General features: G+C 35.3%; 8 protein-coding genes across 13 annotated transcripts in view; 5 read left to right on the plus strand and 3 right to left on the minus strand.

Annotated features, from left to right (window-relative positions):
- Positions 1 to 5133: 5133 nt before the first annotated feature.
- On the plus strand, positions 5134 to 6576 carry LOC133303652 (molybdate transporter 1-like). The gene has a single exon (XM_061503595.1). The coding sequence runs from the start codon at positions 5134 to 5136 to the stop codon at positions 6574 to 6576; it is 1443 nt and encodes a 480-aa protein (XP_061359579.1).
- A 13914-nt stretch (positions 6577 to 20490) lies between these two features.
- Positions 20491 to 29951, plus strand: LOC133303667 (molybdate transporter 1-like). The gene is made up of 2 exons (XM_061503616.1): positions 20491 to 20503; positions 28385 to 29951. Exon 2 carries the CDS (start codon positions 28390 to 28392, stop codon positions 29830 to 29832), a length of 1443 nt encoding a protein of 480 aa, XP_061359600.1. The 5' UTR covers positions 20491 to 20503; positions 28385 to 28389; the 3' UTR covers positions 29833 to 29951.
- A 9314-nt stretch (positions 29952 to 39265) lies between these two features.
- LOC133303663 (molybdate transporter 1-like) lies at positions 39266 to 45360 on the plus strand. 3 transcript variants are annotated; one of them, XM_061503612.1, is made up of 2 exons: positions 39266 to 39282; positions 43570 to 45360. In XM_061503612.1, the coding sequence occupies exons 1-2, from the start codon at positions 39275 to 39277 to the stop codon at positions 44888 to 44890; spliced, it is 1329 nt and encodes a 442-aa protein (XP_061359596.1). In that variant the 5' UTR covers positions 39266 to 39274; the 3' UTR covers positions 44891 to 45360. The 3 variants fall into 3 exon arrangements, with proteins under 3 accessions (XP_061359596.1, XP_061359595.1, XP_061359594.1); XM_061503611.1 differs by lacking the exon at positions 39266 to 39282 and having other exon boundaries at positions 43344 to 44073; positions 44131 to 45360; XM_061503610.1 differs by lacking the exon at positions 39266 to 39282 and having other exon boundaries at positions 43344 to 45360.
- Positions 45361 to 47352: 1992 nt separating this feature from the next.
- Positions 47353 to 52556, minus strand: LOC133303650 (uncharacterized). Its single transcript, XM_061503593.1, has 13 exons — positions 52458 to 52556; positions 52107 to 52168; positions 51663 to 51750; positions 51508 to 51569; positions 51326 to 51422; positions 50855 to 51226; positions 49766 to 50437; positions 49331 to 49486; positions 49149 to 49253; positions 48971 to 49054; positions 47892 to 48025; positions 47728 to 47775; positions 47353 to 47491 (listed from the first exon to the last, which is right to left on the minus strand). Exons 1-13 carry the CDS (start codon positions 52554 to 52556, stop codon positions 47353 to 47355), a joined length of 2118 nt encoding a protein of 705 aa, XP_061359577.1.
- A 9541-nt stretch (positions 52557 to 62097) lies between these two features.
- On the minus strand, positions 62098 to 69722 carry LOC133303658 (uncharacterized). Its single transcript, XM_061503603.1, has 5 exons — positions 69484 to 69722; positions 66808 to 69330; positions 64878 to 66608; positions 63180 to 63432; positions 62098 to 63093 (listed from the first exon to the last, which is right to left on the minus strand). The coding sequence occupies exons 2-5, from the start codon at positions 69244 to 69246 to the stop codon at positions 62516 to 62518; spliced, it is 5001 nt and encodes a 1666-aa protein (XP_061359587.1). The 5' UTR covers positions 69247 to 69330; positions 69484 to 69722; the 3' UTR covers positions 62098 to 62515.
- Positions 69723 to 79351: 9629 nt separating this feature from the next.
- LOC133303656 (protein TIC236, chloroplastic-like) lies at positions 79352 to 126726 on the plus strand. Of its 3 annotated transcripts, none has more exons than XM_061503600.1 (23): positions 79352 to 81412; positions 82900 to 83098; positions 83197 to 83256; positions 84132 to 84236; positions 99461 to 99601; positions 100401 to 100463; positions 101272 to 101502; positions 101602 to 101685; positions 101794 to 101951; positions 103333 to 103855; positions 105811 to 105981; positions 106130 to 106189; positions 106489 to 106659; positions 107107 to 107382; positions 114928 to 114993; positions 115178 to 115309; positions 115685 to 116506; positions 116577 to 116857; positions 117025 to 117284; positions 119036 to 119277; positions 119411 to 119602; positions 121179 to 121451; positions 126312 to 126726. In XM_061503600.1, exons 1-23 carry the CDS (start codon positions 79470 to 79472, stop codon positions 126456 to 126458), a joined length of 6600 nt encoding a protein of 2199 aa, XP_061359584.1. In that variant the 5' UTR covers positions 79352 to 79469; the 3' UTR covers positions 126459 to 126726. The 3 variants fall into 3 exon arrangements, with proteins under 3 accessions (XP_061359584.1, XP_061359586.1, XP_061359585.1); XM_061503602.1 differs by having other exon boundaries at positions 79353 to 81412; positions 106489 to 106611; XM_061503601.1 differs by having other exon boundaries at positions 79354 to 81412; positions 106489 to 106611; positions 119030 to 119277.
- A 9584-nt stretch (positions 126727 to 136310) lies between these two features.
- On the plus strand, positions 136311 to 139219 carry LOC133303662 (polyadenylate-binding protein-interacting protein 5). 2 transcript variants are annotated; one of them, XM_061503609.1, is made up of 3 exons: positions 136311 to 136440; positions 137389 to 137848; positions 138704 to 139218. In XM_061503609.1, exons 2-3 carry the CDS (start codon positions 137441 to 137443, stop codon positions 138863 to 138865), a joined length of 570 nt encoding a protein of 189 aa, XP_061359593.1. In that variant the 5' UTR covers positions 136311 to 136440; positions 137389 to 137440; the 3' UTR covers positions 138866 to 139218. The 2 variants fall into 2 exon arrangements, with proteins under 2 accessions (XP_061359593.1, XP_061359592.1); XM_061503608.1 differs by lacking the exon at positions 136311 to 136440 and having other exon boundaries at positions 138704 to 139219.
- A 951-nt stretch (positions 139220 to 140170) lies between these two features.
- Positions 140171 to 144179, minus strand: part of LOC133303659 (uncharacterized) — a 6879-nt gene continuing 2870 nt past the window's right edge. Inside the window, exons 3-5 of the mRNA XM_061503604.1 lie at positions 142849 to 142969; positions 141429 to 141488; positions 140171 to 141319 (exon numbers count right to left, since the gene is read on the minus strand). Coding sequence (XP_061359588.1) covers positions 140384 to 141319; positions 141429 to 141488; positions 142849 to 142969 — 1117 coding nt within the window. The 3' untranslated portion in view covers positions 140171 to 140383. The remainder of the gene's footprint in view (positions 141320 to 141428; positions 141489 to 142848; positions 142970 to 144179) is intronic.

Here is a 144179-nt window from a genome sequence, read left to right on the forward strand (position 1 = left end):
AATTTGGGAAATCATAACCATACAAAGGTAGAAATAATATAAAATATTAAATTTGGGAAATCATGACCATACAAAGATGGAAATAAATATAACCGTTGGATCAACATAAGCGATCTAACGGTGAGATTGACTGGGTGTCACATGGGTGTAACATAACTTGGGTGTCACAATATCATATCCATATATATATATATATATATATATATATATATATATATATATATATATATAAGTGAAAGATCCGTTTATAAATTTTTACAAATTACACTATGTTCTCCCAAAAGTACATAGTGTAATTTGTAAGAGTTTATAAATAAAAAGTTTGTAAATATAACCCTTCCTATATATATATATATATATATATATATATATATATGGTTCATTTTTTCTGCAGTCAATGTAGATAAGTTATTTACATTGAGCCCAAAGCGACGTTGATTTGGGACGGATACCAAGGTACTTTTGTAATTGCAATTTATTGCAGAGTTATAATATTTTTTTCTTTATAATTTTTTAATCTTTCAACTTAAAACCATATATATATATATATATATATATATATATATATATGTGGTAAATATTTCTACAGTCACTTTAGATAAGGTTATCTACAGTTAACCCAAAAACTACGTCGTTTTAATTAATGAAAGGTGTTTGTGTAATTTTAGGTGAATTAATGAAAGGTATTTCCGTAATTTTGTTTATTTTTTTATCATATACATTTTACTGAAACACCCTTCATTAATTCACCTAAAATTACAAAAACACCATTCATTAATCAAAAAGGCCGTAGAAATGTTTTTTCATATATATATATATATATATATATATATATATATATATATATATACATGGACATTAGACCATGTATCATAAGTGGTTTCACTATTGGTTACTTTACTTGGTGACAATAAGTGAGATTTTGAAAATGGAGTATATTATATGCATGATCAATGACATTAAGTGTTTCTAAACTTATCATGTTATGTATGTATAGATAATTAGCCTTATGTGCAAATGGTTAGGGTAATTCATTTGATTTGTTCTTATTGTCATTGTTACAATGATATGTTTTTATTAATATTTATAAAAATGTTACGTTATTTTATTTTTATTTTGTTTCTTGTTTTAATAATTTACAAAGGAAATAACGAAAACAAATATTAGCTTAACTATTTTTTTGCAAATTTTTAAATATAAGAAACATAATAAAATAAAGTATATTTTTATAATTATTAATAAAAACATATCATTTAACAATGACAATAAAAGCAAATCAAATGCACCCTTAAAGGATATATATTCCATTTCTTTACTTTAAAAACAGATATATATTTTCACTTCTTATAACTTGTATTATTATTATTTTTGACACAATGATAACGGGTTGAATCTATAACCTCATAAAAACTATTCAAACCCTTAGCTACTAAATCAATTCTAGTGGCTTTATAACTTATATTTATTACACTATGCTCCACAAAATCAGATTTCCTCGACAAATGATTCACAAAGTTGGATTTTACTAATTGGGTTTGTTTTTTATGCCGTTAATCCAGATAAGTTATCTGCATTGAGATCAAAACAATGTCGTTTTGGGTCAGAAATCAAATTATTTTTGTTATTTTAATTTATTTCAGGATTATAATAGTCTTTATAATTATAAATTTATAATATTTCAACACCAAAACGACTCGTTTTGAGAGTAAATGCAAATAACTTATCTGCAGTAACTACATAAATATTTTTCTGTTACTAATTATTTTTATTTTAGCGAAAAATTATTGATAATTTACCTCTAAATTTCTTTTTATGATAATTATATAAGTTTTTTTAAAAGTTAAAAATTCAATTTTACTAATTTTTTTTGTTCGGAAGAGTAACTTTGAAAATAATTATTTTTCTTAAAAAAGTTTTTCCAAACTCAAACTTAGTTTGTTATGCTATCCTCTTTATTTGAATGCCACATATCTTTTCTTTAAGGCATGTTTGGTGCATAATATAGGATAAGCCCTGATAGTACAAGACCTGATTAAATTTTAATGCTATCTAGCGTTTAGTATGATATTGTATAAGATAATATATTTCTTAAGATAATATCTTCTAGTGTTTGGTAATGCACTGTATAATAATAGATAGGATAAAAATAAATATTTTTAACAAAAATATCCTTTATTAAAAATTTATATAAATATATTATATGATATTAATTTTTATAAAAATCTTTTGATAATTGTGTCCAAAAAATATATTAATTTTTATAAAAATAAAAATTTCCAATATTTTAAAAATTAATTTTTTAGTATATTAATTCTTGAGAATTGCACTGGTCAAAAAATTTATTACATCAACCCCTTATTAGGCCTAATCTCACCCTTAGGCTTGATTAAGTGATACATCATTTTGATGTATTAAGGGGTTCTGTTGTATAAGCTTATATTATACGATGATCACATCAAACAACAAAAAATGCCATGATATATAGTATAAGCTTATATTATCGGACCTTATACAACACATTAAGAGCCTGTTTGGGTCCTCTTATTTTTAAGCTAGAAGCTACTTATAAGATAAAGCTAAAATAAAGAGCTTAAAAAAAGAAGCTAAAAGCTGTTTGGAAATTACAAAAAAAATTTAGTTTAAAAATTACTTAAAAGCACATATTTCAAGAAAATTATCTCTTTTTCTATCTTTATCACTCTTCATTTAAAAAAAAGCACACAATTCAAGAAAAACAGATAAGAGCTTAAAAAAAAGCTCCTCTTAGGAGCTTTTAATTTTCAGATTTTTCTTCATTATAAAAAAAGAGTTTTTCGTTATAAGAGCTTTTTCCAAAACCCGTTTGGCCTAGCTTATGCTTATAAGTAGCTTCTAACTTAAAAATAAGAGGATCCAAACAGACACTAAACAGGCCCTCAAGGGCTCGTCAACCCTTCTGTAGTAGGAGAAAAGATATCTCCTATTTACACAACGATGAGGCCCACCACTTAAAAAAATAAAAATAAAAATAAAATTTCAGCATAATTTTTATGGGATCTGTAAGAGGGATATGCAATATGAGAGTTGTTTTTCTCCTTTTTTAAATATAATTTCTCTTTCTCTGAGTTTTATTATTCTTATCTATCTTTTGATTTTTGAATTCTATTTATATATCTTCATCATAAATCCTAGTCACAGGGAATTATAAAATAAATAAATTTGGCAAAAAAATGGTAAATATATTTCAATTAATTAAATAAATAAACTTATTTTTAATCTTGAAACATTTTTAATATGTTAAAAATAAAAATTAATAATTTAAAAATATAACATAATCAAAATTCTTAAAATACTCATCATGTCTAGTACTTTGTATTTCATAAAAGAAGCCTTTCTTATTTACCAAAAAAAAAAAAGCCTTTCTTTATTAGGTTTGTTTGATTATGTTTCACAAAAAATAATTCTTAATTATGAAAAAGCAGGCAAAAGTAAAGTAAGGAAGATTTGGCTATCAAAAAAAAAAAAGCAAGGAAGATTTAGATGATGATATAGGTTTCTTTTTTTTTTGGAAATAGATGATATAGGTTTCTGTTACTATTTTTTAAGTATAAACCTTATATAAAATGTTACTAATTAAGTAAGTAATAAAAGTTACAAACTTATAAAAATAAAAAATTATAATTTTTTATTTAATCTATAATTTTTATAGCTTAATTTGTAATTTTTAAAAAACGTATTTTTTTAAATGAAATACCAAAATAAACCCATCGCTATAATTTTCCAAAGTCTGAGAATAATAATTGGACATTGGACCATGAATATTCTCTGATAATAATGATTGGGCATTGGACCATGAACATTCTCTCTAATCTCTATGTAGTTACACTGATATGGATAACGATTGTCTTTTTTTTTTTTCTTGATTGAAGTTGAACTCTTTTTAACTAAAACAATCATTAATTTATTTAGTTATTAATTTGGTGTCCGTACGTCTGACATCAAATTAAGATAAAATGATTCACATAGAAAAGAAAATCTAAGTTTATTGAGTTGCAAATAGGTTCGTGGAATCACAAGCAAATGCCAGCCTGTTGTATTATTGTTGACTTTTGCAAAAACGATAGGCAACATCGTGTATTTAGATAGGATACACACCACTTGTTGTTGCTTATGGTGTCAAAATGAGTTTTGTGATCCATAAAAAAATCTATATTCATAAAAAAAGCCTATATATAAAACAATTTATTTGAATCTCTAAATGGGATTAGTTTGGATTTCATTTTGGCAATTCATTCACTGCTGGGATTTTTATCATTGTGTTTACAACAATTGTTGCAAGTACTTCGAAATAGAGTTACGACAACAGAAATTCCAAAAAAAAAAAAGTTACGACAACATAATTTTTAGGAATAGACACATTCCTAACTTGACACGTATAAGATACATGTCAATTATTAGTTTGAATACTTTATTCTTCCTATCTATTTCTCATGTCATTCAAAAAAATGTTCAGATTTTAATTTTGCATTATAAATTGGTTCAAATATTTACACTTTTTTATTAATGGGTAATTAATTTGAAATTAAACTAAAAAAATGCTATAATATAAAATTAGAAAATATTCCTCATGTGATTTTTTTTTAAGTATGAGATTCAAGTCCTCATGTTCTATTTCTATCCACATCTAAGTATCTAACTTTTTCACAACTTGCTATATTTTTAAGTGGCAAGGAACTATTGACTTTCTTTTGGGCTGAATTTGTTTAGTAATAAAACTAAGAGTTAACATAAACAAAAAATCGTGACGAACACTTTATCACTTTTTTTATATTATAATCAACAGAATCAACAATAATTAACCGGCAATATGATATTGATTAGCGTGTGAAATCGTACTTTATGCATGTAATATAAAATTAACAAACTGTACAACATATTGTCAAAGGCTTTATTTGTTACGTTTTCATTGCATAAGTAAACGACAACAAGTTGTTCCCTCCTAACATTGACTTTTACAACCCCTATAAAAAGACAAACAAATTCTCATTTTCCCATTCCAATTCACATTCACTCCTCCAATAGCTTAACTACCTAAGAAGCTCTTTTTTGCAACAAACAGTTGAAACATTATTGTTTGACGTTTGTTGTGTTTCCATGGCATACCAAAACCCTCCTTCAATTCCAATCTCAGATCCTGAAGCTCCCCAAATCAATCCTATTCCTACTAACCCACCAGCCACAAAATTCTCAGCAAAAGGGGTGGTTCAGAAAGTGAGAACCAACTTGATTTTCCGTTCAAAATGGGGTGAATTAAATGGTGCCATGGGTGACCTTGGCACTTACATACCTATAGTTCTTGCTCTTACACTAGCCAGGGACCTTAACCTCGGAACCACATTGATTTTCACAGGTGTATACAACATCATCACTGGTGCTATTTATGGTGTCCCTATGCCTGTTCAGCCCATGAAGGCCATCGCCGCCGCATCCATATCGGACCCCAACTTCGGTGTGCCGGAGATCATGGCTGCCGGAATATTAACCGGTGGCACTTTGTTCGTTCTGGGTGTGACCGGGTTGATGCAGGTTGTGTACAAGTTGATACCTTTATCTGTCGTGAGGGGAATTCAACTTGGACAGGGTTTGTCATTTGCTTTCACAGCTGTTAGATATGTGAGGAACATTCAAGATTTGCCAAAGTCTAAATCTTTGGGTCATAGGCATTGGCTTGGGTTGGATGGGCTTGTTTTGGCCATTGTTTGTGCTTGTTTTATTGTCATAGTGAATGGTGCCGGCGAACAGAACCGTGAGTGTTGTGCCCCTGCAGAAAATGATGATTTGAGTGGCCAAAGGAGGAGGAATGAAAATAGGACAAGCAGAGTGAGGAAGATTATTTTCTCACTTCCTTCTGCTTTCATGGTCTTTGTATTGGGTGTTGTTTTGCTCTTCATAAGGAATCATCATGTGGTGCATCAAATCAAGTTTGGACCATCCTCCATACATGTGGTGAAATTCTCTAGGGAAGCATGGAAGAAAGGTTTTATAAAGGGTGCAATTCCTCAACTACCATTATCAATTTTGAACTCTGTGGTAGCTGTTTGTAAATTGTCATCTGATTTGTTCCCGGGAAGGGAATTTTCTGCAACATCACTGTCAGTGACAGTGGGGTTGATGAACTTGGTGGGTAGTTGGTTTGGTGCTTTGCCAATGTGCCATGGGGCTGGTGGACTTGCAGGACAGTATAAATTTGGTGGAAGAAGTGGTGCTTGTGTGGCACTTCTTGGTGCAGCAAAATTGGTATTGGGGTTGGTGTTGGGGACTTCTTTGGCACACATTTTGAACCAGTTTCCAGTGGGAATATTGGGTGTGTTGCTTCTGTTTGCTGGGATTGAACTGGCCATGTGCGCTAGGGACATGAATAGCAAAGAAGATTCCTTTGTGACCCTTATTATCACTGCAGTTTCATTGGTTGGGTCAAGTGCAGCTCTTGGCTTTTTGTGTGGAATGGTTGTTTATGTGCTTCTTAGGCTAAGGAATTGGACAAAGGATAAACCGCTTTCTACCATTTGGATGCAGAAAAGCCCCGACCAACCCTGAACCTGAACCAAATTAAGGATATATGTATAGGATATTGATATTGTTTGATATTGCATATCTAGCGGTCTTTTTAATTTGTGCAAATATATGGCTTTCAAAAATCATGTTATTATTAATGGATAGTTTTTTTTTTTAATTTCTCAAATTGTTTACCTTTGTTGGTATTTGAACCCAAATGAGGGGTTGTTAGGAGGGGCTTTAATGAAGACTATGTATGATGATGATGTAATTGTAAGGAGTGTATAGCATAGATAATAGGAACCTGAGTTGTTGCTGGCTTTTGCTCCTTTGTTCGATGCGTATATTATCGTGTACGTGCTGCTTACTATAAATAAAAGTACGAATTAAGAAGTTGCTTCAGTTTACAGAATCTTTCACAAGATTTTTCTTTTTTGGTTGAATGGACTTATTTTTGTCTATAATCATGGGAGCAAGAACAACAAATGGACTTGTTTGACCCTAAAAAGATTTGTTTGACATATATTGAACTTACATATACTTAGCACATCAATATCTTGTTTCAGAGTGTTATCTGTAGTTTTCACATCAGTATAATTTACCTGTAAAGCTCACTATTCATCGTCTTTCTCAAAATTGGCCAGAATACACAAAATTGGATTCTGAATCCAATTCTAACGTTCTTATTATCAAAATAATTCTCTAATTTACTTGTCATCAATACCCATTACATCACTTACTAGTGTGGATTTTTGCAGAGTTGCTGTAGCTAGTGTGGTCAAACTCGAGTTTCTACATAGAAACGAGAAGAGGTTGTAAAAACGTAAAACGTAGAAACGACACGAAACGTAAAGTTTCTACTTTCTACTACTTAAGGTCAAGATACAAAAATATATATATGCATATAAAAAAATATCACATAATGAACATGTGTGTCACTTATCTATCTAAAAAGAAAAATTATTTTTGATAACCAAGTATCAAATTTATTAACAGTGATAACTAACAGAATAACCAATCTGCTCTAACTGCTTCATACACTTTGCAGATTTTGGATCATTGCTCATCAGTATATAATTTCACTTCTTTCAATGCACACAACGATCCAAAAGCACAAAATGATTCTCATAGCATAACTTATAATAAAATTGCAGCTCTATAAGACATAATTATAAAATATATATATTTAAGCAAAAAGATATCAAGACACTGTTGATATGATTTGGGGAAATAAAAATTGGATTTTTTTTTAATTTCTTTTTTTGTAAATCTTTTTATAAAAAAAATAATTTGTTTTTAGTAAACGGTAAAAACGTAAGTTTTTACCAGTTTTTACCAAAGACCGCTTTTACTTGCGTTTTAACACGTACCACTCTAGTAAAAATGTAAAAACGTAAGTTTTTAAACTAGTTTTTGACAACAATAGCTGTAGGAGCTAATTACCCGTTGTAGCACATTCTCACATTCACTTGCCTTGATGGTGTGGGTTGTTATAAATGCCAAAACCAGAGAAAATATATGAGAGTAAAAAAAGAACATGCTTTGAGAAAAGACTAGGATAGATTGTGAGACATTGCAATAAAAAAATCTCAAGAAATATTAGGAATTAGGGTGAGATTGTGAAAGCGACATGCTATTTATATTTCTTACTAAAAAGTCTCACAAAATTCACGTCAGATTTTTGAATGCCATAAGATTATTTTTTCCTTTATTTAAAATCCTGATTGAATACTATCGGATTTGGACGCACTCTAAAATAATCTTTTAAAATTCTAACCAAATACCACGTGACTTTTTTACATCCTTTAGAATCTTAATTGAATATCAATAGATTTTTTTGTCCAAAAACAAACCATTAAAATTCTTTAAAATCTCAATCCAATACACTTATACACCCCCTTAAAATTTTATTGTCAAGTTTAAACACAAAAAAGTTAAGGTGCTATACTGTTTACACCAAAAAATTTAATACTAACTTACCACGAAAAAAAATAAAAATTTAATACTACCAAATAACTGTAACTGTTCATGAAAATTTATTTAATTATTTTTTAATATAAAAAAATATATTCTTAGCATTTGAATATGCTTTAAAAGAGTAAAAAAAAAAAAAAAACTGAGCATGTGAGGTGAGAACATGTGTTCGATCCTCCCAATACTATTTTTGGGAGAGATTTAAAACCTTAATCCCGAACCTGTCCCGAACAGAAATACCTCATGTCAAGGATACTTGTGGTTTATCAAAAAATAAAATAAAAATACTATAGTAAATAGGAAAATCATTATAATATTAAAAATATTTGCATATACAGTAATACAGATTATAACAATTTTTCTTTGCATATACAGCAATACAGATTATAACAATATTTCTTCTTTATTAGGTTGCTTGTTTAATTTTTAACCTACTTGGATTATAGAACAAATTTTCTTCTTTATTAGGTTGCTTGTAACCTACTTTAATTTGTTTAATTTTTTACAATTTGCGTATACAGTAATACAGATTATAATAATTCTCGCTTACAATTTTTCTTCTTTATTAGGTAGCCATATTTGTTATATTGGTTTAGTCTATTCCAGTTCATTCTTGGATGAAAATAACATGCCTCTATAGATTGTGGCATGAAGATTTCGATGGTTTTGTCAAATAAGAGATAGAATAGCCCGCAGACATGAAGTAATATGATTATATTTGAGCTTGACATAGAATTAAAAAAATAAAATAAAGAGCGATAGATCTTCCAGCAAGTAACGTTACTTAAATAATGGCATGTATAATTGAAGTATTTTTTTATTCAAAAACTGTAATATCAAGCAACAACTGAGATCATCATAGCAACATAATATTTGAATCAGGTTAATCGGCAGAAGCCCAAATGCTCAGCCCAACTTTAATTGAGAGACTAGCTTACCTTGTTTGGGTCAAGTAAATAAAATGAAATATTATTTTGAAAATTATATATAAAATTTCAGCCCAGTTTGGATAAAATTAGTTTTTAGATTTAGATTCAAAAACCAATCCAGCTAATTTTTTTTTTAACTTTTGTATTGTTCATTTTATTGTATACTCGTTGCAGCATCCAAGCTCAATGAGCATTTATGAAGATACTTACAGATAATTAACCAACAATGGACCCTAATATGATTCGAACCCCAACCATACAATTTATGTGCTGTGGGTTAAGTGTGAATAATAATTGTACATAGATAAAAAAGAAAGTAAAATGTTTTTTCTTTTGGCGAATAAAAGCAAAAAGTTTACCAAGAAAAAAAGAGAGAGAGAGAAAATAAATATAAATAAAAGATTCTTAGTCCAAGTTAGAATAAATAACTATGATAATTACGTGTACTTTTAATAATCTATTCCTTTCCTTATAAATTAACATTCAATAGAATTGAAAGAAGGGAAAGAGGCATCCATGAATGAAAGCCCCGGCCACAACATCCAAAAAAAAATTGTGTGAAATTGAAGTGATGATATTGACTATCAGGGAGCGTTTGGTACAGGAGAAAATTTTATTTGTTCGGAAATCTAGAATTTCAAAAATATAATTTTTATATTCAGTTTACGATAATATCCAAAAATTTAAAATTTAGAAAAATTCAGTTTCCCGAGAATCCTACAAAATGCCGCGTACCAAACGGCCCCTTAGAGATTCATTTGTTGAATTGCCGTCTGAAATGAAGTTGCTGACACCTTGGCTTGCACGGATTGAAAGATAAATAATTAACATTTCCCTGATTAGCGCATCATTAAAAACAGTTTAGCGACAATCTCAATTATAAAACCAAAGCCACATAATAAACTATCAACAAGTTGTCCTTTTCAAAATTGTAAGTTCTGAAACTTACAATAATAATGTTAGCAATCACACACTTCATTATCTCCCTTTCGTATTGAAAGAAGAGAATGATAGATGCATAAATCAAGGTCCCACCTATCACAATTTAAAAAAAATCGACTCAATAGGTATAACTCAGCTGACAACATAGACTAAATAGATTAAGAAGAAAATCTAAGTCCGGTTTCTACCAAATACATCTTTGAGAAAAGAGAGTAAGCTTTAACTGTAAGTCTGTGACTAAGTCCCGACTCAAGATTAGTTTAATAGTCAGCTCAAAAAATTAAAGCTTGTGGAGATATTCAGGGAGTCTAACTCGTCTCAAAGAGATAATTAGAATCAATATACCATAAAAATGGAAACTTTTATTTTTAATTTCTCCTTCAATTTTTATTTTTATTTTTATTAATTCGATTTGAGTGGATAAGATTATAAGATTTTCTCACAAGTTTTTAACACATTTTCTATTAATTTTTTAACATAATTATGGATTTTATTTATCTTATGTTTACGGAAATTTTTTTATCTCATGTGGGTGATAGAAAAAAAATGTAGGTTCCACCTTATTCCTTTTTTTTCTTTCATCCAGTGATGTAATGGGGATCATTTTGTGCGTCTACAGGTCATGATTTTTTATTTTTTTTTTGGTACATTGCCAGAAGGTATCCCCATTCAACTTTCTCCGGGCACTATGTCCTCGGAGTACGGCCCGTTTGGGCTAGCCCCTCATTGTAACAGTGGGTGCACTAAGCTTCGCAACCGGAGAAAGGACGAGACTAATCCCCCAACCGAAGATTTTTTGGCTTATCCTCTGGCCCCCAAAGATTTTCCAAGAAATTGCTTAAGGCATGGTTTGATCCCTGCACCAAACAATCCCTTGGGAGCTCAGCTGCCAACTGAGCTACCCTTGAGGGTTAGAGGTCATGATTTTTATCTCCAACTAAAGAAGAATAATATTACCCTATAATTATATTATATAAAATTCGAACTCAAATTAAGACGAAACAATTCATGTCAAGCTTCGTATTGATCCAGATCAAAATCTGTGGGAAATTGAAGTTACGATATTGATGGGAGGAATCTTTGAGGGTTCATTTGTTGAAGTTCCGTCCAAAATGAAATGGCTGACAGCTTCGCTTACACGGATTGAAAGAGAATTAGCATTTCTCTTACTGATTAGCGCATCATTAAAAATAATTTTGGCAACAACCTAAATTATATTAAGAAAGCAACATAGTAAACTAAACCGATATTAAGTATTTTTAAAACCAGATATTATTCCTCGGAATTTGTATGTTCTACCATCTACGTGATAATATCTGATTGGATCGGAGCTTCTAACATTACACGCTTATGAAACGGGGAAGTTCTATACATTTAGCAAATTAAATAATAAAATAGATTTAATATTACCCAAATTGTCGTCTTATTGGAAAAGCATAACATAAAGTTAAAGGTTAATTATCACCGGGTTGCAGTTTTCACTTATCTATTCTACTTTAAAAAAGTGGTTGGTCGACCCATGAGATAATTCATAATTCTAGGGCTGTAAAATATGTAATGAAAGTGTACAAATTCAATTACTGTAATACATTTTACTCTCTTTGTTTCTCTCCTTTTTAAGGGGAAAAAAAATTCAAAAAATAGGGAAAATTATTATTAATTTTCTTTTCTTTTTTTTTAAAAAAAGGAGAGTTTTTGGAAAAAGCTCGCAGGATATCGATGAGTAAAGACATAAGAAAAATAGTACTTCTGTGATATTTTAAATGAACGACACAAGTTGTGTCATTTTATAAACATAAAGAGATGTGAGTCTCACTAAAAAAAACAAAGACAAAAAATAAAAATAAAGGTGTGGGATCTGTCGGGCCGTGCAGGGGGAGATCATGGTGAGGAGAGACTGTCAACCATGGGCCAAGTGAACAACAACATTAAGTGGGTTTGAGACACCACAATCAAACCTAAAATCTTAAGGCATTAGGTGCATGAGTCCTTCTACTTATATTGAGTTCACTTAGTCCAATCTTAACTAGAGGTGGCAATTTGGGTTGGCTCGCCCCGACCCGCCACCAACCCGCAAAAAACAGAGCGGGTTGGCCCGCCATTGAATATGGGTTGAAAAATTGAACTCACCTTGTTCTATGGCGTCAATTAAAAAAGATTAATTAAAATTTGTAAAAATTATATTTTATGTATTTTTGTAATAGTATTTTATCTTATTTCACACTTCTCTTAATTTATTTTAGTCTCAATCTTAAATGTATACTAATATTTGTCAAACATTCTTTAGGAACTTAATTGTCTCCATATATAGATAACATTTATCATAAATAAAATTGTTATTCTTTATCTTTTCTAGGAAGTATTAAGATAAAAAAAATGGATATCACAAAAATTTAATGACAAATGAAATACTACCTAATTGTAAAAAAAAAAATATTATAAGGCGGGCCAACCGCCCCGCGGCGAGTTGAACCCGTTTTGACCCACTTCTAGGCGGGGCGGGTTGAAGTGGGTTGGTGGGTTGAAAACCTCAACCCAACCCGCCTCGTTTTGGCAGGTTGACGGGTTGATCCGCTAGGCTCAACCCATATTGCTACCTCTAATCTTAACCAATATGAGACTTTTTAACTCAATCATTCATACTTGAATTCCTCAAAAAAGGTCCCGCCTCTTTGTGTTTATAAAATGACACAACTTATGTCATTTAAAATGACACATAATTTTTTCTATAAGAATATATGTTTTTTTAAGATATCAATCCGTGTGCAAAGTTTAAATGAGTCGACTCTCCTCAAGAGTTATAACTCTTAATAATTAAATCCATATTCTAAATAGGTCAAATTCTGGGGCCTAACTAGATGATACCTATATTGCATCGACATCGATACGGAATACGACACGACACTTCGACATATTAATTTTAAAGAATGTTATATTTTGATACGTTAGAACACGTTTTGATTTTGAATAATATTTTTAATTTATATAGTGTATATTATATTTAATATTCAATAATTTAATAAAAAAAATGAAACTAAATTTATAATACTCATCAATTTTGTAAAGAAACATATGATGTAAATCTTTTATTATATTTGTTTAGTAAAACATCAATCAAATTTTTTATGATATATAATGAAATTTCAAAAATTATAAATATTAGAACACGTCAAAGTATCGGGAAGTGTCGGACACGATACTTTAAGTCTTTTTAAGTGTCGATGCAATATAGGATGATACTAAATCATTAACTCTCATTATTTTATAGAATGGATAAATGAAAACTTTGTTATGCGGTGACAATATACCATTTAACTTTATGTTATGATTTTTCAACAAAGACGACTTATGGGGTAATATTATATCTGTTTTGTTACTTAATTTGCTAAACGTAACTTCCTACTTTAATGAGCGTGTAATATTAGACGCTCTTATCCAATGAGATATTATCACGTAAAACGTACGAATTTTATGGAATAACAAATTGGTCATAAAGTCCTACTAGGTTCTGATCATTTTCATCCCTCTTGCAGTTTTTCAGTCTGTGTTTTGACGTTAAATTAATAAAGTTTCATCGAAGTCAAAAAAGGCAAATTCAGAGAATGGATAAGAAGGTGTTTCACGTGATGAGAATTATATGAAGAACCCTAAAAATTGCAATCTTCTCGTGATAATATCTTATTGTGCAACTGAAAATATATTGAGGGACATAGAGAACTTTGTTTTTGTCTAAAAAATCATAATTATTGTGTAAGATTATTAGATTTAGCTCAATTTTTAAATTTCACGGATATAATTATGAATCCATTAAACAAAATTTTCAAGCTTTAATTTGTTTAATATGGAGAAAGTTATTTTAAAAGTAAGTTGTAGTTAAAAAAAATTTCACATGGGTGTCCTCACCCATTTGAATGAAATTAAATCTTTTCGTAACGTAAAGCATGAAAGTTTATTTCATTTATTGGCTCCAAAATACTTCGCCTAAGAATCAAATCAGTAATCTTTCAGCCAAAACAATTTGCGTCTTAAGCACAACTTATTTATAGAACAGTGACCATTGTGCCACTGTTCCAAGTCTTATTTGTCAAAAGGTCACACTTACACATTTTTTTCTCAAATTGTCACGCAGGCAAGTTCGCTGGGAGTAGTAGCAAACTAGGTGTGGTGATGTGTCAGCGGCCTGATGGTGCTCAAGTTCGCTACTGACACAGACGAACTTGAGTGCAATAAATGCTGACACGTATGAAGAGTTCGCTGACAGACAAGGCGAACTTAGTTTGCCACGTGTCTGACCCCAACACAGTTCGTTGGGGGACCAGGCGGACTCTTTGCCATGTGTCAATTGCCACAAAGTTCGCTAACATTGACAGCGAACTAGGTGACAAGTGGCAACCACTGACGCAGTTCGCTTCTCCATCCAGCGAACTGTGTGCGACGTGGCAGTCCCCCCACAAGTTCGCTACCTAGGTAAGCGAACTACCTGCCGACAGTTACAGTTCGCTGCCCTAGTTAGCGAACTCAGTTCTATTTATACACACACCCCCTCTTCCTCTCCCGAAGTCATTCTCGTCCGTTTTCCTTAAAGTTTCCAATTTTGTTTGTTACTTTTTTGCTATTTCAGTACATAATGAATGAGAGTAACAACGATGTAATATACCTTCTATATTACAATGGGAGAAGATATTTTGGATCGAACGGTCAAGTGTTTGAAGGAGATACGAAGATCTTCCGCATGAGTCCGTGTTGCAAATATACTGAGCTGAAGAAAATAATATACAAGAAGTTGAGATTACAACGAGGTCAATCCCTGTCTCGACTGATTGCTAGATGCGCTTCTGGTAACCCGGTGCAATGGGTTGCTGTGGAGGTGGTGGAGGTTGAAGATGTGTCATTAGTAGTTGATGCATTTCGACAGCACGGAGATGAGTCCTTATACATCGAGTTGTTTGCGGAACTAAACACTGGTGGAGAGGCAAGCACTCAAAGTTCCGTCCCTCCCAGTTACTCCATAGACATTAACAGGGAGCCGCAAGTAACTCCGGATGATATGCATGTCTCGCCCCCACCACCATCACCCCCACTAACAATGCCTTTAGATGTTATTCCTGCTAATGACATGTATGATCTGTCATGGCGTACTGAGAGTTCAGAGGAAGATGTTGATGAAGGGCTTGTCTCTGACAGTGATTCATCGGATTCAGACGTTGTTGGTGATTTCGAAATAGAGCCGTCTACTGCATTGTTTGAACTGATTCCATCACCGGGCATTGTTGGTACGCATGACCAACCATGTGTGCCAGGTAAGGTTATTTACCGTTTGTTTTTAATTTGTTTTTTGAAATGGTATTAGTAATGAAATTTGAACTTGTGTCAAACATGGGAGGATAGTGTACCATTTTGGGCGCAAATACCACTTTACACGAACATTAACTGGGCACACCCCGATCAAGAAATTGATGACATGCAAGGGGCACAAGTACCAAGTTGGCAAATGGGTCAAGAACTCTATAAGGACCAGCAGTTTGAAAGCAAACAGGATGTACAAATGGCCATCAAACAATACTGTATGGCAAAGAATCGCACAACTGTCGTGCTAAAAAGTGATACGAAAAGGCTGATAATGATTTGTCAAAATCACAATGACGGTTGTCCATGGAGAATGCGGGCATATATTAAAAAAGGCGGTCATGAATGGATCATAGGCATATGGAACAACATCCATACATGTGTTAGTCAGATACTTTCACAGGATCACAAACAACTTAACTCTAGTTTCATTTGTTCATTGATCATCGGTAAGTCAACCAGACTCTCTATGTTTCAATAAATACCGTTTTCGTAACACTAATATGGTGTTGTTTCTTAAACCGCAGAAATGGTGCGTGAAGAGCCTAGCGTAAAGATTGGCTTAATCCAGGAAAGGATTGCATCGTGTCTAGGATTTCATATATCATACAGAAAGGCCTGGAAAGCAAAGCAGAAGGCAGTTGTGAGGGTTTTGGGGATTGGGATGAGTCGTACGCATTCCTGCCGAGATGGTTGGATTATATGCAAGAAAACATAAAAACTTTCAAAAGGCACACACCTGGCCCCAAAAATAGCCTCCGCGTCAGTGATTGCAGGGAGTGCGGGTGAGATAGTAGGGAAACGCGTCCATGCCCACAACTGTAGTAACAGAGCACATCCCCCCATATCAGATCGTCCTGGCTCAGTAACCTTGCACAACTCCCTGTACAAGGTAGCCAGTACAGCAGAACCCCAAGAATACGTCCCCGTCCGCTGAAAATCATCCAGAAATAGTAGATACCGCGCATGTACAAAGCTCGATGCAGTCTCAACGAACAAGCAACAACCCAGAATGCACAAGATCAAAGCACGTGTGTATCTCATACGGCCAAGTTCAATGCCAGCATGTTGATGGTAATACAGAAACTGTTCCCTCAGAAATGTCAGAGAAATTTGGTTCTTATACATGTCGTGCGCTCGCTTCGGCTCTACCCCCAAGAAATCTCTAACCAGCTGCGATAAGGGATGCCTCCAACGCGGCCACATACAACCTCTCCATCTGTGGGCAATCCCAGCAGATGGTGGACATCCTCCAGGGTAATCGTAACCTCACCCATCGACATATGGAATGTGCGCGTCTCAGGCCGCCATCTCTCAACAAGGGCCGAGATGAGTGAGTGATCAATCTGAAAAAAAAAAATTACATTAAATAACAATCTATTAAACATACAACATGTAATTTCACCTATTATAAAGTCAACGTATCAATAACCTCATGGTTGCGCAGACGCGCAACGTGATAAAACCCTGCCTGCCTAAGGTAAGGGTGGATATCCTCGAGTATATCCAAATGATCGTGTGACGCAGCGTGTCTGACATTGAGGACACGATCACGCACATTTGCGTCATTTGATGCGTTCCACACATGCGTGGAGATGTGTTTGTCCTGCAACGTCAGGATAGAGCGCGAGAATGGACCAGGGTCAATGAAAGTCTCGTGCGGATCTTGCTGCTCCATGGATCTATTTACAACAAATAAATAAATAAATACTAAGAAATGAATAAATATTCAACATTATTTAATTATTCATTAATTCATATATAATTGAATATTACATACTAAATAATAAATAATAACCACATTAATATACTTACAACAATTAATAACACTTACATTAGTAATGACATACTAAAATTTGGATAATAATGCCTAATCAACAAATAATATAACACAAAGAAAATTCTACAATGGTATTTACAAACCTATAACAAAATAATGTTATTTGATTATTAGTAACAACAATTGCATAATAAAAATTATAAAATACAATAATTTAACAAGATTAATTGTGTAATACAAAAATGATATAATATATTAAATTACATAAAACAATAATATATGATGTTATACAAAATTTAAATAATATATAAAATTAAATACTAATTACTAAGAAATAAATAAATCAATATTGTTATTTAATATAATATATTATAATCTAAATTATATTATATTATATTTACAAAATAAATACTTGCATACAAAGATATATATATTATATTATATTATACAAAAATCATATAATATCTAAAAATAAATACTAATTACTAATAAATAAATAAATAAATACATACATTATTGTCAAAATTATTGTAACCTACTTTTCAATCCTATAACTAAATAATGTTAATTAATTCAAATATTTTGATTATTGCATGATCAAGAATTTATTAAATACAAAAACTAATACCATTAGAATATATATTTTTTAATCTACAATTCAACACTATAAATAATATCAAACAAAAGGCTATTATTAAATAATACATTAATATAAATTACTACACCTAATAAGATTATCATACATATTATAAGCCAATGTCAAAATTTTCTAACCTATTTTTCAATCCTAGAACTAAATAATTTTTTTTAATTCAGTATTATTATTTATTGCATAATTAACAAATCATTAAATACAAAATATAACAACACTAATATAAAAATTATCTAAACTAAATCCTTTAAATAAAGAATGCATATAAAAAAAGTTATTATATATATTAATTAAACTATAAAATATTTAACTACTAACATATTAACATGCAATTACTAAACTATTTAAAATAATAAAGCAAATAATATGTCATCTAACCTAATGTTTCATCCTATATATAATATAAGTAACAACAATTAAAAACTGTAAAAAAAAGTAATGAAATCATAAATGACTAACCTCAGATGAAGACAAAGAATGCAAATGAGAGAGAAAGAAAATTAAGTGCTTGTTTGGATCCTCTCTTTTTTAAGCTAGAAGCTACTTATAAGCATAAGCTAGGCCAAACAGATTTTGGGAAAAGCTCTTTTTTTATAATGAAGAAAAAAGCTGAAAACTAAAAGCTCCTAGAAGGAGCTTTTTTTTCAGCTCTTATCTATTTTTCTTGAATTGTGTGCTTTTTTTTTAAAATGAATAGTGATAAAGATAGAGAGAGAGAAATAATTTTCTTGAGATATGTGCTTTTGAGTAATTTTTAAGCTAACTTTTTTATGTAATTTCCAAATAGTTTCTAGCTTCTTTTTTAAGCTCTTTTTTTTAGGTTTAGTTTATAAGTAGCTTCTAGCTTAGAAATAAGAGAATCCAAACAGGCTCTAAGAAAGGATGAGAGTGGGAGAAGAAAAATGAGAGAGAAAGAGGGAGGGGAGAGGGGGATGGGGTTTATATAGGGATGGGAAAATTAGCCGTTACATCAAGTTCGCTGCCAGCCCCAACGAACTTGGTGCATGTCAGCCACGTGGCAAGCTAGCCGTTACACAGAGTTCGCTGATGTGGCCAGCGACCTTCCATGCGTGCAAGCCACGTGGCTTGGCAGGTGAGGCATTTATTGCACTCAAATTCGCCTGTGTCAGTAGCGAACTTGCGCACCATCAGGCTGCTGACACATCACCACACCTAGTTCGCTACTACTCCCAGCGAACTTGCCTGCGTGGCAGTTTGGAAAAAAGGTGCGTAGGCGTGGTATTTTGGCAAATAAGACTTGGAACAGTGGCACAATGGTCACTGTTCTCCATTTATCAACTATGTCATCCCTTGGGATTTGTAGTTAAAAATTACATAATATCTTTATCCGATATTTTATATATTTTGATGTAAGATTATCCTAATATAATTAAGATTAATAAATGAAAATAATATGATTTCATGTTTATTTAATGATAAAGTTAATTATATATAAAGAAACCAGATTATTATCATGTGCCATTACACGGAGTTATAACATAATATAAAATATGATTGGAATTATTGATTACTCCTGTATATTAAATTAAAATGTGCTTTTATAAAGTAGTTAAATCTCTTTGTCTACACTCCTTAAAGAATGATACGTGTAATTCTTAATTTTTTTTAAAAATGAATTTAAACCTTTTGAAATAATGAGAGATGTCATACTTATAACCTCTTTTGTTATTGTTGAATCAAAATCAAATTAAAGGTTCTTATTTGATATTATTTTATAGCTATAGATTTGATTTTGATCAAACCAGTGGCGGAGCCACGTTGTAACCTGCAGTTGCTTTGGCACTGGCTTAATTAGCCACGTTCATTTAGCTACACTTGAACGTGGCAAATTCTGTTTCAATTTTTTTCGAAAATTAGCCACGTTTGGTCGTAGCCAAATAACCGTAGCTATTTGGGCACTAGCTGAATTTTTTGTCACTAGCTGACTTGCCATGCTGGCTCCGCCACTGGATCAAACGATAATAAAAGTGATTGTAAGAGATTGTAAGGAACAACGAGTTGTGAGTATAACCTTCATCTGAAATTAATTATATAATTTTGACATTTTTAAAATCTGTACATTTTATATTTTAATTGAATTAATTATGTATACTTCCTTATAATTTTACATATTTTTTATATTTGATCCGAATTCAAAAATATTGTGTAATGTTCAGACACTTGTTAATTATAATAAAATCTGATATTGCTCGTATTTTGAAAATATTATTAGAAAAAATAAAAAGGTGAAATAGGTAATGATTAAAAATTTAAATTTCTAAAATAAAAAATGAGTGAGATATTTGTAAATATACAGAATAAAGATAGAGACCATTAAAAATAAGTAGCAATTAAATGTGTTAATGGTGAGTTCGCTATATTTTTCTATTGTCAAATTTTTTAAACTAAAAGTTAATTGTATTGCATTTTAATTATACAATACTCTAAAAACAAAATAAATTAATAGGTACTAATCTATACAATGACAAGGTTGCTATTATGATGGTGTGTACCAGCAGGTGGTTAGTGGGGGGTGGGCTAGCTGGGACAAATGGGTCAATGACTGAGATGATTGTTACATTCAGTCATGGATGTAAATAAGATTACCATAAAAAGTGTTTCCTGGTGACAGTGGAAATAGGCGACATTTTTGTGCCTTTGTGGTTGGACATACAATCATAAATGGTCAAGTAAGTATAGAACTAAGGATGATATTGCAATTCAAGTTGTAATATATATATATATATATACGAAAAATCCAAAATTCAGTCACTAATTTTGACTATATTCTCTCGCGAGAATATAGTGCAAAAACATTACAATGGTGTTTTGCAGTGTTCTCCCGGGAGAACATAGGCAAAAAATTTTGTGCACTATATTCTCGCGGGAGAATATAGTGCAGTGGACCTAATTTACATCAAGTCACTTGATACTCACTAAACCCATATATATATATATATATATATATATATATATATATATATATATATATATATATATATATATATATATATATATATATATATATATATATGGGGCAGGATATTCTTACACCGGTGTAAGAGTCAGAAGTCTTACACTCAATCTTGACCATTGATCCACTTCTATCCAATGGCTCACATTTTTAAAAAATTTGAGCCTTTAGATATAAGTTGAATCAACAGACAGGATTGAGAGTGTAACTTACACCGGTGTAAAATGATCCTGACCCTATATATATATATATATATATATATATATATATATCGAAAAATCCAAAATTCAGTCACTGGACTCTTCAGTGAGTGAATTTTGACTATATTCTCCCGCAAGAATATAGTGCAAAAACATTACAATAGTGTTCTGCAGGTGTTCTCCCCGGAGAACATAGGCAAAAAAATTTGTGCACTATATTCTCGCGGGAGAATATAGTGCACTGGACCTAATTTACATTAAGTCACTTGATACTCACTAAACCCTATATATATATATATATAGCTTTACTTTTCTTTAGTCGCTTGATGTCCAGCAAATAGATTTGGGAAATTATAACTATATAAAGGTCGGTGAAATCATTAAATGCGGGGAATCATAATCAATCAACGGTGTAAGATTTATTGCTGGACATCCAACAGCCGAAAAAATGATTTTACCATATATATGTGTGTGTGTATGTATATATATATATATATATATATATATATATATATATATATATATATATATATATATTTGGAGTTACCCAACCCTAATTATCTCTTTGAGACGAGTTGGCTCCCTCCGGTATCCCCACGAGCTTCGACTCTTTGAGCCGGCTATGAGATTAATCCGGAGTGCGGGGGAACAGTGATGGCTAAAGGTTCAGCCCCCTCCCCAGGAATGCATTCAGCGGGAATCGAACACATATCCAACCCCACTAACTCAGCGCCAAGTTACCAACTGAGCTGCACCCATTGGGTGTATGTATGTATGTATATATATATATATATATATATATATATATATATATATATATATATATATAGAGAGAGAGAGGTAGGATCCTTTGACATTAGTGTCAAATTTTAAATTTGACACCTCATCTGATAGTCGTTAGATAAAAAAAGATCAATGGTATCACTTGCTTGCAAATTAGAGTCGTTGGATCTTTTTTGATCTAACGGCTATCAGATGAGGTGTCAAATTTAAAATTTGACACTGGTGTCAAAGGATCCTACCTCATATATATATATATATATATATATATAAATATATATATATATATATGAGGCATGATCATCTTACACCAGTGTAAGAATAATAAATCTTACACCAAATATTAACCATTGATTTCCGTGCATGTAATGGTTGAGATTTATTAGAAATTAAAAATTAATTAATTAGTGAGACCTAATAAATCTTAACCGTTAGATGCAGAAAACCAATGGTTAAGATTTGGTGTAAGACTTATTATTCTTTCAACGATGTAAGATGATTCTGCCCCATATATATATATATATATATATATATATATATATATATATGTAAAATCATTTCTGCAGCCGCTTTACATGCAGCAATGACAGGTGTATGGTTATGATTCCCCGCATTTAATGCTTTCAAATATATATACGGCAAGTATTTGATTGCTGCACGTATAGCAACTGCAGATATATATATATATATATATATATATATATATATATATATATATATATATATATATATATATATTAATCATTGATTTTCTACATCTAACGGTTAAGATTTATTAGGTCTCACTCATTAATTAATTTTTAATTCCCAATAAATCTCAACCATTGGATGCACGGAAATCAACGGTTAAGATTTGGTGTAAGATTTATTATTCTTACACCGGTGTAAGTTGATCCTATCCCATATATATATATATATATATATATGGGGCAGGATATTCTTACACTGGTGTAAGAGTTAGAAGTCTTACACTCAATCTTGACCATTGATCCACTTGTATCCAATGGCTCACATTACTAAAAAATTTGAGCCCTTAGATATAAATGGGATCAGTGGACAAGATTAAGAGTGTAACTTACACTGGTGTAAAATGATCCTAACATATATATATATATATATATATATATATATATATATATATGGACATTAGACCATGTATCATAAGTGGTTTCACTAGTTAGTTACTTGATGACAATAAGTGGGATTTTGGAAATGGAGTATATTACGTATGATCAATGGCAATAAGTGTTTCTAAACTACCATGTCAGGTATAGATAACTAGCGTTACATGCAAATGGTTAGGGTAATTCATTTGATTTGTTCTTAGTGTCATTGTTAAAATAATATGTTTTTATTAATAAATATAAAAATATTACGTTAATTTATTTTTATTTTATTTCTTGTTTTAATAATTTACAAAGGAAATAATGAAAGCAAATATTATTTTAACTATTTTTTTTGCAAAGTTTTAAATATAAGAAACATAATAAAATAATGTAACCTTTTTATAATTATTAATAAAAACATATCAAATCAAATGCACCCTTAAGGTTATATAAATTATAATCCATTTTTTCACTTTAAAAACATATTTATATGATTAATTTAAGAAAATCATATAAAACCAATGATATTTTCACTTCTCATAACTTGTATTATGATTTTTATACAATAATGACATTAAGGTTTGAATCTATAACCTCATACAAACCATCCAAATCCCTAACTTATATTTATTACACTATTCTCCACAAAATCAGATTTGCTCAAAATGATTCACAAAGTTGGATTTTACTAATTATTTTTATTTTAGCGAAAAATTATTGATAATTTACCTCTACATTTGTCTAAATTTCTCTTTACGATAATTATATAAGTTTTTTTTTAAGTTAAAAAATTCAATTTATCTAAATAAAATAAATAAATTCAATTTTACTAATTTTTTTTAGTTCGGAAGAGTAACTTTGAAAATATTTTTTTTTTTTTAAAACTTTTTCCAAACTCATACTTTGTTTGTTATGCTATCCTCTTTATTTGAATGCCACATATCTTTTTTTAAGGGCTCGTCGACTCTCATGTAGCAGGAGAGAAAATATCTCTTATTACAGATACAATGATAAAATTCACTACTTAAAAAAATAAAAATAAAAATAAAATGTCAGTTCAATTTTCAATGAGTCTGTAGGAGGGAAAAATACTCTCGAGCAACATAGTTGTTTTTCCCTTTCTTTAAATATAGTTTCTCTTTCTTTGAGTTTTAGTATTGTCATCTATCTTTTGATTTTTGAATTCTATTTATATTTTTTGATCATAAATCCTAGTCAAAGGGAATTTTAAAATAAATAATTTTGGTAAAAAATGGTAAATATATTTTAATTAATTAACTAATTAAATATATTTTTAATATTGATACATTTTAAATATAAAAAATAAAAAATTATTAACTTAAAAATATAATATAATCAAAATTCTTAAAATACTCATCATGTCTAGTACTTTGTATTTCTTAAAAGAAGCTTTTCTTTATTAGGTTTCTTTTAAAAAAAAAATTCTTAATTATGTAAAAGCAGGCAAAACCGCAAAAAGTAAAGTAAGGAAGATTTTTTTTTTTTTGGTAAATATTAAGGAAGATTTTATTTACCAAAAAAAAAAAGTAAGAAAGATTTAGATGATGATATAGGGGGTTTTTGACCCTTTTGCCCCTAATTAAATAATTAATAACCAATTTGCCCCTCCCCCAGAACTATCCAACATCCTGCCCCCATTTAGTCGACTAAGTTGCACTTTTAATCGACTAAATGGGCTAAACTCAGAAATTATGAAACGCGAATTTTAGTCGACTAAAAACTCACCTTAATCGACTAAATTGTTTGCACTTTTAGTCGACTAAGCACATTATTTAGTCGACTAAATGTCGCAGATCAGGTTTTTTAAAAACTCTCCCATTTCGCAAAGGGGGTTATTTTCAAACCCTAATCAACTAAATCGCTGCATTCCGTCCCCTCTCTCCAACCAAGTCTGAATCTCAACCCTTGAAGGTGCGATTGAAGCTTCCTTGGTTCACACTTGAGAAATCGACATTTAGGTAACGTATTCTGACTTGCATTTGGTTTTAAGTTTAGTTTTTTTTTTTGTTTTCTCCATGCATTTGATTTCTGTTTGCGGTTTTGTGGATTTAGGTTAGGGGTAGGGTGCTAAGTTTGTTGTGAGGGTGAGGGTTAGGGTTGATGTGGTTAGGTTAGGTTAGGTTAGGTTAGGCTTAGGGTAGGGTGCTAAGTTTGTTGGTTCACACTTGAGAAATCGCATATCATCCGTTGAATGTCATGGCTGCCGTGTAGCCCCAATTTTTGGTTAATCCTCCCCTTCAGCTCATTGTACGTAGTGCCCCGTTTGATTTTCAACATTTTCGTTCTTCCTTCAAATTGAACACCGTTGGGGCCTTCATAATGCTTTCCATCATAGTAAATCATGGTAACATACATGTTTGGACTTGAGCTCATCTTTCACACGAATTTTGGGGATAGGAATCAGATTTTAGGGGTTAGGGTTCAGATTTGGGGGAAACAATTGAGAAATAAAGGAAAATGACAATGATTTCACAATTACTATGCCTTAGAGGTGGTGGGATGAAATGGAAGGGTGATTGGAAGGTTCCCAGCTGACAAACAAGAGAAAGAGACCAAGAGAGGAGTTATGATTTCGAATATTTTGAAAATGAGGCCAAGAGAGGTCTGGATATAGGGTTTTTCGCGATCTTTAGTCGACTAAATAATGTGCTTAGTCGACTAAAAGTGCAAACAATTTAGTCGATTAAGGTGAGTTTTTAGTCGACTAAAATTCGCGTTTCATAATTTCTGAGTTTAGCCCATTTAGTCGATTAAAAGTGCAACTTAATCGACTAAATGAGGGCAGGATGGTGGATAGTTCTGGGGGAGGGGCAAATTGGTTATTAATTATTTAATTAGGGGCAAAAGGGTTAAAAACTCATGATATAGGTTTGTGTTACTATTTTTTAAATATAAACCTTATATAAAATGTTACTAATTAGGTAAGTAATAAAAGTTACAAACTTATAAAATTAAAAACTTTATTATAATTTTTTTCTAATCAATAATTTTTATTACTTAATTTGTAATTTTTTAAAAACATGATTTAAAAAAAAATGAAATACCAAAATAAACCCATCGCTATAATTTTCCGCAATAATAATTGGACATTGGACCATGAATATTCTCTGATAACAATGATTGGGCATTGGACCATGAATATTCTCTCCAATCTCTGTGTAGTTACACTGATATTGATAACGATTGTCATTTTTTTTTTCTTGATTGAAGTTGAACTCTTTTTAACTAAAACAATCATTAATTTAAGGGTTTTATTAATCTCATATTAAAAGAGATAAGTCATCCTTTGTTATAGAGATAAACTTGTGGACTCCATCACCTGAAAAATAAAAATAAAAAAAAATAAAAAAATGACACAGTTATCGAAGAATTTGTAAGAGGAAAAATTTATCTCATGCTGAGAATATTTTTCCTTAATTTATTTAGTTATTAATTTGGTGTTCGTACGTCTCACATCAAATTAAGATGAAAGGATTCACATAGAAAAAAAATTCTAAGTTTATTGAGTTGCAAATAGGTTTCGTGGAATCACAATCAAATGCCGGCCTGTTGTATTATTGTTGACTTTTGCGAAAATGATAGGCAACATCATGTATTTAGATAGGATACACACCACTTGTTGTTGCTTATGGTGTCAAAATGAGTTTTGTGATCCATAAAAAAATCTATATTCATCAAAAAAAAAAACTATACATAAAACAAATTATTTGAATCTCTAAATGGGATTAGTTTGGATTTCATTTTGGCAATTCATTCACTGCTGGGATTTTTATCATTGTGTTTACAACAATTGTTGCAAGTACTTCGAAAGGGGTTAATTAGAGTTACGACAACACAATTTTTAGGAACAGACACATTCCTAACTTGACACATATAAGATACATGTCAATTATTAGTTTGAATACTTTATTCTTCCTATCTATTTCTCATGTCATTATAAAAAATGTTCAGATTTTAATTTTGCGTTATAAATTGGTTCATAAATTTACTTTTTTTTATTAATGGGTAATTAATTTGAAATTAAACTAAAAAAGTACTATTATATAAAATTAGAAAATATTCCTCATGTAATTTTTTTTTTTTTGAGTATGAGATTCAAGTCCTCATATTCTATTTCTATCCACATCTAAGTATCTAACTTTTTCACAACTTGCTATATTTTTAAGTGGCAAGGAACTATTGACTTTCTTTTTGGCTGAATTTGTTTAGTAATAAAACTAAGGTGGTGTTTGGTTAATGGGTTTTTGAAAAAACCCCGTGCAAATGAAGATAACATTTTGGAAAGTCAACGTTTGGTTCACGGAGATTTGGCTGAACACCCAGGAAAAATGGATGCATACCATTTTCAATTTACTGACATTTACCTATGCTTCTGCACTGTTTAAAAACCATTGCAGGAGGTGGTTTTTTCAAAGAAACCCAGCTTTCCAGGTAGCGTTGCAGACGGAGCATACGAGTTGTAATTTGTTTTGGTTGCAGACGACTTTCCAGGTAGCGTTGCAGACGGGGCGTACGAGTTGTAATTTGTTTTGGTTGTTTGGTTGTAAATTTTATAAAAACAGGAGTATTTTCGTCATGACACATTATTTCTCCCTCTATATTTTATCAAAAGTCAAACATAGACTTTACAAAAGTTACATAATTTCTCCAGTAAATTTTTTTCATACCAAACAACTTTTTTTACATTTTCCTATCCAACTCATTTTCCAGCCATTTCCCTACTAATCTCATTTCCCTATTATTCATAAAAATCTTCTTTCAACCAAACACCACCTAAGAGTTAACATAAACAAAAAATCGTGATGACCGCTTTATCATTTTTTTTATATCCTAATCAACAGAATCAACAATAATTAACCGGCAATATGATATTGATTAGCGTGTATAATCGCACTTTATGCATGTAATGTAAGATTAAAAAACTGTACAACATATCGTCAAAGGCTTTATTTGTTACGTTTTCATTGCATAAGTAAACGACAACAAGTTGTTCCCTCCTAACATTGACTTTACAACCCCTATAAAAAGACAAACAAATTCTCATTTCCCCATTCCAATTCACATTCACTCCTCCAATAGCTTAACTACCTAAGAAGCTCTTTTTTGCAACAAACATTTGAAACATTATTGTTTGACGTTTGTTTTGTTTCCATGGCATACCAAAACCCTCCTTCAATTCCAATCTCAGATCCTGAAGCACCCCAAATCAATCCTATTCCTACTAACCCACCAGCCACAAAATTCTCAGCAAAAGGGGTGGTTCAGAAAGTGAGAACCAACTTGATTTTCCGTTCAAAATGGGGTGAATTAAATGGTGCCATGGGTGACCTTGGCACTTACATACCTATAGTTCTTGCTCTTACACTAGCCAGGGACCTTAACCTCGGAACCACATTGATTTTCACAGGTGTATACAACATCATCACTGGTGCTATTTATGGTGTCCCTATGCCTGTTCAGCCCATGAAGGCCATCGCCGCCGCATCCATATCGGACCCCAACTTCGGTGTGCCGGAGATCATGGCTGCCGGAATATTAACCGGTGGCACTTTGTTCGTTCTGGGTGTGACCGGGTTGATGCAGGTTGTGTACAAGTTGATACCTTTATCTGTCGTGAGGGGAATTCAACTTGGACAGGGTTTGTCATTTGCTTTCACAGCTGTTAGATATGTGAGGAACATTCAAGATTTGCCAAAGTCTAAATCTTTGGGTCATAGGCATTGGCTTGGGTTGGATGGTCTTGTTTTGGCCATTGTTTGTGCTTGTTTTATTGTCATAGTGAATGGTGCTGGTGAACAGAACCGTGAGTGTTGTGCCCCTGCAGAAAGTGATGATTTGGGTGGCCAAAGGAGGAGGAATGAAAATAGGACAAGCAGAGTGAGGAAGATTATTTTCTCACTTCCTTCTGCTTTCATGGTCTTTGTATTGGGTGTTGTTTTGCTCTTCATAAGGAATCATCATGTGGTGCATCAAATCAAGTTTGGACCATCCTCCATACACGTGGTGAAATTCTCTAGGGAAGCATGGAAGAAGGGTTTTATAAAGGGTGCAATTCCTCAACTACCGTTATCAATTCTGAACTCTGTGGTAGCTGTTTGTAAATTGTCATCTGATTTGTTCCCAGGAAGGGAATTTTCTGCAACATCACTGTCAGTGACAGTGGGGTTGATGAACTTGGTGGGTAGTTGGTTTGGTGCTTTACCAATGTGCCATGGGGCTGGTGGACTTGCAGGACAGTATAAATTTGGTGGAAGAAGTGGTGCTTGTGTGGCACTTCTTGGTGCAGCAAAATTGGTATTGGGGTTGGTGTTAGGGACTTCTTTGGCACACATTTTGAACCAGTTTCCAGTGGGAATATTGGGTGTGTTGCTTCTGTTTGCTGGGATTGAACTGGCCATGTGCGCTAGGGACATGAATAGCAAAGAAGATTCCTTTGTGACCCTTATTATCACTGCAGTTTCATTGGTTGGGTCAAGTGCAGCTCTTGGCTTTTTGTGTGGAATGGTTGTTTATGTGCTTCTTAGGCTAAGGAATTGGACAAAGGATAAACCACTTTCTACCATTTGGATGCAGAAAAGCCCCGACCAACCCTGAACCCTGAACCAAATTAAGGATATATGTATAGGATATTAATATTGTTTGCTATTGCATATCTAGCGGTCTTTTTAATTTGTGCAAATATATGGCTTTCAAAAATCATGTTATTATTAATGGAGAGTTTTTTTTTTTTTTTTTTAATTTCTCAATTTGTTTTCCTTTGTTGGTATTTGAACCCAAATGAGGGGTTGTTACTTGTTAGGAGGGGCTTTAATGAAGACTATGTATGATGATGTAATTGTAAGGAGTGTATAGCATAGAGTTGCTGGCTTTTGCTCCTTTGTTCGATGCGTATATTATCGTGTACGTGCTGCTTACAAGTATATATGAATTAAGAAGTTGCTTCAGTTTACAGAATCTCTCACAAGATTTTTTCTTTGTGAGTAAATATCATTTTTGCTCCCTAACACAAAATAGGATCTCCACTTTAGTCTTTTACAAAAAAAAATTAATCAGTTAGTCCCTAATAAATTTAAAGTAGACCCATTTAGTTAAAATCGTGGTCCCTCATAATTTTAAAAAAGACCCATATTTGTCCCTCAAAAGGACTAAAATAAGTCCACTTTGAATTTGTTAAGGATTAACTGACTAATTTTTTTTTATAAAAATCTAAAGTAGAGACCGTATTTTTGTTATGGAATCAAAAAGTATTTACTCTTTCTTTTTACAGTTGAATGGACTTATTTATGTCTATGCTCATGGGAGCAAGCAAAAACAAGAAATGGTAAAAAAGAATACCTTTCCATTTGGAGCTAACGTGGCAACCATGGTTCTAAATTCTGGTCATGAGACTATATGATTGCGAGCATTGTTGTTGCCGTGCTACATGCTGTTGTGATGTTAAAAGAGTCAACGTTTGTGTACATAATTATATAATTGCTGTAATAATAAATTTATATTTTTTATTTATAATATTATACAAATTTTTATTTATTTTGTAAATTTTGTACCATTTCAATCTATAATTTAAATTAAATTTAAAAGGAAAATAACATAATTATTAATATTAATTATAAATAGGCTTTTGAAACATATATAAGTCTATAACATAATATCTTAATTAAATATTTTTATAATTATTTTCAAAATTATTCTAAAATTAGTATACTCATCGACATTATTGATTAACTTATTTATATTGAAATTGCTTCTATTTTCCTAATTTTTTCACGATCTTTCTCCAAATTATTTTATTTTTTTAAGAAAAATTCTTCCTATTAAAAATATAATATATAAAACCATTTATTTGAACAGACTAAATTTTTGAACTTATTACTTTTTTATTCTTTATATGATATCAAAATCTGTAATACACGGTCATAAGTTTAATCATGACCATCTCCATTTTCTAATAAAAATTCCAACCCTTAAATTTCAATCTTATATGTGAAGTGAATCGGTCATGTTATAGGAAATGAAAAAAATTTCATGCAGAGACAATATTCAGTATGGGTCCCACAATACAAGGAGAGAAAAAAATATATTAACGGGCCACACATCATGGTTTGTCTATGTTGAATTTTTTTTTTTCATTTCTTGTAACATCCATACTCATTTCACGTGCTTGGTGGTTATGTAAGTCATTTTTAATGTCACTCCTGTCCTATGTGTTTCTATCTTTGATGTGTGGATAATTTATCCACTATTGCTCATTACACGGTAACACACAACACAATTAGTCCATGTCTAATGTCTTCCTCAATTGGTCTCCTCTCCACTACAACCATGTAGCCATCCTCTGCTCTGCTCTGCTCTCTCCATCCTCACAACAGCATGATGATGACGTTGCGGGTCACTGCCAAAATTGGAATATTGCAGCTGCATCAGGTAATGCGTTCCACATGACTGATAACTTTTTTTCAACTAAAAATTGATGATTTGGTGCTTGAACGAAATCTAGTTTGACCAGGGATGTGATCATGCTACTCTTGTAATTAATGTCCCTTTATCCAACAATAAATGGTGGCATGACTCTTTTCCAACTTTGTAAGGACTATACTATACTTTCCTTTGTCTTAAGCCCTTCTTAAGGGTTATAAGACTCTTATGCTCTAGTCCTTAGGATTGTTGAGGATACTATCAGCTTCACTTGTTGCTGGCTTTTGCTCCTTGTCCCTCCCATTATCCTCCTCTACATAATAATGCTTAAAGACTTTTTATCCTTTGGAACGGACTTGCAAAAAGCTTATTGTATGAACAGAATTTGTGACCTTAACATGATATTGCTACTACACCAGCTGTTGTGTACATAATAATTATAAGGGAAATAATAATCTTATGTTACATAAGATTGTTATCTTATGCATAAGACACAAAGTAAATATGAGACCCATTTTAAATTTTATTTCTCTTCCTTATTCTCTCTCCTCTCTCTTCTCTATGTGTGTGTAGGAGATAGCTCTTCTCCTATGCAATATGAAAAAAGACAATCCTAATTACAATCAATAACAACTTAAAAATGTTGCTTCAGTATACATAATCTCTTACAATTTTTATTTTTTTTGTTGTATGCATGGACTCATTTGTGTCTGTTCTCCATCTTTACCACCAAAGTCAATCATATCTGAGCGAGCAGTTCTACAAGCTAATTAAACTGGAGACAGTAGTCACTGTCTGAGCAGGAGAGGGGGAGAGCTCGTGGATATGCTCGCTTGAACAAGCAAGTCCCGCGAGCAAAACTTAAAAAGAGCAATACTAACTTGCTCTTGTATTTGTTGCAAGTCTAATCACTTATTTAGGGAAAATTTTTGAATACCACGGTGATACTGAATTCAATACCTTATCTTTCCAAAATAAGAAAATTTTAATATTATATGTATCTTGTATTTTTTATTTATTTATCTTTATACCCTGATTATTTTCTGAATGAGGAAAGAGTGTACCTATGGCGGTGGTATCCAAAATTCACTCCTTATTTAGGCATATGCTTGTATCTAAGTGATTTGTTTAAAAAAATATAATATAAAATTATTAATGTGGTTTTTGTTTAAATTTTTTGGATTGAATTTTTTTTTATATATAGTATCAGAGTCCATGACCAAGTAGTTACTAGTTCAATCCTCATTACACCTATTTTATTAATAAATAATTAAATATTATGAAAAATTTTAGCATAAGTAAGAGGCAAGTGGTTACAAGTGGGACTTGTGTATTATCCATCTTTCAAATTCAATGAATTCTTGTGTAAGGGAGTGTGTTACAAAAATAATATAAAATTATTAATATGATATTTTCCTAAAGATTTAAGTTTTGGGGTTAAATTGTATTTTTATATACAACTTGTCCTACTATGGTTTTAATATCCATTTGCTAAATTATGTTACACCAGCGTCTAATTAGGTCTCCAACATGTTATGAATATATACAAAGACTCAACATATCATGTACATATTCTCCATCTCAAATATTTAAACATTTGCTAGTTTAGCTAGAGTTGGAGTTCATACGGATAACACACCAATGACACCATTGTCTAAAGGCATACAAAAGAAGCCACCCTCCACCACCAAAGGAGATTCAACCCCAATCACCCACCCAGTCCAGGTGACTTGGACTGAATAGTGTCTATATTCATTTATGAGGAAAGATACTTGAACTCATATGAGCAAAGAACAACAAATGGTCAAAAAGAATACCTTTCAATTCAGAGGTAATGTGATAACCTTTTCGACCAAAAGTTGAAGATATGGTGCTTCAATGAATATAGTTTGACACGGGCTTGCCGGCCTGTAATTATGTTCCTTCTTCCAACAATAAATAGTGGCATGACTCTCTCTTCCAACTTTTGGAATTCGCCCAAAAATCAAATGAACTTGCCATTACTAGCAGTGTTGATATATTTGTCCTTTCCTATTATTTTCTTTCAAGTCTCAACTCTTAATTACATTTTATCAAAGCTTATTAAAATGTTTTTGTTCTTATTAAATTGGATATATGACATTGGCTTAGAATAAACATTTTAGCTTTCCTCAAATCTCTACCAAAGTAATCCCTCTACCACGGTGAATTACGTAGGGTGAATAATAAGAATGAAAATTAAAACTTTAACTTAACTTATAATTATAAGAAGGGATTTGCATTTGTCATTTAACATGACACAACAAACTTTCCTACACACACAACATTTTGTGAAGCCCACACTTTTTGAAGAAAAAAGAAAATTACGGTACGCAAAACGAATCTCTATAACATTACACAATCACTTTTCCTACAACATAACTCTTATAAAACCTTTATAAGAATCAAAGTAATCCCTAGCACGGTAATTAGGCTTCTTTTTTATGGGTTGCACAATCTTTTTGCGTCTCTCTTTTTATTGTCAAAGGAATCCAAAGGTAAGGGTAAATTATTATCCATAGGCCAAGCACAATTTATAACAATAATTGGATTCAACTTCAAATCTTATTTCAAAATCTTAAGAAATTAAATTTATGATTTTTTCCACTTATATAATCCTCTAATCTATTTTTAACCAATGTGACACAGTAACACTCAAACTAGGATTTTCAATACTTACATCCAATGATGCACGGATACTGAAACGGAACACAACACGCCAATACGTTAATATTAAAAAATGGCATATTTCGACACGTTTTGATATTAAATAATAATTTTAATATATATAATATAATTTATATGTAATACATTAACAGTCCATAATAAGTCATATAACCAATCAAATATTCAAACTTTATAACATAAAAATATAAAAAAAAAATTTGTACCTTGTTAATTTTTCATGTCAAATTTCATAACAGAAATATATTGATTTATAAATGATTTTTTTTTATTTTTAGTTAATAAAAAAAATTAAGACAAAAAAAAAAGTGTCGGAACGTTAACCACATGTCGAAAAAAGTTGATTGCGTATCAAAAAAATGTGTCAGAACGTGTCGGAGAATTAATCATCTGTCCTAAAATGCTGACCGTGTATCGTCGACACGCATTTTTTTTTTTTTTTAAAAAGGCGGTGTTGCAGCTCTTACATCCCCCTTCTTTCCATTTTAATATTGTGGGGTAACTCTGGACTTGAAATGAATAACAGAACTTTAGAATAATCAAGCCGAGATTATGAGACAAAACATGTGAGATTCATTCACGAGCATTAGAGGTTATATTTTAATGTAAGACTGTGAGAGTTAACTAATTTTCTCTTACCCAATGGATAATAAGTTTTAAAGGGTTCAAAAGCCAACACCATGATGAGGCTACATGTACATGCTTTGCCTCTGCTCTGAATGGACTTGGGAATAGCCCATGTGCACAACCACGAAGAAAGTTGGCTTCAATTTTCATATTGGGCCATTTCGTTCAACAACAAAAAAAAGTACCGAACATAACTGAACTTTTTAAACTGAACCGAATCAGACTAAAAATAATCAAACCTTTTAGGAACCGGATCTTCCTAATTTAGTTTTCTTCTAGCTTAAAGCATATTTTGTCCATCATTATGTAAATGGTTCAGAGAACCAATAGTAATTGAACAAAAGAATTTCGTTAAAGAAAAAAAATGATAAGGATGTATTTGGAATGAGAGAAAGACGAGAGTGATGGATATTTGACTAAATTTTTTGGAGTGACCAAAAAATGTATATTCACATATATATTTGTTTACATCTTCAGATTATCATAAAAAAAATTATGGGGCTGTCATTTCTGCAACTGGTGTAGAGAGCAGTTTCTGAAGCTAACATAAAAATGTGGACCCCACTCAATTTTTTAAAACAAAAACCCATGATTCGCATGTGTATCATAGCCTGCGATGCAGCGACTACAGAAATAATTTTGCTTTTATATATATATATATATATATATATATATATATATATATATTGTAAAAAAAAAACCGCATCAATTATTTTGTACTTGAACTTCACTGTTATATTTGAAAGTAAACATACATTCTTCAATAAACTGAAACATATTTATATGAAGGGGTTTATGTCTGTAATGTTACAGAACAAAACCTTCACTTTCCTGCAGACACAATGTCTGTGGGGTCCACAGTAAATTTTTTTGAAAAAAAAAAAAACGGGCTGGCATTGTTATCTATCTATCTGTAGGAAAAAAAAATTATATTCCTGTAACGTAACTTTTCAATTTCCCTTATATGAAACATAATGAATCATTAGACAAAAAAAAAAGCTAAATATATCTAGCCTGTACACATCAATATAGTAATTAAGAAGATTGTAGCTATAAAAGTATATCAAATAATAATAACAATAAAAAGCTTACTCATTAATTTCTTGAATAGCAAAAGGTTTACAATTAGATATATCACTGTCAATGAATGTGTAAATATATCTACAAAAAACATAACTAATACATTCCCTAGCTAACATACTAATCGTGAATGCCCAATTTTTGTGTGGACCATTTTCTAAAACATAAATAATAATATTTAATTGAAAATAATGATAAGAAAAGGAAGAAAAAAAAACAGTAACAAGTTGCTGCTGATTGAATTGGAAGAGAAAGAGGTGGTCTCCCACTACTTGAATAGCAAAAACTTTAAATAAGTACGCCAATATTGAATGTGCATGTAAGTATCATCTACAAAATCTTTACATATATATATATATATTCTAACAGGGGCAATTTTTATAAAACTTAGGTAAGAATAATAATAAAATACAAATTATATCAAACTACAAAAAAAGAATGATATATCATATATGTATTTAGACATTATGTATATGAAATAACAAAAAAAGGCGATCATGGCCTTTCTGTGCCGCTATGAAAATCTTCCATTACAAGGTTTGAAATTCAAAGGATAGAAAGTTGAGAAATATATATATATATATATATATATATATATATATATATAAGAGAGAGAGTAAAAGATTAAAGAAAAAAATTGAGTAATATTTACTAATACAATTGGTATCAATCTTGGCTCTTTTGCATTGAAAGGGTGCGTCTAATATAGACGACTTTTGGGTTACATTGGGTAAGAATAATATAAAATTAATTTACAACGGTAACTTATTTAATGATAATAAATAGCACAACAAACTGGTATACATTTATCCTATAACCGATAAAGTGGTAATTACTATCCTATAAGTATAGCTGTCAATCTAAGTGTAGCACTTAGCTGTCAATCAATCTCTAACACTCCCCCTCAAGGTGGAGCATGTAGGGACAAAATGCCCAGCTTGCGGAGAAGTCTGTGGAAAGGTCCTGAAGCCAAAGCCTTAGTGAAGATATCAGCTAACTGTGATGCAGAGCGAACAAAGGTTGTGGAGATATGACGACGGAGAAGATGATCACGAATAAAATGACAATCAAGTTCAATATGCTTCGTGCGTTCATGGAAGACTGGATTAGCAGCGATATGAAGGGCTGCTTGATTGTCACAATAGAGTTGCATAGGCTGTGAATGAGAGATGCCCAAGGATTCTAGAAAAGACTTGAGCCACAAAATCTCAGCAGTGGTAGTGGCCATGGATCTGTATTCGGCTTCAGCTGATGAGCGAGAGACGGTCGCCTGTTTCTTTGTTTTCCAAGAGATAGGAGATTCTCCCAACATGACAAAATATCCGGTGATAGAACGCTGGTCAAAGGGCAACTAGCCCAATCTGCATCACAAAAGGCATGAAGTTGAAGATCATTAGTTGATTTGAGTAAAATACCTTGCCCAGGATTTTTCTTGATGTAACGCAACACCCTTTGTATAGCATCACAGTGTTCTTGTTTTGGGGAATGCATGAATTAAGATAAAATAGGGACAGCATAGTATAAGTCAGGTCGAGTAATTGTTAAATAAATTAAACGACCAATAAGACGTCGATAACGACCCGGATATGCATAGTCAGGCCCTTGAGCTAAAGCAAGTTTATAATGTGCTTCAATGGGAGAGGAAATAGGTTTGCAACCAAGAGTGCCTGCATCTGAAAGAATATCAAGAGCATATTTACGTTGACATAGAAACAGACCAGAGGGACTACGTGCCACCTCAATACCCAGAAAGAATTTTAACTTTCCCAAGTCTTTGATTTTAAAACAAGTATTGAGATATTGTTTAAGGTCATGACATGCTTGCGGGTCATTACTAGCTAGCACCATGTCGTCAACATAGATAAGAATGGCCAAAAAGATTTTTTGGCGTTGAAATGTAAATAAGGTGTAGTCAGCGCGTGACTGAGTAAAGCCATAAGCAAGAAGAGAGGTGCGGAGCTTATCAAACCAATTACGAGGTGACTGGCGAAGACCATATAAAGATTTTTGCAGGCGACATACCTTGCCAGGAGGAGCATAAAACCCAGGAGGGCAACGCATATATACCTCTTCATGAAGATCCCCGTGAAGGAAAGCGTTTGTGACATCAAGTTGATGCAAGTCCCAATTTTTGGCAGCAGCAACAGCCAAGAAAGTGCGCACGCTATTCATTTTGGAAACAGGTGCAAAAGTCTCAGTGAAGTCCTCCCCTTCGATTTGATTATTACCGGCAATAACTAAGCGAGCTTTGAAGCGCTCAATAGACCCATTGGAGTTATGCTTTATTCTATAAACCCATTTGCATGGAAGCGCCCGTTTTCCTGGTGGTAAATCTTGCAAGCGCCAAGTATGATTATTCTCCAAGGCTTGAATTTCGATTTTCATTGCTTCTCTCCATCGGTGATCCGTCATAGCATCCTTGAAACCTTTGGGCTCAGTAGCTGTATCAAGTGCTGCCAAAAAGGCTTTGTGCTTGGATGAGAAATAGGAATAATTAACATAATTTTGAATAGGATAGATCATACCTGCGGACGGCGAGGAGGAGGATTCATTGCAAGGAGCAAGATGTGTACTCATAGAATGACATTGATAATCCTTTAAATATGCAGGGGGTCTATGCTCACGTTGAGATCGAGTATGAGAAAGTGTAGAGTCTTGCTCCTGCATCGATGTGGATTCTAAACTGGCATTGTTACTAGGCATAGAAGAGGGTGAAATGCTCCCCCTTTCACCATTATTGTTCGAAGCTGGAACAGGAAGAAAAGGTGGTGCATTAGTTCCACTATTTTCAGCATGTGGACTAGCTTCCTCATCACATAAAGGCTCCAAAGGACTAGCTTCATAGGAAGCAGGCAAGGTAACCTGCATTGGTGTAATAAGGTTAACTTGGTTGGGAGCAAAAGGAAATATTTCCTCATGAAACACCACATCTCGCGAGACAAATACAGATTGTGACTCCAAATCATACACTCTCCAACCCTTTTTGCCAAAAGGATATCCAATAAATAAGCAACGACGGGACCTAGCCGCGAATTTGTCTGATGGCTTGGGATTGATATAAACGTAACACAAGCATCCAAAGACACAAAGATGATTATAGCATGGTGCACTTCCAAATAATAACTCATGAGGTGTTTTTCCCTGTAAGAGTGGTGTTGGTGTTCGATTTATAAGATGAGCAGCGGTCAAAACACACTCTCCCCAAAATTCAATGGGAAGGCTGGCTTGAAATCGTAAAGCACGTGCTACATTAAGGATATGTCTATGTTTACGTTCAGCACGACCGTTCTGTTGAGGTGTATAAGTGCAGGTAGTTTGATGCAATATTCCCATATCAGTATATAAGGCAAGTAAATTATGGTGTTTAAATTCATTACCGTTGTCGGTTCGAAAAATCTTAACAGTACTCCCAATTTGAGTTTTAGCCATAGCAAAGAAGTTTTTAATAATTGCCAATGTTTCACGTTTGTCGGTCATCAAATAAACCCATACTGCACGGCTGAAATCATCCACAAAAGTTAAAAAATAATGAGCACCAGATAAGCTACTCATTGTATATGGGCCCCAAATGTCACAATGCAAAACTTCGAAAGGATAATTGCTATGAAAATTACTCAAAGAGAAGGAACTACGCGAATGTTTGGCTTTATGACAAACATCACAAACAACATCAAGTTTATTCAAACGAACATTAGGAATAAAATTCAGATTCTGAAATGAAGCATGACTCATCCGTAAATGCCATAGTTTTGGAGACTCAAACTTGACCGCTGCACATCCATAAGGTTTGCAGTCTTGGTATATATATACTCCATTACGTTGTATCCCCAGTCCAATCTGAGTCTTCGAAGACAGGTCCTGCAAAATACATGCTTTATTAGTGAACACTATTTGCCAATGGTCCTTATCAAGGAGTTGAGCGACAGACACCAAATTGCATTGTAAATCTGGCACATACAAAACGTCTTTAACACATAAATCAGATGTAAGAATGGTGCAACCCTTCTTAGTTGTTAGTGCCTTCGAACCATTTGGCAACCCAATCATAACAGATTGGATATCTTTTACTTCAGTCAGTAGGTCGATCCTCCCTGTCATATGATGGGAAGCACCACTATCAATTAACCAAACGGGGTTTATAGTGACCTTACCAGATAGTCTTTCAGTGTCGGGCTTTGGGTTGTTTACAAGAGAAAGCAATCTTTCGATCACTTCAGGTGTCAATGCACTATAAGTGTCATCAGCTTTAACAGCGTGCGCCTGCACCATAGAGCCTCGTCCAGCATTTGATCGTCCACGCCCACGACCTTTCACAGACTTGTCAGGGTACCCATGGAGCTCCCAACATTTACTCACATCATGGTTGTGTTTTCAACAATGAGAACATGACTGTTTTTCCTTATGAGCAGCACCAGATTGTATATGAATGCCCTGTAGAGGCTGTTGTTGTATCGTTTGCATAGCATAACCCATTCCATCTAATCTATCATTTTGCGTTCTGGCTATTGCACGATGAGTCTCCTCTTGCGTCACCATTGCATAGACACGGTTAATATTTGGCAAGGGAGTGGTATTTAGAATCTGGGTACGAAGATGTCCAAAGGTTGCATCATCCAATCCCAAGAGAAATTGGTATACATGATCCTTTTGCTTCTCTTCAGCAACATGCTTCACCATGGGACACTCCTGTCCATTTGAGCACTTATGGTCAGTTTCGTGAGCCTCTAACTCATCCCATATAGCACGTAGCTTCATGTAGTAATTTGCCACCGACATGCCTTCTTATTTCATTGTGACAAGGCTAACCTTAAGCTGGTACATTCGCGGAGCATTTTCAACTGAAAAACGCTCTTTCAGGTCATCCCACACTTCCCTGGCAGTGTCAAAATAAGGAATAAAAGGCTGCAACTGTATGTCTACAGTGTTGTGTATCCAACCATTCACCATGGAGTTACATATTGTCCATGCGTGACCTTCTTCAGAGGTTTCATCCTTTGGTTTCTGAATTGACCCTGTGATAAAGCCAAGTTTATTCTTGGCACGTAAAGCGTTTTTCATTGCCCTGGAACAACTTTCATAGTTGCTCTCCCCCTTCAACACGACATTAGTGAGAAGGATACCCGGATTGTCTGAGGCTCCCACAAAGAATGGAGATCTAGAGTCACTTTGAACTGCAAAGAGACATCAGAGTCTTTTGCCATTAGAGCTTTACGTTCAAGAGATTACGCACCGGATAGTTGCTCTGATACCATAATACAATTGGTATCAATCTTGGCTCTTTTGCATTGAAAGGGTGCGTCTAATATAGACGACTTTTGGGTTACAATGGGTAAGAATAATATAAAATTAATTTACAACGGTAACTTATTTAATGATAATAAATAGCACAACAAACTGGTATACATTTATCCTATAACCGATAAAGTGGTAATTACTATCCTATAAGTATAGCTGTCAATCTAAGTGTAGCACTTAGCTGTCAATCAATCTCTAACATTTACCCTCAAATGAAGTTGAAGTTTAATTTTGGGATTTATTTTAGACTATAGCTGCAAATAGCAAGTGGCGAATCTATGATTTTTTGTGATGGACAACGAAAATAAAATATCGAAGTCACTAGTGTTATTAAAAATAATAAGATGAATTAATTATTATAAGTATTTTTTAGGAATGAGCTAACTATTAGCGTTAATAATTTATTATTAATAAATAAATAATTATATATAATAATAAAATAATCAAAATTTAAGATTACCAAAAAAAAAAAAAATTAGAAAGAGCCACCGTCAATGCTCGTTCCTCTGTCGATCCACCGTGCAAGTAGCTTGGAATTGAATATCACACCCATGTGAAGAGAGAGAAAAGTCAATGGCAGTTAATTCGTTAGCAAAAATATGACTTTTTATTCTAAAATAAATCTCGACTTACATGTTTTAACATGTATTTCCTTAGGTACGATGATTCACTTACATTTAAATTTATAATCTTTTACAAATTACTCAAATCATTTATTATTGCTCTACACTCAACCTTTCAATTATTGCTAGGGTATCAGAATAAACTTTTAGGCCAGATTGATCATAATTATGTTACTAGGGAATTTAAATCCATCGGAGAATAATACCTTTTTTTTGGTTTTTCAGGGTAATCCTCTCTCTTTTGATGAGACTATCCCTCCTCACTCTTTTGGATGAGACTATTCCTGCGTGCCATAAAACGTGACATGAAGGTTTTTATCATTGACCTTTCATTCACAATAATTCACTCATTAGTAGGGGTGAAACTGGGCCGGGCCGGCCTATAGGAGCCTACGGCGCGGCCCACGTCAGGCCAGATCTGACCTAGTATATTTCGTAAAATAGGCCGGGCTTGGGCCTTGAAAAAGCTTGTTTAATAAAAAAGTCGTAGGCCTACTTTCACAAGGCCTGACCCATAAGCCTACAGGCCGGCCTATATACTATTTATTTTAAATAAAATAGAATAAGTATGCGTTGAAGAAAAAACAAAAGATATAAATTTAATCAATTGCAAATATTTATAACTTAATTATATTCGATTATATTTTAATAGAATCTGACTTTATTTCTTACGTAGAAGGAACCAACATCTCAGCATAAGCTTCATGATGTGTTTGTTGGATTCATGTAATTATTTTAATTTACATAGTATAGATTTATTTGTTGAATCTGATGGAATACATGTTATTTAGTTTGAGCATTTTACTTTTGAAAGTGACTTAAATGCAGATTGTATGAGTTTTGTTGTGATTCATGAATTTGTTTGGACGTTGAAATTATGATTTTAGGTACAGAATTTGAGTATTTTGTAAAGATGATTCATGATTCTGCTTGAAAGTTAAAAATTAACAGGCTAATGGGCTAGGCCAGGCCAATTGTTTTTTATAAAAGGGTCAAGTCAGGCTAACAGTTAAACTCATACAAGGTTTGGGCTAGGCCAAATTAAAAAAAATTTGCGTAGGCTTGAGCTTTTCGGAGCAAAGCTTGGCTCAGCCCAACCCACTTTCACCCCTACTCATTAGGCACGGTCCGCTTGTGTGAACTGTGTCACCGAATAATATTTTAGATATAGAAAGAGATAAAACTAGAAATGACATTTCGTATCTCAATGACACCAAAGATAGGATATTAAATGCTTTTTAATGAATGGAATTAATATGGATATGAAATATAGTAAAATAGAACCACTTTGAGTTAGGGAGAACCTGAATCACTATAAATAAGCAAACAAATTCTCATTCCTATCCTCATTCATATTCACTACTCTCTAATTAGGGTTGCCACACCTAAACTGTGTGTGAGTGTGAGTGTTAGTCCCAAACCAAAAAAAAAAAAAAAACATATCTTTCATGGCAAACCAAAACCCTTCTTCAATTCCAAGCTCAGACCCTGAAACAGCCCAAGCCTCTCCAACAACATGTACATGTTTCTCAGCCAACGTGATCGTGCAGAAAGTGAAAACCAACTTGGTTTTACGTTCAAAATGGAGTGAACTGAATGGTGCAATGGGTGACCTAGGAACTTATATACCTATAGTGCTTGCTCTTACCCTTGCCAAGAACCTTAACCTTGGAACCACATTGATCTTCACAGGTATATACAACATCATCACTGGTGCAATTTATGGTGTTCCCATGCCTGTCCAGCCCATGAAGGCCATCTCCGCCGCCGCCTTATCGGACCCCGGCTTCGGCGTGCCCGAGATCATGGCTGCCGGAATATTAACCGGCGGCCTGTTGTTGTTTCTTGGTGTAACGGGGTTGATGCAGCTTGTGTACAAGATGATTCCTTTGTGTGTTGTGAGGGGAATTCAACTAGCACAGGGTTTGTCATTTGCTTTCACTGCTGTTAAGTACGTGAGAAAAATCCAAGATTTGCCTAAGTCTAAAGTTTTAGGTGATAGGCACTGGTTAGGATTGGATGGGTTGGTTTTGGCCATTGTTTGTGTTTGTTTTATTGTTATTGTGAATGGTGCTGGTGATAAGGATCAAGGGTGTGGTGATGCTGCAGAAAGTGGTGACACTAGAAGCTATGATTTGGGTGGACAAAGGAGAAATGAACATGAGGGTGTAACAAGAAAGAGGACAAGTAGAGTGAGGAAGATAATTTTCTCACTTCCTTCTGCTTTTATAGTCTTTGTTTTGGGTGTTGTTTTGGCCTTCATAAGAAGGCATGAGGTGGTGCATGAAATTAAGTTTGGACCCTCTTCTATAGAGGTGGTGAAATTCTCTAGGGAAGCATGGAAGAAAGGTTTTATAAAGGGTACAATTCCTCAGCTACCACTGTCAATTTTGAACTCTGTGATAGCTGTTTGTAAATTGTCATCGGATCTGTTCCCAGGAAAGGACTTTTCAGCAACTTCAGTGTCAGTGACGGTGGGGTTGATGAACCTGGTTGGTAGTTGGTTTGGTGCCATGCCATGTTGCCATGGGGCTGGTGGACTTGCAGGGCAGTATAAATTTGGTGGAAGAAGTGGTGCTTGTGTGGCACTTCTTGGTGTTGCCAAATTGGTATTGGGATTGGTGTTGGGAACTTCTTTGGCACACATTTTAATGCAGTTTCCTGTGGGGATCTTAGGTGTGTTGCTATTGTTTGCTGGAATTGAATTAGCTGTATGCTGTAGGGACATGAATACCAAAGAAGATTCCTTTGTGATGCTTATTTGCACTACAGTTTCATTGGTGGGGTCAAGTGCTGGTCTTGGTTTTTTGTGTGGGATGATTATTTATGTGCTTCTTAAGCTAAGGAATTGGACAAAGGATAAACCATTTTCTACCATTTGGGTGCATAAAAGCTCCGAGCAACTTTGAAGAAAATAGGAGTATACTAGAGTATTATTGCTTGCTGTTGCTTATCTTTTGTTTTCTGGTGTCATTAATTACTAAATCAATCAGCACGGATGAGTTTCAAGAATAATGTTTTCTAAAGTGTTTTTCCTTTTTTCTTTTTGGTTCAATTTCTTTTTCTTTGTTGGTATTTGATGCTAAAACGAAGGTTTGTTTGTGGACTTAATGATGTTGTAGTTAGTAGGATGTAGTGTTTGTAGTGCTTACTCTGTTACTATATAAAAAAAGTTGCTTCAGTTAAAGAATCTCTTACAACATTTTTTTGTTGGTGGAGGATGAACTTCTTTAAATGGGGAGTATTTTTTGGTTTTTTTTTTTTGATTTTTTTTTGTTTTTATGGAGGATGGACTTATTTATGTCTATGCTCATTTATGTGCAAGATGTTGATCAATGGGTAGTTTATTGTATTCATAAGAAAAGGAAAAAAACAACAAAAAGAATAACTTTCCAATGAAAATTGAAAATTGGTTGATCGAATAATTCTATTTTGAAAAGACCATCAACTTTACTGCAAAAATGAGGAATGATGCCATTCCAACTTTTGAAATTCTCCCAAAAGCAAAAAAGAACTAACCTTTACTAGTAGTGTTTTTCTTTCTCTTCCAATTATTTGTTTCAACTCTAAATTATTGTGAAAGCTAATTAAAATTAGTTTTCATGTTGTTGGTTGTCAATGGTCAAGAGTAAGCTTTTTTTGCTTCCACCATACCAATTATCATCAAACAATTAATCCCTCTAACATGGTGAGATGGTGGAAATGAAGAATAAGAATAGATAAAAAATTTATGATAAGATGCCATGGAATATGATCTTAATGATTATTCGTAATCGTTTTAAAAAATTCGGATAGCTTATCTTCCACTCAGCTAGATTACTCTCTAGAGTTCTGTTCATCCACTTTATGTGCAAAGTTGTAAAGATAAAAATATTAACAGGACAAAAAGGAAGAACGGAAAGAAGGTTATGACAAACCACTTATAGGAGTAAAACATGTCTCTTCTTCTAATCGTTCTTCATGCCACATTTATTTCTGGCCTAAACCATTACTGGTTTTTAATTCAAAAGCTTTCCCTCTATCTTTAACCCAAGGGGCAAGAGATTGAAAGGGGTTAAAATCCTTTAAGCACTTGCTGAGTCTAAAGTGGACAACTATCTTCCCCACAAGGCATATTCTCATCTAGATTACTTGGGTGCCTTTAGTTTTTAACTTCAGTTCCTTGACTCCACTCTATTTGTATTACTATTAACAATGTTTGATAACATGGAAAGTTCATGTAATGTGACATTAAACAGTAAGAAACCAATCTTAATCTTTAAAATTATGGACGATACTCCTATCATTGATCTATACTTCATTATATGCTAGTTGAGGTCTCAAGGTTACATTTCAATCATATAGGGAGAGGCTAGGCACGTATAGATTTTGCAGTGGAAGTCCCTCTATCTCTGTTATCAAGTTGCTTCTAACAATTAGAAACATGGAATTGGAATAATCTAAAGTTATTATGTTTGTCATATAACTCAACTTGCAAGAGCATCCTATTCCTATATAGACAACTTTATAGATGTTTCTGTCACAAATGTATGTTTAACTGGCAGATAGTGATGGAAGTTAATTGCAGCACCTTCACTAATGAGAACATTTTAGAGCAAGTTGAAGGGATGGAAAAGTTACTCGTGATCTTTCTCATAGGATACTTCTACTTAACTCCCACTGTATGCCATGCATATATTTAGTAAGTAATTTTAATAGAGATAATTAGTATTGGCTGGAATCAAAAGGCAAGTAGGAAAAAAAACAAATTGTACAAGTGACATTAGTATAGTATTAATATTACATCTCTTCAATACTATTCAACCTTCTAAGAGAGAGACAAAACAGAAAGAAAGCATAGGTTATTATTTAGCAGCAACTTATACTTTATTAACATATGGATGTCAGTGCACATGATAAGTATATATCAACACTTACCAGAAAAACAAATAAACTAATCAGTTGTAGAGTAGAATGTTTTGCCTGCAACTACATCCATGTTATATTTGGAAATCAAATCAACATTTCCTTTGGAAACAATTATAGCAAAAGAGATAATTTTGTTATTCCCCCCCACTTAGTTCTTTCCCATGATGAACAAAGAGAAGATTTTTGAATTGCATTGTTATGTACTGTAACAATTTACAACAAATTCCAATAAATACAGTTCACAACCATGTAGGTTTACATTGCATGGTAAATCAGTTCATTAGAAACCCCGTTATTTTTACCCGTGTGTCAGATTTTATGCATGCACTAGAGAATATTTCCATGCCATGTTCTTTTATATTTACATTAGACAGGAAACTATCTCAACTTGGCCGAGGATCATATTGATTTCCCAATTTCACAAGACCGAAGATTGTGACAGTAGTGTGCCAAATTGTTTAAACTAATCAAATGGGTTTCTTCTTGTATTTGAAAAAGAATTTGGAGTTCTGGGTGTCACATATCCCCCATTGGACTGTTGAATGGTGTCTAGAGATCCAAAGCCAGTTTTGTCACTATTGAAGTTGTCAACACTTTGTGATCTACAAAATATTATAAAGCAATTACAAATAAGAGACTTTTTTATTATCATATAATTAAAATAAAATGAACTTTTTTTCTTCTTAATATCCCTCTTTTAGGTGCCATTTCTGATACTAAGAAATTACATGTCCATTATTTTAAATAAAGAGAAACTAGCTTGGTGACATGCTTCATTGCTTATAATCCGGTGACTATACTAGAAAGAATCCAAAATAGTATCAAGAATAGGATTTACCTAGTATGTTGCTCCTCATTATTAACTTGATCAAAGTACACACCTGAGAGAATTGAACAAGAAATAACCATGACAAAAGCTAACAAAGAAAAAGTCTTCAAAGGAAATGGAAGATAACAAGGACAATACCAGTTGGAACTCCAGATGCAAAGGGAGATCGTGGAGGAACTGGGGATCCATAACTTGAGGACTGAGGCACCATTGCATCTAAAGACCCAAGGCTTGAAGCATGCATTAGTCCTGTTCTGGTTGATACAGGAGGCAGCAGTTCACCGAGCAAAGGTGCCATGGTAGGAAACTATATATAGACAAATACCACCAAATCTTGAAGATTAGAACTATTTAATGGCTTCATTTAAAGATGTAAATTCAAAGAACACTAGCCTGATAACACTGCAGAGAGAGAATATGATGAAAGCTTTTAATTCAAGCTAAGCAAGACATGCAAATGAGGTTGTTTGGAGCAAATTTCATTAAAGGAAGAAAAAGGAAAGAAAACAAGATAAGAACATAAAAATAAAAAGAAATAAAAAGAAAGAGATGAAAAGGAACATCAACATTGTTATAAAGAACCTTGGGATACACCACCTCAAAAGCTAGCTCAAAGGGTGGGAGTGCCCAAAGTCTTATAAACTCCACATTAGTTACTCATACAACCAATGTGAGACTATATATCTCAACATGCCCCCTCACACAAGAGCCCATTGGACTTGAAGAGTGGATGATGCAACAGGCCCAGCCTACCTGTGCTAAGAAATTCCACAAGAGAAAATGAGGGGCGGCGAGGCTCTGAAACCATGTAAAGAACCTTGGGATACACCACCCCAAAAGCTAGCTCAAAGGGTGGGAGTGCCCAAGGCCTTATAAATTCCACATTAGTTGCTCATACAACCAATGTAGGACTATATATCTCAAGAGTTGTAATGCCTCCAACTTCTGAATGTCTGTCACCTTAAGTCATTATACTCCTTCAAAAGGAGACATTGAGAAGAGACGGGGATTAAGTCTAACTTAGGATACAGTAATTTATGTGAATATTCATCTCAATGGCTCTGATTTGCATAAAAACTGTTCTCATTTGTCAACTTGTGAGTTATTTTTACTCATTCTATGCTTTGAACTGCCACAGAAGTTTCACATTTAATTGCAGAAATGAGCTAAAATAACTAACAAAAGCCGAAAAGGGTTGCAACAAAACTACAGCAAGGATTACTACATCAAATCAGTTTATTGCCATACATACCGATGAGGCATGTATTATAGTTCTCCCCTCAGTTACTTCAAATGGATTTGTGGACTTAGGTACAATAGGGAATGCTGAGGGAGGCTGTAAATGAAACATCAAATCAATTAATCAGCATTTTATATCAAAACCAAGATAAAAGACAAATAAACTAATTAATGAGGAGCATAGAATGTACCACTGCATTAGGATACTGCATGCCATATCCCATACCATGATGTTGAACATTCTGCCAACCTGCATGTGGTGCAGGGCTACATATGTATCTAGAAGTAAAAAGGTCCTGCAGAGAATTTATTTATCCATTAAGGTTCTTTGTCTTTTAAAAAAACTGTTATGACATGTGTCTACATCTATTACCTCTGGAAGTTCCTTTCTTCCACTTGACCTGGTTTCCACTTTACTAGGTTGGGAGCTAACATCAGGTCTGGTGTCTTCAGTAGGTTTTGAGGTGGTTTGAGAAGATAGTTCAGTAAAAGCACTTGAAGAGTCATGTGTATCAGGAGCAACTGATGGCTGAATATGCAATCAAATTAAAGAACAAGATGAGTAACTATGCAAGAAGATATAAAGGAATGAAATTAAGGCTCTCGAATAGCAAGACAATGTTGGTATTTGCTTCTTCTTCTTCTTCTTCTAAATATTTCAATATATAAGATTAGAAAGTTCTATTGGCAATGTTACTTCCCAGTTATAGGATGAAACAAAGGTATGCGCGAGATTTGACCAAAGAAGTTGACAGTAATATCGAGATTTCAACACTTTATATCAAGAAAGCCATGCTGCATATCTCACCTGATTATTTGAAGCTACAGGTTTGACTGGTGTATTTGATGGTTGTGTGGTTGAACTACAACCTTCTGATACAGAAGGAAGATATTGCATGCTTGATGGTTTATGTGCATGTGAAACGTCAATGGAGCCTTCTGCTTCATATAGCTCAGCATGTGGTGAAATTGCATTAGAAGATTGTGCCAGCTCAGTGGCAGTTGTTGATGTAATTGACCAAACATCAGTATTGTTGGGAGATGCAGTTGTTTGCCCAATTGAAGTAGGTGGAAAATCCCAAGTAGAGGTATTTTCTACTGTTGTAGTTGTTGTATCATTATCACCACCACTAGTGACTTCTGATACGCCACTAGTCATTTGAGTCAAAGGGCCTGACAATTCAAAAAGTAAAAGATCTAAAGGATTTGCAAATTTTGCTTCAGGTTTCGCCTCTATTGTAGAAGATGTCAAGGTATTTGTGTTTGGAGTTTTAGGAACATTGGCCTCTGAAGAAGCTGCAAATGAGGCCCAGTTACTTTCAGTTGATTGTGATATACCCGGTGATTCTGGTCCAACTCCAGCAGTAGAATCAGAAGCCTGAGACTTGGCACTCAAATCAACAAAGCTTTCTGGATTACTAATTTTTTGTTCAGATGGATTTTCCTCAACAGAACCCTCTCCACCAGAAGGTGTGACCTTCTGCAATTAAAATTCATCAAATATTTAGCTCATGTGATGGTAATTTATAACTTCAAGGGGACGACCCAGAGCAGTGGTAAAACTGTTCCTTCATGACTGAAAAGTCATAGGTTAGAATCTAGGAAACAGCCTATTTGCAATTATGCAAGGGTAAGGCTGCGTATAAGGATTTCCTCCACCCCACACTCGCTAGTCGGGTTTAACGGGGAGTGGTGGATGGTAATTTATAACTTCATAAGATTGCACTATGGTCTTCTAAAATACAAACTCTATAAGACATGCATCACAAAGTACATCAAGAAATGAAAATCAAATGAGACGCGTAAAGAACTACTTCAACCCAAAACCTTAAGGTGTGAGGTGAATTTACATTAATGGTTTTATATATTTTTAACAAGAGGAATACATGCAAAACACTAAATTAAGCATGATGGAAATAGAGAGGAATACTTCTCTAAAAGATGTCTTAGCAACATGGGGTTGGGATCTGTCCACATTCTTCTGACCATCAAGTGAAAGATGTCTTAGCTTTGATTCTAAATTTGACAGCCTCCGATTTCTAAAGTCGTCATCTCGAAACCTATCATCAACAACCTCAAATTTTATAGGACTTTTGCTTTGGCCACCAAGCCTTGAATATTTTTGCACATATTTAGGACTTCTGCTTTCATCATATAAATATCTGAAACTCTTGTCATCACTTCTTGGACCAGGGCTTGAATGAGGACTTTTGAAATCAAAACGAAGTGAGTTACTCTTCCTACTTTCACTGAAATCCTCCTTGTCATTCTGTATACAAAAAACACCATAAGGAACTCATTTTCTTTCAGTCATCTTCTTTTATTGTTAAGTAATGACAATAAATGTAAAAATTTGTATAAAAGTTACCAATCTAATCCTGGGAAGATTGCTACAACTCCTTTCACCAGTGAATTTTCTGTCCACATAGACATTCTTGATAAAATCTCTAAGTCTGTGCATGTTACTGGAAGCAAAGATTTGAGTTAGGAAGAGATGCTATATGCTATATATGGACTATTACTGTAAAACAAAAAGATATGCAAAATTACCATGAATCAGGATAAGAATTACGCAGAGGATCCCATTCTTTAAAATAAATCTGCTTTGCTCTCTGTTGCATGGACTAGTGTTAGAAGTTTATTACCAAATTACTAGTAGCTTGGTATTTGAGCCAAAAAAAAAAACAAAGCATGATCATGCACACCTCATTGCCACCTGCTTGAAGAGCAGTGACTTCTTCTTGAGTAAATTTAGCCATTGATACAGATTTTACTCTATGTGTAAACTCTCGACTGTAATTCATATAACTTAGTAAGTAAAATTAAATGACTATGAATAAGGATCAGAAAATCCATACTGATATACAAATAAAAATTTTGTGCAAAGTGCACAATTAAATTAAGTAAATAAAAAAAGGATAAAGTAAACATAAACAGAAGTATATATATATAGGCTTGTCATTTCTGCAGCCGCCGTAGATAACACTCTCTACAGCTGACACAGAAATCCGGTGCCGTATCCTAGCTAGCTGTAGGTGCAGCGGCTACAGAAATCATTTTGCCTATATATATATATATATATATATATATATATATATATATCAATCCTTCAAGAGCCTCAATAAACGTAAAATGATTTGTATGCTTACTGTATGCCACTGCAATTTGTGCAGACAAATGTTGAGAAAGTTGTACATACATACTGTGGTCCCTGATTCGTAGACAATGTTATATCAGATATATTGTCACATGAAAATGTTGCATATATAATATATAAGAAATTAAAATCTAGTAGTTTAACATAGATGGATGCAATTTAACACAGATTATACTCTTCACATAGAAAATTCCTATTTATTGTGAGAGTAAGAGGAACAAATCCTCTGATAACAGTCATCATAATGCAACATAAAATGCAGTGTTGGACTATTGTGAAGTCATGCAACAATTTTATTTTATTTTTTATGATAATAGAATTGCTATAAGGAATAGTTTTATACCAAGATATTGCAGTTGATGCATCTTCGATTTTCGGGAAGTTTTAAAAGACCCCGAATTATTCTTTCAATCCTTTCATCTTCTTTCTTTCCAATTCCCATTTTTCAATTGCTCAGAACCGTAGCCACAATTAACATCAAACCATATTAAGAAAATATGCCTTTACATGCCAAAATGAAACAAAAGAGAAAAGCTATTAGAAAATGAACCTGAATCAAAATATAAGCTTATTGATGATGTGCAAAGAGAAACAAAATATAATATATGATGGTAGTGAATAATGATGGCAATGAACATTGATAGCAATGCCAGAATCGCTGATGTGCACAAGAAAGTTTGGTTGTTTAAGCGTAGGAGGGAAAGTTGCCGGTAATAACGGTAACGCGAACTTTTCTTTACTTCTTTTGGCCATTGGACTTTACATAATATTAGTGCTCTTTTGTAATTTGTTTCTTTTTTATTTTTGTTTTATTTAGGCTAATTTGGGAGGGGGGAAAACCAATGATGTTAAGAATTAAAAATATTTATCAAACATAAAATTAATTATTTAACTACTCTTCTATTATAGAAACCAAGGAAAGACTTATTTTATATTCATGAAAGAATATAGCTAACAATAACAAATTTCTTTTTTTGTATAAATAATACTAATAAGATGAGAAAAGAGAAAGAAATATTTGTTCATTGATAAATCTTTTCATTTTGCCAAAGTTAATTTGAATATTCATTTTAATAACTAAGTTTTCAAAGAGAAACGTTAATTATAATAAATAACCCTAACCGGTGTAATATGAATTTTTGAGATGATTAATGATTTAATCATGTAATTAATGGTACAATTAGGTTGAAAATCTAATTAGATAAAATTAAAGCAATTTTTGAAAAAAGTGCAAATAGTGAGAGTTTTGAGGTAAAAATGCGGGTAGGCAAAAATAACCCGAAACTTAAAAATAGTTGGATAAAATATAATAAAGTAATTTTAGTAAAAACCTTAAATCAAATTACATGAGTAAAATAGATGAGAGTACGTGACTGAAAATACGCATGTGTTGCTTTGACTTTAGTGGCTATTAGATATTTAGTTAGAAAAAACTAAGTTTAAAGAAAAAAAGCAATTGCATTTCCTCTTTCTTCATGCGTTCTTCTTCCTCGAGCCCGAGACCTTCCATGACCTTGAGCTTGGATTTCTATTTTCTTATATAGTTATCCAATCAACAAACTTCCAACTAGAGAATCGCTTAGAACAATTATATAATAACTCTCACATGTAGTTATGGATTTAATATTGAAGAATAATTATAAGGAAACAAAAAGAAAAAATAAATAAAGTCATTTTTGGTGAAAAAAGAGTTAGGATTCGTTTGGATGGACTTTTGAAAAAAGAACTTTTTATGAGTTACTTTTTTTAAAAGAACTTTTTTTAAAAAGTTAAAGTTATTTTGCGTTTGGATATAATATTTAAAAATTGCTTTTAAGTAAAAATGTTATTTAGATGTTAAAATAAAAAAGTATTTTTTAAATATAAAATTACTATTGTGTCCTTTTTTTTCTTTGACACACTCCGATTGAAGAAGCAAACAACAATGGCTTTTGAGAATTTAAGGTTTTCTCTTCCAAAAATTAAAGCCTATTTGTATAAACATAGCACTTCAAATCACAAAACTGCAAAAAATCAACAGGAACCTTCAAATCATAAAACTACAAAAATCAAAGCACCATAGATCGATTCACACAAATCTTAACAATAGCAGCAAGGAAGAGAGAGGCAACGAAGGAAATGAAAAAATGAAAACTAATGGAAGGGAAAGAGAGAATAGCGGGAATGAGAAGAGAGAATAAAAAATGGAAGTAAGAGAAAATGAAAATAAGAACAAAAGTAGTGATTCACACAAACAGAGCAGAAGTAGCAGAGGTGAAGGAATGGAAAGTTGGGAGAAGAGAAAAAAATGAAAAGGCTGAAGGGAGAACAAGAACGCTGCTCCCGGCTAAGATGGATCCTCGAAGAGAGATGAATAAAATTGGTAAGAAAAAAATTTTAATTGCTTTTGGCTTATGCTTATTTCAAAAGTTAAAATTTTTAACTTTTCAAAAAAGTCAAATTTTAGCTTTTTAACTTGTTTTTGCTTTTATTAAAAGCTCACATCCAAATAAGCTAAAATTTCTAAAAGCACTTTTTTTTATAATAAAAAGTAGCTTCTGGAGGGCAAGAAGCCCATCCAAACGTACACTTAAAATGACAGTTAATGGGTAAAAATATGAGTAGCAAAATTACCCAAAAAGTAAAAGTAAATATAGAAACATGACTAGATAAATATTCTAATCTGAGGGTAAAGTTTGGTAATGAATGGAGATGTATAGATAGATAAACTTATACGCATTGGTATAGTGAATTGATTTAAGTGACTCAAGTGAAGTCATTATTCCCCTTCTCTTCCACGATCAACGACAGAGAGTAAAAGAGTGAAAATGGAGATTTTGATTTAAAATCTTACAAAATTCATAATTTGAGTTAGAGACCTCCAAATCACTTCGTTCCAAAGCCAAAATTGTGAGAAATTTCGAGAGGAATCCATTGGTATCAGTATTTTCGTGTAGGATTCACTGTAGAGAAAGTTCACCCTCTCCTAAGATTTCGAATTTCATGGAAAAGATTTGAGGCCATGGGAGCTTAGAAACTCATCTCTCCTTTGTCTAGAGTGTATTGTGGTAAGAAATTCTCTTCTTTTTCATGTTTTTATGAAGATTGAACTTAGGTTTCCATTTTAAAAGTTTGGCTTGATTGAGCATATTAGAGCTTGATTAAGGCTTAGCTCATGTTAAGAAAAGTGTTTAGATGAGGGTTTTAACGGTGAAAATGTATTTGAAAAATTAAAGATACTGTATTTTTGAATAGTGTCGTATACATTAATAGTGACATATATGTGAATCGTACTGTAGAGATGAACAGTACCATATGTATGCATTGATGATGGATAATAATGGAAATGTGTTCCTTGGTTATAGTGTGAGACCAAGTGAACTTGTGGAGCAAGAGCATGGACATTGAGCAAGGCTCTTGATTACTTGAGATTGAGGTAAGTATCAAACAATGGTTTGATGTGAAACTTATATGAAATGGATATATGTTTAATTGTGATAAATTCACCATGGATAGGTGTGTTGGTCATTTGTTGAACATTTTGTTGGCTTGTGGACCCTTTGACTTGAAAAAGGCTAGAAAAATAGCTATTCCAGGTAAGCTTTTAGTCTTTGGGGTTAATCCCCTGTTTATTCCACCAGACTCCGAGGGAGGATGGTAGTTTGATATGGTATGTTGAAAATAAATTGTTATATGTTGCATGTATATGTATGTATGTTTGTGTGCCACACATGACGGTGTTTACTTGTGTGAGGCATAAGATGGTGTTTCCTTATGCATAGTATGTGACGGTGTTTCCTTGCGCAATGCGTACTTGTTATATTCTCTGGCCAGTAAGATTACATTATTGCACACTGTATTGTTATACATATTCTGATGCATGCATGGATTTTTATATTGTGTTTATACCAAAAGTGAGCTTAGGGGTGGAGGAGCTCTCCAAGGGTCCCTAGCTTACCGAGGTAATTATTTTATCTCACCCCGCGTTATGGGGATTACCATTTCAGGTACAAGAGCTGATGGTGTTGAGGCATCGCATGGCAAGAAGCCATACGAGAGATATTACCTGACCTGGTAGTCGGGATTAACTTGTTATGCTGATACATATTTGGCATGGTTTTATTTTGGATATGTATCTATATGCCATGTCAATATTTTGAAAGCATAGGGCATGTCTATGCCATTTTGATAGTTTATCTATTTTGTTAGTTATGTCTGTATATGTCTAGGGTACTTATTTGATTACATCTTTTTTGGTTAGTTGATGTAATCATGTAAGTAACTCTATGAATATTATTTTGAGACATGTTATGATTATGAGATAGCCTACGCCATGGATAACTGGGTAATATGGTTTATGTCTGGATTATATTAAACTGTCAATCAAGTTAAAATTATCACGATGGGAATTATTCCCAATGGTCCAAAATACAGATAAATGTTGTCCGTTTTATTTTGGCCATGGAAGTGAAAAAGTTTGCAATACATAAGAAAAAAGAGAAAATTTATTCAGTTAGCTTTCGCATTAATTAAGTTGAGCATGTTGTGCATACTATCATATGAATGTTAATTAACCGGCTGCAGACAGGGCGTTACAAATCACTAGAAAAAGATAACCCCTACTTCAAATATCTTTGAAAGTGAGTGTGTGAAGAGGAAAAGATAGGGGAAAGTGGCGGTTTTTATGAGTTTGTGAGCAATGGAGGCTTGATTGATCTCACCCAAAGGTTGGAATCTACTCCTTGCTTGATTGTGAAGCTGTAACATCCCAAGCGCTGACGAGAGCGGAGTGATCGCCAGCGCGAAAGGGTATGGTGCGAAAGGGCACAGACAAGGAGCGACTCCTGACAGGCTTCCAACGGAAGGTTACATGAATGAATCGAATCGACTCCCGAAAGAGAGAGATTCCAAAGACTGTGCAGGTATGAGACTGAATAGTTGGGGATAGCTTATAAGAATTAATTGGTACTACTTATACTAACAAGATGCATCTACTTTTCGATAGCCCGGAACAGAAGAACTCCATAGTTAAGCTTGCTTGACTTGTAGTAATTCTGGGATGAGTGACCTCCTGGGAAGTTTTCTCAGAAAGTGTGCGAGTTAGGATAAAAGCACGCTGCAAAGTCCCGTGTTAGTGTGTGGGGATAGTCATTGATTCTTGAAATAGTTGGGCATTACAAGTGGTATCAAAGCAGGGCCTCTCTCCCAATACGGTGTGGTTCGAGGACGAACCAGGCAGAAGCTGGAGAGCATGTAACATCTTGAGTGCTGACGAAGGCGGGGAGTGATCGCCGGTGCGAAAGGGCATAGTGCAAAAGGGCACAAACAAGTAGTGGCTCTTGAAAGGCTTCCAACGGGGGGTTGCATGAGTGAATCAAATCGACATCCGAAAGAGAAAGATTCCAAAGACTATGCAGGTATGAGACTGCTCAGTTGGGGATAGCTTATAAGAATTAATTGGTACTACCTATACTAACTAGATGTATCTACTTTTCGGTAGCTTAGAACGGAAGAACTCCATAGTTAAGCATGCTTGACTTGCAGTAATTCTGGGATGGGTGACCTCCTGGGAAGTTTTCCTAGGAAGTGTGCGAGTGAGGATAAAAGCACGCTGAAAAGTCTCATGTTAATGTGTGAGGATAATCATTGTTAGTTTAGTATATTTTCTTGGATGATGATGTTGGGATAGTATCAAGCCTTATTTCATGTCGGATTATATGCTAAGGAAGGTAAATGAATGGTGGAAATGAAATCAAATCGTCATTTTCTCATTGTCCCTCACTTTCGAAAATATCAAGTGGAAATGGCTTGATTTCTTGCAATGCAAATAATAGGCTATTGGAATTTATGTTCATTGTTTGATGTTTTATAATGGATTGTATGTTGACCACACTGGTGACTTTGATAGGTCATCCTAGTGGAATCTAGAGGGTGGATTCTTGGACAAGTGTTTGGACACTTTGAGATGCAAAGTGAGTGCATTGAGTAAAAGCTACTGTAAGTAAGCTTTCGGACCTTGAAATTTATCTCGTGCTTGTTCCACCATGCCTTGGAGGGGTAGTGGTTTATGTGGCATATGTAATTGCATAGATTGAAGTGATGCATTTGATATATGTATGTGTATGCTATGTTTTTGCACTTGGTATGTATCAAGGAGATTTCCTTGTGTAATTCATAGAATTGTAGTTTCTTTGGCCATTAGGATTTATTGCGGTATGAGCATTTTGGAGGAGTGTTTGGATGAATATTATTTTCATAGCATGAATATGTATATTTGTATCATATGATTTATTGCTTTTATGCTGAAGTGAACTTGGGGGTGAAGGAATCTCCAAGGGCCCCTGGTTTATTGAGATATATATCTCACCCCACGTTATGGGAATTTTAGATATAGGTACCGACGGTGCAGGAGCATCACAGGGTATGCGATAGGGCTAGATTTCCATGACATTGCATGAATGTGGGGTTTATTATGATGTATATATTGATATTTCACATGTCATATATGTATTTTGAAAAATATAAGGGATGTATATACCTCTTTTGATTATGCCTATGGATATACGTTGAGCTATATGTATAAGTTATTTCACTTTTGTATCTTTTGTATACTATTGGTGCATGGTGGAATGACTTAGCCTATGATCATAGTTATTGGATACCTTTCATGTTGTTGATGCATGTAAAGGACTTTGATCATATGTTTTGTATTAGTTAAGTTCCTACTTATGTAGTCTGTGGGCATTTATGTATTTCGATACAATTATGATGGAAGGACTTGCACGCCTATTGGATAGACTGAGATGATGTTAATATTTATCGAACTGTTTATCAAGTTGAGATACCATGTGGGAGTTATTCCTAGATGTCTCGAAAACAAACGGAGCTCTGCCCATTTTGTTTGGGTGATGTTGGTAGGAGATTATCACCTTGTGTGATTAATTATCATCATTGTCATATGAAGCCATGTTGTTATAGGAATTTCATGGTGGTATGATATGTTTAAGCAAGATTAGATGTTTCCGCAATTTGTTCGAGTTATAATCACAATTTGAATATAAATAGGAAAGTGTTTTAATCAGAAAATAATATGCTTTCAAAAGAGAAAAAGTTAAGTCGTATTTAATTCCTCATGTGATTGTAACTGCACATAATATCACACGTAATAATAACAAACCGGTTCTAAAATGAGGTGTTACATTAATAATACATTCATTTCAACACACTCTTTATTTATTTTTTGTGGATGAAACAAGAAAGAAATCAACGCACTCTTTGTTATTAGCTAAATTTTATCGATCTGACAAAATCACATGGACTCATTATCTATTTATTGAAACTCACAAAAAATTTACCTGATAATATTGGGTTGGCTAAAACTTCTAATTTTTTTAATTTTTTTTAGGTTTCTCCACTGGTTCATTCATTAATCAATTTGATCGAGTCGAACATGACCATAAGGGTGACAAAGTTCTTCCCACCAATTTTTTTAACATAGCGACCATTAAGCTGGAACAATCCCATATCAATTGATCCACGTGATTGAACTTCTAGAACTTTAATTCAATTATCCTAACTTTCCCCGTTTTAATATATAAGACTAAATAAGATTGAGAATAAAATTTGATTGCAAAGCATCCGTAAGTTAACGATTTAGTTAACAAAAAGGATGTAACATTTCATGACAGAAGAAAGGTTTGTTTACCAAACACAATACGTGAAAGATGAATTTCTCTAAAATGTATTATGCCATTGGAATAAGTGAAGAAATCAGGATGTAACTTTGCTGAAGACATTGCCGTTGATGCAGAAGTTTTGGCGTAAAGACAACTTGCATTTGTTGTTGATCACACAAATATTCAAGTCATTGGTCCTCACTGCTTGGGTATCCTTAGAGCCTGTTTGGATTCTCTTATTTTTAAGCTAGAAGCTACTTATAAGCTAAAGCTAGAAAAAATAGCTTAAAAAAATAAGCTAAAAGCTGTTTGGAAATTACATAAAAAATTTAGCTTAAAAATTAATTAAAAGCACATATTTCAAGAAAAGTATATCCCTCTTTCTCTTTATCACTCTTCATTTAAAAAAAAAGCACATAATTCAAGAAAAACAGATAAGAGCTTAAAAAAAAGCTCCTCCTAGGAGTTTTTAATTTTCAGCTTTTTTCCTCATTATAAAAAAAAGAGCTTTTAGTTATAAGAGCTTTTTTCAAAATCTGTTTGCCCTAGCTTATGTTTATAAGTAGCTTCTAGCTTAAAAATAAGATGATCCAAACAGGCACTTAGGCTCCTACAAAAATTTTGGGGAAATCAAGATTTTAAAGCAAGCTCTCTTTAAGGAAAGCTGACTTGACTAGATATGACAGACCTTCCAAGAATAGATTCTTCATCTTCAACCCAGCATAAAATACTTACAACCAAAGCACTGATAAGCTGAGAAAGTTAGGCCTTGCTTGCTGCTAGTTCACCAATAATCTTAGAAAATCAAACAAGCTCATAGAGATAAAGATAGAGAGTATATGAGATAGAGGTAACAAAATGGATCCAACTCATCAGTTTGGCTCGTTTAACCTGCCACAAATGATGGGATAGGTTGGAATTTTCGATCCGCCAACCCGCTCTCTATAAGGGCATGTCAAAACATATGATTGTGGGGGTACTTCGCAACCAGAAAAGAACTTGGCTCTCTGGTTTTACCAACAAAATTGGGATATGCAAACCTTTAAAGGCAGAGCTTTGGGTTATTCTTATAGGGATAGAAATGGCTTGGATGATGAAACCAATGAGCCTGATTCAGAAGTAGCCATCAAGCTGATCACTAACCAACTTCCTCCTGCAAATCAGTGTCATCTAGTGACAAATAACCATCACTGGTTATCTAAGAGCTGGCGGATTCAGTTCCAACATATTCAGAGAGACAACCTCAGCTCCAACTGGATTGCTTCGTATGCATTTGGAAGTGGACAGAACTTTAAAATCTTCTATATTGTACCTCAAGATCTAAGCCTCATTATGGGCTCAGAAGTAGTTAATAGACTCTGTTATTTAGTTTGTTTTCTTTCTGGGCATAGCCCCCCTTATTCTAATAAAAAAAAATTAATGTTTTTGATTACTCTTAACATTCTTTTTATTTAATATCTTGTCACTTCTCTGTTCTCTTATTTCCCCTTCCTTAATCTAAATCTATACCCTAGATTATCACATCCCAAAAGGTATGCACCACTAGGGCAGAGGGTGCGTCTACAGAAGTAAACAACTTAGGGCATGTTTGGTGCATAGTATAGGATAAGGCCTGATAGTATAAGACCTGATAGTATAAGGCCTGATTGTATAAGACCTGATTGTATTTTAATACTATCAAGCGTTTGACACGGTATTGTATAAAATAATATATTGTATAAGATAATATCATCTAGTATTTGATAATGCACTATATAATACTATATATGATAAGAATAAATATTTTTAATAAAAATATTCTTTAATAAAGAATTTATATAATTCTTTAAAAAATATCATATGATATTAATTTTTATAAAAATTTATTGATCAGTGTGTCCAAAATATAAATTAATTTTTATGAAAATAAAAATATTCAATATTTTATAAATTAATATATTGAAAAATAAATTTTTATTTTAATAGATTAATATTAAAATAATATATTAATTTTTGAGAATTACATTGGTCAACGATGTTAATACATCAATCTCTTATCAGGTCTAATCCCTCACCCTTAGGCCGGTTAAGTTATACATCGTTTTGATGTATTAAGCGATTATGCTGTATAAGCTTATACTATACGGTGGTCACACCAAACAACTGAAAATGTCATAATGTATAGTATAAGCTTATACTATCATGCTTTATACGTCACACCAGTGAATGGTAATGATCAATTTCGGCAGGTCAGAAAACAGCAAAGTTTGGCATGCAAATCATGCGCTAGTCTACTATTTACCTTAAAACATTTCCATTCAAACTGGTGTTGTGTATTATTTGGCCGATTTCTATTTTCATGTTGAATATTTGAAACTGAGAAAGAGAAGGGGGGGGGGGGGGGGGGGGGGGTAGAAATAAGGGCAAAAAGGAGGGAGAAGGGAATCTGTACAATATAGGCCAGCCAAAAATTCATATTAACCTTCTATACCCTGCATATCAGTGCAAAAATTACTCTGAACCGAGCAGATCTCAAGCTGGAAAAGGTTCTGGTGGACAGTGCTAGGGAATCGAACTTTGAATCTCCCCTCGCCTCACTGAATTTAGATCTCTTGATTGAAGCTCACTTGATATATATGGATAATGAAAAAAGGCCAAAACTCATGACAAAGTAAACCAGACGTCATGTCTAGTCTTGCCTCTTTGCAGCTCCATTGCAAACAGAAGGGATGCTTGAAGTTATCAGAGCGTCAGATGTTTCATCATACTACCCATCACCAACTGAGTCCTCAGAAGCTTTCATTGCTTCAGCAGTCATAAGAGCAACCACAGCCTTGTGAATTGCTAGATCTGCTCTATAGAACAACCTCTGAGCTCTCTCTCTCTTTAACCTAGCCATGTTACGTGCAAGCTGAGCAGCACCTGAGGCATCACGCAGTCTAAACTCATCAAGGTCTGAACCATCCAATTGTTCAATCCCATGCCTCTGAGAGCCATCTAGTACGTACTGCCTGTGACCTGGCAAGTCATAGTTGCCCATATTCCACCTACTAACCCCATTTCTCTTTGCTGACGCTGACATGCTCTGACTATAAGAAGCCGTTGTCTGTGAATCATTATGATACATAAATGACCCCAATTTCTTGGACTTGCTCCTGTGAAATTTTGGGATATGATTTCTATAGTATCCATCATTGGTCATAGAATAATATCTACTGCCAGCATCCCGTGGTGAGAATACCCTCGGTGAAGTTTGAGGCAATGGGGAATCATCCAAAGAATCATAACTATGGCCTGGGTATACAAACTTTTCATCACCAAATTGTAAGCCATTCAATCTTCTTCCTGAGTTTACAATAAGCAGATGTAATGAGAAATTCAATTAAATGTAAAAATAATTAATGAAATCAGCTTGTTAACCAAATACTCACCAGAAGTGTGGAAGCCATCCTGATCTGGAATACAGTTTGTATGCCCAGAGACAGAAATTTTCTTTTGTGACCGATGTTTTAATCCCTTGTTCAGTAGTTCCAAACCTCTTGGTTTCAAACAGAAAGCAAACATGGGCGGCTTCTCCAAAGTTGGAACCTTATATGGGCATCCATTAGAAGTAGGTGTGTTGTTCTTGGTCAGGGCTACTTCCCACTCTCTCACTTCTTGCTGATATCTTTCCCATAGAGGCGGCTGAAAAGCACATCAAAATTTAGAGGTTAAATTTCAGACAAACAATAACCAAGCTCCCACAACCTGTACACAAGAAAACAGGTCCTCTAGAGAAAAGGCAAGGTAAAAAGGCACAAAGTCATCATGCTTGTAGCCAATCAAATATAAAATTACATCCACACATCCACTTGTTCTACTATTATAATTGAAATGATTTCTCCAAAGATGTATCCAGCAACGGAATTTATTGCAAAAATATGCAACAATAGTCATGCAACCATTTAATTTAATTTAAGGAATTGTCACTTGAATAAGCTCTGTTAATTAACAAATATTCCACGAAAGCATTCTAATATAAGAACATTACCACCAAAAACCACAATAAGCAAACTAACAACGAAACCAGCATTTACCATAAATGCACACAGCAAAAGATATCTTTTATTTTGGCATTCTTTTAGGATCCATGGGTTTGTCCAGCTTCGTCGGAACACTTTCTGTCTTTTATTATTAGATGCTTTGGTCGAAGGAGTTCAATTCTTCAACTATTATTATAAATGGAACAAAATGCCATAGTTTTTCATCATGTTTCTTTGATTCATCTTTTGTATGATAGAGTTTTCTTGACTTCCTCGTGGGTAATTAGTGGATTTTTCTTAAAAATTCAGAGAAATTGGACAGCTATTTTAGCTAATGTTCTTATCTTTTGTTTCCTGTGATTTTTTTTATCTTCGATTCTGCTAGGACAGTTTCTTATCCTCTTTTTTAATGTAATTCTCTCCTATCTCTTAACAACCTGATTGTGCATCAAGACTGGTAGCTTTGATTCTGCATTATGTCTGAATTTATTTTGTTAAGTTACTGCAGTGCTTAGTACTGCCAGAATCAAAGACTCAAAGACTGGCCAACCTTTATGAATTGAATAAATATCAAGCAGTAGGTAGAAATCCAAATAAGAGGCATGGTTTTAACCTGGAAGCCATTAATACCATTAAAAAAACATCTTAATTGTTGAGTAGAACAGTAAATAACATACACCACTATTCAATGACTCAAAATACTTGGCCTTAGATTTGAAAGGCATCCAAGACATAAAGTTAAAGTGTAACAAAGCCAAAGATCAATCCACTACTGCAGTACTATTATCTATTCCCTCATCCTCCTCACTCATTAATTATCTCAGCAGAGCCAGTCAATCATTTGACATGAAGTGTCATTAAATGGAAACCAAAGACAACATCAACATCAACAACACCTTTATTCCAAATTGCTGGGGTCGGGGTAGATGAACCCAAATGAAAAGTACGAAAAGATTGAGAAAAAAAAGATAAAAATAAAATTTATATATATATATATATATATATATATATATATATATATAACATTATCCATAAATGGAACCAAAGACATATTCCTAAAACTAAAAATGATCATAACATGCACAAGAAAGGTAATTTGAACAGTACCTGCAAGTGTCGTATTAAAGCCATTCCCTTCTTCTGCCTTCTCTGCTGCCAATGGTCATAAATAATTTTGACAACACACAAAGGCCCAACACTAACCATGAGTTCCTCTATTTCATTAGGTGTAAACTCATCACGTTGCTGAGCATATGCAGCCTTTTCATACACGTTCATTGTCTTCTCAAACATCTCCTCCGAGATCCCATTCAAGTCACTGTTATCTTTTTCAGAATTTTGAATGTTCGAGATCCACTGTTCATCCTCACTATCCATATCATACAGAACATGGGATGGATCCAAAGCCATTTCAACATCTGTTTCAACCTGTCGGAAATACTTACAGCTCCGAACAAAAGTTATCTCGGGTCCATTATCATCATTTTCTTCTATCAAGTAAACACCTGGAATAGGTATGTTTTTGACTGAAGCAGCACGTATGTTCCGGTTGTAGCATTCCTCATGCATCTCCTTGAAAAGAGCCCACTGACTCCTATCAGTAAATTCCAAGATCCAATCCTTCCCTCCTTTCCACATCATAGCATGTGTGAAACGATTTGTTGATCCAGGCTGGAGAAACTGATGTGCTTTGTATGAATACCTTGTAATTCCTAAAAGTTTTACAGAGAGTTTCCACTCATTATGGTCAAACAGCTCTAGTACAACGTGGGCCCCAGATTCTCTCCACCCTTTATCACCAATAGTAATCAAAACATTTGCATCACAAGATACACATTCAAAATTCTTTTTAGGACCCCTAACAACATCTGAAGACTTCTTCTCACTAGCCTTTCTAATTCGTTTGTGAGGAAGCCCTTTCTGATGATGGCTTCTGTGTCTTGAACTAAATTCATGCCCAGCAAAAGGCACTAAATATGACACTTGTGTCCGTGGCTTTTTAGGTCCATTGCTAAAATCATTGTAAAGAGAGTAAGCCTTGCCATCAGACCACCCATGTGACTGGAATCCCAATGACAAGGAACTATTCCGGTTCCGATGCCAAGAACTTCTGGGAGCAGTTGGATTGGAGCTTGGAATGACACCTCCATTTACATTCCAACAGAAATCAGGAGAGTGTTGAGTACCATGTAAATCACTGTCAACAGGTTTCTCAAATTGATCAACTGAGGGAATTTGGACACTGAGATCACCATTAAAAGAATGAGAACAATCATTAGCCTTATCCTGGTGCATTAAAGAACTTGAAGGTAAAGAGCCTATCTCTAGCACTGAATGATGGGATTGCCACTCTGGTGAATGAATAGTACCAAGCCTCTCAGAACCATGGGAAATTGAAGTTCCAGCGCCATTAAGACCATTGTTCTGGCAATTCTGAGAGAGAATTTGATCACTGCAAGTAGAGGGACCAACTAACTCAGCACAACACCATCCATCACCTTCAGCACTGTCTGACAAATTCATCACATCTTTCCTCAGACTAATTTCTGAACTCCTGTTACAGCAATCATCAATGCTAGAACAGTCATCTGTCACCAAACCAGAGTCTTCCTGATTATCTATTGGTGCATGAACACAAAAGTTTATATGAGCTGCTGACTGCTCCATCAGCAACTTAAGATGCAAACAAAGAAAAAATGTAGGTGCAGCAGCAAAAGAAAGAGCAAATGGAGGAAGCTTCCTCTCGCCAGCATCAGAAGACAGACGAGTATCAACTTGAGTGGACACTTTGGAAACACCCATAATGTTAATCTCCGGCCTATTCCTCTTCCGCAAGACCTGTTCATGCAGAATTGGCATGATTTGATTCCCAACAAAACCCAATGTAAGTTAACTTGCAGTGAAATTTGGAAGCTTTGACAGCATATAAAATAATGAATTATAGCAATAAGTGTTAAATATGGAAATAAATTCTTAAAAGGGAGGGTCAAGGTTATGGAATTACCAATCAGGAATATAGAAAAATGGGAATGAGTACCTTGACTGAGGAGGGCTCACTGATGGAAGTCATGGGGAACTCCCTTGATCCCTTTTGAAGTGCCTGAATATTATCATATGTGCATTCAGAAAGGTCGAGTTGCTTACTAAGCAGGCAATGCCTCTTAAGCTTAGAATCTAAGTACACCCACTTAGAGTTCTTCACTCTAGAGAAATTATAGAATGCAAACACAAGTGGCTTCTTAATAACATGAACACTGGAAAACTTGAATCCAATAGACGTAAAAGGCAACTGCAAGTCAACATACTTCTCTTGGTGAGCAGGTTGATGAAATACCCTAAGGACAAAAAAGACAAAGGCAGCAACCATCTTCAAGCAGCCTTCAAAAAATAGAAACCTCAACCCAGCCACATTATCGACAAAAAGCATCTCCAGACAAACTCTCGGCCACTTGGTCATAACTGTACCATATTGAAGCAGCAGAACAGCACACAGCAACCAAAAATTCTCCGATTGAAATGCGTCATTCAATACCAAACGTATTGGAAAGTTTAGGTCAAATTTGAATGATGCTGACTCCATGTCCCAAAAAAAATTTGAAACTTCCGCATTGTAAGTGAACCACAATGGCCCCTCAACCTGAACCCTCCTGTGACTTGGTTCTTTTACATTCTCAACCCCAGCAACCACATCAGCAAAGGAAATAGAACAAGGTGCACTTATAATAACATGTTTCTCTTCAGGCATACGAGGGCATGTTGGAGCTGGCCTTCGAAACCGCTTTCTATAATAGACAATAGGTCGTTTTCCATCTTTAGTGCAAGTGGCGCTTTGCAATGAGGACTTCTCCCTAAAATTATCACCTAATTTATCTTGTGATAAATCACTAGACAAATTATTTTTAACATCCCTCAAGGAACTCTTAGCTAAATGTCCCTTTACTCTAACAGGTTCATCATATAACAATGATGAGGTTGTACTTGGTAGTGTAACAGAAGTTTTCTGTTTCTTAATTCCATGAAAAGGAGAAGATTTAAGCCGATGAGAAGATCGCACCAACCATGAAATTATAGGCTCCGAGTCCATACAGCTCCCACCACAACCATCATCCTCTGTAATTGCTTCTCTTCTTTGCCTTTCTTTTCTGGACTTGCTTCCATTTTGCTGATCAGAACTTCTCCTTTTCGTTAAAGCTCTATCCCTCCTTGCATTTCCAGGAACTTCACTACGATGTAACAGCAGTTTGAACCTCTCATTTTGGAGATTAATCCATTCTTCATCTCGATCATCATATTTAATATGGTGCTGCTTTTTTCCTTCATCATAGTCATCAACAAGGCCATAATACCAACTCTGGTCCAAAGGCCAAAACACTTTAATTTTCCGGTTCAGTAACCAATATGCATCCACATCACCTAACCGAATTTCATAAAAATGGCGCCTCTTCCTGGAATTACCCTTAACTTTGAATTGTTTCCTTGGCCTCAAGACTCTGCCAGTAGTATCAACTGATGCTGATTCTGACCCCGACCGCGACTTCGACCCACGATTAACAACATTTTGACTAGAAGATAGCAAAAAGGACAAACCATTTGCTGATGGCAATGTAGAAGACTTGCTACTAGAAGAAAATCCAGTGCAGCTTGGATCAAACCTTGAAGATAGCATCCTTGCTGCATTCTCTTCAAGATTTTCCTCATCATCTTCCTGCAAATCATCAGATATTTTACAACTATCAATCAAGGGCTCAGCCTCCTTGGCAACCCTAACTCTATCTGAAGCCAGAGCCTTTCTCTTCCTTTCCTTCCTTTGTGACTTTTTTAAAGAGGAATCACCGCTATTTACAACAGAATGAGAGGCATGATCCCCATTCCCCTTGAAATGCTGAACTGAATTTGAATCACTATTCCTATTTTCCTTAAATTCATCAAAATCTTTCTTCTGTTTAATCTTTGAAGACTCAACCCCCCTGGCCAAATCATCACTACATAACTTAGGCACCTGATCAACATGACCAACTTTACAACTAGGTTGCCCAGCCAGATTTGATGCTTGACCAGCTTCAAATTTCTTCCGCCCCACAAAATTCCTCTTTCGCTTCGGAATACGAACAACATCACCACCAACAATAAGTGAAACTCCATTGAGCACACTACTGCTACTCAATTTCTGACTCAACCCCAACTTCAATTCACACAAATCCTGCCTACCAGAACCCGGCCCTTTGTCATATTCTTCATCAAGAAGCTTCTTGCTGCTTGCATCAGCATTATCTAAACTGCTTAAAGACACTTCCTTTCTAGCCTTCTTTCTCTTGTTCTTCTTCTCATCACCACTCCCAGGACTACTACCTATCCTCTTTAAGTTCTTCTTTGAAGTTTCTTTTGTCAATTTTGATTTATATAAACTTTTAAGATCCAGAGATCTCGATTTTTTGGGAATTGCAGTGCCATTGGAGTTCTCTTCTCTACCTTCCATGAACAATCAACAGTACAAACGCCCAGACCAAAATTCCCCCAATTTTCACATTCCATCATACATGCCTGTACATTTTCTTCAGATCTGAAACACCAAACCGACAAAAAATCACAATTAATCCCTCAACCAACCTAAAACTAAGATCTTCATACCTAATCCCCCCATGCATTGCGCTTATTGCATCAAACAACACACCAACATATCAACCACAATATTATACTAAATTCACATACATACCTCAACCGACATATCACGAAACAGTCTATTCGTCCCACAAATCGTCAAAATCACGAGCGTGAATTCATGGATTAGGGTTTGAGAATCTCACGGTCGGCGATTTGAAACCCTAACAGAATCCTAGATTTTGAAATTAAAATTCCCAATAATTTCGATTCCTCTTTTTCTTTTTCCTTTTTTTTCTTTTTTCTTTTTCTTCTTTTTTTAACCGCGAGAGAGCTAGGGTTTCTTTCTGGTTTCACGAGGTAAAGGGTTTAGATCGAAAATACCGAAACTAATTGAAACTGGGAAAAAACAATTGCTCAAAAATGAGAAAACTGTTTGGCACGACACGTGGAGCTTTATGGCCCGTTGGATCAAAAATCTTTTGTGAGGGTCATGATCGTCTGTGTCGAGATCTACCTTAATCGAGTGCGGATGAAAAATTTTGTGCAAGCGATGAAGATATGAACGGCTATGAGTTGACGATTTCAACCGACACGACTTTAGGCAAAACGGGGAAACAGAAAGCTAAATTAACTTGCACAGTGTGGTTTAGCACTTTATCTCACTCGCAAGGGGAAGAGGCTGAGTTGTATGTGTAGGGGTGTAAATGGACTAGGCTGGGCTTTGGTCATTCTAGTCTAAGTGTTAAAAAAAATTCAGACTATCTGGTCTACTGATTAATTAAAGGCTTTATTTGTAGGCCAAGCCCGACCCATTTTCAAAAATAAGAAAGTCTGACATGGCCTACAGGTCTTGTAAGCCTCCCACTATATATATTAAGAAAAAAAAATAATTGTATAGAGCAAAAAAAGTTTCATTCATGCATGCACCAGTACTTCTCATAAGAAAAAAATGACAAACAAGAAAGAGTCAACATAATACCTCAGCTCTAGAATGTATATCATAGAGGAATAGAGTCAAAGAAATGAGAAAAATACAATTACTGGATGCTGAAATAAAGTCTACAAGAGAATGTCATTCATCTAAAAATCTTTAAACCACCATCAAGACAAGGGAAAGAAGAGTATTATTGAAAGATCTTCATCATTAACATCATAATCCAGCAAGGTACCTATTGCTCCATGGTATTAAGCTGTAGCATGTAAAATTTGGAGACATTAGACAAGTTTTCCTTTCATAAAATAAAATAGCACAAAAAGTAAGAAATATTAGTATTTGGTGCTTTGTGTCTTTGTCACATAAAATAAATATTATTTTATTATTTTATTTTAATAAATTAAATAGACCAGCCTATAAGGCTGTATGACGAGCTTGACAAAATTGGCCTATGACCTATTTATTAAAAAAACTTTTTTATAAGTCTAAGCCTACTTTACTTTTCTGAAAGGTCGGGTCCGGACTGGGCTCAATGTAGGCCGGGTCGTAGGCTGGGCTGGGCTAGCCTGACCTATTTACACCCCTAATCTGAGTGTCTGATTCTTATGACTCAACATTTTCAAACAATATTAATGCGTAACCTGTAGGTTTTTTTTTTTTTTATACAATTGTGAAATTAAAGTTTGAGTCTATAATTTCATATAAATTAACGAATTTTTTTATTATTAGGTCAATTCTAATGGCTTATAAGGTTTTGTTACTTGTTACTTTGCATGGTATTTAAACGTGGTATTAATGTGAAACTTTCATTTAGGGCCTGTTTGGATGAGCTTTTAAAAAAATGACTTTTTATGCATTACTTTTTTTTAATAACTTTTTTTAAAAGATAAAGTTATTTTACATTTGGATGTATGATCTGAAAATCACTTTTACATACTTGGTACCACCGATCTAGGGTGTTCATCAACCGATCCAAACCGATTCAAACCGCAGAAACCGAACCGAAAAATGGATAACCGAATAAACCGAAAACCAACAAATTGAAAAAAAAAAACACAAATTTTAATTGGATTGGATCGGTTTTTGGACGGATTGATGAAAACCGATCCAATATATTAATTCTCCTCTACCTACTTGGTCTTTTCCCCAATCATAGCTCAAAAATTTCTAAACCCAAGACCCATTAACTCGTCAACTAAATCCAAGAAAAAATCTAGTCACGTCTCATCAACAAAATTTCATATGTGTAGAGCTTCATATCTCATTGTCAAAAAAAAAAACCATAGTATTTGTTTACTGGTATTTTTGTATTTAAAAAAAAAATTTACAAAACCAATATATACAAAATATGTTATTTGCACAATAATCATGAAACTAATTTTAGGATATTCAAAAAACCGAAAACCGATCTAATCCAAACCGAAAAAAATTGGATTGGATCGGATTTGAAAAAAAATACAAACCGAATGGATGATTACATGATCAAACCGAAGAGATTGGATCGGATGAATTTTGCTTCCAAAACCTATTCAATCCAGACCGCGAACACCCCTAGTTTGGATGTTAAAATAAAAAAAAAAACACTTTTATATATAAAATTACAATAAATAAGAGTTAAAATAGCATGATCATGAGATAAGGAGATATAAAATAGGTAGTGCTATTGGGGACAAAATGGATCTTTCCTTAATAGGGATGAATATATTTTATCCCTAATTTCATCCATAATTTTAATTTTTTCCTAAATTGTTCAATAAATCATCAATATCACATAACCAATGTTAGGCAATCTAAACCTGGTAGTATTTATAAACATATAAACCATCATAGTCATAACTGTGCAGTAAAAATAATTAAATTATAGAAAAATATTTAACATTTTAGTATTACTTGATTTGTTGTAGCAAAAAAAAGTTGAAAGGACTGGACAAAATCTTGTTTAACTAATTTTTACTGAAAAATCAAAGCAATAATTTTTTCACTTATACTAAAAGTATTACTTAATAATGAATATCATTATTCGAAGATATAATAAGAAGCTATGACTTTAGTATTTTTTATATAGAACCAAATGCTCAAGAATTAATGGGAAAATAATTAAAACTTTGCTTACATTTCACTTGAATATTTGCACGTAAATATTATTTTGTTAAAAAATTAAATTATGAAAATATATTTCATATAAAATATTTTAAGAAAGTGTTAAGTATTTATTTATTTTTTTAATTTAAATGCATTGTATTCGAAAATAAATGAATTTTTTAAATTGTAATTTTGCATTACTCCTGAGTTGTCCTTAATGCATAGAACTTTTAACCTATTATATGGGCTAGGGCTTAAGGGTGAGTTAGTCCATTTTGACAACAAATATTGACACAAAATATCATTTTATCTAAATAAAGTTGTGTAGTTAATCTATTATAGAGTTGAGGAACAACTTGAAGATTTCTTTATGAAGTTATTCAAGACAAATATATTACAGAAACTAAAAAATATAATTGGTATGCAAATTCGAGTTTGAAGTGAAGTGTTAGAAATCCAAAATTTAATTTTACCTTCTCCATCTGAAATAGAAAACAAAGTGATTTGTGCATCTACATCGCCATTCTAGCTTTGGAGAGTTGTTTGACCCCATTAGGGTCTTTTCTAGGAGCGAACTTTTGGTGCGACGGTAGCATGTACGACTTCCTTTCAAAAAATTTCACCTTGGACTTATTTTTTCTTTTTTTCATTTCACTTTCACATTCTCTCTCTATTCTTGATTGGTTTTCTTCACTGAGTAAATGGTACCACCGTTGTACCTTAAAAATTTCCCTTTTCTAAGCCATTTACCACATTTGGTATGTCATTAATTTTTTTTTTTCATTAGCGGGCGTTTGATTCGCGACTTATCGCTTGCAAAATTACGTTTTAATTTATTTTTTAAAACACTTTTTAATGTATTTCCTTTACTCATTTCTGCGGACATTATCCTACAGAACTCTTAATTTTTTCCTTCCATACCAGTTTTACCCAACTCTCCCATCTTCTGCGGATTTGGTTTGAATATAACTTTTTCCCATTTCCCCACTAAATGGTACCACCGTTGTACCTTAAAAATTTCCCTTTTCTAGGTCATTTACCACATTTGGTATGTCATTAATTTTTTTCATTAGCGGGTGTTTGATTCGCGACCTATTGCTTGCGAAATTACGTTTTAATTTATTTTTATTTTAAATACTATTTAATGTATTTTCTTTACTCATTTCTGACGTCATTATCCCACAAAACTCTTAATATTTCCTTCCATATCAGTTTTGCCCAACTCCCTGATCTTCTGCGGAATTAGTTTGAATATAAATTTTCCCCACTAAATGGTACCACCGTTGTACCTTAAAAATTTCCCTTTTCTAGGCCATTTACCACATTTGGTATGTCATTAATTTTTTTTCAATAGCGGGTGTTTGATTCGCGACCTATTGCTTGCGAAATTATGTTTTAATTTATTTATTTTTAAAGCACTTTTTAATGTATTTCCTTTACTCATTTCTACGGACATTATCCCACAGAACTTTTAATTTTTTCCTTCTATACCAGTTTTGCCCAACTCTCCCATCTTCTGCGAAATTGGTTTGAATATAAATTTTCCCACTTCTACACTAAATTGTACCACCATTGTACCTTCAAAATTTCCCTTTTCTAGGCCATTTACCACATTTGGTATGTCATTATTTTTTTTCATTAACGAGTGTTTCATTCACGACCTATTGCTTGCGAAATTACGTTTTAATTTATTTTTTTTTAAACATTTTTAATGTATTTCCTTTACTCATTTCTACAGACATTATCCCATAAAACTCTTAACTTTTTCCTTCTATACCAGTTTTGCCCAACTCCCCCATCTTCTGCGGAATTGGTTTGAATATAAATTTTTCTCACTTCCCCACTGAATGGTACCACCGTTGTACCTTAAAAATATCCCTTTTCTAGGCCATTTACCACATTTGGTATGTCATTAATTTTTTTTCTTTAGCGGGCGTTTGATTCATGACCTATCGCTTGTGAAATTACGTTTTAATTTTTTTTTAAAACACTTCTTAATGTATTTTCTTTTACTCATTTCTGCGGACATTATCCTACAGAATTCTTAAATTTTTCCTTCCATAAGAGTTTTGCCCAACTCCCCCATCTTCATCGGAAATGGTTTGAATATAAATTTTCTTCACTTTCCCACTAAATGTTACCACTGTTGTACATTAAAAATTCCCCTTTTCTAGGCCATTTACCACATTTCGTATGTCATTAATTTTTTTCATTAGCGGACGTTTGATTCGCGACCTATCGCTTGCGAAATTACGTTTTAATTTTTTTTTAAAACACTTTTTAATGTATTTCCTTTACTCATTTCTGCAGACATTATCCTACAGAACTCTTAATTTTTTCCTTCCATACCAGTTTTGCCCAACTCCCCCATCTTCTGCGGAATTGGTTTGAATATAAATTTTTTCCACTTCCTCACTAAATGGTACCACCGTTGTATCTTAGAAATTTCCCTTTTCTAGGCCATTTACCACATTTGGTATGTCATTAATTTTTTTTCATTAGCGAGCGTTTTATTCGCGACCTATTGCTTGCGAAATTACGTTTTAATTTATTTTTTAAAAACACTTTTTAATGTATTTCCTTTACTCATTTCTACGGACATTATCCCACAGAACTGTTAATTTTTTCCTTCCATACCAGTTTTGCCCAACTCCCCCATCTTCTGCGAAATTGGTTTTAATATAAATTTTTCCAACTTCCCCACTAAATGGTACCACAATTGTACCTTCAAAATTTCCCTTTTCTAGGACATTTATCACATTTGGTATGTCATTAATTTTTTTTCATTAGCGGGCGTTTGAATCGCGACCTATTGCTTGCAAAATTACGTTTTAATTTATTTTTTTAAAACACTTTTTAATGTATTTCCTTTAGTCATTTCTGCGCACATTATCCCACACAACTCTTAATTTTTGCCTTCCATACCAATTTTGCCCAACTCCCCCATCTTTTGTGGAATTGGTTTGAATATAAATTTTCTCCACTTCCCCACTAAATGGTACCACCGTTGTACCTTCAAAATTTCCTTTTTCTCGGCCATTTACCACATTTGGTATGTCATTAAGTTTTTTTTCATTAGCGGGCGTTTGATTCGCGACCTATCGCTTGCGAAATTATGTTTTAATTTATTTTTTTAAAAACAGTTTTTAATGTATTTCCTTTAGTCATTTCTGCGGACATTATCCTACAGAACTCTTAATTTTTTCTTCCATACCAGTTTTGCCCAACTCCCCCATCTTTTGCGGAATTGGTTTGAATATAAATTTTTCCCACTTCTCCATTAAATGGTACCACTGTGGTAGCTTAAAAATTTCCCTTTTCTAGGCCATTTACCATATTTGGTATGTCATTAATTTTTTTTTCATTAGCGGGCGTTTGATTCGCAACCTATCTCTTGCGAAATTACGTTTTAATTTATTTTTTAAAAAACACTTTTTAATGTATTTCCTTTACTCATTTCTGCGGACATTATCTCATAGAACTCTTAATTTTTTCCTTTCATACCAGTTTTGTCCAACTCTCCCATCTTCTGCGAAATTGGTTTGAATATAAATTTTTCCCACTTTCCCACTGAATGGTACCACCGTTGTACCTTAAAAATTTCCCTTTTCTAGGCCATTTACCACATTTGGTATCTCATTAATTTTTTTTTTCATTAGCGGGCGTTTGATTCTCGACCTATTGCTTGCGAAATTACGTTTTAATTTATTTTTTTAAAACACTTTTTAATGTATTTCCTTTACTCATTTCTGCGGACATCATCCCACATAACTCTTAATTTTTTCCTTTCATACCAGTTTTGCCCAACTCCCCCATCTTCTGCGGAATTGGATTGAATATAAACTTTTCCCACTTCCCCACTAAATGGTATCACCGTTGTACCTTCAAAACTTCCCTTTTCTATGCCATTTACCACATTTGGTATGTCATTAATTTTTTTTTCATTAGCGGGCGTTTGATTCACGACCAATTGCTTGCAAAATTACGTTTTTTTTAAAACACTTTTTAATGTATTTCCTTTACTCATTTCTGCGGACATTATCCCACATAACTCTTAATTTTTTCCTTCCATACCAATTTTGCCCAACTCCCCCATCTTCTGCGGAATTGGTTTGAATATAAATTTTCTTCACTTCCCCACTAAATGGTACCACCGTTGTACCTTCAAAATTTCCCTTTTCTAGGCCATTTATTAAATTTGGTATGTCATTAATTTTTTTTTCTTTAGCGGACGTTTGATTCATGACCTATCGCTTGTGAAATTACGTTTTAATTTTTTTTTTAAACACTTTTTAATGTATTTCCTTTACTCATTTCTGCGGACATTATCCTACAGAATTTTTAATTTTTTCCTTCCATAAGAGTTTTGCCCAACTCCCCCATCTTCATCGGAATTGGTTTGAATATAAATTTTCTCCACTTTCCCACTAAATGTTACCACTGTTGTACATTAAAAATTTCCCTTTTCTAGGCCATTTACCACATTTGGTATGTCATTAATTTTTTTTTTCATTATTAGGCATTTGATTCGTGACCTATCGCTTTGCGAAATTATGTTTTAATTTATTTTTTAAAAATACTTTTTAATGTATTTCCTTTACTCATTTCTACGGTGACTCTTAATTTTTCCTTCCATACCAGTTTTGTCCAACTCCCCATCTTTTGTGGAATTGGTTTGAATATAAATTTTTCCCATTAGTTCAACTGCCCCCTTTCGGGAACTCGCAAAGCATGTCAAGTGACATGATCTCAACTATGTAGGTTCGTAGTTCAAAAATATTTTTGGTGTTCCAGAATCGCGAAGTATTCATTATTTCTTTGGGATATGATATTGTAACAACCAAGTTAGGTTACTACCAATAATTTCACTGTTAGATTAGTTTTTTGATCTGACGGTCCTGTGGTAATCCTTATATACCCTTTCTTCCCCCTTCTCTCTCTGACTATACAATCTGTCGCTGTCGCCGCTCATCACTGACTCCACTTCCCATTGTCGACGCCGCGCAGCTGCCCATCACCACCGTCGCGCCGCCGCACTCTACCGCCGCCGCCGCTGCCCCTTTCAATCTACCGTCGTTCATCCCTCTCAGATTTTTGCGCTTCTCTCTCTCTCCCCTTTTCTCTTTCTACATGGATTCCACACATTTTTGATATTTGAATTATGCTGATTTTTTGTTTATCCTCTTCCAGAAAACAAAGTTGAAATTTTGATGTGTGAGATTTTTCTTGTTTGTCATTTGGTTACAAGCAGAGGTAATTTTTTAATTTATTGTTTGAATACTAGTATGTGAATTTCAATGATACCTAGTAACGAAGGATCATCACTATAACTGCCAAGTGGTTTTTTTTTGTCCTAGAATAGAGGTTATGGCGCGAGGGCTACTCCTATTATCTTCGCCAACTTTCACTGCAACTTCTGTATTAATTAGCTTCATTCTCTAAAACCCCACCAAAAAGTTTTAAGCTTTCATTAGGTTCCCATCTTCTACACCATCATTCTCATCCTCAACCTTGCTCTCTTCCATTAACTTGTTGCTTCTGCGTGTCCTCTTCTCCTTCCGAGCGGCGGCGGCAGAGAGAAGGGGGACGAGAAAGGGTATATAAGGATTAAATCAGAACCGTCGGATCTAAAAGCTAATCTAACGGTGAAATTATTGGTAGTAACCCAACTTGGTTGTTACAATATCCTATTCCTATTTTTTTTATCAAATATAATAAAAAATAACACTTTTATAATATCCTTGCCTTTATATTTATTTCTATCCATATCCCACAGTTTTTCATTTTTGGCAAAGATATGTATTCCAAAATCCCAGACTTCCCTCTACAAATACCTTTGCTTCCCTCGTTCTCACGTACAAGTAACTACTACCATTTCTACCTGCTTAAGTTACTTTGTTATGATTACAAATAAGACAAAATAAACACACAAATAATGGTAGTTTAGTTGGTGGGGATGAGAATGTATTCGATCGGTATCATTTTTAAGAGAGATTTAAAATCTTAATTTCGGGAGCCACACCAAATTGGATTAATCGTGAAATAATAAAAAATGACTGAGCATTGATTTTTTTTCTTCTAACTCTCCCGTAAAATTATACAACTCACCTAATTATATTTATTTTATTTTAATTAATAATATTATATGAGTTTCACCTATTTTAATTTTAAGATTCGCTTTTTCTATAGTTATTGCAAATAAGTTATATGCAATAAACCTAATACGACGTCATTTTAGGACGGAAATCATAGTATTTTTGTAATTTTAATTTATTTCAAGATTATCATAGTCTTTATAATTATAATTATTTAATTTTTTAATCCTAAAATGACGTCATTTTGAAAATAAATATAGATAACTTATATGCAGTAACTGTAAAAATATTATTCTGTTAATTTTAATAAGAAATAATCTAGGAAAAAACTACTCTTATGTTACATGTGATAATTTTCTCTCCTACACACCATTCGATAACTGTGCCACCTTTTTTTTTTTCATGGAGCCCACAAATTTATCTTTATGAAATAAGATAACTTATTTTTTTTAACATGAGATTAATAAAATTTAATAATCTATTAGTGGATAATGTGTCCTTTATTTTTAAAAATTCTGTTAATGAAAAGACTATTTAAATGGCGGCGTTGATATCCATGCTCGGCGTTTTACAATTACAATGACATAAGCAAAAACTTTCATGCTCTCTCAGCCTAAGACTCCAACAAAATTAAAAATAGAGAAAAAAAGAAGAAGCTGGAAAACCGTTGGGCAGAGTCTCATAGCGATAGCCATAAGCAAAATATATATAAAAAAATAAAAAAATAAAAAAAATAAAAAATGAAAAAATTAAATCTTAGACTCACTCCTTTCGTTCTTCACCTCTGACTCCGAGGTTGTCTGTCGCTTAGAGAATACAATACAACGTTACACTTTCCGAACGTCCTCAGAATTTTCGTAACTTGTTCATTCGTTTCAATCCAAAAAAAAAAAAAACGTAGATTCAGATAAAGTCTATGTTCGTGTTCCACTTCCAATGATTCTTCTGAATCATTGCTTCATGGTCTCTTGCAGATGAGACTACACGATGAGCCTGAAAAATCACGCCTTGTTTTTTGGGACTAACCTTCATGGTTCCTTGGAAAGTAGCACCAGCAAGAGGAACCCTTTTCATTTGGAGAGAAGGAAGTTGCCAAAGAAGGGTCTTTGCAGTTGGAGGTGCTGCGTGTCCGCAGAACATTCTCATTTGGTAAGCCAAGCGTTTAGGTTTTCAAATTTTTGTGGGAAAAATGTGAGGTTTATGAGAAAAGACGTTATTTTGAGAAATGGGTCAAGGTTAGAATGTGGCAAGGAACCCTTTTTTAAAAGTGAGACTTTGGTGAGTTCTTTGAGCCCTTTATGGAAAGAGGGGCTTCTTTTGATAAGGGCCACTGTTTACACTGCTGTTATCTCTGGGATATGCATGTTGGTGTGGTATGGGCAGAATAAAGCTAAGGGTTTTATTGAAGCCAATTTGTTGCCTTCTGTTTGTTCAGTAATCAGTGAACACATTCAACGTGACCTTGTGTTTGGCAAGGTTCGGGGAATCACGCCATTGAGTATTACATTGGAGTCATGCTCATTTGGTCCTCATAAGGAGGAATTTTCTTGTGGTGAGGCTCCTACGGTTAAGCTTCGCCTCCGCCCTTTTGCAAGTTTGAGTAGGGGAAAGTTGGTGGTTGATGCAGTTTTGTCACATCCAAGTGTGTTGGTGGTGCAGAGGAAGGACTATACTTGGTTGGGAATACCATTCACTGAAGGTGGCAAAGAGAGGCACTTCTCAACTGAAGAAGGGATAGATCATCGTACAAGAATCCGGAGGCTTGCACGAGAGGAAGCTGTTGCTCTGTGGGAAAGAGAGAGGGATGATGCAGCTAGGGAAGCTGCTGAGGTGGGTTACTTTGTTTCTGATTGGACTTGTGGTCTATCCCAAGGCGATGGTTCAAAGGATATTGAAACTCATTCAACAAAATCTACTGAGACTGCACCCTTTTTCTGCATGAAGGATGGGAAGCACGATCATCGGTTCATGGACTCAGGTGTTGATTATGATGTTAAACATGCAGATTTGGAAAAATCATTTAGAGTTGGATTTCCTGTGTTAGGACTTCAATTTTGGTCTAGAGTAATAACAGGGCGTACAAAACACAAATTTAAGCGGAAGGCTAACGGGAGTAACATCTGTGCATCTGCTGTTGCTGTCAAAAGAAGAATGTTTGAACGTAGTGCATCAGCAGCTCACACATATTTTCATGATCAATCACGTGGGAAGTTTGGGGAGTCTTCATCGTCTTCTGAATGTTTTCATTTTATGAATCATGATATGCATTTGGTGAGAAGTGAGGTTGACAGAAATGCAAAATCTGTTGCCATTGCTAATGAAAATAGAAGTGATAGTAACCAAAGTGGAACACAATTCAGAGATCTGGGAATCCAGTCTCATTCAGTAAATGAAAATGTTAGCGGTAATTCAGATTGTTTTAAAGTTGTCAGCGATCCAACTTCACAGAGAAGAGAGAGTAAATTTGAAAATTTGCAATCTAGTGAGGATGTTGCAGAACCTGCTATTATTAATAGTATTAAAGAGAAAAATAAGGAGTTCGTACCTCATGTTGCAGACAATCATATTGACGATGATAGTTCGTCTGGGGGCCAACAAGGTTTGACTTCTGAAGATTTGTTTTTTGTGAAGCCTAAGCCTCGATTGGCGAATTATTTTCAAATTCCATTTGAGCCCTTGCTTGTGAAATTTGGCTTAACCTCATTTTTAAGAAGTATTGAGGAGTGGATATCTTGCTTTCTTTCTGGTCCCATTGAAAATTTGAAGTCTGATGTGGGTCTGAAAGTTGAAGATATTGTTGGAGAACATGTTGATGGAGTAGATTTTGTGCAGTCTGAAGGCATTACTAAGATGCTTCCTGTTACATTAGATTCTGTTCATTTCAGAGGTGCAACAGTGATGCTACTTGCATATGGTGACAGGGAAGTTAGGTGAGAGCAGATCTTATCATTTACTTTTTATTCTGCAATCACTCTGTGAATGAAGTGATGGACACACCTCTCCACCAGCTTTTTAATTTTATCTACATACTTAGAGAGTTTCTGTTTGATTCTCTTCTAGAAGTGTATGAAATTGACTCAGATATTATCAGATAGTCAGAACCCAGAAGTATGAAGAATTAATGTTTTTTGTATTGGATAGAACATTCTTTAAGTGCCAGGCATAGGATGTTTAAATACCCTAAATCAAGCTACTGTAGGTCTTTATCTTCAGTTGCTCCAATGTGTTTGTGTTTCTTTCAAGAATTTATTAATATATATATTTTACTTTTTCGTTTTCCCTTTTTCCATGGGTCAAGCATGTGCATATTCCTGGGATGCAGATGAATATAATGTAATTCATCTTTTGCTTATCTTCTTCTGTCAAATACCCTTGCTGCCATTGAGTTAATAATATGTTGATTATTATTCGGTATATATATATATATATTTGATTATAATTTTGCATTTTAAGTAGGATCTTATGATTTGTGTTTCGGTCACATGACTTATGTGTCTTCCTCTCCTTTCTGATCTGAGGAGGGATCTTGATTTTGACAACCTTGGACATGAGGACACACCAAATTCTGAAAATTGTAGGATATCAGACACACATACATACACATATATGTAAACTTGAAAATTTAAGGAAAAAAGATTAATAATCCATACTATCATGTATATAAGCTTCAAAATCTACAATATCTTGATATATGTCAATGTGACAATACTTGCTATTTTGTAAGCCCCTCCCCAAAAAACATGGAGTACCATTTCTATTGACATTTTTCAAGAAACTTGCTAATTGAACTTGTCATTGTAGAACTTGCCTTGCACAAGTACAAATACAGCAATTTTTTTTTTTCTTTTTATTTTTTATTTTAAAAATTGAACTCGTTCAGACACATGTTTTCAGTGTCATATAAGTGTTTGTGTTGGAAACATGCATGATACACAGACACAAGACCAAAATGGTGTGTTTGTTTTTTTAATTATAGGTGTTTACTCAAAGTTATTGAACATCTTAGTTCTCACTTTTTAGTATTGAAATGGCATCCGTAGTTGGGTTTACTGTTAGATTAACTGCAAATCTTGGGCAGCGTACCTTTTAAGTCGTTAAGGTTCCCAATTTATCTTGCCATGTTGGTATAGTAGACTATTTTATCTATTTATGTCACTTTTGTATCTTAACTTGGAGTCATTGAACTGATTTGGAATTTTTTAATATTTTATGTGAGTTTATTCATCTTGGTTTTGTAGGATAAAAGGACGATATATGAATTTTTTAAGTAGAATATTTTAGATTATTGAGTATAAACTTGTTTGAGAGATGTTATGCTTTTAAATAATAAAAAGATGCTTTTATATTGTAAAGAAAAATCTTACACCAAAAAATGATGTTGGGCGTGAATTTAAGTGATCTTTACTCTTACTTTCAGGGAGATGGAGAATGTTGATGGGCATGTAAAGTTGCAAAACCACTATAGTCGCATACATGTGCAGCTGAGTGGAAATTGTAATACTTGGAGATCAGATATTATATCTGAAGATGGCGGCTGGTTGTCTGCCAATGTTTTTGTTGATACTATTGAGCAAAATTGGCATGCTAATTTAAAAATCGATAATCTTTTTGTTCCGGTAAGGTATATAGAAATTTGAAGTTCCAATATTTCCTGCTTAGGCATTTAAGTTCTGTGGATTGCTTATGTAGTTTGTCTGGCTTGAGTTCTATGCAGCTGTTTGAAAGGATCCTCGAAATTCCAATTACATGGTCTAAAGGAAGGGCTAGTGGAGAGGTGCTTCTCTAACTTACGCTAATTTTTTTTATTTTTTTTATTTGATAGTTTAGGAAGATTATTTTTTATTTGAGTATTGGGGAAGAGTCTTAATAGAATTTCAGCTAAAAACTGTATTTCTGACATCATAATGTTAAAGAATAAATGCTACATTTACTTATATATATTAAGTATAGTACTCGTGATTGGTTTTTATTGGTGCTATAAACCTCAGATCTGCCTCCTGACTGGAACAATTAGTTTGAGTTAAAAAACCTAAGTGACCTGAGCAATGTGAATAATTGGTTGTTGTTGTTTCTCCCTTTATTAACACAGCTCTTCTTTCTTCTGTCAAAACAAAAATGTCTAAAATCAAGTAAAACCAATTGAGTTCAATGGTGCACTTTGGTTTGAATAGGTCATGTTCAACCCTAGAAGATATCTTCCTTAGCTTTTGCTTGGAATTATGGTCTGGCATGGCTAAACCCAACTGGAGTTTCACTATCCTTGATCATTACTCTGATAGTCTGATTATTTGGTTATTTTATTTCCTGTGTTATAATGTTGTTCGTATTTGCTGCTAATACTTTAAAGTTAAAGTCCAGTTTCCTTTGACAATACATATGACCATATGTTGATATTAGTTTTGATCTGTCAATGGAAGCTCTTTTTCCAACTGTTTATAGATTCAACTGCATAGTATTAGTATATTACTTGATGAACTCTTTTGTTATTTCATGGGCATATAAGTACTATATTTTATTTCCTTAGGTTGTGGAGCTTCTAGATATCATGTTACCTCTGGTTCTTCAGATTCTGTTATAATTATTTTGTCGTGATGCTATTATTTCTTGATATAACTTCACCTGTGTAATATAGCGTTACCCTATGTTTAGGTTCACTTGTGCATGTCAAAGGGGGATACTTTTCCAAATTTTCATGGACAGCTTGATGTGACGGGGTTGGGCTTCCAACTATTGGATGCGCCATCATGTTTTTCTGTATGACTTTGTATACTCTCCTCTTTTGACTCTTGAAGTTTCATTTTCCATATGTTTGGTATTCCTTCTTTAGCGTCTTAATAGAGAAAGGTTAGGCTTGGTGTCTTTTGAAAGGCAACTCAACCATTGCATTTGCATACTCATTGCATTTTATATACTTACCAAATGTATGCGTTATATGAAGGCAATACATGAGTGATGAACTTATGTTTAGGTCCCTTATCTATCCTGAAATAATAAATGAAAAATATTAGAAGTGCTATTTATGAGTTAAGAGCAGTTGCAGTACTAAAAATAATATATTTTCTCTTTATCCTTTGTCAAATAAGGACTTGTTTGAAACTAGGAAGGAAGTGGCTACATTTGTATGAATAATTGCCCTTTCTGGTTTGATGTGGTGCCTTGATTTGTAATCTAAAAATAAGATTTATTGGGAGGCAAAAAAAAGAATTTTGAAGGTTTTGAGGGGTCCATTCTGACACTTTTTAGTTTGAAAGTTTTAATTTCATCAATTGCTCTTGATGGGGTTCTCTTTTATAATTTCATTTATTTTTTCAAATTTAAATAGTAACTTTTGTTAGTTCTCATTCTGTATGATAGCTATAGTCTATATATAAGTTGCTCATCTTTGCTATTACTAATCTACTCTGATATATCACATACATCCCTACACACATGATCCCTTCAAGAGCATGAACCTTTTGATATCTTTATTTTACCTGTTTACTTATTTTTACTGTATTGACATGGTTTTTTTCTTCTCTTTTCTTTTTTTTCCGCCGGGGAGGGGGGGGGGGGGGGTTGTTCTTTGTGGAGTTATTATTCCAAGCTAGGGAAGGGGGAAGTGAACCGCACTCCCAAACTTTGGTAGGGACTTAGGCTACCACTGAAACAAAGCGCAAGTGGCAATGTGCTATATTCATTTATTTTTTTCATTATATGTTAGCTTTCCTTGCCCTACTCATCTAAGGTGGTTTATTCATGCAAGGAGATAATCCACAAAGGCTTTAGTGAGATGATTGTATCAAATGGAAAATAATATGATTAAAAGTGGTAGAGGTATTGTAAGATATAAAAAAGAGTTTTTGTATAGATTATTTTGATTAGGAGATATTTATACAAGTGGAAAAAATGAAAAAATAGATAAGAAATCAGCAATGAGTCGTCAGTCCTATCCTATAATGACTCAGCAAATTCAAAAATTCAAATATTCTAATTTCCTACACTCCTCCTCAAGTTGGGAGGTACATATTGATCATTCCCGACTTGCCAATCAGGTCTTCAAAGGCTAGCCGGTATAGGCCCTTAGTGAGGATATCCGCAGTTTGCTCTTTAGTAGGAATATACATTATACACACACTTCCATCATCTATTTTTTCTTTGATGAAGTGGCGATCAACTTCCACGTGTTTTGTTCGATCATGGTGAACAGGATTTTGAGCGATGCTGATAGTTGCCTTTTTGTCACAATAGTTTTATTGGTAGGGAATATGAGATCTTCAACTCTTCAAGAAGTCTTCTCAACCAGATTCCCTCACAAACTCCGTGGGCTAAAGCTCGAAATTCAGCTTCAGCACTGTTTCTTGCGACCACTGTTTGTTTCTTACTTCTCCAAGTCATTAGATTTCCCCACACATAGGCGCAATAGCCGGAAGTAGATCTTCTGTCCACTGATGAACCTGCTCAATTTGCTTCAGTGTAGATTTTAATCGTCCTATTATACCTCTTTTTAAAGAATAATCCTCTGCTTAGGGTGTTCTTGAGGTATAAGCACCCTATAGACTGCACTTAGATGTTTCGCCTTGGGTGAGTGCATGAATTGACTAACCATACTCTCCGCAAAGGCAATGTCAGGTCGCGTGTGAGATAGATAGATTAGTTTGCCAACCAGTCTCTAATATTGCTCTTTGTTCACCTTGTTCCCATCTTCAAAACCTAACTTGGTGTTAGGCTCCACAGGTGTCTCTATCGGCTTACATCCTAACATTCATGTTTCTAGCAAAGGATCTAGAATATACTTCTTTTGTGTGAGAGTGATGCCTGTTTTACTCCGAGCAACTTCCATATCAATGAAATATTTAAGAGTTCCAAGGTTCTTTAACTCAAATTGAGCTGCTAGGTATTCTTTCAAGGAGTTCAATTCCTCACTATAGTCACTTGTAAGAACTATATCATCCACGTAAACAACGAGAATAGGGACTTTACCGTTCTTAGAATGTTTGTGGAAGAGAGTATGATTAGTTTATGCTTGGATGAAACCTATTCCTTTGACAGCTTGTGTGAATTTTTCGAACCATTCTCTAGGGGACTGTTTTAACCCATAGAGAGACTTCTTCAATTTACACACTGATCCATCTCCTTTCTCAAAGCCAGGTGGAGAATCCATATAGACCTCCTCATGTAAATCGCCATTTAGTAATGCATTCTTCACATCTAACTGTTGTAGAGGCCAATCTAGGTTGGCAGCAAGAGAGAAGAGAACTCAGATGGTATTGACCTTGGCAACTGGAGCAAAAGTCTCATAATAATCTATCCTATAAGTTTGAGTGAACCCCTTCGCAACCTATCTTGCCTTGTATATGTTGATGCTATTATTTGCATTGAATTTTATTGTAAACACCCATTTGCATCTCACTGCCCGTTTTCCTTTTGGCAAGTCATTGTCTCCCAAGTTCCATTTCTTTCTAGTGCATTCATTTCTTCAAAGACAACATCCCTCCATTTTGGATCATCGAGGGCCTCATGTATATCTCTTGGTATCTTTGTACTGTCCAACGTAGTGTTGAAAGCACAAAATCCTGGGGACAACTTTGCATACGGAATATGATTATGTAGAAAATCAGAATTCAAATTCAAATATTTTTCCGTTTTTATTTCCTATTAATTAGGAATAATTAAGATTAATTAGGATTGATTGTTTTTTATTAGGATTAATTGTGATTAGGTTTAGTGAGTCATAGCTGAGTCATTCTTATGATTGTGATTAGGTTTGGTGAGTTATAGCTGAGTCATGCTTAGCTATTTTTTCTTGTATAAATACTCCTCATTCCTCATGTAATTATTCAAATCAATATACTGAAAACTTTTTTCAATATGGTATCAGAGCCTGGTTGGTCCTGAGAAAACTCAGCCACCACAACCACCGTCAAACTGGCGGCACAACGCCGGAAAACTCAACCTCCAACCATTATTAAGGTTATTTTTCCTTCCTACAAAGTCCCAAGAGCAAAGTAAGGCTACCAATCATTGTAGAAGGCAAAATCCCAGCTTTCCACCGCCGTCGGAAAATTTTTCCTGCGACATTTCCGGCCAAGATCCGCACCATTCGAAACAGAAGGAGCCGATCTACAAGTTTCAAGAAGGACCATCGGATTCTGCTGAGCCACGCGCTCCCACGCGTTAGAGAAAGGACGGAGCGTCCGCCCTACGCGTTACCACACGCAGCCATGTTGATTGAAAGTAAATTTCCATCCAGCAATGTTGCTCAACAAGGTATAGCGTTCCATGTTGATAATAGTAGTCGATGGATTCTTGATTCAGGGGCTTCAGATCATATGACAGGTAATGCAACCTTATTTTGTTCTTATACCCCTTACTATCAACAATCACGAATAAGAACAGCAGATGGCAGCTTGTCTACTATTGCTGGAAAAGGATCCATTAAACTTTCTGAACACATTACTTTGAACTCAGTCCTTCATGTTCCCTCTCTTACTTGTAACCTTATCTCTATCAGCAAACTTACGTCTGAGTTACATTGTGTTGCCAAGTTTTCTGTCAATGCTTGTGTTTTCCAGGAACAGGACTCGGGGCTGATGATTGGCAGTGCTAGAGAGGAAGAAGGACTTTATTATTTAGAAAAAGATTCTTGCGAAGGAAAAAATTTTGTGAACCACTCGGTATGTTTGTCTGATGATTGTAATGATGTTTTGTTGTGGCATCGTCGGTTAGGACACCCAAATTTCATTTATCTTCAGAAGTTGTTCCCAAGCTTATTTATCAATAAAAATCCCAGTTCTTTTTCTTGTGATATTTGTCAGCTTGCAAAACATTCTCGTGTTTCCTATCCTCCTAGAGTCCATCATGATTCTTCTCCATTTACCTTGATTCATAGTGATATATGGGGTCCAGCCCGTGACAAAAATATCTCTGGTGCTCGTTGGTTTATAACTTTCATAGATGATCACTCTAGGGTATGTTGGGTATACCTTCTAAAGGATAAGTTTGACGCTGCATCCATTTTTAAAACCTTTCATGCTATGGTTCAAACTCAGTTCCAGACCTCTATCCAAATTCTTCGAACTGATAATGGTACTGAATATTTTAATTCTGTTCTTGGAAACTATCTCAGCCAACATGGTATTCTTCATCAAAGTTCTTGTCCTAACACCCCTCAACAAAATGGGGTGGCTGAAAGAAAAAATAGACATATCTTTGAAGTTGCTCGAGCTCTTATGTTTACCATGCATGTCCCTAAATATTTGTGGGGGGAAGCTGTCTTGACTGCAGCATACCTCATCAATCGGATGCCTTCTCGTGTCCTAAATTTTCAATCTCCTTTATCTTGTCTTACCCATACCTTTCCTTCTTTTCGGGCTCATTCTTCCCTTCCTCCTAAGTTGTTTGGCTGTGTGGCTTTTGTACATGTTCCTTCCCATCAAAGGTCCAAGCTCGATCCTAAGTCCATTAAATGTGTCTTCATAGGATATCCTCCTAACCAAAAGGGCTACAAGTGTTACTCATCCTCACTTCGTAAGGTCTTTGTTTCTATGGATGTCACATTTGATGAGAGACAATCTTTTTTTCCTTCGACTTCTCTTCAGGGGGAGTCTATTGGGGTTGATGAAGATAAGTCTTGGAAACCAAATGATTCTGTTGTTTTGCCTTTGCCGTTGGAGACAGGGGGAGTTAATGTGTCAGATAATGGAGATCCTCCTGGGAAATGGGGAAAGTTTTACAGCAGGTGAGAATCACCTCAGGAGACTCTAGACTGCCAGGATTCTGACTTGAGTCTTAGTTCCAGCAACACTGATACAACCAACCTAGATGTGCCTATTGCTCTCCGAAAAGGTACTAGATCTTGTACTGCTCATCCTATTTCTCATCATATCACATATGAAAAGTTGTCCTCAGGTTTTCGTGCTTTCAACACTATGTTAGACAGTACAAAAATACCAAAAAATATCCAAGAAGCACTTGATGATCCAAAATGGAGGAATGCAGTCTTTGAAGAAATGGATGCACTCAACAAAAATGGAACTTGGGAGTCTGTAGCATTACCCAGAGGAAAGAAAACAGTAGGTTGCAAGTGGGTGTTCACAATAAAGTTTAATGCAGATAACAACATCAACTAGTATAAGGCCAGACTGGTTGCTAAGGGATTCACTCAAACTCATGGGATAGACTATCAAGAGAATTTGCCCCTGTTGCCAAGCTTAACACTATCCGAGTTCTTTTATCTCTTGCTGCAAATCTTGGTTGGCCCTTGCAACAATTAGATGTAAAGAATGCTTTCTTGAATGGTGATCTACATGAAGAAGTTTATATGGATCCACCACCTGGTTTTGAAAAAGGAGACGATTCAGTATGCAAGTTGAAAAAGTCTCTCTATGGTCTTAAACAATCTCCTAGAGAGTGGTTTGAGAAGTTTACTCAAGCTGTTAAGGGAAGAGGATTCCTCCAAGCTCAGACTGATCACACTTTATTTTTAAAACACTCTAATGGTGGTAAAATTGCTATTCATTGTTTATGTTGATGACATAATTGTCACAGGTAATGATTGTGAGGAGATAAGCTCTTTGAAGAAATGTTTAGCTAATCAGTTTGAACTGAAGGATCTTGGATCTCTCAAATATTTCCTAGGCATGGAAGTTGCTCGAAGTAAGGCAGGAATTTCTTTAACTCAGAAGAAATATATTCTAGACCTGTTACAAGAAACAGGAATGCTTGGGTGCAAGCCAGCAGAGACTCCAGTTGAACCCAATATTAAATTGGGAATCGAAGATGGGAAAGAAGTTGACAAAGAGCAGTATCAGAGATTGGTGGAGAAGTTGATCTACTTATCTCACACTCGGCTTGATATTGCATTTGCAGTTAGCATGGTTAGTCAATTCATGCATTCTCCTAAGGAAAAACACCTGAGTGCAGTTTATAGAATTCTGAATTACCTCAAAAACACCCATGGACGAGGATTGTTCTTTAAAAGGGGACACAAGAGGATGATTGAAATATATACAGATGCAGATTGGGCTGGCTCTGCATTGGACCGAAGATCCACTTCAGGATATTGCACCTATATTTGCGGAAATCTTGTGACTTGGAGAAGTAAGAAACAACAGTTGTTGCCCGGAGCAATGCAGAAGCAGAATTTTGGGCTCTAGCCCATGGTATTTGTGAAGGAATTTGGTTAAGAAGACTCCTTGAGGATATTAAGATCTCTTTTTCCCTACCTGTCGGAGTGTATTGTGATAATAAGGCTGCTGTCAGTATTGCTTAAAATCCAATTCACTATGACAGAACAAAACATGTGGAGGTTGATCGCCACTTTGTCAAAGAAAAAATAGATGATGGAAGTGTATGTATGGTGTATATTCCTACCAAAGAGCAGATTGCAGATATTCTCACTAAGGGCCTACACCGGCCAGCCTTTGAAGACTTGATTGGCAAGTTGGGAATGATCAACATTTACCTCCCAACTTGAGGGAGAGTGTAGAAAATCAGAATTCAAATTCAAATATTTTTCCGTTTTTATTTCCTATTAATTAGGAATAATTAAGATTAATTAGGATTAATTGTAATTAATTAGAATTAATTGTGATTAGGTTTAGTGAGTCATAGCTGAGTCATTCTTATGATTGTGATTAGGTTTGGTGAGTCATAGCTTAGTCATGCTTAGTTATTTTTTCTTGTATAAATACTCCTCATTCCTCATGTAATTATTCAAATCAATATACTGAAAACTTTTTTCAATAAATTAGAAATAGGATAAGTAGTACAAGATCGAGTACCTTTTCTAAGAGCAATGGGCAAGTGTAGATTAGTTGTGTCATGGCACTCAAGTTTCGGGTTGCTAGAACTAGAACTCAGTTCAGAATCCTAGCAGTATAAAGGCTTTGGGTTATTCACGCTTTGAGGAGGTTTTCGCTTGCCATAAACTTGTCCCCACTTTGAAGAGGCTCTCCCTGTCTCCAATTGTGAAGGTAGTGTAGCTCCCCCTGTCTCCAATAGTAGAGGTAACACTGTGGCGTCAGTAAGTTTCCATGACTTATCTTCATATGTTCCTATAGACTCCCTCTGAAGAGAAGTTAAGGGAAAAATGGGTTGAGTTTCAGAAAAAGTGGCATCCATAAAAACAAAGACCTTACGAAGAGAGGGTGAATAACACTCATAGCCTCCATAGCACGGACACGCGATTTTCTGAAAAATTTGCGTGTCGGACACGTGTGCGACACGGACGCGTTCCGACACGCGGTCAACTCTCCGACACGTTTTTCCGACACCCAGTCAACTTTTTCGGACACGCGGTCAATGCTCGGACACTTTTTTTCTTTTTCTTTTTAAAAAAATCTTAATTTTATTTTGTTAACTAAATATAAAGAGTAAACACCCTTTTTGGTCCCTGGCAATATCTACGAAATCCTTTTTAGTCCCTGGCAATAAAAAAGGACCAAATTGGTCCCTAACAGTATGTAAAAAGGGCCACGTTAGTAACGGAGGAGTTGACATAAGGACTAATGTGACCCTTTTTCATAATTTTAGGGACCAATTTGGTCTTTTTTTATTGGCAGGGACTAAAAAAGATTTCGTAGATATTGCCAGGGACCAAAAAGGGTGTTTACTCAAATATAAAAGAAATAATTTATAAATTAATTTTTTTCTGTTATGAAAAATTAACAAAGTACGAAAAATTCTTTATATTTATATTTATGATATGAAATTTAAATATTTGATTGATTATATGACTTATTATGGACTCTTATATGTATTAAATATAAATTATATTATATATATTAAAATTTTTATTTAATATCAAAACGTGTCCTAACGTGTCAAAATATGACATTTTTTAGAATTAACGTGTCGGCGTGTCGTGTCCCTTGTCCGTGTCTGTGCATCATAGCTTATAGCTTCGTTGGGTAAGAGAATAACCAATGAAGACACACCGGAGAGACCTAGGATCAAGCTTGGACAGTTGATGAGAGGGGATATGGACAAACACGACACAACCAAACAACTTAGGAGGTAGGGATGAGATGCCCCGAAAGGAGGGGAAGGTGCGGACAAGACTAGAAATAGGAGCTTGAAAGTTGAGAGTGCAAGATGACATTCGATTGATAAGATATAAGGCAGTGAAGACGGATTCCCCCTAAAGGTATGTAGGGACATTCAAAGTAAACATAAGAGCTCGAGCAACTTCAAGGAGATGTAAGTTTTTTCTTTCAGCAACTCTATTTTGTTGGGGTGTGTCAGGACATGAGCTTTGGTGAAAGATTCCATGTTGGGAGAGACATTCCCCAAGAACAGAGTTGAAATACTTTTTGCCATTGTCTGTACGAAGAGTTTGTATAGAAACTTGGAATTGGGTTTGGACTATGGCATGGAATTTTTTGAAAGTGGATGCAACATCTGACTTATCCTTTATAAGGTATACCCAACAAACTCGGGAGTGGTCATCAATGAATGTAATGAACCATCGAGCACCTGAAATATTCTTTACTCGGGCTGGGCCCCATATGTCACTATGAATCAAAGCAAATGGGGAAGAGTCATGGTGATCTCTGGGGGGGGGGGATAATGAACACGAGTATGTTTGGCAAGTTGACAAATATCACAAGAAAACAAACCGAGACTTTTATTAATGAATAACTTTGGTAACAACTTCTGAAGATAGGTAAAATTGGGATGGCTTAACCTACGGTGCCACATCATAACTATTGAAAAAGGTTTTTGTATATTGATATTGAATAAATTACATGAGGAATGAGGAGTATTTATACAAGAAAAAATAGCTAAGAATGACTCAGCTATGACTCACTAAACCTAATCACAATTAATTCTAATTAATTACAATTAATCCTAATTAATAGGAAATAAAAACGTAAAAATATTTGAATTTGAATTCTGATTTTCTACACTCCCCCTCAAGTTGGGAGGTAAATGTTGATCATTCCCAACTTGCCAATCAAGTCTTCAAAGGTTGGCCGGTGTAGGGCCTTAGTGAGAATATCTGCAATCTGCTCTTTGGTAGGAATATACACCATACATACACTTCCATCATCTATTTTTTCTTTGATAAAGTGGCGATCAACCTCCACATGTTTTGTTCTGTCATGGTGAACTGGATTTTGAGCAATACTGACAGCAACCTTATTATCACAATACACTCTGACAGGTAGGGAAAAAGAGATCTTAATATCCTCAAGGAGTCTTCTTAACCAAATTCCTTCATAAATACCATGGGCTAGAGCCCGAAATTCTGCTTCTGCACTGCTCCGGGCAACAACTGTTTGTTTCTTACTTCTCCAGGTCACAAGATTTCCGCAAATATAGGTGCAATATCCTGAAGTGGATCTTCGGTCCAATGCAGAGCCAGCCCAATCTGCATCTGTATATATTTCAATTACCCTCTTGTGTCCCTTTTTAAAGAGCAATCCTCGACCAGGGGTGTTTTTGAGGTACTTCAGAAATCTATAAACTGCACTCAGGTGTTTTTCCTTAGGAGAATGCATGAATTGACTAACCATGCTAACTGCAAATGCAATATCAGGCCGAGTGTGAGATAAGTAGATCAACTTCCCCACCAATCTCTGATACTGCTCTTTGTCAACTTCTTTCCCATCTTCGATTCCCAATTTAATATTGGGTTCAACTGGAGCCTCTGCTGGCTTGCACCCAAGCATTCCTGTTTCTTGTGACAGGTCTAGAATATATTTCTTCTGAGTTAAAGAAATTCCTGCCTTACTTCGAGCAACTTCCATGCCTAGGAAATATTTGAGAGATCCAAGATCCTTCAGTTCAAACTGATTAGCTAAACATTTCTACAAAGAGCTTATCTCCTCACAATCATTACCTGTGACAATTATGTCATCAACATAAACAATGAGAATAGCAATTTTACCACCATTAGAGTGTTTTAAAAATAAAGTGTGATCAGTCTGAGCTTGGAGGAATCCTCTTCCCTTAACAGCTTGAGTAAACTTCTCAAACCACTCTCTAGGAGATTGTTTAAGACCATAGAGAGACTTTTTCAACTTGCATACTGAATCGTCTCCTTTTTCAAAACCAGGTGGTGGATCCATATAAACTTCTTCATGTAGATCACCATTCAAGAAAGCATTCTTTACATCTAATTGTTGCAAGGGCCAACCAAGATTTGCAGCAAGTGATAAAAGAACTCGGATAGTGTTAAGCTTGGCAACAGGGGCAAATGTCTCTTGATAGTCTATCCCATGAGTTTGAGTGAATCCCTTAGCAACCAGTCTGGCCTTATACTTGTTGATGCTGTTATCTGCATTAAACTTTATTGTGAACACCCACTTGCAACCTATTGTTTTCTTTCCTCTGGGTAATGCTACAGACTCCCAAGTTCCATTTTTGTTGAGTGCATCCATTTCTTCAAAGACTGCATTCCTCCATTTTGGATCATCAAGTGCTTCTTGGATATTTTTTGGTATTTTTGTACTGTCTAACATAGTGTTGAAAGCACGAAAACCTGAGGACAACTTTTCATATGTGATATGATGAGAAATAGGATGAGCAGTACAAGATCTAGTACCTTTTCGGAGAGCAATAGGCACATCTAGGTTGGCTGTATCAGTGTTGCTGGAACTAAGACTTGAGTCAGAATCCTGGCAGTCTAGAGGCTCCTGAGGTGATTCTCGCCTGCTGTAAAACTTTCCCCATTTCCCGGGAGGATCTACATTATCTGACACATTAACTCCCCCTGTCTATTGCATAATGACTCCCCCTGTCTCCAACGGCAAAAGCAAAACAACAGAATCATTTGGTTTCCAAGACTTATCTTCATCAACCCCAATAGACTCCCCCTGAAGAGAAGTCGAAGGAAAAAAAGATTGTCTCTCATCAAATGTGACATCCATAGAAACAAAGACCTTACGAAGTGAAGATGAGTAACACTTGTAGCCCTTTTGGTTAGGAGGATATCCTATGAAGACACATTTAATGGACTTAGGATCGAGCTTGGACCTTTGATGGGGAGGAACATGTACAAAAGCCACACAGCCAAACAACTTGGGAGGAAGGGAAGAATGAGCCCGGAAAGATGGAAAGGTGTGGGTAAGACAAGATAAAGGAGAATGAAAATTTAGGACACGAGAAGGCATCCGATAGATGAGGTATGTTGCAGCAAGACAGCTCCCCCCCACAAATATTTAGGGACATGCATGGTAAACATAAGAGCTCGAGCAACTTCAAGGAGATGTCTATTTTTTCTTTCAGCCACCCCATTTTGTTGAGGGGTGTTAGGACAAGAACTTTGATGAAGAATACCATGCTGACTGAGATAGTTTCCAAGAACAGAATTAAAATATTCAGTACCATTGTCAGTTCGAAGAATTTGGATAGAGGTCTGGAACTGAGTTTGAACCATAGCATGAAACTTTTTAAAAATGGATGCAGCGTCAAACTTATCCTTTAGAAGGTATACCCAATATACCCTAGAGTGATCATCTATGAAAGTTATAAACCAACGAGCACCAGAGATATTTTTTCACGGGCTGGACCCCATATATTACTATGAATCAAGGTAAATGGAGAAGAATCATGATGGACTCTAGGAGGATAAGAAACACGAGAATGTTTTGCAAGCTGACAAATATCACAAGAAAAAGAACTGGGATTTTTATTGATAAATAAGCTTGGGAACAACTTCTGAAGATAAATGAAATTTGGGTGTCCTAACCGACGATGCCACAACAAAACATCATTACAATCCTCAGACAAACATACTGAGTGGTTCACAAATTTTTTTTCTTCACAAGAATCTTTTTCTAAATAATAAAGTTTTTCTTCCTCTCTAGCACTGCCAATCATCAGCCCCGAGTCCTGTTCCTGGAAAACACAAGCATTGACAGAAAACTTGGCAACACAATGTAACTCAGACGTAAGTTTGCCGATAAAGATAAGGTTACAAGTAAGAGAGGGAACATGAAGGACTGAGTTCAAAGTAATGTGATCTGAAAGTTTAATGGATCCTTTTCCAGCAATAGTAGAGAAGCTGCCATCTGTTGTTCTTATTCGTGATTGTTGATAGTAAGGGGTATAAGAACAAAATAAGGTTGCATTACCTGTCATATGATCTGAAGCCCCTGAATCAAGAATCCATCGACTACTATTATCAACATGGAACACTATACCTTGTTGAGCAACATTGCTGGATGGAAATTTACTTTCAATCAACATGGCTGCGTGTGGTAACACGTAGGGCGGACGCTCCGTCCTTTCTCTAGCGCGTGGGGGTGCGTGGCTCAGCAGAATCCGATGGTCCTTCTTGAAACTTGTAGATCGGCTCCTTCTGTTTCGAATGGTGCGGATCTTGGCCGGAAATGTCGCTGGAAAAATTTTCCGACGGCTGCTGACGGTGGCTTACGGCGATGGAAAGCTGGGATTTTGCCTTCTACAGTGATTGGTAGCCTTACTTTGCTCTTGGGACTTTGTAGGAAGGGAAAATAACCTTAATAATGGTTGGAGGTTGAGTTTTCCGGCGTTGTGCCGCCGGTTTGACGGTGGTTGTGGTGGCTGAGTTTTCTCAGGACCAACCTGCTCTGATACCATATTGAAAAAGGTTTTTGTATATTTATATTGAATAAATTACATGAGGAATGAGGAGTATTTATACAAGAAAAAAGAGCTAAGAATGACTCAGCTATGACTCACTAAACCTAATTACAATTAATTCTAATTAATTACAATTAATCCTAATTAATAGGAAATAAAAACGGAAAAATATTTGAATTTGAATTCTGATTTTCTACAATAACATCATCACAAGAGTCAGAGAGAAACATAGAATCGTTTTCCACGAAGGCAGCTTCATGCGTCACATTCTCCTCAAAGTTGTAAAGTTCGTCATCTTCTCTAGCACTGGAAATTATCTTCTCTAGCACTTGCAATTATCTTCTTTGAGTCCTGTTCCTGAAAAACATAACCATGTGCAAAGAGTTTAGCGAAATAGTGCAACTCAGAGGTCAACTTGCTAACGGAAATGAGATTCCAAGCCAGATAAGGAACATGAAGAACTGATGTTAAAATAATCTATTTGGAAAGTTTGACGGTCAACAATTTGGGAGAAACTGCCATCGGCGATCTTGACCCGAGAGGGTTTAGAATATGGAGTGTAAGAACAAAACAAGGTCTGGTTACCTGTCATATGGTCAGAGGCCCCTGAAACAAGAATCCAACGAGTTTGATTGCCAACTTGAAAGGTCATACCTTGCTGAGCCACATTATTAGTGGCCTTAGTAGGTTGAGTCAGAAGCCTCTGAAGTTGAGTCCTGTTGAGAAACACTCCATTAGAGTCGGTGGAGGCAGATGGGGAAGCGAAAGAATCGAACAAGGAAGACATGAATGAGGAGAAAGGGTAGAATAATTTTTTTTTTCGATGAACATTTTTTGCGGCATGAACAGTGCCGTCGGTGAACATCTGGCGTTGCGAACAGTGTTTCCGATATGAACAGTGATTCCAGTATCCCTCTATTGTGTTGTCTTTTTGGGAGCCTAACTCTTGTGTTTGTCGTTGTTCGACGAGCTCTCCGGCCAATGACTCCACCATTATGATCATCTAGTCCAAATTAGCCCTATCCTGAAATTTTTGGCTGATTCGAGATCACACGCGTCCCACACTTTACTTTTAGCCAAGCCACCATATGTGCCACTCCTGTATTTTGCTGCTCGCCACACGCACCATCCTTTAAGCCGTGCTTGGTGTGTCCTGACCACCATTTTTTGCATCATGACCGACTCTCTCTCATCTACCTAAATCTACCCTCATCTCCTTCAGCTGATCTCTATTTAGGTGTGTTCCCTCGCACAGTGCCCTTCCAGTTTCTATAGCTCCATTTTGGTCATTGTGTCTTCAGCCCATGACTGGTTCTCGCTCCTCCAATGGCTCTAAAGACACCTCAATGGCTGAGCCCCCCGTTTTCTCGATTTACATCGATTCCCCTCTCCAGTGACAAGTTGGATGGAAGCAACTATGTGCTTGGGCTTTGGATGTCAAACACTAGCTCAATGGGCAAGTGACAAGTTGGATGGAAGCAACTATGGTGCTTGGGCTTTGGATGTCAAACACTAGCTCAATGGGCAAGTGACAAGTTGGATGGAAGCAACTATGGTGCTTGGGCTTTGGAAGCAACTATGGTGCTTGGGCTTCAGCCCATGACTGGTTCTCGCTCCTCCAATGGCTCTAAAGACACCTCAATGGCTGAGCCCCCCGTTTTCTCGATTTACATCGATTCCCCTCTCCAGTGACAAGTTGGATGGAAGCAACTATGGTGCTTGGGCTTTGGATGTCAAACACTAGCTCAATGGGCAAGTGACAAGTTGGATGGAAGCAACTATGGTGCTTGGGCTTTGGATGTCAAACACTAGCTCAATGGGCAAGACTACGTGGACCACTTCACTACCAAGGCTGAATCTGTGCCTACGACCAAACAATTTAGGTGGGCTAAGATTTATGCCCCGTCACACAGCGTCATCAAATTCACCATTCATCCCTCCTTGAAACAGATTTTCCGTGCCACATCGCTTGCCTTTTTGCATCTTTTTTTTTTCCAGGTTTACAACATTTGTATTTGCTTTTTGATGTTTGGCTTCTACTTGATGTAAAGTTCTTAGTCTTCTTAGAGGGGTTTCCTTACGGATATGATAAGGGTCTGGGTAGCTTTGCTTCATTGATATTTTTTTGTTTGTGCTTTTATTTCTAAGGAGATCTCTTATCTTGGTACCTCTTCATATGTACCTTCTATCTAAATGAAATTCTTCTTTTATCAAAAAGCATCTATTTTTTTCTTTTTTTATTGTATTTCTGGTATGGACTGTGTAGGCATAACTGTTGACAACTTCTGTATCTTTGATCACGTTTGCAATATTTAAGCATATAGATCTGCAGCCATAATAAATATTATTCATGTAGATGAACGTGAAACTAAAATTTGGTCCTTTCTTCCACCTCCCTTTGTTCTGTCTTTGTATTCCTGTTGTTGTAGAACATATCAGCGAGTTTAGGTTTTCGTGGTCAAAGAATATTTTTACACAATGCAAATGGCCGGTTTGGCAGTGTTCCTCTAGAAGCATCAGGAGACTTCGGCATTCATCCCGAAGAAGGAGAGTTTCATCTTATGTGTCAGGTTCCTTTCTCTCTCTCTCTCTCTCTCTCTCTCTCTCAGGCTTGGTGAAATACAATTTCTACTTCGCTTGAGAGTTAATTCAGATAATTTGGTCTCTCTAATTTGCAAGAATTTTTCACTGGTGATGCAAAATTCTCCTGTAATCTGCAGTCATATTAGTTTTATTGCTAAATTTGGTTTTTTGTCCAGAATTAATTATCCAAAAATCTTCAGCTATTCTATGACATGCTCCTAGCACCAGCCCTTTGGGCTTGGAGCGTGGATTAAGCTCAGACCCATCTTACTTTGTTTTGAAGAAAAACTAGTTTTAATTTAATTATAAATGAGTGGCGAACTCTTGTCCACTTGTGGAAGATACTTTGATAGCATGCCAAGGAATCAACTCTCCTAAAATTTAAGTTCTCAAGTGATTTTTAGTGTAGAAAATGTGTATTTCCTATAGATTGTAAATGAAGTCCTTCATATTCTACGTCTGATCCAATTCATGACAGATGGGAGGAATGGTTTTCTTGTATCTTTTAAAAGTTGCATTCCAAATATATGCCACAGTTGAAAACTGAAATTGAATGAGCCATGCGATGTAAAGTAAACATGGTCTTCTCTTTTGTGCTGTGAAAAACTACCGTTACTATTGCTTTTGTGACTATTCACTATTCAGTGAGAAAATGTGGTAAAATCTCAGTCTAGTTTGCAGGCTTTACAGTGAGTTCATTTTACATATTCACACCTCATTCAATTTTGTGATAAATAGGAGGGATTCTCTTCTGTCCTTTAATATTTTGTATGATCAAATTTCCAGGTTCCTGGTGTTGAAGTGAATGCCTTGATGAGAACTTTTAAGATGAGACCTCTTTTATTCCCGGTACATTTCTTGAGATCAGTGCATTAACTTTAACACTTTGAAAGTTTTGAATAAACAAGACTTTGTGATACCACTTAAGGGAATTTTTTGAAAGTATATGGATTTAGATATAGAGGGAGAAAAAGGAATAGAAATCGGATAATATTGTTTAATGACGTGATACCAAGTGATACAAAGTCAAAACACTAATCCCTATTTATACTTTAATAGGGGACTCTTAAAATAAGGAAACAAATCATGAAATATAAGGAAATAGGGAAATTATTCCTAAGAGATCCTCTAGGATACTCTAGATTATTTTAAGATAAATATTAATATTATACAATATCTTCTAGATATTCTAACAGTATTACTAATAATTTTGGAGCAGATCATGTATAAGGAATTTTCAAGACAACTCAAAAATATGTATGCGAGTTTATTATTTGCATATTCTTGTTAGGCATTTTCTCTGTTTCTTGCAATTTTTAGATTTGAGAATAGAAACAATCAATTTATGCATATACATTCACAAGATTCTTATATTATGCTTTTTTTTTTTTAATTATACTTTGTAAGTGCAATTACACATACCTGATAGGTATAGCCCATGAGCGAGCTTTTGATAAAAAATACTAAGAACTTACCAAGCTATTTATGACTTAAATAATAGGAGTGAAAATGTAGATTTTCAGAATTTGTACGTCATGGCAAACACCTCTAAGATCAATTTAAACTTCTTTCCTCTCTTGTAAAAGGAAGTTATATTAACTTATCCAATATCAATCCCTTTATTTTTCTTTTCTTTTCCTATAATTATTGATTGCAGCTAGCTGGATCAGTGACCGCTCTATTTAATTGTCAAGGCCCGCTGGATACTCCTGTATTTGTAGGCACTGGAATGGTTTCAAGGACATTCTCTTATTTACAAGTTGACACCCCTGCATCTGCAGCTTCTGAAGCACTTGCTAAAAGTAAGGAGGCTGGTGCACTGGCAGCATTTGATCGCATTCCATTTTCATATGTATCTGCCAATTTCACTTTCAACACTGATAACTGTGTAAGTTGACAGGGATAATAATTTAGCATTGGCTGGTTCAGAGTAGTTACTCATTGTAAAAGTTTTTGTTATATTATGGTAACACTTTGCATATTGCAGGTTGCTGATTTATATGGAATTAGGGCAAGCCTTGTAGATGGTGGTGAAATTCGAGGGGCTGGGAATGCATGGATATGCCCAGAGGTATACAGATGCTTCTTAGAAAGCCTGTCTTTTTTTTGTTTGGTTAACCTATAGCTCACATTTTTCTGTTTCCCCTCCCCTACTAATTTATATCTATTTTGCTCTCAGGGTGAGGAGGATGAGACAGCAATAGATGTGAATTTCTCTGGAAGTTTAGCCTTCGATAACATTGTGCTTCGATATATACCAAGTCATTATCATCAGATGCCACTCAAATTGGGGATATTAAATGGAGAAACAAAACTTTCAGGATCTCTTTTAAGACCGTAAGATGAGCCTTTCTTCAGTTTTTGTTAATTAGTTTTTATTGACTAATTCAACTATATGATTGCTTATTATAATATCTGCTTGTGAGGGTGAGCCTTTGAGCAATAGTAAGGTGGTTGTCTTGTGACTTGGTGGCCTTGGGATCCAGCGGTGGAAACTAAAAACAGCCTCTCTGCTCACAGGGGTAAGGTTAAATACATCTGCCCTTCCCCATAACCCAAAAGGGTGGGAGCGTCATGCGTTGGGATGCTTTCTTATATTACCAGCTTGTGTTTTTTCCCCATGCATGTCGATGGATGACTCTTAGACTTCAAGTGAAGTGTTGTGAAATGGTCGATGGCGGTGGCTGGTTTCCAGAAAATTTCCACAAAAAGCCATGGCCAGGTGGGTTTGCCATAAGCATGGTACTATCGCACAGCTTGGGTTGAAATGGAGGCCGTCTTATGCATCATGATTATCCCACTTTAGTGGATATTTTGATGTTTTCTGCTAGTCTGTGTTAGAAAAATAGAACAAAAGTCTAATTTGATAATAATCTTCCCGTGAACATCATTTTCTTGCCTCTTATCTGTATCTCAGTAGCTGGCTGCATCTCAGCTTTGCATGCATCTCTCTTTGTACTCGTTTCTGCTTCTCTCTCAGCTCTCTTGTCTCTCTCAAGCAGACATTGCTTTCATTTTTTTATCTTTGTAATAAAATTTCATGGTGCCCCTTTTATTTTTATTTTGTAATATCCTTGTCATCCATCCTTAACCTGCCTAGACTTGACACACACACCCAGCCTTTCTCTTGCTTTTCTCACTTCTCTCTCTTTTTTTTTTTCCTTCTTCTGTTTGGTTTCTAAAATCCAGTCTGTTAGAGATATTAAACCATTCATGACCTTCCACCTAATAGCGTAAGATTTTTGGAGAGTTGGTCCTTGACATGGTATTAAAGCCTCTATGATGTAGTGGTCACAAGTTCGATCCTGCTGTTCGCATTCATCTAAATAAAATTGAATTCCAACACAAGGTAAAATGGGTTTGTGCATTGTCTACGCTTCAATTCCAAAGGACTCACTTGGATTGTCAATGTCTTGACTTTTAGGAAATTTTACTTGTTAGTCTCTAGTGACTTTATGACCTTATCGTTAATTGTTTTATGCTTTGTCTGTGTTTTTCTTCCTCTCTAATGCATTTATATTTGATTTTGTGATACTTTTGATCATTTTTATTTTCTCCAAAATGTTTTGATTATGCTTATTGTTCTTGATATAAGTTGTTAGCTTGTCTCCATGGACTGCCATTTGCTATTGAAAACACTTGTGCTAATGTTATTCGTAATACGTCCTTGCTCTCTCTAACTTAATTTTTCCTTTATTAAAAATTATTTTTATTGCAGAAGGTTTGATATAAAATGGACTGCCCCTACAGCAGAAGGGTCTCTCAGCGATGCTCGGGGAGATATCATAATCTCACATGATTTTATTACTGTGAATTCTGCTTCAGCTGCATTTGATCTGTATATGAGGGTTCAAACATCTTATCCTGATGATTTTTCTTTTAATAGAGAAGAGTTTTATGCACCAAGGGCCATTCCATTTACTATTGATGGAATTGAGTTGGTTTTGCGTATGTGTGGGTTTGAATTCTTCAATTTGGTTTCTACATATACTGCGGATTCTCCAAGGCCTTTGCATTTGAAAGCAACTGGAAGGATCAAGTTTCAGGGAAAGGTTTTAAAACCTAGTGGCAATATTAGCGAGCAAAATTTTGAGAAGAATAGGCAGCATGAGCAAATGTTGGAGAAAGGAATAATAGATAGTCTTGTTGGGGAGGTTTCAATATCTGGTCTCAAACTGAATCAATTGATGCTTGCACCTCAGTTGTATGGGCTGTTGAGAGTTTCTCCTGAGCATATCAAGGTGATGCATAAAACTTTCTCTTCTTAAAAAGTGTTTCATTTTGAGATATTATGGATTTATTGAAGTATACTTGACTGTTCAGCTGGATCACATCACATTGTAGTATCATCATTCATGGAAATGCTTTCTACTGAAGATGTTTGGATTTAATGTTGGAAAAGCCACAAAAAAGGAAATCTTGATAAAAATATTCCTAGTTCAGTAATAATCAATCAATCCATTGGGTAACTATGTTCAAAAAGTGGTTTTTAAGCAATCACTTGTTGGCTTAATTAACCACTTGAGTGGTTGATTGTTTCTATTCCAAGAAACTCTTTTTCTAATTTCCCTTTTATTATTATGTGATATCTCGTAATTTTAATTATATTTGATGGGTAAAACCTTTGTTCTATTCCCATTGGGTGAATTTGTGATCCACTTACAACTTTTTTCATCTTCACTATGTTTATTTTGGTGCTTGTGTTAAGCAGCTTAGCCAGGATCAAACTCTTCTCTTGAGTTGATTGGGTCCGTGATAGAAAATTTAGAATTGGGCAAAATGCTTCCCAATTTTGTGAACCTTACTTCCCTTTATGATATTTGCTACTTAGCATAGATGATTGATATCAACATGGAGTTTTAGTTATATCATCCATTTATTTGGTCAGATTTCTTCTTTGTACAATTTATACTGTTAGAATATGTGAAATTATCTCATAATATCTTGATTCTATCTTAGAATAATTTAGAGGATCTTAGATTATCTCTTTAATGTAGGTGAGTCTAATAAACAATTGAATTTCAGCATAAGGTAGGTAGGTCTTTATATTGTCCAACTCTTGTGTGAGGGGCATGTTAGAGGTGTAATATAAAATCATTCGTGTATCTTGACCTAACAGCTTAAACTCTTAGGATAGTTGGTTCATGACATGGTATGAAAGTGATACATCTTCCGTGACTTGTCTCATCACTGTTTTGTTGCTAATTTCAATAAAATCCGCAGCTCTATTTTATTTCTATGATTATTTTCTTTCTTTTGATTAGTTGTCTCTCTATCGTGCTATCTATCTTGTGATGCGCACCAGCCTCAGTTTCAATTTTATTTTTTTTAGGTCTTTTAAGTGTTCTTGTCATTCTTAATGAATTTTGAGAAGTTTTAGTTTTTTTGTATAATTGCTTGCCAAGATATTTTCTCTAATGATCATTCGAGCGAGTCTCTTCTTCCTTGGTCATGCAACATTGCAACTAACTCTTCTGGTTAATGATCATTCCATCCATCTTGCTGAATTGACTTTCTAGCAATGCTTATCTCTCTGACGTCTCCAGCATCAATGAGATACCTTTGCAGCCATCTTTTGTTGAGTGCAGATTATTTTGTTTGCTTATTTTTACTTTTTAAAGGTTTCAGTTGTAACAAGTTTAAAGTTTAGTAAGGTTTAATTTGAGGGGGAGTGTTAGAATGTATGAAAAATATCTCATAATATCTTGATTGTATCTTTAGAATAATTTAGACTACGTTAGATTATCTCTTAAGGTTGGTTTCCATATATCTATATAATTCATCATGATTTGTTTCCTTATTTAATTAGAACTTGAAGTCTAATAAAAATCCTTGAAATCTAATATTTAATATAAGTAGGGAGTAGTGGTTTGCAATTTGTATTGCATCATAACACATCCTTCATATCAAATCAGTACCAATTTCCAAATATTCAGCCTTTATTCTCTATTTTCTTCCTTCACTACCTAAATTTCCTATAATTTCAACATATAATTTCCTAAAGGAGTAGAATTATTTTTCCCTATAGTCTATATATTACAATCAGTTGTTATCTAAGAGGTTTTATTTTGTGAGGTAGGTATGTTGATTTCATCAAGTTTTGGCTGTGCATCTGTGAGACTGTTTCAGATTATCTGGCATCCTGGCTCTAAAATATATATAGTTTTTGTAACTTCCAGTTATTCTTGGAATACAGTTGGATTCCTCTGGTAGGCCTGATGAAAGTCTTGCAGTGGAGTTTGTTGGGCCACTACAGCCAAGTAGCGAAGATGGTCTGCAAAGTGGGAAACTGTTGTCTATTTCTCTTCAAAAAGGGCAATTGAGGACTAATATTTGTATTCAACCATTTCGTTCAGCTAGTTTAGAGGTAACTATATTTAAATTTTAGGCCCAGGGTTTGAATCTAGATCTGTTTTTTCTCTGCTTGCATAATTTAGGTGACTTTGTATTAGACCAAAAGTTGGTATTGAAAATCTTTCTTTTCTTTTCCTTTCTTGTATGTGGCTTCCTTGTAGGTACGACATTTTCCACTTGATGAGTTGGAGCTCGCTTCTCTCAGGGGAACTATACAGAGGGTATGGCATCATATTGGCCTATTTGATTTGATTTTTCCCCATCGTCCATGTTCCTTGCTGTACACTCTTACTTATATATATGTTTAGAGGAGAGATGGACAGGTAGCATATTAGAATTGAGAGTGAAAATTCTAATGTACAAATTTGACTTTTCAATCAACTTTATTGTTTTCCGTCGTCTTTGTCCCTCCTTTTTATTCAGCCCTGCCTAAATCATAACCTAGTTGAGGCATTATTTAACGGTCATGTCATGGAAACAATATATGGTGTTTTTTCAACTGGCAGCTCTTTGCTTTCAGGCAGAAATCCAACTTAATCTTCAAAAAAGAAGAGGACATGGAATCCTATCTGTACTTCATCCCAAATTCAGTGGTGTGCTCGGCGAAGCCTTAGATGTGGCGGCTAGGTGGAGTGGAGATGTTGTGAGTACCATTCTCTTATTTGTTTGCACCCGAATGACTTACTTGTTGGTAAACTTTTTGCTATCCTGGGAATTATATGAAGAAGTCTGTTAGCATGACCAGAGTTGATTATGAATATGGGATGTAGTGTACATTAGTTTAATTCTGTTAGTTTATATTTCTTTCTCAGTTTAAAATTTTACTTGCACAATATTAAATATAAGTAGTCTCTTTAATGTTTGCTACTGGTGATGGTCAATCTTAGATGTATAGCAACTCACCTTTAATCTTAATGAAGAAAGCAGTTGCTCAGTTGATTTATATATATATATATATATATATATATATATATATATATATATATATATATATATATATCAACAACCATTGAAGATCCTTTTTGGTTACATTGGAAGGCAAATGACAACTTTTAATGAAAGCAGTGTTTTTAAAGCTGTTAATAATGTTTAGGTTTTAGGTTTAATACTGATTGTCAGTTGATGCGTCATTGTTCAGATCACTCTCGAAAAAACTGTTTTGCAACAAAACTACAGTTGTTATGAACTACAAGGTGAATATGTGTTGCCTGGCTCCCGAGATCGTAATCCTATTGACAGAGAAGGAGGTGGTCTTTTAAAAAGGCTAATGTCTGGGCATATTGGGAGTGTTATATCCTCAATGGGCAGGTGGAGAATGAAACTTGAAGTTCGTAGAGCTGAGGTTGCTGAGATGTTTCCTCTTGCGAGGCTTCTTTCTCGAAGTATGGATCCTGCTGTTCATTCAAGATCTAAGGTTGTATCATTATTCATGTCTTGGGAGGTTACGTATATTCATAATTATCCATCTTAATGTAGCTTAGTTGATTAAGAAGTTCTGCTTATGGCTTCATCTTTTTAGCTGTTAGTAATGTGTATAATTATATCTAGGTTCAGTCATCATATGAATATAGTAATTAGGAAAATTGTATCTTTTTATTTGTATTCATTATATAAATATTGAGTCTGCCGTGCAGTTTAGAGACAGTTTTCAGCATAGGCTTTTCTTTTCTCCTCTCTCTCAACATGATATCTAGAATCCAAAGATAGGCAACCCAAAAATGGGCATGCCTGGTGGACCCATTGCCTGCTGGTGATTTTTTTTTCAAACAACTATATTTTCACTCTGGTTTGCCGACCTTCCTCTGCTTCGTCAGTTTCTAACAGATAAGCGCATGTTGCTTCTGTCAATCACTTTTATGATAACTAATAAGCAACCATCTCACCTAAAAGCTCAAGTTATTAAGTGAAGGCCACTTTAATGGTTTTATATTAGACTTTTCTATCACATCCCCTCACACAAAAGTTCATTGAGCTTGGAAGATGGATAATGGGAAGGCAAACTTACATGTGCTAAGAAATTCCATAGTTAATGTAGAATATTCTAGAGTCTTTTACTTGTTACTAGCTACTAGTCTCTTTGAGTAGTGTGATGCCTCTTCGGTTACTGTGTATTTTCTTTATTACTTCAACTCCTTAACTACCTTGTAATCTGTATATAAAGAACCCTTTGGGTGTCAATCAATATATGAAAAATACATTTCAGTCTTATATTACATGGTATCAAGAGCAGGTTATCCTGTGGTCTTCTTGTAAACCTCCGTTGTTTCTTTTTCCATTTTTTTTCACTGTTCCTCTACTACAACTCAGAAACCATATCTGGACCCCTCCAATCACGAAACCAAGGCCACCACTGGACTCAGAAGCCATTTCCAAGTCGACCCACGTCAGCCCAGTCGTCGGACCGTCAGCCACGCGCCGCCACAGCAGATCAGCCTCGCCGGCACGTGTGAGCCACGCGCCGCCCTGCTGGCTTCCGTTTGTCACGCGGCTTTCACAGAACTGCTCGCATGGCTTCCCTCTTCCTGTTCTGAGGGTTTAAATCACGATTGGAGCACTTTTCTTGCTGGGTCCAGTTGTTTCCTCTTCGTTATCAAAGTCAATAGGTGTGACCTGTTGCTCTCCTTCTTTTTAGAACGATGGAAGTTGAAAATAATGAGGCTTCGGACCGTCAGCCACGCGCCGCCACAGCAGATCAGCCTCGCCGGCACGTGTGAGCCACGCGCCGCCCTGCTGGCTTCCGTTTGTCACGCGGCTTTCACAGAACTGCTCGCATGGCTTCCCTCTTCCTGTTCTGAGGGTTTAAATCACGATTGGAGCATTTTTCTTGCTGGGTCCAGTTGTTTCCTCTTCGTTATCAAAGTCAATAGGTGTGACCTGTTGCTCTCCTTCTTTTTAGAACGATGGAAGTTGAAAATAATGAGGCTGAGAATAAGCATTCTGGCAAATCATCCGGCAGTGTTTCCGGTGTCTCTCCTCTTCCCTGTTCTTCGTCTTCCGGAGACAACCCAGCTATACAGATTACTAACCACCGTTTAAACGGTAAGAATTATGTGCAATGGCATCAATCTGTCAAGCTGTTTATCCAAGCAAAAGGGAAAATGGGGTATCTTGATGGAAAAAAGGAAAAACCCGAAGCTGATGAACCTGATTATGATAAATGGATGACTGAAAATGCCTTGGTCATGACCTGGTTGACTAACTCCATGGATCCTGATATCAGTCAAACTTATTTGTTTCTTGATACGGCTCAGGAAATTTGGGATGCCGTTAAAGAATATTATTCTGACTTGGGCAATGCTTCTCAGGCTTTTGAACTCAACACCAAGGTAAGAGAGTTACATCAAGAGGGGATGTCTGTTACTGAATACTTTCTTGCTTTAAAAACTCTGTGGCAGGAGTTGGATCTTTATGATGTAGCAGATCTTCAAGGTTTAGAAGCTAATGCAAGGTTTAAGAGTTACTTAGAGAAAAGACGTCTCTATGATTTTCTTGCTGGCCTTAATCGTGATCTTGATGATGTTCGTGGAAAGATATTGGGGCAGAACTCGTTACCTTCCATTGCAGCTGCTTTTTCTATGGTACGACGGGAGGAACTTCGCCGAAAGGTAATGTTGGGAGACAAGAACTCTAAATCCTCCGATGTATCTGCCTTAGTAGCAAAACACACTCCTCGTCCCCCTAATGATGCAAAATGTTCTGACCGATGGTGTTCTCATTGCAATAAGAGTGGTCACACTCGCGGAAAATGTTGAGAAATTCATGGAAAACCACCAAACTGGAAAACAAAGGGGCTGAACAAGAGTCGTGCTTATCAAATCTCTTCTGATGATAAGGGTGAGGAGTCTTGTGCCTCTCCAAAGTCCGATGGTGTATTCATCCCTAAAGCTCAGTATGAGCAATTCCAGAAGGTGATGTCTCAATTTGCTGAGGCAACTAGTCATGTTGCTCAACAAGGTATGGCATTCCATGTTGATCGTAGTAGTCGTTGGATTCTTGATTCAGGAGCTTCTGATCATATTACAGGTAATGCATCCTTGTTTTGTTCTTATACCCTTTATTATCACCCGTCACGAATAAGGACTGCTGATGGTAGTTTCTCTAATATTGCGGGAAATGGATCCATTAAGCTCTCTGAACATATTACTCTGAATTCTGTCCTTCATGTCCGTTCTCTTACTTGTAACCTTATCTCTATTAGTAAACTTTCCTCTGAATTGCGTTGTGTTGCTAAATTCTCTACCAAAACCTGTGTTTTTCAGGAAGAGGATTCAGGGCTGATGATTGGCAGTGCTAGAGAGGAAGAAAGGCTTTACTATTTTGAAGAAGATTCTCATGAAAAGAGATTATTTGCAAATCACTCTTTATGTTTATCAGACGATTGTAATGATGTTTTGTTATGGCATCGTCGTTTAGGACACCCAAATTTCTTTTATCTTCAAAAGCTGTTTCGAAACTTATTTATCAATAAAAAACCAAGTTCCTTTTTTTGTGATGATTGTCAATTTGCAAAACACTCTCGTGTTTCTTATTCCCTCAGAGATTATCATGTTTCGTCTCCATTTACATTGATCCATAGTGATATTTGGGGGCCAGCTCGTGAAAAAAATATATCTGGAACTCGTTGGTTTATGACTTTCATTGATAATCATTTTAGAGTATGCTGGGTATATCTTCTAAAGGATAAGTATGAAGCTGCAGCCACTTTTAAAAACTTTCATGTTGTGGTACAAACTCAATTCCAGACCTCTATCCAAATCCTGCGAACTGACAACGATACTGAATATTTTAATTCTGTTCGTGGTGATTACCTAACCAAGCAAGGTATTATCCATCAAAGTTCTTGTCCTAACACCCTTCAACAAAATGGGGTGGCTGAAAGAAAAAATAGACATCTCATTGAAGTTGCTAGAGCCCTCTTGTTTACGATGCATCTCCCTAAATACCTGTGGGAGGAGGCTGTCTTGACTGCCTCATATCTCATCAATCGGATGCCCTCTCGTGTCCTGAATTTTCATTCCCCCATATCTTGCCTTACGCGCTCTTTTCCCTCCTTTCGGACTCTCTTTTCCCTTCCTCCAAAGTTGTTTGGCTGTGTGGTTTTTGTTCATATTCCTCTACATCAAAGGTCCAAACTTGATCCTAAGTCTGTTAAATGTGTCTTCATAGGATATCCTCCTAATCAAAAAGGTTACAAGTGCTACTCACCTTCTCTTCGAAAGGTCTTTGTTTATATGAATGTTACTTTTTATGAAACACAATCATTTTTTCCCTCGACTTCTCTTCAGGGGGAGTTTGGATTCCAAATAATTCTAATGTCTTACCTTTACCCTTGGAAACATCTGTTGTTTCTTTACCTTTGGAGACAGGGGGAGTTAATGTACAGGAGACAAGGACAACAACTGTACCAGAGACTGGAGATCCTCTCGGTAAATGGGGAAAGTTCTACAGCAGGCGTAAATCTTCTCAAGATCCTCTAGACTGCCAGGATTCTGACCCGAGTCCTAGTTCCAGCAATCCACTTGAGAACACTGGTACAGCTCACCTAGATATGCCCATTGCCCTTCGAAAAGGTACTAGATCTTGCACTGCTCATCCTATTTCTCATCACATTTCATATGAAAAGTTATCTCTAGGTTTTCGTGCTTTCAACACTATATTAGACGGTACTAAAATACCAAAAAATATCCAAGAGGCACTTAATGACCCTAAATGGAGGGATGCAGTCTTTGAAGAAATGGATGCACTTAAAAAAAATGGAACTTGGGAGTCCGTGGCACTTCCCAGAGGAAAGAAAACTGTAGGTTGCAAATGGGTGTTCACAATAAAATTTAATGCAGATAACAGCATCAACAAATATAAGGCCAGATTGGTTGCCAAAGGATTTACTCAGACTTATGGGATAGACTATCAGGAGACGTTTGCTCCCGTTGCCAAACTTAACTCTATCCGAGTCCTGCTATCACTTGCTGCCAACCTTGATTGGCCCTTGCATCAATTGGACGTAAAGAATGCCTTCTTAAATGGGGACTTACATGCGGAAGTTTACATGGATCCACCACCTGGTTTTGAAGAGGGAGATGGTTCAGTATGCAAGTTGAAGAAGTCTCTTTATGGACTTAAACAATCCCCTAGAGAGTGGTTTGAAAAGTTTACTCGTGCTGTTAAAGGAAGAGGATTTGTCCAAGCTCAGACTGATCACATTTTATTTTTTAAACACTCCGATAGTGGCAAAATTGCTATCCTCATTGTTTATGTTGATGACATAGTTGTCACAGGTGATGACTGGGAGGAAATGAAATCTTTAAAGGGGGGTTTAGCTAATCAGTTTGAACTAAAGGATTTTGGATCACTCAAATATTTTCTTGGAATGGAAGTTGCTCGTAGCAAGGCGGGAATTTCCTTATCTCAGAAGAAATATATCCTAGACCTGCTACAAGAAACAGGTATGCTTGGGTGCAAGCCAGCAGAAACTCCTGTTGAACCCAATATTAAATTGGGAATGGAAGATGGAAAAGATGTTGACAGGGAGCAGTACCAAAGGTTGGTAGGGAAGTTGATCTACTTATCTCACACTCGGCCTGATATTGCATTTGCAGTTAGCATGGTTAGCCAATTCATGCATTCTCCTAAGGAAAAACACCTTAGTGCGGTTTATAGAATCCTCAAGTACCTCAAAAACACCCCTGGTCGAGGAATGCTCTTTAAAAGGGGACGCAAGAGGGTGATAGAAATCTACACAGATTCTGATTGGGCTGGCTCTGCAATAGACCGAAGATCCACTTCAGGATATTGTACCTATGTCTGGGGAAATCTTGTGACCTGGAGAAGTAAGAAACAAACTGTTGTTGCCAGAAGCAGTGCAGAAGCAGAATTTCGAGCGTTAGCCCATGGCATTTGTGAAGGAATCTGGTTAAGAAGACTCCTTGAAGAGTTAAAGATATCTTATTCTTTACCTGTCAGACTCTATTGTGATAATAAGGCTGCAGTTAGTATTGCTCAAAATCCTGTCCATCATGACAGAACCAAACATGTGGAGGTTGATCGTCACTTTATTAAAGAAAAATTAGAGTAGGGTAGTGTATGTTTGTCATATATACCTACCAAGGAGCAAACAACCGACATTCTCACCAAAGGATTACACAAACCCATCTTTGAGGATTTAATTAGCAAGTTGGGGATGATCAATATATATCTCCCAACTTGAGGGGGAGTGTAGAATATTCTAGAGTCTTTTACTTGTTACTAGCTACTAGTCTCTTTGAGTAGTGTGATGCCTCTTCGTTACTGTGCATTTTCTTTATTACTTCAACTCCTTAACTACCTTGTAATCTGTATACAAAGAACCCTTTGGGTGTCAATCAATATATGAAAAATACATTTCAGTCTTATATTACAACAGTTAAATATTCATTAGAAGAATAGGGGTTGGTGAGTATCGAACTCATGACCACTCGGTCACCTAATACCATAATAAGCAACTATCTCACCTAAAAGCACAAACTGTTAAGTGAAGGCTGCTTTAATGGCTTTATGTTAGACTTCTCTAACAACATTTCCAGCTGACAACTCCATCTCTGAACTCACCTCCATTTGCTCTATCATCAACCAGAGACATAGCCACAAAGGCCTCTCTACATGCCTTCACGCCTCCCCAAGTTTCTGTGTCTTGTCCCACATGCTGCTGTTATAGTTTTGTAGCAGTGCATCCTGCCACTAGTTTTGTTTCACTCACCTTGATCAACATCCTTCTCTTTAGATCTGGCCGCACCTTCTCTGTTCATGCCCAAGTTAACCAACATGCTTGGTTGAAGTCATTCCAGTACCTTGGGGTTTCGTTTTTTAGCTTTTGTGATTTGACCCATGGCTGGTATTGATCCTTGTGATTTGCCCAAGGGCACTACAAAGTTTGCAGCCCTTATAATGGGCCCTTCTTGGTGTCCAAGCAAGTTGGGGCAATAGCTTTTGAAGTCCAACTTCCTCCTCAGGCACGTATACACCCAGTTTTCTACGTATCACACCCAGTTTTCTACTTATCGCAGTTGAAGAAGGCTATTGCCCAGCATCCCGTGGAAGAGGAGATCCCTGATGACCTCCAGGTGGATGCTGTCTGATTCTTTCCAGCTCAAGTGCTGGGTTCCTGTATGGTTATGCAGCAAGGGAAGTCAGCGGACCGAGTTCTGATGCAATGGAGGACCAGCCACCTGAAGAAGCTTCCTGGGAAGATGTGACTACTATCCAGAGCTGGCTTCTTACAAGTGGGTAATATTAATTACGATTGGCCTTAAGAACAGGGAAACCTACAGCTTGGAGAGTATATTCTTGAAGGAATTTGCCCAAGCAGTAGTTAGGTTAGTTACGGATATAAACTGAGGAGGAAGAGCAGTTAGCAAATGCTCAAGTGGGTTGTTATTTGGTTAGTCCCTTAGGAGGGGAGATATGTCAATGTATGTAGGAGGATGCTCTCTCGATGGAGAGCCACTTTTGGAGATTTGTTAGTTGACTTAGATATCCCTCAGTGTGAAGGGAGCACTCCCTTGTGAATAGCTCTGCTCTTGTATTCTTTTCCTAATAAAAACCAGTCCTCATATTCATCTTCATCTTTCTCTCAAACTTCCTTTTCCTAATATCAATAAAAGAATTTCTTCTACTCCTCATCTTCATCTTTCTCTCAAACTTTCCCAACCCCTGCACTGTAAATCCCTCGGACTCACCCGGAGCTGTATTTCAAAAACCTAGCAGTAAGCTTTTCTTTTGATTTTAAATTTTGTTCTATTAATAAAAGTAGCCTTATTGAATTAAAATTGCATACCCATGAGTCATATCTAGCTATATATATATAATCTAATGTTTTTTCGATTGTATTCTTCACCAAAATCATGTAGTTCATCCTGTATAGTGTATACATTTTCTTTAGTTAAGAAAGACTGATTATGCGTGTTGCTATGCCACATGTATGCAGGATTTCTTCATTCAAAGTTTGCAGTCAGTGGGATTATATGCTGAAAGCCTTCAACAACTGCTTGAGGTACTGTCAAAGGATCACTATATCTTATTTTCCTTTGAAAAGACGCAATACCTGATGCCTGAGTATATGCTTGTAACATGAAGTGCATTTGTAGCTACTTTTTATCGATAATACTACTTAGCCCAATAAAATGCATTGCAAAAAGTTTCTTTTTTCTATTGTTAATGATACACACAACTTGCAGACAATAAGGGGGCATCATGCTCCATCAAATGATGTTGTTCTTGAAGATTTAAGTCTTCCTGGTTTATCTGAATTCAAAGGTCGCTGGCGTGGATCTCTTGATGCTAGTGGTGGAGGAAATGGAGACACCCTGGTAATTTTATTTTATTTTCATTTTTTGTATTCCTAGGAGTTGGCATGAATAATCTATTTTTGAAGATTAAGGCTCTGTTTGATTAGTGTTTTTAAAAACAGTTTTTTAGTTTTCAGAATAAAAAAACAAAAAAACTCGTTTGGTAAAACCTGTTTTGTAAAAAATATTTTGAAAACTATAACTGTTTTTTTGTTTTTAGAATCAAATTTAGAGAACATGTCTGAGGTGTTTTTGTTTTTTGTTTTGGTTTTTAACTTTCAAAAAGAAAAAAATATAGAAAACAACTGTTCCATAACAAATTTACAAAACAGTTTTAAGAACAAAAACACCAGAACACAATCAAACAGACCCAACTTTCTTATTCCGTCATTTTAGGCAGAATTTGACTTTCATGGGGAGGACTGGGAATGGGGAGACTACAAAGCTCAGCGTGTCTTGGCCGTTGGTGCTTACAGTAATGATGATGGTATGCACCTGGAGAAATTTTTTATCCAGAAGGATAATGCCACCGTCCATGCAGATGGAACATTGTTGGGGCCTAAATCCAACCTTCATTTTGCTGTCTTAAATTTTCCCGTTAGTCTGGTCCCAACTGTAGTTCATATCATTGAATCTACAGCAACAGATGTTGTTCATTCTTTGCGGCAATTGTTGGCACCCATCAGGGGTATACTGCACATGGAAGGAGATCTTAGAGGAAGTTTAGCAAAACCAGAATGTGATGTCCAAGTAAGGCTCCTGGATGGTGCCATTGGTGGTATTGATCTTGGACGAGCAGAACTTGTTGCTTCTCTAACCTCAACCAGTCGTTTTCTATTCAATACAAAATTTGAACCTATAACCCAAAATGGTCATGTACTCATTCAAGGAAGCATTCCTGTTGCTTTTGTGCAAAATAACATGTTACAGGAAGATGTAGAATTAGAAAAGAGTCGGTCTACTTGGGTTCCTGATTGGATGAAGGAGAAGAATAGAGAAAATGCTGAAGATGCCAGCGATATAAAAGTTTCTAGAGATAAAAATGAAGAAGGTTGGAATACACAATTGGCAGAAGGCCTTAAAGGCTTAAATTGGCAAATTTTAGATGTTGGAGAAGTAAGGATTGATGCTGATATAAAAGATGGAGGAATGACGTTGGTGACAGCTTTATCTCCTCATGCCAATTGGCTTCATGGCAATGCTGATGTCGTGCTTGAGGTGGGTGAAGTCAATATAATTTTCCTCACATATTTGATGTTTACCTCTCTAATATGGTTTGACTTAATAGGTCAGAGGTACAGTTGATCAACCGGTGCTTAATGGGCACGCAACATTCCACAGGGCATCTATTTCTTCACCTGTGCTCCAAAAGCCTCTAACCAACTTTGGTGGAACTGTTCATGTCAAATCAAACCGGTTATGCATCACCTCACTGGAGAGTAGGGTAAGCAGAAAGGGAAAGCTTCTTGTAAAAGGGAACCTACCACTCAGAACTAGTGAAGCAGCCCTTGATGACAAGATTGAATTAAAGTGTGAAGTTCTGGAAGTACGGGCACAAAAAATATTTAGGTAGCATTCTTAACTTCTGTAGAAGGTTTCTTGTTGATGTCTTGACTTATTCATGAATGTAAAGTGGCTGATTGACCTTTTAATCATAAATGTCATTTATTTTTGGAACTGTATTCTCTTGTTCCTATACATGATTCCTATTAAAACAGATGTTCTACTTTTGTCAGTGGTCAGGTTGATTCTCAGATGCAAATAACTGGTTCGATATTGCAACCAAACATATCTGGAAATATCAAGCTAAGTCAGGGAGAAGCATATCTGCCACATGATAGAGGTGGTGCTCCTGCTTCTAATAGATTCCCATCAAATCAGTCTATGGTTCCTGCTGGTGGTGTTAGCCGAGTGTTTGCTTCAAGATATGTTTCACGATTTTTCAGCTCAGAATCTGCTTCTTCAAAGGCCAAAATTTCTCAATCATCTGGCTCTGGTATTACTTTACATGTCTATCAGTTTAGCCTGTGATTTCTTTTTTATCGTATAATTTAGTGCTGAGTGCTATATAATCAGAATGAACTCCCTTACTAGTAATTGGAAATGAAAAGCTCTCACACCCCTTTATACGTTGTTAGACTTACTTCTCATGTTTTGGTAGAACTTGACCAGAACTAGCTGAGTAGTTCTGTATAATTACTGAAATTCTGCAACTTATATAGTGTATATCAATAACAGTGGCATGTTTGTTTAGAAATTCTAGAACTCTTTCCCTCTCTCTATAGAACAGAAACTGAAAAAAAAGAAGATATACTGAATATGCCAAGCAATTTGAGAGGCCTGGTTCTCTCCCAACCAGCCGTAATCTCTTCCTCCCCCCGTCCCCCTTCTCTCCACTCTTTTATCTTTTTATTCTGCTACTAACTAACGGAAGCCATTCTTGCTTCCTACCCTCCCACATTCTCTGCCATGTGAAAGGGAGTTTATTTATGGTCGAACATAACTCTTCTTCACATTCCATGGATTGATCACTTTGCCAATTTCTTTGCGATCATGCGTGCGCACTCGACATTGTACCTCTGTCAGGAGCCCTCCCAAAATTATCCAAGGAACATTAACCTCGGGTGCCTGTGAAACCAGTGCTTCAAATTCCTGGACATATTCCTCTAAAGTGCACCTTTGCTGCAGGTTCACCAAATGTTCATAAACAGTTGCCAAAATTGCGACCTCCAAGACAGCACAGGTGATTTCTTGTGCAAGTATCGGAACCAATGCACAGCCAGAGAATGTCTAAAACTGACTTCTTATTTCTTGTGCTAACCCTACTTGTCAACTACCCTTTAACTAACTAAGCTAACTGTTCCCTCCTTTTTCTTGTTTCTTCTAGTGAACACTTTCCAGGCCTGCTCAACAGGTCCATCTTGTCAATGTCTAAAAGGTTCATTCTAAAATGTAGACCTAGTTAAGTAATTACTTCCCTAATAAAATGACATAGCTATGGTGACAAAATATTTTACAATTGTTGGAATATCTAGACGATATTTTATATTGTAATGATTATATCTTAAAATAGTTTAGAGTATGTTAGATGATCTCTTAGGATTGGTTTCTATATTTCTTTATATTTCATGATTTTTTTCCTTATTTCAGGAGTCCCCTTTTGATAAATAAGAGTTATTACTTTGTCTTTTGTATCACATCATATCACATCCTTCACAATAATCTCAATATAATTTTATTTTTAAGTATTTGTCCTCCCTCTATAGCTAAATCTCTATAATTTCAACAACAATTACAGTGATTTACCGAGAATATTATGTGTGGAAGTATGTGGGACTATTACAACACTAAGCAACTATCCTTTAGAATTTTGTTATTTCTATCCAACCAAACCAGAGGCACCAAGTCATTGCATGTATTGTTCTGCTGCAACAAATCATTAGTATAATTTTATGTATTGCAGTCCAAACTGAAGCCTTAACTGGGAGATTAACCTTCAAAAAAGAATCTTCTAAGGGCCAAATCATGATAAGGGTTAAAAATTCTAAAAATGAAGAATTTGTTAGACTTCTTTTCACCATTCCACACAGTTCATCACAAACCTTAGGACATGCCATTGCCAGGATAAATCATTTGATTGCTTGATCTTCTACTTTTGTTTATGTTGTTCATAATTTAGTATATTTTTCACAATGGCTATTAGTGTATATTAATTTTTTTTTTTTCCTAAAAAAACAACAGTGGCAGTTAATAAGTCAACTCAGGTTGAAACGGAGATGGAGCAAGTGCAGATTAAACCAAATGTAGAAATCTGCCTGAATGATTTGAAGCTTATACTTGGACCCGAGTTGAAGATAGTTTATCCTTTGATTCTTAATTTTGCTGTTAGTGGTGAGCTTGAGTTGAATGGTCTGGCCCATCCCAAATGGATAAAACCTAGAGGCATACTGGCATTCGAGAATGGAGAAGTTGATCTAGTTGCAACACAGGTTTGAGTGACATTTTATTTTGCAAATCTTGTAAATTGTAACCTGTGGTTTCTTCTAAGCTATTTTTGTTTTGGTTTGGCTTTTATATTTCGTAACCCATTTTTTATTTTGATACAATCCATTTCAAATGCAGGTGAGATTAAAACGAGAGCACTTAAATATTGCAAAATTTGAGCCTGAGTATGGACTAGATCCGTTGTTAGATTTAGCTTTAGTTGGATCTGAGTGGCAATTTAGAATTCAAGGTAGAGCTAGCAATTGGCAAGACAAACTTGTGGTGACTTCAACGCGTTCTGTGGAACAGGATGCGCTCTCACCTACTGAGGTAAAAGATATGCCTACGTTGTTGTCTTGCATGACCAATTTGTAGCATGAAAGTCAACTTGTTAGTCCTTTATTCAACTGTAATCTATGTGTTATTTGTGTAAGTTTAGCTGTAATCTTGATCTATTAGAAAAAGATGCTAGGGGAAAATAGATCTAAAGAAATTATTATATATTGAGAGCCACCAGCTTTTCACCATCAGTTCAAAACATGAAGGACCTAGCCCAACAATGGCTTTATTCACACCCATTAAATTCGTTCATGTGTTAGACTCCTTGCTCCTGCATTGTTGAATCCTTTCTTTTTCAGTTCTGACAGCAAAAGTTTGCCTTGTTATTATGATTATTATTATTATTTGGATTTGCAAATTTGCATTTGTCTAACACATACACCAAACCAAATACAAGCATTCCCGGTGACCAGAAAACAATATAACTCATCTCATAGCAATTACTAAAAGATTGAAATCTCGGAAATGTATGAGCTAATGTAAGTTATTGTTGAGATATATAGTTCCACATTGGTTGTATGTGCAACTAATGTGGAGTTTATAAGGCCTTGGGCACTCCCACCCTTTGAGCTAGCTTTTGGGGTGGTGTATCCCAAGGTTCTTAACATGGTATCAGAGTCTCGTGTCCCGGGTTCGATTCTCGCCGCCCTCCATTTTCTTTCAAGTAGAATTTCTTTGTTCGCACAGGTAGGTGAGCCTGTGCATTGTCCACTCTTCAAGCCCAGTGGGCTCTCGTGTGAGGGGGCGTGTTGAGATATATAGTCCCACATTGGTTGTATGTGCAAATAATATGGAGTTTATAAGGCCTTGGACACTCCCAACCTTTGAGCTAGCTTTTGGGGTAGTGTATCCCAAGGTTCTTAACAGTTATTTTGTTGATATTATGAACTAGAGCATATAATGTCTATTTCACACCAAAGAGCACACATAAAAAATTGAAATCTTGTTATCAAAAAAAAAAAAAAAAAATTGAAATCTTAGATCTCATATCCTCCTATTTGAGTCCTGTTAGTATTGGGCCAGGTCCTTAAACTGATTAAACTCTTAAAATCCCCATTTGGGACAAAGCATACCATCATGTGGATTTTAACAGATTCACTATGTTCTGGTCAATTGAAATCTCCAAAAAAATTTCTGTTAGAGAATAATATAAATCATTAAAAAGACCATCACCTAACACCTTAAGGTTTTGGGTTGAAGTGGTTCTTTACATGGTATCAGAGCTTCAGTGACCATGAGGTCACGAGTTCGATCCTCATCGCCCCCATTTGTGGAATTAAATAAAAAAAAGCACAAAAAGGTAAACCAAAAATTGGGCCTGTGCAATATCCACACTTCAAGCCTAAAGGGCTCTTGTGTGAGGGGGTGTGTTAGAGAATAATATAAATCATTAAAAAGACCATCACCTAACACCTTAAGGTTTTGGGTTGAAGTGGTTCTTTACAATTTCTCTAACTTATTTTAGTGTAAACTCTAGTTGATAGTTTTGTCTGTGAACTGAAGGTCAACATCTGCATGATCTGATGATCGAGTGCAATGGTCCTATTAATTTTTTCAATCTATGCAGGCTGCCAGAAGATTTGAGAGCCAATTAGCTGAATCCATTTTGGAAGGCAATGGTCAGCTTGCATTTGAAAAGCTTGCAACTGCAACTCTTGAAAAATTGATGCCACGAATAGAAGGGAAGGGAGAGTTTGGCCAGGCTAGGTGGAGGCTAGTGTATGCACCTCAGATTCCTAGTTTGGTTTCTGTTGATCCTACAGCAGATCCTCTCAAGTCACTTGCCAGTAATATATCGTTTGGTACTGAAGTTGAAGTCCAGCTTGGGAAACGTCTTCAGGTAATCATAATAAAAACTGGTCAATCTTTCAAAACTTTGCTTCCCAAGACCTATGTTACCATTAATTTCAGCTGACTTCTAGTGTCAATTATTTATTCTGTATCAAAATAGAGGGAAGAGAATAGCTATAGTATTGCTTTCTAAATAAAACAGCAGATGATACCCATTAAATTCATTTCAAATGACAACTCTTTTCTGAAGTAATGGCTAAATATGGAAAAAATTTAGAGACAAGGTGTTAGGACCCATTTGCAAGGTATGGGACTTGGAGTCTCACATTGGTTGTACGGGCAACTGATGGAACCAGAAAAATAACATTGAAATTATAGAGATAATGGAGGCCATGCCTCTTTTACATACACTAATTTGCAGAAAATAAACCCCAAGAAAGCCTCAACTCCCCCTCAAACCAAATACCTAGGCTTAAGAGTTCCCTAGAGGTCTCTCATTTCCCACTAACCACTTCTGAATACATGAATGATGAAAACCCCACCCCCAAATCACTTTATATAACAACATCTCTCTCCTCTAACTAACTACTATGGACTCTTTTGCATTGCTGAACTTGGGCCCACTAATCATAGCCCATCAATACTCCCCTTTCAAAATTCACCTTGTCCTCAAGGTGAGGAAGAGAATAGGGGATGTAATTGAACATCCACCAGGATCCCATTGCTTGAAGCATATTGACCCAATTAGCAACTGCAACATTATCTGTTCCTGAATCATATTATCCAAAATCCACCCAGCCACAACAAACATATATTCAAGACTTGCATCCTCCTCTGTCTCTTGGGAGAATAAATGAACACCAGCTGGGTAAAAAAATCGCATTGGGTTGAGCTGTACAAACCCTGACCCACCAACTCTGTGTCTATTTCTTGTAGTGCTTAGTTGCTCTTCTGGTTGGGCTGACTTTATTGTGCCCCATTCCAGCTTTCCCCAATTGGATGAACATTCAAGAGGGGGTTTGCAAGTACCCAGAAGCTTGTCAAGAGGAGGGGAGTTTGAACGAACCTGGGTTGATGAATTTCCAATGTCACACATGAACCAGAAGTTGCGCCGCCGTCGTTCCGCCATCTCCGTTGAAGACAGTCGCCGGAATCGTATAGTCCTCCGATCATCATTGTCGTCTCCGTCAGTATTTGCCCCTCTGCCGTTTCTCGTCTTGCCTCTTTTTTTTGCGTTGCACCCTAAGTTGTAGTTGCCTTTGTTGGGCTGTGTTTGCATCCCCTTGGTATTGATGGGGTTAATTAAATTGGGCCCTCTATTGTAAGGCCCATTACTAGAATCAGCCCCTTCCCCATTTGTTTCCTTAATTAAATTATAGGATCGGGTCGTGATTGCAGAATGTTGACCCAAACCAAGCCCGTTTCCAATAAAACCACTTCTGCCCCAACCGGTCACCACCTTCCATGCAACCATCATCGTTTCTTCGCTTCTCTGCACTTTTTCTTCTTCAGATCTGACTTCGTCTGCTTCTTCCTCTCCATCTTCTTCATCTCCCTGCGCCTCTTTTCCTTTTTCTCCCATTTCTTCTGCTGTATTTTCTTTTTCATTTTTTTTTTCTTTTTCTGCTTTGTTGGCTGATGCTGTTGTGTCTTCATTTGCTTCTTCCTTTGCAATTTCCACCCCTTTTTCAATTATTTCTGCTCCTTCCTTTTCTGTTTTATCAATTCCTTCTACTTTTTTTGCACTTTTATTTCTTTTTTCTTCTTTTTTTTCTGTTTCTTCTTCCTTTTTTTTCTGTTTCTTCTTTCTTTGCTTCGATCTCTATTTTTTTAGCAAAAGTTACTGCTTCTTTCTCTTTTCCTTCCTTGATTTGTTCTTTTGCTACTTTATCACCATCAATTGCTGGATCTGATTCTCCATCATCTACCAATAAAATTTCCGGTAAATACTTCTCTATGAACGCCTTCTCAAACTTCTTCAAGTTTGCGGTAAGATTCAACCACTTCCAACCTTGATACCAATTGAACGCACTCCCTCTTAGCCCTCTCACCGTTTCCCTATATTTTTTATCTTCATTGATTCCTTCGATCTGAAAATATTGTTCCAAATCGATCAGCCATCCCCAAGCATCATCTCCTTCTCCAAAGAATTTTGGAACAGTAGTAAATCTGAACTTCATTTTTTTTTTTTTTTCAGATCTGGATCAAGAACACCCCTTAGATCGGAAGTGCTCTGATACCAAATTGATGGAACCAGAAAAATAACATTGAAATTATAGAGATAATGGAGGCCATGCCTCTTTTACATACACTAATTTGCAGAAAATAAACCCCAAGAAAGTCTCAACCCCCCCTCAAACCAAATACCTAGGCTTAAGAGCTCCCTAGAGGTCTCTCATTTCTCACTAACCACTTCTGAATACATGAATGATGAAAACCCCACCCCCAAATCACTTTATATAACAACATCTCTCTCCTCTAACTAACTACTATGGACTCTTTTGCATTGCTGAACTTGGGCCCACTAATCGTAGCCCATCAATTGATGGGCCTAAAAGTGAGTGGGCCAATTAATTAGTTATTCTAGAATATTATGTGGGTAGAATAAAAGGTGAGTGAGTGTGTGTAGTGAGGTATTCAGGTATTCAGAATTGGTTAGTGGGAATTTGAGAGACCTCTAGGGAACTCTTGAGCCTAGGTGTTTGGTTTGAGGGGGAGTTTAGGCTTTCTTGGGGTTTATTTTCTGCATATTAGTGTATGTAAAAGAGGCATGACCTCCATTATCTCTATAATTTCAATGTTATTTTTCTGGTTCCATCAATTTGGTATCAGAGCACGTCCGATCTAGGGGTGCTTCTGATCCAGATTTCAAAAAAAAAAGAAAAAAGAAAAAAATGGTTGGAATCAGTGAGCGTAGGGAAGATTTAGAAAAAATGATGAAGATGTTGGATGGAACAATTGAGTGGTTGAGAACACGAAGATTGAAAAATGAAAAGATGAAGTCGCAACGCTTTAAAAATGCAGAAGAAGATGGAAGCATAGTAGATCGAAACATCAAAGAAAAAATGGACAACAAGGACGTTGCAGAAAAAGGAAAAAGAAGAAGGAGAAGATGAGGAAGATCAAAGACTGCAGAAGAAGAAGATGGCGTTTGACGAAGAAGGAGAGAAAGAGTCCGAAGAAGACAGTAAGGACAGATCAGAAGAAGAAGAAACAGAAATCAAAGAGAAAGAAGGGGAAAAAGAAAAAGAAGGGAACGCAGATCAGAAAACCGAATTCGAAAAAAAAGGGAACACAGATCAGAAAACCGGAGAAGACGACGTCAAATCAGAAAACACAAAAGAACAATCGGAAGGGAACGATGCAAAAGCGGTGCAGATTTGGGAAAAAGAAGACCAAGATAGGTCTCACGTTTTGTTGATGACGAGCATGGAAGAGCACCGGTCGGTGATGCAAGAGGTAGCGATGACGAGCGTAGAAGAGCACCGGTCGATGATGCAAGAGGTAGCAGGGACAGAGACGGACACATGGTTGGATTGGGTGATTGGGATTGTGGGCCGAGGAACAAATGGGCCTAATTCAAAAGGAGAGGGTCATTATTCACAACCCACATTAATAATCCAGCCCATGATTCAGCAAGGAATATTAGAAGGGAATAATGGAAATTGGATGGGCTTGAATCATAATGGGCCTAACTCCATTCAAAAGGGATCATATCTGGTTGAGGGAAATTCACTGAGTATTGGCTCTAATGGTTGCTTACCATTTTGGAAAATTGCGGATGACTTAGGTCCCTTTAAGTTGGCCACTCGGATCTTGATTGGGTTAGCCAATGTTATTCCAAAGCTTAAGTCAGTTCCTGGACAGGATATGGGTAAGAAATTGCAACTAGTAATGTGGTCAAGAAGCTTCAAAATTTGGGACCCGGGTGGGAGTTCTTTCACATTACTTGACCTCTTTCTTCACCTTGCGGACAAGGTGAATTTTGAAGGGGGAGTATTGATGGGCCTAAAAGTGAGTGGGCCAATTAATTAGTTATTCTAGAATATTCTGTGGGTAGAATAAAAGGTGAGTGAGTGTGTGTAGTGAGGTATTCAGGTATTCAGAATTGGTTAGTGGGAATTTGAGTGACCTCTAGGGAACTCTTGAGCCTAGGTGTTTGGTTTGAGGGGGAGTTGAGGCTTTCTTGGGGTTTATTTTCTGCAATTTATTCTTGTAAGGAGCTTGTCTCCATTTATTTCTGCAATTTCTTATGAATAATATTAGGTTCCATCAATTTCTTGTAATGTGAGGATTATAAGGCCTTGAGCACTCACACCCTTTGAGTTAGCTTTTGGGGTGGTGAATCCCAAGGTTCTTATCAAATGGTATCAGAGTCTTCCACTATGTCTCCCAGTTGCAATTGAGCGGCGCGAGTGGTGACGCCGGCATTGCAGTGTTCGCCCGGAGCTAGTAAAAGACTAGCGCACCGGGACTGTGGAGCATAGTGGAATGTTAGGACTTATTTGCAAGGTATGGGACTTGGAGTCCCACATTGGTTGTATGGACAATCAATGTGGGGTTTATAAGGCCTTGGACACTCCTACCCTTTAAGCTAGCTTTTGGGGTGGTGCATCCCAAGGTTCTTATCACAAGGAATTCTTGGTAAAAAGTTTTTCCAGTCTAGGAATAATAAGTGGTTAGTTACTCATTGACCACTCTTTGAACCTTGTTAACTAGTTAAGTGGTTAATTTGCTTAACCATTCCTAAACTAGATACTTTTTTATATCAAATTTTTTTCTTTTCTTTTCTTTTTAAATTTTTTTTACCTAAATATACCAAATCCTTTTTCAATTATCTAAGAACCTGTTCCAATTTGTAAACTGTAGGTTTTTACTGTTTATAATTATCTAAGAAATTTTCTTACAGGCCACAATAGTTAGGCAAATGAAGGAATCTGAGATGGCAATGCAGTGGACCTTGAGCTATCTACTTACAAGTCGTTTGAGAGTGCTCCTACAATCTGCTCCATCCAAACGCCTTCTTTTTGAATATTCTGCTACATCCCAGGATTGACTTGCATCCAAGTAACATTTGCAAATTGCAACTGCATTTTTTTCCCTACCTAAGACTAATTTGTATTACTTTTCCTAGTAGCTTGGCCTTACCCTTTGTAAATGAAATTTAAATGCATTCCACTTCAAAATTACCTCACATATCATGTTTATATGAAAGAGGAATTTTGGGATACTCTCTGAGTATGTAAAAGTAGAGTAGATGCATGTTATTTTTTTGCTCAGATTGAGCATGTTAATATGTAGATGCTTAATTCATGAATACTTCAGCCTATTAGTTTTATACAGAAATTCAATGTTAATGAAAGGAAATATAGCATGATTAAGATATTGATGACAAATAAGGTAAGTTGTGTACGTTTGGCTTGAGCAGTGTGTTTCTTTCTGCATCAAAACCATCAAATCCTATCTTGCATTCAATTTAATGTTTGCATTGCTTCATTGCAGCCCATGCTAGATTTGGTACTCTAGCATGTAAGTAGAGCACAATTATCTATACAAAATATTTATGTTTCTTGTCTTCATTAAAAACATTTAATTAGAGCACAATTATCTATACAAAATATTTCTTGTCTTCATTGCAGCCCATGCTAGATTTGGTACTCTAGCATGTAAGTACAGCCCATGTTATATACAATTTTACCTCTGAAATTTCATGTTTCTTGTCTTCATTAAAAACATTTAATTAGAGCACAATTATCTATGCAAAATATTTATGTCTCACTTGATAACGATGTGTATATGAAAATTCCTGAAAGATTTAAAAGGTCTTAAGCATGTAAGTAAATTATTAAAAAATAAGTTCTTTCAAATTTGAAAGGTTTGTATGGGCTAAAATAATTGAACAAACGTGGTATAATTGCATTGGTGAATATTTATTAAAATACGTTCATGAGTCTTCATTAAGAAATTTAAAGTTGAATTTAAAAAATTGTTTATTGTTATTATTATTATTATTATTATTTAATAATAATAGACTATTAATAGTTAGCCCCTATCTCTCCTATTCATCTTAAAAATACTTAACTCTAATTTTTAATTTTTACCCCTATTATAAAAATTTCTGGATGTCATTGTTTCCCTGTCTATGACTATGTCCAATCGAGTTTATGAGATAAATTATTATTCTAGTTAATCATTAATGATATTATACTTTTTTCATATTGAGATTTTTTTTTCATTAGATTTATTTAATGAAATTCTTACCCAGACATACTCATAATGTAAGTGTTATGAATATTAATTAAAGAGTTACAATCTATTCACCGTTAATTTTCGTCAATCAATGGTTATTATTTTTTCAAATTAAATTCATTAATTAATTATTAATTTACAATAAATGATAACTGTTGATTGATGAAAGTCAACAGTTAAGATATGGTTGTAATAGGTTGTAAATATAATCTTCCTCTAAATTAAAAAAAAATTATTACTTAGATAACCAATAACAAGAGAGAGTCTCAATTAACAATCAAACGTTTCAGCTTCCGTGTGGGTTCATCACTTAATCTTCAGTGAGCACTCATTCCTTTTATGCTTTTTGTTTTTTCTTCATATAAATATTGGAGTAAATATCATTTTCGATCCTCACCAAATTTTATGATGCCCGCTTTAGTCCCTAGTAAATAAAAAGGCTATTCGTGATATCTAAAAAATTCAAAGTAGACCCATTTTAATCTTTTTGAGGGACTAATGTGAATCTTTTTTGAATTTGTGAGGGACCACGATTTCAATTAAATGAGTCCATTTTAAATTTCTAAAGGACCATGAATAGCCCTTTTTATTTGCTAGAGACTAAAGCGGGCATCTTGAAATTTGCTGAGGACCAAAAAAGATATTTACTCTAAATATTATGTTATTTATTGATACATAAATAGTGATTATTAACCAAATCACAGTTATAAAACCTCTTTCGTTTCGATCAGAGCGATTCCAATCACAGTTATCTGCGGTAGCCCCTCGTTAAACTTCGATGTGTATTATTATTATATGGGTTCGGTGTTTGTCATTTTAAATTACATAAGTTACGTCATTTTAGGAGAGAGATAGACACAGAAAAACAGAATTCATGGCAGAGAGAAAGTGGGTGTTTTTTTTTAATTTAAAATTCAAATTTTTTGTGTCTGTATCTCTCTTAAAATGATATAACTTTCTGTCATTTAAAATGACAAACACTTTTCCCTTATTATATATATAAAATGATATTTTTTAATAATAATAGACTATTTATCCTAATAGTCAGCCCCTCTCTCAAAAATACTTGTAATGTTAAATGTCTCTTATTAATCTTATTAATACTTGTAACGATAATCTTTAATTTTTGTCCTTATTATAAAAATTTGGAACAGTGACCAAAATGTCACTGTTCACTTACTTTTTTAGCAAATGTCACGCGAACAGTGTTATTTCCCAGTATATCACGCGGGCAAGTTCGCTACAGTGCCCAGCGAACTTCATTTGCTGATGTGACATCTTTTTGTTACCTAGTTCGCTACTAACAATAACGAACTATGTGATAAAAAATATCAATCGTTGACTTGGATAAGTTCGTTGCATAGTGCAGCGAACTACATGTTGCTTTTTAACTGTACAGTGTTGAGGAGAAATGAAGTCCTTATATGAAGACACGCTGACCCTATATCTTCCAATAGAAACTGGACCTTTATTTTAGTGTGTTAGTGTGTTGGTATTTTTTTATTTTTTATTTTTTGTGGAAGGAGAAAGAATTCTTGAGTGTTTTGAAGGTTATATAAGAGACCAAGAAGTGACCAATGAGTAAAAGCTGAACTTTTTTTTTGTTTTTTTTTAAATAGTAAAAACTGGACTTTTGAAAAGAAAGAGAGAGAAAATGTAAAGAAGCAAACGACTTTTGGCAAGTGAAATTACAAAAAATAATTGTTACCAATAAAGAATAGGAGGGATGGACGTGGCTTTCATCATACCAAGATCGCTAGATTGGCGAACTTGGATAAAATTTGCCACGCGTTCTATTTTTATTTGAGCAGACTGTCATTTTTATTATACCAAGTTCGCTAGACTGAATAGCGAACTTGGGAGAGACTGCCATGTGTCCTGAAAATAATTAGAATAGACTGACATTTTGACCACGTAGTTTGCTACTACCAATAGCGAATTAGGTGGCCATCAGAAACGTGCCACGTCAGCAAATGAAGTTCGCTACCTACTGTAGCGAACTTGTATATGTGGCATTTTGGAAAATAACATTGTTCGCGTGGCATTTGGATAAAAAAAGTCGGTGAACAGTGGCATTTTGGTCATTGTTCCAAAAAATTTCTGGATCTATCACTGTTTCGTTGTCTATGACTTTGTCCCACGGAGTTTATAAGAAAAATTATTATTCTACTTTGAGATTTTTTTGCTAATTAGACTTTTTCTTAACTAAATTTTTACTATACATACTCATAATATGAGTGTTATGAATTGTTCGGAACTCAGCTCCCTCAAATTTGGCACGGATGCGTGTCGTAAATCAAGCGTCGAGCTCAGAGCTTGACAATCACAAATGTCGGTCTGAGTTACCAGGTCAGCCAATGCACAATAAAAACATAAACATGCAAAGGAGAGAAAAAGACAGAGGAACACAATCAAGTTGTTTAATGTGTGAAAACTTTCTCCAATATGAAGAAGTAAAAACCCACGACACTAGTCCAGAATCAAACCTCCATTATGTAAATAATGGGTTACAAAAGATCAAACTTCACTAACAATGGGTGGTACACTCAAACATCACCTGCAATGGTTGTATTCACTCAAACTTTCCTAAGGAGGTCTAATACTCAAGCTTCTCCGTAGAGGTGCTCTCAAATTCTAGACTATAAGTCTTTCTTCAAATTTCTCTCAAAATTGTCTAATCCTAACCTCTCACATACCACAAGCTTATATACGAGAGGAGGAAAAATTTTAAAATATCGAAATTGAGACTAGGGCTTCTTGAGCCCCTCAAAAGACAACATTGGGCCTTGGGCAACATTGAGGGAGGAATGGCCTAACAAATCTCCCCCTTCCGACTTCAATGAGTCGGCATCAGCAGCAACCCGACACCTTCATAGCAGTCCTTAAATTTTCTTGTTGATACTGGCTTGGTCATCATGTCAGACCAATTGCGGTCGGTGTGCACTTTAACGAGTTTGAGTTGTCCATCCTCCACCATATCTCTGATCCAGTGATACCTCACATCAATGTGTTTAGTGCGAGAGTGATAGGTCGAATTCTTCGCAAGATGAATTGCGCTTTAATTGTCACACTTCTGCTCGTACTTGTCTTGATCATATCCGAGTTCAGAGAGAAACTTCTTCATCCACATCATTTCTTTGCAAGCCTCAGTCTTAACTATATATTCGACCTCGGTTGGCGAAAGTGCCACACACTTTTGTAATTTAGATTGACAAGAGATAGCTCCTCCTGTAAATGTCATCAAATATCTCGTTGTCGACTTGCTCGAGTTAGTATCTCCCCCTAAATCAGCATTCGTAAAGCCTTACAACTCGGCCTTACCTTCTCCAAAGCGGGGGCATAAATTTGTTGTTCCTTTGAGATAATTGAAAATCCATTTGACAGCTTTACAGTTCTCTTGTCGGGATTAGGCAGATATCGGCTCACCATTCCAACAGCATACGCCAGGTCGAATATTGTACATACCATTATATACATCAAACTTCCGACGACGGATTGATGGGATCTTCAGCATTTCTTCATCAGATCTCAGACACTGCTTCTGATTCAGCTTAATATGTTCGGCTAAAGGGGTGCTTACTGTTTTGGCATTCTCCATGCTAAATCTCTTCAGAATCTTCTCAATGTAATTTTCTTGACTCAGTAGCCTTTTAGGTCGATCTCGGATAATTTTGATTTCGAGTATGTGCTTTGCGGAGGTGAGGTCCTTCATCACGAAGGACGAGCTTAATGCCTTTTTTAAGGCAGTTATCCTCATCTTGCCTTGCTCTATAGTCAGCACATCGTCAACATATAATAGAAAAATTATAAAATCTTTAGCTTCGTACCTCTTGACAAACATGCAGTGGTCGGCTTCAGTCTTCACAAACTTGTGCTCAATCATAAAGGATTCAAATTTCTTTTACCACTGCCTAGGTGCTTGTTTTAAGTTGTATAGACTCTTCTTCAAACGGCAGACCAAGTCTTCATGTCCCGAAGCTCGTTACCCTTCAGGTTGCTCCATATATATCTAATCTTCAAGTCGCCTTGAAGGAATGTCATCTTCACATTCATCTGCTCTACTTCGAGGTCCATTGAAGCCGTCATAGCTAGCACGGTTCGGACCGAAGTCATTTTCATAACAGAAGAGAACATTTCTTCGAAGTCAACTCCTTTCTTTTGATTGCAGCCTTTCACCATAATCCGGGCTTTGTATCTCGGCTTCTGGCCATTTTCTTCATTCTTAATTTTGTACAGCCACTTGTTCTTCAAAGCTCATCTTCCTTCAGGTAGCTCAGTCAATTCATAAGTTTACTTTCTTCCAAAGATTTCTTCTCTTCCTGCATTGGATTTTCCCTTTCTTCTTTGTCTGAGCTTGTCATAACCTCTTCATAACTTTGAGGTTCACCATCTTTAGCAACAACGGTGTACCCTTCAGGTGGGTACCTTGTAGAAGGTCGTCTCACTCTTGTAGAGTGTTTGGTCTGAACTTCATTTTGAGATTCTGGCTTAGCATTCTCATTATCTCATATCTCATTATCTCGTATCTCATCATCTTGGTCCTCATTAACTTGTTCAAAATTTTCGTGATTTTCTCCCCATGCTTCACCTCAGACAAAAGGGATGGATTCTTCACCTCGAACAGCAATCCAGACTTTGGGCTTCGAGATGTCTTAAATTGTCTCGTTCTCGTGAAAGATCACATCTCGGTTTTTTCACTATTTTCTTGTTAATTGGATTCCAAAGTCGGAACCCGAATTCACATTTCGGTGAACCGAGGTAAATACATTCTTTAATTTTAACATCCAGCTTCGTCTTTTCGTCTTTAGGAATATGTACGAAAGCTCGGCATCTAAACACCTTCAAGTGATCATAGGCCACTTTTCGACTTGTCCGGACTTCTTCAAGAATTTCTCCTTCAAATGGTCGTGATAGTGAGAGGTTTGTCAAGTCAACGACAACTCTGATGGTCTTACCCCAGAAAGATTTCAGCAACCTGGCATGTGATAGCATGCTCCAGACCTTTTCTTCAATAGTCATGTTCATCTTTTCAGTAACTCCATTCAGCTGAGGAGTCTGGGGCGTGTCTTTTCAAGTCGGATCTCGGCCGCTCTGCAATATGCATCAAATGAGCCGCAATACTCACCATTATTGTCAGATCGAACCACCATAGCATGAAATTCTTTGAAGGCCTGGAGTACCTGGTCTTTAGATTTCAACAAATACTCCTACACTTTACGGAAATGATCATAAATAAATGAAAAAAGTATTGAGCTCCACCAAGTGATCTCTTTGACATGGAGCAACGTCAGAATGGACGAGGTGAAGAATATACCTGCGTCGTCGGGGTTGATTCGGTCTCACAAACGAAACTCGGTGATGCTTACCAGCTAGGTAGTATGTGCAACTCTCCAACACTTGGCCTTTCAACCCGGTTAGCAATCCTTTCTTATTCAAAATCTGGAGCCCCTTCCCGCTCATGTGGCCAAGACGTTTGTGCCATAACTCCATGCTAGGTCCAACTAGGACAGAATTGGCTTCTCCACCATTGATCTTTCCTTGCAACACGTATAATGAACCTTCTTTCTTACCTCGGGCCATCACCAAGTTTTCCTTGGGTAGTTTCCATCTACATCCTCCGAAGTAGTTCACTAACCCGATATCATCAAGCTTGCCTACCGATATTAGGTTAAGTAGCATGTCAAGAACATGCCTTACATCCTTTAGCACAAGTCGGCACCTGACATCTGTGGTTAGGGTTACATCACCGACACCAATAATTTTGCTTGTAACCTGGTTTCCCATTTTCACCACTCCAAAGTCGCCACTTCGGTAAGAAGAGAAAAATCCTTTGTGTAGGGTGACATGGAAGGAGGCACCAGAATCAACAATCCAGGCGTAATCATCATATGCTACATTCAAAATATTGTCCTCACCAAGGAGGAAGATCTCAGCATCTGAGTTGGCAGCCACCACAGTCATGCTCTTATCTTCTTTCTTCTTCGGTATAATCTGATTCGGCTATTGTCTTCTTTTCATCTTTTTGCAGAGTTCTAAAGTCAGGATTCTTGTGGCCAAGCTTCCCACAATAGAAGCATTTCAACTCGTATTTCGGTCTAGACCGACCTCTGGACTTATCACGTCAATCACGACCTCGGCTCTTGCTACGATCCTGGGAGTCAGATTTACCTCGATTCTCAACCACGTTAGCCTCAAACTTGCTGGAAACACCTCGTTCTCTTCTCCTGGACTCTTCATTCAAGAGGCTATCAATCACAACATCCATAGTCAATTTTCCATATAAAGTCATGTTACTTAATGTCACTACTAGAGAATCCCAGCTTTCTGGAAGCGAGGTCAACAGCAGCAACTCCTGCATCTCATCATCTATCCTCATCTCGGCTTTAGACAGGTGATTCAAAATTCATTTGTAGGTGTAGAGGTGTTCAATCATGCTCATGTCATCCTTGTACTCTAGCTTCATAAGTCGGCGAACCAAGTGTGCTTTGTTCTTGAGAGTCTTCTTTTGAATCATGGACTCCAACTTCGTCCATAACTCATACGCGTTCGTGAACTTGGCAATATGCTCGAAAGGCTTTTGTATTTTCTGATCATGGCCACCGTCTTTCTATCAAGATTTCCCATTCCTTCTCGGTTTTGCCTTCAGACCTCTCTTCATGGACGATGGCCTCATACAAGTCTTTGCAGTATATATGGTCTTCCATCATCGATCTCCAATAAGTAAAGTTGTCTGCGGTCAGCTTTAACATGTCACCGTCATGGGCTACGCCACTGGTCTCTATCTCGTCTCCTCAGAACCCTTTGAACCTAGGTTCTAATACCACTATTGGGAACTCAGTTCCCTCAAATTCGGCACGGATGCATGTCGCAAATCAAACATCGAGCTCGGAGCTCGGCAATCGCAGATGTCAGATTGAGTTACTAGGTTGTCTAATGCGCATCAGAAATAGAATTATGCAAAGAGAGAGACAAAAAGGAACACATTCAAGTTGTTTAATATGAGAAAACATTCTCCAATGTGAAGAAATAAAAACTCATATGACACTAGTTCATAATCAAACCTCTACTATATAAATAATGGGTTATAAAAGATCAAATTTTCCCACAATTGATGGTACACTCAAACATCACCTTCAATGGTGGTATTCACTCAAACTTTCCTAAGGAGGTCTAATGTTCAAGTTTCTCTTTAGAGACACTCTCAAATTCTAGACTCTAAGTTTTTCTTCAAATTTCTCTCAAAATTGTCTAACCCTAACCTCTCACATACCACAAGCTTATATAGGAAAGGAAGGAAAAATCTAGAATATCAAAAGTGGGACTAAAGCTTCTTGAGCCCCCTCAAAAGACAACATTGGGCCTTAGGCAACATTGAAGGAGGAATGATCGAACATGAAAATCAATTAAAAGATATTACTTAGATTACAAATATTAACCGTCAAACGCATTGTTATTAAATCCGGCTCAGTTATTGATCCGGTCGAGGTACTGGGTCATTGGTTCAAGGTTCATTGGGTCACTAGTTCAACCACATGACCCGGTAAGTATATGTAAATCTATAATTTATATTAAAAAATATAAATATACTCAAATGCCTATAAAAAATGATACAAATTCCAAATATTTTAATGAGGAAGCTTACAACCTTTTTTTTTACAACATCTTACAACCATATCTTAACACCGTTGATTTCCGCCAATCAACGGTTAAGATTTATTGCAAATTAATAATTAATTAATAAATTTAATTTCTAAAAATCTTAACCGTTGATTGACGGAAATCAACGGTTAAGATATGGGTTGTAAGAGGTTGTAAAGAAAAATAGGTTGTAAGTATAACCTTGCCCTATTTTAATATAAAAAAAATAAATTACATATCATTGTCCAACAAAAAATCTATCAAACATATTATACTTGTGATAGTAGTGTTTCAGGTTCAGTAGACGACATTTCTATAAATCAAATCAAAATTCTTTGCATATAGCATAATCAAGATAATATTAGTATTGTAAGTACATAACCTATGTAAATCAATAAGAAACATATTTATTAGTTTTATTTATGTTATTTTATTATTTTCTGAACTATTGGGTTGTTTAAGTAGTGAGTAGTTATTTTTCTTGTTTTGTTATTAGTGGAGTCTATTTGATGTTAGTGAGTAGTTACTTTTATGGTTGGCTCATATTATCTATTTAAACATTGAAATATTGGAATGAAAATTATCAAATCAGATTAGAAAAGTTATCCCAAAAGGCACTTTGCGCAAAAGGTTAGGCTTACTTATTATAGCCATTTGAGGTCAGGTTTCCTCAATAAAACTAAATTCCCTTTTTTTATTTATTGTGTTCGTAACAATATCACTGGTTGGGTTGGGTCATTTGTGTCATTTGTGTGAGAGTGAAAAATTTAAAGACATTAATTGATAAGAACAAATTAATTTTTTTTAAAATTGGGTTGGGTCATTAGTTGAATCGAATGGGTCACTAATTTTTACAAAAATCAATGGGGTCATATTGGGTAGCACCGGTTCGTTACATAACCAATTTAAAATGAAAACCGGATGAGTTATACGACGGTTCACCGATTTACCGGTCGAATGAATATTATCGGTCCAGTTTTTCTGCAAGCGCTCATTCCTTTTATGCTTTTTATTTTTTTTCTTGATAATAAATATTATCTTATTTATTGATACATAAATAGTGATTATTAACCAAATCACAGTTATAAAACCTTTCCCGTTCCAATCAGAGCGATCTCAAGAATTGGGGTTTCGTGATTTTTGATTAACTGGTTCGTTCCCCTTTTCAGTTTCTTTTTCTTCTTCGTCTTTTTCTTAATTTTCTTTGGTATCTCAGTGTCTGCAATTCGAATCACAGTTTTATTATTCACTTATATTTGCATATGGAAAGGCTACGATCAAATTATCATTGAATTTGAAGAAGAAGAAAAAGTGGGTTTTGGGTTTGAATCGCTGATTTTCTGGATCGATGCATCACTGCAAATTCCTTTTTTGAAAATATGATTGAAGTTTTAGTTTTGAGGTTTTTTCCTTAAATCTTGATCGTGAAAGTGTTTGAAAAGGGATAGCGAAAAAGTTAATTTTTTTTTTTTTTTTTTTTTTTTTGGTAAAAAGTTAAATTTCTTAGTTTTTATTTGCTGGTGTTTCTTGATCTTTTCATAACAAGTTCTTGATCTGATAACTTGTATGATTGAATTGAAGTTACTTACACATGCACTTATTATTATCTTTGTGAAAGGGTTGCAAGAAAACTTCAAGATTGAATTACCATTAATAATTTTGGGTTTTGAACAGGTAGCAACCTGTTCATTTGTACTCTCTCTCTCTCTCTATATATATATATATATGTGGGGTAGGATTCTTTGATACCGGTGTCAAATTTAAAATTCCAGTGTCTTAGATGTAGTTAAATACTAGTTTCTATGCCATTGATCTAACGACGGCTTTTCAGATGAGGTGTCAAATTCCGGTATCAAATTTTAAATTTGGCACCGGTGTCAAAGGATCCTGCCCCTATATATATATATATATATATATATATATATATATATTATTTTACTTCATAGTATTTCTTTTGCATTTACAAATTCTTTTGGCTTTGAAGCTTTGGATTCTTTATTGTACTTGTCCTCCTCCAAGAAAAGAATGTATTTTTTGATTGACTTAAGCAGCATGTTGACTTATTCTTTCTCTTGTATGTGTGGGGTTCATCACCAAAGGAAGAACAAGAAGAACAAGAAGAGGAATAGTTTATCTTTCTGATTCAAGTCCATGAAGCCACGAGCATCTAATTTGAATCCGTATGCAGCCTCATATGTTCCTATGTCTCGAAGGTTGGCAGAGGGTGGAACTTCTGGGACAGAAAAAGGTTCCCAGAATTATGATGGGACTGTTTGGTTTCAGAATCCTCAGCATACCACAAAGGTTGAGCAACTTATGGATTCTAGCACCAAAAGGTTGAGCAGTGTGAAAGCCCAGCCTGCTTCTAGTTCATACAGCTCATCATCACAAAATGTGAGAGAGTTGAGAGATAAGCAGTTGCTAGATGAAGAACTTGATATGGATATGGAATTTCTTAGGATGTCATTTCCCGATATATCTCATCAGTCCCTTGTAGATGTCTACACCGTAAATGGTGGTGACGTGGAAGCTGCTATTGACATGCTCAACCAACTTGAGGTATAGTTTTAAAGTTATTTGTTTTTGGGCTTTAAATTTGTTCATTCAGTGCTACTTTTTTCTTCATCCAATTTGTTAATTGATCAAACTTTTTTTGTCTTCATATAATGCATAAGTGTAGTTAAATACTAGTTTCTATGCAATGAATTGATATCCGTTTAGCATAATATGCAGTGACATTGACTAGAAATTTCCGTTTAGCATGTGTACTTAGATGTAGACAGAAGAGGTAATTGATATCCCATCCTACTTTTCTCTTTTCTGTTTCCATTTCTTTCCTTTCTGAACATTGTTATCTCTAGATTACGCTCGACAGAAGAAAAGGTTTTCGTCTTATGGTTGTTGAACCTCAGTAAATGATTTGAGATTGCTGTGCTGTTTTGTTTGATTTGTTTAATATTTTATGTATTCCCAGTTTGTTTGTTTTAACACTTGGTTTACTTTTCTCGCAGTTGCTTTTCTGTTTTCCTGTTCATTCTCTGCTCTTCCATTTCACTTTTTCCCTCTCGCTCTGTTTTTGTTTGGGGCAGGAATGTTGAAATATTACACATAACTGATTGGAAACCTGTACAAAGGAAGATTTGTTATAAACAAAATATACTGTTCTCTGTTATATGTGCCTGATGAAAATAAGAATTAAATATTACGAAATTGTCTAAAAACTCCTTTGCCAATTCATGTTAGTCTATCAGTTTCTGGATATAATCCATTGCCAGAATTATCATAGTTTAGTTATGTCTAACATCTGCTTAGGAACGAAAGCTTTTAGCAGTCATATCCAAGTTGATGGATCACTTGTGAAACATATTAAGTTGCAAATCCAATTTTTGAGAGTTTTTTGTTTTCATCTTACAGTTTGATGGAGTTGAATATTCTGGAACTCTTCCAGACACCCTGGATATTGGTGATGTTCCGGAGTCTGGAGTATCAGCTGACTCTGCTTCAGCAAAACAGAAGGATGTAACAGTAGAAGCCGGCACTTCATCTAGTCACATGGCATCAGCCAATGACTTGTGAATTACTTTGTAACTGACAATTGGTTTGGTTGGATACAATAAGTGTAAAAATAGGAAAATTTACTTTAGGGGGAGACGTCTCTCGTACTTGGTTCGATTTTGTGGTTTGTATAGTTCTCAGCTGCGTCTTGTTTTGCTTGTTATAGCCTGAAATGTTTTCTTTTGATTGGTTGCTTGTGCCTAGTGAAATTGTGAAGCTTTTTTTTGGTAAGCTAAATTGTGGTTTGTATGAATTGGAAGGCACAGAAGAAAAGAAAATGAAGGTTATTTTTGCTTTGGATAAGATGATAGGCTGACTGTCTGAATTGTACCCTGGTGAACCCTTTTGGAGCTTTTGCAATAGATATAATACATTTTTTCTCCTTGTTCCCTTTTTGTTAAGTGGAGTGTGTGTGTGTGTGTATTTTCAATCCTAACTGGCGTTAATGTGAACGAAATAAGAGTTCTTTTTAACATCCTCTGGAGTCTGGACACTAATTTATTGAAAAATGCTAGATTGTCAGGATTATTTTCGTTTGACTATTTTTTTCTGCACTACTCTTTTCTATTACAAAACTTGGATCAAACATTTAATACTATTAAACTTTAACATTCCGTTTATAACATTGATAGTTTTGTGAATGAAATTAGTTTTATTAGTTGAAGCAAATCTGAATAATGCTCTACAATCTCCGTGTGTAATGGTTTGAATCCCCCTTCAATTTGTAATCGTACGCATGATCGTTCTTCCTCAAGCATATCCCCTAGCATTCAATAATAGCTAAGTAGCCTTATTGCATGGAGGGAAAAAAATTCTGAGTTGATTTTGTTTACGAGAAGAGTTGTTAAAGCTACCTTTGACTTTATTTTTATTTCCAAATAGCATCTTTAACTTTAATTTCATCTCAATTGGTCCCTCAACTCTAGTTATTATTATTATAAATGTCTTTCTATTAACTTGAAATTAACTTACTATTGGTGAATAAATCTTAATTATTCATTCTTATCAAATCTAAACTGATTCAATTTTTATTTAAAAATCTTAACATTTCTTAATTTTTGATCCAAGAAGACAATGTTTCAAGGTTTGTTTTCTGTCTTTTTTAAGAATTTTTTTTAAAAGATATTAATTAAAAATATGAATCAATTGTTTAGATTCAGTAAGAATGAACTATTCTTAGACGAGTGAGAAAATTTTTAATTCAATATAAAACCAATGGCGCATGTAGCTAATCAGAGAGAAAATACTTGCACAATGTGAAATACGTACATAGTATGGACCATTAATGTGGGCAAGAAATATTTTCATTCATGTGTAAAAGTAGTAAAGACAACGAGTATGTCAGGGTATGCAAAATTCTCCATCATATTATTGTGTGGAAATCCTACTGTTGGTAAACTGAAACAAGAAAAATAATCATTCGCTTGCTCTAGAAAGGAATGGATGCAACAGAAAGAAAAATAAACTTGAAATTCGATTACAAGGCTAGGCTACGAAAAAAGGAACAAAATCTTTGACTTTATATTTAAAAAAAAAAACCTAATAGCCTCTACTTCCTGGAACATTTTGACGCCATGCAGTGGCTCCGTAGGGTTGGACACCACTTGGCAGTGGGTTGTTTTCCTCAATAGAGGGAAGCCACTGAGAGCCAACATTTCGTTGGCCATGCATAACATTTACAGGGGATTGCAGTGATTGTATTGGCAGCATTGACTGATTGGGTGAGGCCATAAATGATTGATTCAGCATGTGATAGTTAAGCATTTGCTGTTTGGGAGGAAACTGATTATGGGGGATTGGGATTTGTGGCTGCCATTCAGGTATATCATCATCATCCTCATTCCAGGGTTGAATTTTCACCGTAAATTTATCATCCCAGTTTCCTGAAGGTGCATTTGCTTTGTTTTGCCCATATTTGTGTACAAGATCCCTCATTTGATCTACTGGGCGAGAAGGGGCTTGGTTAACCGTGTGGAATGCTGCTTTACCTAGACCCATAGATTTGTGGATCAAGTGTGATGATGGATTCGAACCGTCGGAGAACTTGAACTCCGGGAGGTCATCCTCATCTTGGGCCACTACTGGCCCAAATCCTGGAGGAATATCATCATCTTCATCAGATGAGAGTCCAGTGATAGTGGCTGCAGAGCCCCTAGAAGGCACTGCTTTTGGTGTGGGATTGGCATTCATATTTGTATCTTGCTGTTTCCTAGTGAATAAGTATTGTTTTTTAGAGCTGTATTTTTGGTGTGAAGAAGAGGTAGCTGATATAGTTGAAGTTAAATGAGTCTTTCTCCATACAATAATACCAATTAGACCATAATCAATAGCATTAACTGCCTCAATCTGTTCCTTTGGAAGTATCTTGCTGAGCATTTCAATTGTTATCTGATGAGGTGGGCAAAAGTAAAGTTCAGTTCCAGGTACAGGCTCAGCAAATCCCACTCTCTCATCTGAAATGTATGAATCAGCCACCTGTGTGCAAAAATATCTAAAATATATATATATACATATATATGGGGGGAAAAACAACCGACAACCGAAAAAGTAGCTATAAGAAAGAATTAGAATCTGAAATCATTACCTCACGGAGAGTTGAGTGATCATTGTTGGGGGATGACCCCTTCGAAACAAAGTGCAAAACCTGCAATACAAGGAAACTCCTTAATTATACATAACCCAAAAAGAAGCTAACCAGAGAAACAAGTTTCATCAGTTGCACAAATTTCCTTCAGAATACATAATATTAGCATCACACAGCAAGTGGCTTCGGTACAGCAGCAGATTCAAACAAGTCAACCACACGCATCTATGTTCTGTTGCAACATCCTAATGACTTCATACGTCTCATTGAAGCTAACCCCACAAATTATGTACGTAATGAATCTCCCTAACAAATATATTTTGTTCTTTCACAACTTATGTCAGCCCTAAAACAAAGTATCAGTTGTCACATTCACCCTCACGCACAACGACCAACCACTTCATTGCCTCTTTTATCTCAACAAAAGAAAACAAATGAAGTAAGGCAAAAAATAAATAAATAACTAAAGATGATAGACTTTAAATATATATATATATATATATATATATATATATATAAAATAGGGCAAAGGGCAAACCAAATACACAAAACTCCTCGACTTACGAGAGGTAGGGATGAAGGTCAATTGCATACAGTCTTACCCTTGTATTTTTGCAAAGAGATATATATATATATATATATATATATATATATATATATAATACATAAAAATTAAATAAATAAATAATAGAAAATTAAAAAATTAAAATTAATTTTAGAGAGGAGGTGAAGAAGAAAAAGAAAAAGTTAATAGCACAAATTGTACACCCCCACAATGCTAATAGCTTTCCTCTACTCTGTCTCATAACGAATAGCACGTCAATCTATTTCCTACTCCGTTAAATTTTGTTTAAAATCCCCCCACCCTAGTAAGTTCTAGCCGAACATGCCCAAATAATCTCAATCTATGTTCTTTCATATTTTCTTTCAATGATATTGCTCCAACTTTTTGTCAAATAACTTCATTACTTATCTTATCCATCCTTGTATGGCCACATCCACCTTAGCATTCTCATTTCCGGTACTCTGATTTTATGCTCATGTTGTTTCTTTGCTGCCTAACATTCAACTCTGTGTAGCATTGTAAGTTTTAGTGCTATTCTATAAGATTTTCCTTTCAGCCTAAGAGGGATTTTACGATTATACAAAAATCCCAATGTAATGTGTCATTTCATCCAACCCGTAATGATTCTATGGCTTACATCCTCATCAATCTCTCCCCCCTTTGCAAGATTGATCCCTGATATCTAAACGCATCTTTCTTGGGTACCTCCTCTCCTAGCATATTACAAATATAAGCTAAAATATAGCATCAAAATGCAACATAAGCTCCTCTTTATTTTTTATATTTCCTTTCTGCAAGGATGCTGATATAAACAGACAAGATAGAGTCTGGTACAACAAAAGAAACTTTAGATACCATGATAGCACGTCTTTTGGACAGTCGAAGCTCTTGCAAAAACTTCTCAAACGCATCAATTCGAACTCTTCCCTTGATCTCAAGAAACCCAGGCCAGTATTTTACAGAAGTTCTCTCACCACTGCAAAAATAATATTAGATCAGAAGGAAGCACAAAAAAAAAAAAAAAATCAATGCTCTTCAAAAAGTATATCAGAAAGTATCTGACTTCAATAAGAATCAGTTAAAAATAATGTAGACTAGGACCTCACAGCACAACACAAGCAATTTCATCCCCCAACCCTCCCTGACCCAAAAAAGAGGATGGGTGGGAGCAGGAAGAGGAAAAAGCAAAACAATCCATCCAACTCTAATGACCACATTCTTCATCCTTTTCAAGACAATTGGAAAACGACATTGAAGAGCTATGCATTTTAGAATGTTTGTATCAACCCAAGAGCCATCAGGATACATTAAAAAAATTGTAATAACACCAACACTATCCACTATATAATTAACATGCGTACTCACTAAAGCTATTATTAGGAAAGAAGATAGCAGCAATCGCTACAAAAAAACAGGCATTTCGCGGCAGTTCATTTTTGGTATGCGCAACAGTTACAACTGCCGCTAAATATTTACTGGCTGTTGTAACCATCGCGTATATAAAAAATGAACCGCTGCAAAATGCCTGCTTTTTTGTAGTGAATAACAAATATAATAATAGTCTAGAACTAGAAGTGAGTTTGTTAGGGTTAATGCATCATCAGATATCACTAAAACAAACTAAATCTAAGCAGTTAAAATAGCACATGCATACTACTTTAAAAGTAGCATCCCAGCAGGAAAGGGGGACTTAGTAGAACTACACCTTAATAAGCAATACAAAATCAGCCTAATTGATGACATAATGAGATAGCAAAGAAGTGAATACCCTGTTCATGGAATCCTAATCCTAAAGCAATTATAAATCCTGTGAAGAAAGAATGATACTGAAAGTGACACTACAAATGCTTCCTAGCCTGATTGCATCCATAGTTACACTGCAATACTTATTCATAAATATATGACATAACATAAACAAAATGTCTCCGACCAACAAAAATCTCCATTCAAATTTTTACAAGATGACCTGTGAGAAAGAAAATCACATTCCTTATAAAGTGGGGATCAATTCGCATGTAGACAAATATCGTGAGACCTGTTTTTTCATTACATACTCATACCATTGAGAAATTTATTTGATAGATATTAATTTAATTTGTCTTAATATGAGACACAATATTCATTTCATGCTCCTCACTCCAAAATATAGTAGACAAAAAGCAAATGGAGAAATGAAAACATTCATC

The sequence above is a fragment of the Gastrolobium bilobum genome, unplaced genomic scaffold (assembly GCF_033153095.1).
Source record: "Gastrolobium bilobum isolate Gb01-03AN ecotype WA unplaced genomic scaffold, APGP_CSIRO_Gbil_v1 utg522, whole genome shotgun sequence".
NCBI lineage: Eukaryota > Viridiplantae > Streptophyta > Magnoliopsida > Fabales > Fabaceae > Gastrolobium > Gastrolobium bilobum.

Coding starts and splice junctions, on each gene's coding strand:
- LOC133303652 (XM_061503595.1), top strand. CDS start 5,134: ATGGCATACCAAAACCCTCCTTCAATTCCAATCTCAGATCCTGAAGCT.
- LOC133303667 (XM_061503616.1), top strand. CDS start 28,390: ATGGCATACCAAAACCCTCCTTCAATTCCAATCTCAGATCCTGAAGCA.
- LOC133303663 (XM_061503610.1), top strand. CDS start 43,430: ATGGCAAACCAAAACCCTTCTTCAATTCCAAGCTCAGACCCTGAAACA.
- LOC133303650 (XM_061503593.1), bottom strand. CDS start 52,556: ATGGGAATTGGAAAGAAAGAAGATGAAAGGATTGAAAGAATAATTCGG. Junction 52,169..52,457: donor GCATCAACTGCAATATCTTG/GTATAAAACTAT, acceptor TCTACGAATCAG/GGACCACAGTATGTATGTAC. Junction 51,570..51,662: donor TTCAAGCAGGTGGCAATGAG/GTGTGCATGATC, acceptor TCCATGCAACAG/AGAGCAAAGCAGATTTATTT.
- LOC133303658 (XM_061503603.1), bottom strand. CDS start 69,246: ATGGAAGGTAGAGAAGAGAACTCCAATGGCACTGCAATTCCCAAAAAA. Junction 66,609..66,807: donor GTGAGCCCTCCTCAGTCAAG/GTACTCATTCCC, acceptor CTGCATGAACAG/GTCTTGCGGAAGAGGAATAG. Junction 63,094..63,179: donor GGATGGCTTCCACACTTCTG/GTGAGTATTTGG, acceptor TTGTAAACTCAG/GAAGAAGATTGAATGGCTTA.
- LOC133303656 (XM_061503600.1), top strand. CDS start 79,470: ATGAGCCTGAAAAATCACGCCTTGTTTTTTGGGACTAACCTTCATGGT. Junction 81,413..82,899: donor TATGGTGACAGGGAAGTTAG/GTGAGAGCAGAT, acceptor TCTTACTTTCAG/GGAGATGGAGAATGTTGATG. Junction 119,278..119,410: donor TTGATCTAGTTGCAACACAG/GTTTGAGTGACA, acceptor TTTCAAATGCAG/GTGAGATTAAAACGAGAGCA.
- LOC133303662 (XM_061503609.1), top strand. CDS start 137,441: ATGAAGCCACGAGCATCTAATTTGAATCCGTATGCAGCCTCATATGTT. Junction 137,849..138,703: donor ACATGCTCAACCAACTTGAG/GTATAGTTTTAA, acceptor TTCATCTTACAG/TTTGATGGAGTTGAATATTC.